Source organism: Pan troglodytes, chromosome 4 (genome assembly GCF_028858775.2).
Source record: "Pan troglodytes isolate AG18354 chromosome 4, NHGRI_mPanTro3-v2.0_pri, whole genome shotgun sequence".
In the NCBI taxonomy this organism is placed as follows: Eukaryota; Metazoa; Chordata; class Mammalia; order Primates; family Hominidae; genus Pan; species Pan troglodytes.
Window position 1 is genome coordinate 148,208,160 of NC_072402.2, and position 131,689 is coordinate 148,339,848.

At 51.0% G+C, this 131,689-nt stretch overlaps 1 protein-coding gene and 1 non-coding gene across 19 annotated transcripts; one reads left to right on the plus strand and one right to left on the minus strand.

The window, feature by feature from the left end:
* Nucleotides 1–4,674: 4,674 nt before the first annotated feature.
* Nucleotides 4,675–77,039, plus strand: NDST1 (N-deacetylase and N-sulfotransferase 1). 18 transcript variants are annotated; one of them, XM_016954057.4, is made up of 16 exons: nucleotides 4,905–5,280; nucleotides 27,383–27,462; nucleotides 40,117–41,016; nucleotides 47,053–47,547; nucleotides 52,163–52,250; nucleotides 54,085–54,239; nucleotides 54,918–55,103; nucleotides 58,469–58,597; nucleotides 59,323–59,505; nucleotides 60,811–60,907; nucleotides 62,089–62,212; nucleotides 64,667–64,841; nucleotides 67,561–67,731; nucleotides 69,038–69,147; nucleotides 70,596–70,698; nucleotides 72,047–77,039. In XM_016954057.4, exons 3-16 carry the CDS (start codon nucleotides 40,504–40,506, stop codon nucleotides 72,164–72,166), a joined length of 2,649 nt encoding a protein of 882 aa, XP_016809546.1. In that variant the 5' UTR covers nucleotides 4,905–5,280; nucleotides 27,383–27,462; nucleotides 40,117–40,503; the 3' UTR covers nucleotides 72,167–77,039. The 18 variants fall into 18 exon arrangements, with proteins under 18 accessions (XP_016809542.1, XP_063667655.1, XP_063667658.1 ...); XM_016954052.4 differs by having other exon boundaries at nucleotides 70,596–70,737; nucleotides 72,047–73,106; XM_054684702.2 differs by having other exon boundaries at nucleotides 5,049–5,260.
* On the minus strand, nucleotides 62,831–62,930 carry LOC112209372 (small nucleolar RNA U13). The gene has a single exon (XR_002944109.1). It is a non-coding gene; the product is annotated as a small nucleolar RNA U13 (small nucleolar RNA).
* Nucleotides 77,040–131,689: the final 54,650 nt, after the last annotated feature.

The window sequence follows — 131,689 nt, forward strand, 5'->3', positions numbered from 1 at the left end:
TGAAAAACTGGCCCAAAGTCACATAGTTTATATGTGGCAGAGTCAGGATTCAAACCCAGGAAGCCTGGCTTGAGTCCATACTCTATTTTATTTATTTATTTATTTTAAACTCTAATTTCATGGCATATTATGGCATCCCTACTCTAAATGGGAAATTAGGTAAAGGGGAAGGTGGAGTATACTGCGGAGGGTGGTGGAGCCAATAAGGCAGACAAGGCAGATAATTTATCCTGGGAACTATGGGCCATTCTGGTGGTTTTAATTAGGAAATGGTCACGATGAGGTTGCAATAGAGTCAGAGAGAGGGAGAGACACAGTGAGGAGGCTGTAAACATGGTCACGGCAGAGACCTGTGCAGCTTGGACTAGGGTGGTCGTGATAAAGAAGAGGGCCAGGTGCAGTGACTCACACCTGTAATCCCAGCACTTTGGGAGGCCGAGGCGGATGGATCACGAGATAAGGAGTTCAAGACCAGCCTGGCTAAGATGGTGAAACCCCATCTCTACTAAAGATACAAAAAAATTAGCTGGGCATGGTGGCAGGTGCCTGTAGCCCTAGCTACTCGGGAGGCTGAAGCAGAGAACTGCTTGAACTCGGGAGGTGGAGGTTGCAGTGAACCAAGATCGCAGCACTGCACTCCAGCCTGGGCAACAGAGCAAGACTTCATCTCAAAAAGAAAAAAAAAAAAAAAAAAAGAAAAGTGGGGTTGGGTTAGAGAAAAAAACTGGACGTAGGACCTATGGGACTGGCTCATGGATGGGATGTAGGGACGAGTGGAGCATCAGGTTTTAGGACTGAACATGTGAATTGGACACACAGGAGGAAGAGAAGAAGCAGGTTGGTGAGTTCAGCCTTTGACTTGTTGGGTTGGAGCTGACTTTGGGACAGCCATCGAGGGTGTGAAGTGGGTAGTGGGAGCCACTTGGGGTCGAGGATGGAGTCTAGGCAGGGGGGCCCCTCAGCACAAAGATGGTCCTGTGGAGAGGGAGGAGCCAGGCTCTTAAGAGCAGTCTTCCTCAGAACCTCCCAGGGTGTGGTTAGAAATGTAGGTCCCATGCTTCACCTGGACCCACAGCAGCCACCTCCCTGGGTGGGGCCCGGGCCTCGCCTCCTTATAGGTTCTCCGGGTGACAATGAGTTGGAAGGATTTGGGCCCAGCTCAGTGAAGAGCAACTCGGAAGACCTGAGAAGATGAGCAAGGGCTGCCAGAGACATGGAGTCACCCCAACTCACAGGCTGCCTCCAAATGCTATGGATCTGCCACTCCCCTAGTGAGCCAGCGAGCTCAGCTCCCTGACCTGACTGGCCTGCCCTTCCCTTCCCCTCCACATTCCCACAGGTTACTCTTATCACCTCTTTCACCTGTCTGCTCATTCGGCCAGGCCCTCAGGATAAGGTCTAGTCCGTGGACCTTATCACACACAAGATCACTCATCATCTGCTCCTGACCAGCTCTCCAGTTTTCTTGCTCATTTTTTCCTCCCTGCTTCCTCCATCCCCTTCCCCCATGCAACACTCTGCTTTTCCTGAGCCTTCCACGTGGTCTTTGCACGAGTTGTTCCTTGCGCTGGGAATGTCCATCTCCCCACCCTGATCCCATCCATTCTTTCTGACCCTGCTCAGAAGCTGCCTCCCGTAAAATCTCCCTCAATATGCTCCCCTCTGGCCGGGCACAGTGGCTCATGCCTGTAATCCCAGCACTTTGGGAGGCTGAGGTGGGTGGATCACTTGAGGTCAGGAGTTCAAGACCAGCCTGACCAACATGGTGAAACCCCATCTCTAATAAAAATACAAAAATTATCCGGGCGTGGTGACAGGCACCTGTAATCCCAGTTACTCTGGAGGCTGAGGCAGGAGAATCGCTTGAACCCAGGAGGTGGAGGTTACAGCGAGCTGAGATCTCACCATTGCACTCCAACATGGGTGACAGAGTGAGACTCCGTCTCAAAAACAAACAAACAAACAAACAAAAAAAAAAACAAGGCTCCCCTCTCTTCCTTAAGCCACAGCCCACAGCATTATACTATATCTCACCAGCAGGCACTCAGCTCCACCAGCCTCTGGACATAAGGAGGGACATGCAGGTCATCTCCAAACAAATATGGACACTTCTTGGGAGTGCAAGCTCCCGTCTCTTTCAACTCTGCATCTTCCTTACCAGGAGCACAGTGCCTGGCACAGAGAAGATGCTCACAGGGCCTCATGAGCTGGAAGGGACCCTCTAAGGCAGAAATTAGCATGACAAAGACCCAGACCATCTTCAAGGATTTTAGACTGCTGAGCACAGAACACAGATCACCAAGGATAATTTGCTGGTCTATGTTGATTACCCCCACCAAACTGGTACAGTGACAGGACCATGTTCTAGAAAGTCACAAGCCTATCTCTGTATGTGGCCTGCAGTTTGGGCTTGTGGCCATCACCATCAGGTCCAGTCCTATCTGACTATACCCAGTCCAAAGATGTCACATGGTCACATATGGAAGTCAGAAGCTTGGTCCCGTCTCCCAGCATCTCACTTTGTTAAGGCCTCCGCTTCTTTCCCTCTCTGTGATATGAGTAGGCTGACAGAAAGCCCCTTTCTTCAACACAAGGAGGTTGGCTTTTGGAGGAAACAGGAGTCTGTCCCACCCTTACGCGTCTGACTTGGCTTCTCTGTCCTCCTTTGCTTTGCTCTGGTGGCTTGTATATTTTTTGAGCTTTGTTCCTACAGTTAGATAATCTTGAGCCTCTGAAGGTCCTTAGGATTCCACCAATCCACTGTTTTCCAAATTTGCCCCAGCCTTACCCCCAGACCGGCAGATTCAGGGACTCCAGGGGCCTGGCGATCTGCATCCTTAGCAAGCCTCTTAAGGGATTCACTCATCTAACCCCACCCACTCTGTTTTTTTTTTTTTTTTTTTGAGCCGGAGTCTTGCTCTTTCACCCAGGCTCTCTGCAAGCTCTGCCTCCCGGGTTCATGCCATTCTCCTGCCTCAGCCTCTGAAGTAGCTGGGACTATAGGCACCCGCCACCACGCCCGGCTAATTTTTTGTATTTTTAGTAGAGACGGGGTTTCACTGTGTTAGACAGGATGGTCTTGATCTCCTGACCTCGTGATCCAGCCGTCTCGGCCTCCCAGAGTGCTGGGATTACAGGCCTGAGCCAGCGTGTCCGGCCTTTTTTTTTTTTTTGAGACAGAGTCTCACTCTATTGCCCAGGCTGGAGTGCAATGGCGTGATCTCGACCCACTGCAACCTCTGCCTCTCAGGTTCAAGTGATTCTCCTGCCTCAGGCTCCCGAGTGGCTGGGATTACAGGTACGAACCACCACACCCGGCTAATGTTTGTATTTTTAGTAGAGACAGGGTTTCACCATGTTGGCCAGGCTAGTCTTGAACTCCTGACCTTGTGATCCACCACCCTGGCCTCCCAAAGTGCTGGGATTACAGGCGTGAGCCACCATACCCAGCCTTTTTTTTTTTTTTTTGAGACAGAGTCTTGCTCTGTCACCCAGGATGGAGTGCAGTGGCATGGCTCACTGCAACCTCCACCTCCTGGGTCCAAGTGATTCTCTTGCTTCAGCCTCCTGAGTAGCTGGGATTACAGGCACCTGCCACCATGCCCAGCTAATTTTTTTGTTTTGTTTTGTATTTTTAGTAGAGATGGGTTTCACCATGTTAGCCAGGCTGGTCTCCAACTCCTGACCTCAAGTGATCCGCCCGCCTGAACCTCCCAAAGTGTTGGGGTTATAGGCATGAGCCACCACACCCAGCCTTGTATACTTTTTGAGCTTTGTTCCTACAATTGGATACTCTAAATTTTTTTTTTTTTTTTTTTTTGATACGGAGTCTTGCTCTGTCACCCAGGCTGGGGTGCAGTGGCACGATCTCGGCTCACTGCAACCTCCACTTCCTGGGTTCAAGCGATTTTCTCCTGCCTCAGTCTCCTGAGTAGCTGGGATTACAGACATGCGCCACCACCCCCAGCTAATTTTTGTATTTTTAGTAGAGAGAAGGTTTCACCATGTTGGCCAGGCTGGTCTTGAACTCCTGACCTCGTGATCCGCCCGCCTCAGCCTCCCAAAGTGTTGGGATTACAGGCGTGAGCCACCGCGCCCGGCCCATTTGGATAATCTTGAGCCTCTAAAGGTCCTTAGGAATCCACCAATCCACTGTTTCCCAGACTCAGGATCTCCAGGGCCGGGTGATCTGCATCCTTACAAGCTCCTTAAGGGATTCACTTATCCAACCCCACCCTGCTCATTTTACAGGCTGGCTCATGGGTGGCAGAAAGCCCTCCACTGGGAGCAGGCCGATCCGAGTGCCAGCCTAGGCTCTCATTAACCTGCCAAATCATCTCATCTCTCTGAGCCTCATTGTTCCCATCTGTTTAACGGGAACAACCACTGTCATCCTGCCTAATTTGCAGAGTCCTTGGGATAGCTAGAATAACAGGGGTAGGGGGCAGGCTCAGCGGGAGAAGAGATTTGCACAAGGTCATTTACCTCTTCATCTGCTTGTTTTGTGCCAGGAGAGAGGATTCTGCTGGGAACAACTTGTTGGGAAAGATGACATTCTAGTAAACAATGAAACCAGTAAATGAACCACATAATCACGATAAAGGGGTTTTCCAGAGTCAGGGCAAAGGTGTGTGTTGGGGGAGGGAGGGTCTGCCCAGGAGGGGTCATTCTGGCAGAGCACTGGTGGTTGGGGAGCTGTCCCAGGAGGTCCTGGAGAGCTGTCACAAGCCCAGCGGTGGAAGAGCCTGGAGGCCCTCTCGAGCCCAGCCAGAGCGTTCCCAGGGCCCTCGGAGCCGCCGCGGGCGCGGGTCTTTGTCTCCCACATTCTCTCTGCCGCCTCTCCCGACCCCCAGCGCTGTTTCGTCTCTGACCCCGAATAACTTGTTGGTTTCCCCCCGGGCTTTGTTTCCCGGGGGTCACCGCCTCGGGGACGCCGGGCAGCCGCCCCGGCCCTCGTGGGTCCTGCATCTGACACCCCCGCCGGCCCCCGCCCCCTACCCGCTCGGAGATAGGGGTCAAAGGCAGCCCGCGTCACGTGGTCGCCGAGCAGCACCGAATCGGCCGGGAGGGCCGAGGGAGAATCCGGGTGGAAGTCGAGAAATCCAGCCCCGATAGCAGCGCTCGGTCCCGCCCCGGCCCCCGCCCCGGGGCGCTCACCGCACGCCCGCCGGCCGCCCCGGCCTCCGGAGCTCTTCTCTGGCCGGCACCCACGCGGCATCACGGGATCGAACCCCGCTCCCAGCGGCCGCGATTCGGGGAGGTAGGCGCTGGGCCGAGGAGGTAAGGGGAGACGGGCTTGGGGGCTCTGGGCGCACGGGTACGCCCCTCTGGGATAGGGGGCGAGGCAGCGCGCCCCAACCTTCAGTCTCCAGGGAGACCCCTCCCCGCTGCGGGACGAGGGGGAGGCTGCGAGCTGCCCCGGCGCAGCGCCGGGCCGGGACTGGGGGCTGGGCACCGGGAGGGAGCGGGAGGGGGAGGAGAGCGGGCGGGAGGAGGCGGCGGCGGCGGCGGCGGCGGCGGCGTGGAGCGGGGGTGGGAGCGGCGGGAGGCGACCGCGAAGGGGTTAACCCTGGCCCGGGTCGGAGCCCGGAGGCGCACGCACGGCCCGGGGGACCCAGGCGTCCCGCTCCTCGCCGGGAGCGCCCCTTCCCCCGAGTGGCGCCCCAGCCGTGGCAGGTAAGAGGCCGAAAGGGCCCGGGCCTGCCAGTCCCCTGTCGCCCAGCCGGTGGGGCCCGAGCCCGGCGTGCAGGCCGCGCGGGGCCCCCAGCGGCCGCCGGCGCAAGTTTGGTGCGGGCGGGCGCCGGGCGGGCGGGTGGAGTCGGCCGGGCCCCGCGCGCGGGGGTGGGAGGACAAAGGGTAGGGGGCCGCGCGGGGCCGGGGGCAGGCTGGGGCGCGGGCGAGGGCAGCGCGGCAGCTGTAGGTCACGGATAATGTCACTCACGAGGAATGCCCCCTCCCCCTCCCCTGCTCCCAAACAGGGGAAACTTTTGTCTAGCGAGGGAGGGGGTTAGAGGCCGGGTCCTGGCTTCGCGAAGGCTGAGGCAGCCGGACCGGTTTTCTGCGGGCTCTGAGCGGCCTGCTCTCTAACTCCCCTCCTCCCTCAGGGTCTCGGGAGCAAGAAGTTCTCCCTTTGCACGCAGCCCTTTAACGCCCTGGGACAGGGGTGAGGAGGGGGCGCCGGTGGGACGGGTGGGCTCTAGGACCGGCCGGGAATCTGGGGACTGGCCACTTGGCTCTTTGCAGATTCGAGCAGCCCGGTGTGCCCTGCGAGGCTAAGGGAATACAGAGCCCCACCCCCTGAACGCCCATTGTTGCCCTCCCCACCCAGGAGAGCTTTCCGAATGGCCTGCGGGCAGTTTTGCCCCCAGGTCTCTTCAGAGCGACCTGGCTGTTTGTCAGTTTCCAGCGGTGTGACCTTGAGTGGGTTCCTTACCTTCCCCTAGCCTCAGTTTCTTCACCTGTAAAATGGGGAGAATGGTATTTGCTAGAATGAGGATGAGAGGAGTGTGTGGTATTTCAGTAAATGGTGTCATGCTTATATTCAACAAGTACATTTCACGTTTACTGTGTGTTAGGGCGCTGGACTAATTCATTGCTTTACATACATTCTCTCATTTAATTCTCCCGCATTACTATTAACCACATTTTACGGAAGGGCAAACTGAGGCGCAGGGTTGTAAAGGTCACACAGATAGAAAGTGGTGGAGCTTGGATTTTACCTCCCTCTCTCAGCCTGTGTCTCAACCACAGATCTCTACAGTGTCTTGCTGTGACAGCTCACAGTTTATTTCTCCTTTTTTTTTTTTTTACAACTTTGGCCCTGTACAGTTTCATTTTCAATTGAAATTATGGGGACATCTGTCCTCTTCCCCATTTTCCCCACCCGCAGGTAATGCTCTCTTCTGCCTGGTACTTGTTCCAAGTGAGGTCTTGTGCCCTGGCTGTTGTTAGCATGGGCAGCTGGAGCAGGAGGGAGGTCAGTTGGAGACTGGGCCTGGAACTCCGTAATGGTCCAAGTGCTGTTGCTGGCTGCTGTGTCTATGGCAGTGCGGATGGTGCAGGGAGAAGCCCGTCTCCCTGGCTCTGACTGGAGACAGCTGGTGGCTTTGTCAACAGGCCTCTCTCCCTAGCACCCAGGGACAGCCACATCTTTACTTTTCTTTCAGACCAGGTTACTTTCAGATCAGCAGGGGGCAGAGGTAGGGCAAGGGTGTTCTTGTGTAACTTGACCATGGCAGGGGTTCTCATTGCTAACTAATAGATGGGTCTGGATGCCCAGAGTCCTTGAGGATAGTAATAGTGTCAGGATTGCAGAACCCTAATGGAGAATGCATGTGTGTACAGGTCCCTGAGCCTAGCTAGCTCAGTATTGGGCACCCTGTAGGCCCTCAGTAAATATCCCACAAGTGAATAGGTGAAGTGGCTTAGATTTCTGCTGGCTTTCACACCCTGGGTTGGCCCAATCATTTGGTGGGGGTGACATCTTATGAGTACTGATCAGGCTCTGATTGAGGTCCTTGAGTAATTACTTTAAAAATGGAAAACAAATTGCAATTTAATTAACAACATCTTAAATCTAGGGCTGAGAGAGAGTGTGGTGGGTGGGGGTAGATAATGAGAGAAGTTCTTGGGGAAGGAAAGTTTGTGCATTTCAGCCTGCTCCGAGGGGTGTTCCAGCACTGTGTCTGGGTTTTGCAGGGTTTGTAGGCTTTTTGAGGGCCCTGGAAATAGGGGGCCCTCCTGGGCTGATAGTTCAGCTTGTAGGAATAAATGTGGAAATTCCGTTGCTTTGCTGGACATTGAGGGGACTCAGAAAAGCAGGGCATTGAATGGAGGAGTTGGAAGGCTGACTCGTCATATGGTCAGACTGTCCTTGTCATTGTGGTCAGAGCAAGAGGAAAGGCCTCTGGGGGAATCAACAAGTAAAGGGAGGGCCCCAGCAAGCAAGAGAACATGGATAGTGAGCCTCCTGTCGCAAGGAGATATGCGAGGAACAGTTTTGTAATCACAAGTTGAGGATGTGGTCAAGAATTTAAGATCATAGGCTGGGGGTTGGCATCTGACGAACTCACAAATGGGCTCTGGTCTAGGCAGCCCAGAGCTCTCTCTGCCCTAGGCTTTGGACCTGCTTGGCTGTGCTTTGGCCGCCCTTCCATGCTTTGGGACCAAAGCCAGGCCTGCAAGTCTCTGGAGGCTGGTCCGACTTCTACTGGCCTGGAATTTGGATTTGAGTATGGCTTGAAATATCTGGACTGTTTGGAGGACTTGGACATTCTTTACTTGAAATGGAACATTAGGGTAATTTGTGAAATGTGTATGGAAAATGTCTGTGGCTGAGGGTGACAGGGGACATGAAATGGGGTGCAGTCCTGCTGGATTCAGGAGAGGCTGTTCTGATGGGGGACAGAAGACAAGGATTCAAATGATGGCTATGGGGCAGGATCTGATCAGTTATAGATGGGTTTTGGAAGGTCAGTGGAAGGAAACGCTTTCTGCTTATTAATGTCAGCAAGGCCTCCTGGAGGAGGAAGTGTTTTCGAGGGTGCAGACTGCGGGAAATGGGACAATAGGAGACAAGATTAGGTCATGGGGAGCCTGCAGTGCCCTGCTCAGGAGTTTGGATTTTATTCTGTAGCCTATAGAGAGGACAGAGGGTTGTAAGTAGCTCATTGACTCGATGCCTGTTCCTGTGCCTTGTGTCAGGCACCATGCCAGGCTCTTTACAGACACCCCATTGAAATATCACAATACTCTGCAAAGTAGCTGCTGCTGCTGGTCCCCTATCCCTGCCCCATTTTCAGATGAGGAAATAGAGGCTCAGAGGGGTGGAGTCACTTATAGAGCTGGAATTTGAACCCAGGCCTGAACTATTTTTGCCTTACTGTGTTGCTTCTCAGGGGTCTTTTGACCAAAGATGGGAGCAAGACTGGCAGAGTTAAGACCAGGCCAGAGATTGCGCTCATCATGGTCCTGCAGAAAGCTGACCACAGGCTGACTCAGGCAGTGGACTGACAGGGAAGGAGGGGGAAGCTGCAGGACTTTGTAGCTGTCTTGGCATTTGGGGTCGTCACAGGTGGTCTTAAGGTTTGGGGAATAACCCTTAAGGGGCAATATTTCTGCTTTCAAATCCCTGAAAGGCCCTCTACAGGTAGGGGGCATAGTGTTGTCCTTCAGGGTTCCTGAAGATGGAGAAAGCAACAAGGGTGACAGCTCCAAGGAAGCTAGTCCGGAAGTAAGCTGCCCAGAAAGAAGGCGAGAACAGCATGGCTGAAGGTATGCAAAGAGCCTGGAGAGCTGCAGAGGCGGCAGGAGGATGCATCAGCAGGGGCAGGCCTGGGTGGCCACTCTCAGTTCCCTTTTCACCCAAGAATCTCAGCATTTGGATGGTGCCTGGCCCACCTCCACCCTCTGTTTTCTCATAGCTTTGGAGCTGCCCTTCCTGCACGTCCTGGGGAGTTCCATATGGCCTGGCCTGCAGAGCTCCACTGGGAGAGTCCTTGCCGTTTGGAATACACTCAGCCCAGCTGACTGTCAAGGGGCTCCTTGGGGATGTCTGGAGCAGTGGCCAGAGCTGGGCTAAGGACTGTGCTTTCACAGAGGATTTGAACCCTCTGCTTCCATTCCTCATCTGTGAAATGGGGTCAGTCTCTTTTTCCTCACCTGTGAAGAAATAAGGCTAAATCATGAATCAGGCTGAATCAGTAGGGCTTAGGGCAAAAGGGCTGGTGAGTTTGTGGATTTGAAAGTGAAGACGCGGGCGGGGGTTGTTCCCCTCCTTCCCTGCAGTGGAGGTTAAAGGAGGCTCTCTTGGTTTGGGGGTCACCAGCAAAGTTGCTTTCTCTGTCTGTGGGGCTCTTACAAAGCTCTGCCTCACAGCTTCTGTCTTGGAGGTGTGGAGCTCAGTGGAAGAGGTGGATGTTTGGGGGCAGCGGTCCTGGACCCTGCGGCCTCAGGGCTAAAGCCAATTTGCCATCAAAATCCTTATCTAGATGGAGGAGAGTTTGTGCTAAGTTGCCTCCTGGCCCTTTTATTTCTACTCACCTTATTTCTTGAATACAGATTGGATTAATCTAATTTTAAAATGTGCATGACGAATGAGCATTTGTTTATTTGAGGGCAATGTATGGGAAGTGCCTGCTGTGTGACTGCAGGGCCCCCTCTCCCACTCCCCCTCAACCCTCAAGCAGAACTGGCCTCTTTCCCTCTCTCTGGCTGTGCTCCTGGCCCCTCCTACCTCTACAAATCTGCTCATGGTGAAAATGCTGCACTCCAGTCACTTCCCCTTGCTCACCCTAAAATCCTCCCTACCAGTACACAGCTCCAGGGTCACCTCTTCCATGTAGCCATCCCTAATTCTCCAGAGCGGGCATTGCCTGCTCCCTCCTTTACATGTGTAGAACCTGTTACCTGGACCTCTCATGGGCCCTTCAGCTCTTAGCTTTGAACTCTAGCTTCCTAAAGACAAGTCTTATCTCCTCTAGGCTCTGTACTCTGGAGGCAGGGGCTGCACATGACCGCTTTCCAATGGGGGTGGGCAGTGTTGTAGAGTGGAATCAAAAGTCCTGGGTTCAAATCACCATTCTGCTACTATTAGCTGCATGATCTAGGGTAAATTACCTAAATTTCCTTGGACTTCAGTTTCCTCAACTTCACAATGGGGATAATAATAGTTCTGTTTTGTTAGGGAGGTTAAGGAAATCAGTGCTTTGACATAGTAAGTGTGCAGTAAGTAGAAGCTGTTCAAAGATAACAGTTGTTATAATTATTGTTTGTAGCTAGAGGGGATCTGTCCTTTTAGAGATGAGAGAAAGAATCCCTGGAATTTGAGTTTCTGAACTTTCTGCCTAATGGCCTGAGATGGCATGTGCAGATGAGGAAACTGAGGCCTGGAGAGATAGAGCAATTTGCATGGCATGTGGGAACATCTGGTTTCATCTAGGAAGCTGGACAGGATTTCTTTTCTTTGTTATGCCTCTGTTTTTCTTCTTCCTTCCTGTCATCAAGCCTAAGGTGCTCAAGTTCCATGGGCTCAATCTCCTCCCTGGTGACCATGTTGAAGGATGTCTAAAGATTACACCAGATAAATTGGGCTGGCTGAGAAGGTCCCGCTGGGCTGGCGGCCCTGTGGCTGTCCTTGTAACCAGGGACCCGTACCCCAGACTGCATGGGCTGGAGCTTTTTGAGGCCTCCCACCCAGTCTCACTTTGCCTGGGAAGGGGGAGAGGATGGCGGCAGAGACAGGTGACATGGGCTTGGTCTTGGGGCAGGTGACTAGAAGATCCAGACAGAGCAAAGGTTGAGAGCCAGGCTCTGGAGCCAGGTGGCCTGTGTTCAGGTCCCTGCTGGGCTGCTTCCTATGTGTGAGACCTTGGGCAAGCTGTTTAGCTCTTCCTCTGTACAAAGGGGATGATAATTGTCCCCATCTGACAGGATTTAGAAAGATAACACACTGTGAGCCCAATCTATGTGAATTATCGTTATTATTGTAGTTGATATTATTAACTAAGGAGCTCATTTAATCCTCACAACAGCAATGAGAGATAGGCACTATTATTATTCCCTTTTAGCAGATGTAGCAAGCAAGGCTTAGAGAGGTAGGTGGCCAGCCTGGAGAAGTTTAGTCCCAGGGGATTACAGTCAGGGCCCGCTGCTTTCTGAGGGGTTGCTCTGGCCAGAGGAGGTAGACTTGTTGTGTGAGGTGCTGGAGGGCAAATCCAATGGGTAGATGGGCCAGGAGAGGCTGACTTCAACTCAGTGTAATGAGGAGACTTAAAAAAAAAATTAGAGCAAGCCAAGATGGAAGGGATTGTGTCTGCAGGGAGCGAGCTCCCTGTTTCTGGAGGTGGAAGCAGAATCCTGGAGCTCATGTGATGAAGAAGTGGTGGGGATTCTGGCCTCGTTCAGACCTGAGGTCTGGCTCTACGAGGGAGGGCTTGGATTTTTATCATCCTAGGCTGTCCAAGGGATCGGCCTGTCTGGGCAGGTCCCAGGGTGGCATTAGGTGGAGCTTTGCTATAGTCATCGCTGCACGGCAGCCACCTCTGGTTTATACCACCAGCCTTGCAAGTATGACCTGCCCAGGCAGAGGCCAGATGAGGAGAAATGAGTGTTGTCATAGCAGGGCCTTTACTCATGCTGCATCCTCTGCCTGCATTCATTCCCTCCCCCTCTCCTTATGCCCGGGCAACTCCTGCTAATGCTTCTGTGAGTGTAAGCACCATCTATTCATGGAAGCTCCCCCTGATCCACCTGCAGGCTAAGTCAGTGGTTCTGAAAGTTGGGTTCTGGATCAGTAGCATCAGCGTTACCTGGGAACTTGTTAGAAGTGCAGATTATCTAGCTCTATACTGGACCTGCTGAATTAGATACCCTGGAGGGTGGGATTCAGCAATCTGTTTTAAGAACCTTCCCACTGATTCTAATGCATGCTGAATTTTTTTTTTTTTTTTTTTTTTGAGGCAAAGTTTTGTTCTTGCTGCCCAGGCTGGAGTGCAATGGTGTGATCTCGGCTCACTGCAACCTCTGCCTCCCAGGTTCAAGTGATTCTCCCATCTCAGCCTCCCAAGTAGCTGGGATTACAGATGCCTGCCACCATGCCCAGCTAATTTTTGTATTTTTAATAGAGACAGGGTTCCACCATGTTGGCCAGGCTGGTCTCGAACTCCTGACCTCAGGTGATCTGCCCACCTCGACCTCCCAAAGTGCTGGGATTGCAGGCATGAGCCACCGCACCTGGCTGTGTGCTGAATTTTAAGAAATACTAGGATAGATCATTAAAAAAAAAAACTGATGCCTGTTTCCTTGGGCTCTCTTGTTTTCAGCATATTCAGTCACCCAGCTGATGTGGGGGACCCAGAGTAAAGCCCAGGTTCTCACCACCCTGTTTTCAAGGAGCCCCCATCTTGTAACAGCTCCCTATCCCCCAGGAAACAATCTCGTGACACAATGATGGGATACAACAGAACCCCAACATGATTATAGGAGCCAGTGCTGGGGCAACATGAGGAAGGCAGGATTAGGGAGCTGGAAGAGCAGGGGAGATTTTATGGGTGGCAAGCATGGGTGCCAGAGACATGGCAGCTCTCTTCTGGGGCTGGGGCCAGGGCAGGGGTTGGGCAGAGAGCATGGGCTCTGCCTTAAAGAATAGTGTGCTTAGGGCTGGTTGTGGTGGCTCATGCCTGTAATCTCAGCACTTTGGGAGGCCAAAACGGGTGGATCACCTGAGGTCAGGAGTTTGAGACCAGCCTGGCCAACATGGTGAAACCCCATCTCTACTGAAATACAAAAATTAGCTGGGCGTGGTGATGGGTGCCTGTAATCCCAACTACTTGGGAAGCTGAGACAGGAGAATCGCTTGACACCGGGAGGTGGAGGTTGCAGTGAGCCGTGATTCTGCCACTGCACTCCAGCCTGGGCAACAGAGCAAGACTCCATCTCAAAAAAAAAAAAAGTATAGTGTGCTTAGGTGTGTATATGCACACGTGTGTGTGGTGTGGGTGCACACATATGCGATTACAATGGCCATATGTAGTCTGAGGGGGCTGAGTGGCCTTAACTGCTATCAATCCAGTGGTTTTAAGCATCTCAATAATTTTTTTCCTTTTTTTTTGAGACGGGGTCTCACTCTGTCACTGAGACTGGAATGCAGTGATGCGATCTTGGCTCACGGCAACCTCTGCCTCCCAGGTTCAAAGGATCCTCCCACTTCAGCCTCCTGAGTAGCTGGGACTATAGGTGTGCACCACCACGCTCAGCTATTTATTTGTGTGTATTTTTTGTAGAGATGGGGTTTTACCATGTTGTGCAGGCTGGAATCCAACTGAACTCAAGCGACCCTCCCACCTTGGCCTCCCAAAGTGTTGGGATTACAGGCATGAGCCACCGCACCCGGTCAGCATCTCAATAATTTCTTTTTCTTTCTTTCTTTCTCTTCTTTTCTTTTCTTTTCTTTTCCTTTCTCTTTCTTTCTTTCTTTCTTTTCTTTTCTTTTCTTTTCTTTCTTTTCTTTCTTTCTTCTTTCCTTTTTTTTTCAGAGTCTCACTCTGTTGCCCAGGCTGGAATGCAGTGATCTTGGCTCACTACAACCTCCGCCTCTCAGGTTCAAGCGATTCTCCTGCCTCAGCCTCCCGAGTAGCTGAGATTACAGATGTGTGCCACCACACCTGGCTAATTTTTGTATTTTTAGTAGAGACGGGGTTTCACCATGTTGGCCAGGCTGGTCTCGAACTCCCGACCTCAAGTGATCCACCTACCTTGGCCTCCCAAAGTGCTGGGATTACAGGCGTGAGCTACCGCGCCCGGCCTCAATAATTTTTTTTTTTTTTTGAGACGGAGTCTTACTCTGTGACTCAGTCTAGAGTGCAGTGGCGCGATCTCAGCTCACTGCAACCTCTGCCTACTGGGTTCAAGTGATTCTTCTGTCTCAGCCTCCCGAGTAGCCGGGACTACAGGCACACGCCACCACGCCCAGCTAATTTTTGTATTTTTACTAGAGACAGCATTTTGCCATATTGGCCAGGCTGGTCTTGAACTCCTGACCTCATGATCCACCTGCCTCGGCCTCCCAAAGTGTTGGGATTACAGGCGTGAGCCACTGCACCCGGCCTAATAATTTTATTTTTTTATTTTTTATTTTTTTGTGTGATGGAATTTCACTTTTGTTGCCCAGGCTAGAGTGCAATGGCACGATCTGGGCTCACTGCAACCTCTGCCTCCCGGGTTCAAGCAATTCTTCTGTCTCAGCCTCTTGAGTAGCTGGGATTACAGGCACCTGCTACCACGCCCGGCTAATTTTTGTATTTTTAGTAGAGACGGGGTTTCATCACTTTGGTCAGGCTGTTCTCGAACTCCTGACCTCGAGTGATCTGCCCGCCTCGGCCTCCCAAAGTGCTGGGATTACAGGCATGAGCCACCGTGCCCGGCCTTAATAATTTTAATGATGATGATCATAATTGCTGCTCACGTTTATTGACAGCTTATAAATGCTTGCTGGGCACTTCCATGTCACCTCATCAGAAGCAATCCCCAGGACAATCCTATAGGTAGGCACTATCATCACTATTACTGTCCCCACTTAATAGATGAAAATACTGAGGCCACACAGCTATAAAAGGATAGATCTAAGAATTCTGTGGAGATATATAGAGTGCTTAAAGGCATGATCTCATTGGAAGGAGAGCAGTAGGGGATTGTCATGGAGTGTTTGTATCATAGGCACAACTTACGGTGATTTTCTAAAGATGTCCCCAAATATATATTTTGTCAAATGAGTGAATTATGCTTTGGAGGAAGGTGGATGGGATTGTGTTGGGGTGGTTAGGGCTCCAGCCTCCAAGCTGGGGCTTCCACTGCAGACATTGTTGTTCTCCTGTTTTGTGGATGGGCTGTCTGAGGCTCAGAGATTCAGTGGTGAGTTCAAGGTTCCACTGCTAGGGCAAAAGAACAAATCAGAGAGATGAAAGTGGATCTCTAACTGGGCATGGTGGCACGTGCCAGAAATCCCAGCTACTCGGGAGGCTGAGGTAGGAGGGTTGCTTAAGCCCAGGAGTTCAAGACCAGCCTGGACAACATAGTGAGACCCTGTCTCAAACAGCAAAAAGAGTAGATCTCCTTTGGTTCTAATAAGAGGGGATGTGAGATTCAAGATCAGAGCCCACTGTCCACTCTGCTGTCTTTTCGTGCCTCAGTGTCCCCAAGCTGCTGCCCAGGAGCCCAAGGGTGGGCAGTCTTTGTCTGACACAGGAACCCCTTCACTTCACATTTAGGGGATTGAGGCCTAGTGGAGCAGGGACTCACCCACGGCCACACAGGGGGTCAGAATTACTGTTGAGGCCAGAATCCAGAATTGTTTCAGTTCCAACCAGGAAGGGGTTTGTTTCCCAAAACCTGTCCCTACCCCACCCCTTCTTTGGCAGGCGGAGTAGCTGTCACCCTCAGGGTGGCCCAGAGCAGTGCTGGGGGTAGAGATGAAGGTGCCTTGTGAAGACGCTGCCAAGAAGGGGTGGGGCAACTTCCAAGAGGAAGAGCACCAAGAAGCCCAAACCCCAGACGGAAACCAAATGTATTTTCTGGGCCCTGAGAGGATATTTGGAACAATGGAGGTGGGATGAGGGAAGTTAAAAAGGGCTTCTTGATATCCTTAGAAAAAAAAATACAGGCTTTAAGTTTGACTTTTGTTTCTCTGAAGGATGTTTGTGTAACTTTCTGAAGGCAGGATCCCAGCACTCTGTGAAGCTTGTCAGATGCTGTTTTTTTGTTTTTTTAAATTTTTATATTTTTTTGAGACAGAGTCTGCTCTGTCGCCCAGGCTGGAGTGCAGTGGCGCGATCTTGGCTCACTGCAGCCTCCATCTCCCGGGTTCAAGCGATTCTCCTGCCTCGGCCTCCCGAATAGCTGGGATTACTGGTGTGCGCCACCACACCCAGCTAAATTTTTTTTGTATTTTTAGTAGAGACGGGGTTTCACCATATTGACCAGGCTGGTCTCGAACTCCTGACCTCAGGTGATCTGCCTGCTTTGGCCTCCCAAAGTGCTGGGATTGCAGGCATGAGCCACCACGCCCGGCCATTAGGTGCTGTTTTTATAGATTCAGGGCTTTGGAGCTGGGAAGGACTCGATCAAGTAGTCTCCTCACTTTATAGTTGGTGAAATGGAGGCTGAGAGGTGGGGGGCCTGCTTGAGGTCACACAGTGAGGCAGCCGAGGTCTTGGATCTTCCCATGTGTTGCAAGAGGCTGTCCATCTTGACTTACCACCTCCTGGGACCTGGCTGGCATGGGGGCTGGGCGGTCACTGATGAGGGGTTCCCTTCAAAATGCTCATTGCTGCTGGGGATAGGGTAAGGCCAGGTCTGGTCTTGGGCAAGATGAGCCCACTGGTGGGGAGAAGGCTGAGATGGTACACCTGGTAATGCCACCCTCATCCAGATGCCAGGCCCAGCTGTGCACCGTCTGCCCAGCAGCTGGGAGCTGTGAGTCACACCCAGTGGATACAGAGGCGCAGGCCATTGTGTGCCGTGATTCATTCTGTTCTCCCGGCCCCAAAGGGATGACGAGGCCCTGAGCACCGATCCATGCCCACGCCTGTGGATGAAAGCTGATATGAGGAGGCCCAGGGGACCTGAGGGAGTCGGCTCCCTCTGCTACCTCCTGTCTCTTGAGTATCCTGTGATCGTGACCTGTCCATTCCCACCAGTGCAGGGGTCCATGAGCCCCCGAAGGTGCAGTGAGTTGTAGGCATTTCTGTGTTTTCTTTTTCTGAAGAAAGAGTTTGTTGGTTTCATCAGATCATCAGAAGGCTGGGTGTCCCTGTGGAGTGCTGACAGGGGGCCGTGTGCACTGCGGGCTTGAGAAATGGTGGCAGCGTGGTGCAAGTAGAAAGTAGCCTGGTGGCAGTGTAGCATCCTGGGTCAGGGTGTGGTCTTGGAGACGGGCTGTTGGCTTCTGAGCTGGCTCCTCCACTTAGGAGCTGTGTGACATTGGGTAAGTTACTTTGTCTGTGCTTTCTCAGTAAAATGGCAATAACAGTATTTATCTCATGGTGTTATAGTTAGACTTTTAGGTAAGTTAATGTTTGTAAAGGACTTATCTCGTGCTTGGTACAAAGTAATCATTTGGTAAAAGTTTGCTGTTGGTAGTTCTAGCTCTGCTATGAATTTGCTGAGTGATCTTGTAAGTGCCTGATCCTGGGGTCTTAGTCTCCACCCCTGGCTCCGCACTCTGTGTTGGGCTTTCTAGGAGCTGCAGGCCCAGCTTAGAGAGCAGGGGTGGGCAGGGGAGGTAGGGGAAACCCTTTCTGCATTCTGGGACTCCCTAACCCAGGCCCTCCCTGGCTTTGTCCTGAGGCAGGGTTATGTAACCAGCCGGGTCTGGCCAGGCAGGGCACGATTCTCAACCTCCTTTTGTCCCTTCATTGTCTCTTTCTCTCCCTTCCCCCCACGGAGCTGTCGTTAGCTGACCTGTTCCTCAAGCTCCAGGGATGAAATTGGACCCTTGCTATTCTGCCACCAGTTGATTTAGTTTAGTCCAGAGGTTTGCTGGGCTGGCGGCCCCTCCTCCCGCTACCTGGGGACAGCACTAAACTGATACCTCTATGCCTGCTTCATGCCTCCTTTTTGGGGAGGAAACACAGGAGTCTAGATGACTTGGGCTCTTGGTCCAGCCTGCCAGGTTGTAGGGACAGGATGTTCCTGCCTATGGCCTCTGAAGTTCTAGAGGTACACCTCACTCCCTATCCAGGATTCCTTCCCCAGAAGAGCCTTCTCAATCCTTGCAGCCCAGCACCAATGCCTTCTCTTCCAGGAAGCCTTCCAAGGTACCTCAGCTGCAGGGAAGTTGGCCTCTACTGAGCTCCACAGTGTGTTCTCTGTCCCTTTTAAGAAAACAGAGGTCACAAACTGGCAGGTCACATTTGCCCTATGGGCAGATTTTGTTTGGTCCATGCCAAATATTGAGCTGGTTGCCAACCAGAGGTTTTACATAAAAACTCAGACTTCTGGCTTTATTTCAAAAATTGGAAGATAGGAAAACCTTGAGCCTACATTCTCCAGGGGTCATTGCTGGAGGTGAGGCATGTACACTTCACCCCATCCCCAGCCAGCCATTTCATATGCTTACATGATCTTTCTGGTCACTGGAGGCATCTGAGTTTGCAACCCTGTCCTTAAGCCATGAACCACTTTCTCTCCTACATTGTTCCTTTGTGGGCTCTTCTAAGGCAGCGGGTGTAGGGGCTGTGGGCTGAATCACCTTTGCGTCCCTTGAAGCATGGAAGCATTGGAGCATCACGCTTAGGCTCAGGACGGTTTCCCCAGTAGGAGCATAACAAGTGCTTCCTGTGTGAAAGCAGGTGTGGCCATGGTCTATCCCTCCAGCTGTGAAGGTTCCATTTGCTAGAGGCCTCTGGGTCAGCCTGCTCTGTGACCCTCGAATCCTCCCCCAAGATAAGCTCTGCCTGCGTAGCCACTGACCCAGGCGGCTTCTTAAGCTGCAGATAACAGTCCCTGAAAGGGCGGGCCCCACCCTGCAGTGTAACCAAGGAGAGGAGCATCCACCTGCAGCTGTCACCAGGTCTTACTCTCATGGTGGGCTTGGAGGAGTTTAGGGAGGGGAGGACTGTGCTCAGCAGCCTTCAGAGGATATCAGGTCCAGACCTCTGTGTGCTGAGGCCAGCAGGGTGAAGAGGGGTGTGGACCAGTTCAGATGTTTACTGGCCTGGGCTTCTTCTCCATTGGGCCTCTCTGTGCTTTCTCCTCCTAGAGTATGTTGTTTTATCCGACAGCTCCCTTGTCCAACTGTCTGTCCAGTCAAGGTTTATTTAACTCTTTCAATTGAAATCTTAAGTATTCCCTGGGGCCTGCTAAGATGTCTTCTCCTGGAAGAGGTCTTAGCTGAGAGGTTGCAATTGTTCTGGCTACAGGAAAAACCTGGGAAGCTTGCAAAAATGCATGCAGATTGCTGCCCCCACCCGCTGCCTCCTGCTCTGATTCTTTCATTCTAGGGTGTAGCCTCCCCATCCTGAGAACATTCAGACCAGGGGGTCTATAGACCACTCTTTAAGGACTGTCTTAGTGCATGGAGCCCAGGGCTGGTAGGGAGGAGCCTTGGGTGGCTGTTGTGCTGGGCAACATTAACCATGCCCCTTTCTCTCTCTGGGCTACTCTTTTGCCCCCTGTGCCAATGTTCTGGGCTTCCCCAGTTGTCGTGGCTGAGTGCAATGTGAGCTATTCTTGGAGAGGATAACACAGAGTGGATTGGGGCAGGTGCCAGTGTCTGGGTGGGGTGAGGGCTGCCAGTCCTGGCCCCACCCTAGCCAGGCCCAGAGGAGTTTCACATTCACATTAGGGAACAGGTCAGGAGAGGAGGCAGACTGAAAGCCTGGCTCAAAGTGGGCAAGTGCTGTGCCCCTGGTATCAGGCCCCACGGGGAAAGCCTGGCCTGGGTGGCCCAGTGACCTGGCCACAGGCTGAGGGGCTCTCCTGCTATGTGGTCCTGTGGCAGGCAGGCTGAAACATCAAGTGCAGGCATGAACAAGCCATTTACAGCCGGGTAAACTGAGGTACATAGAGGGAAGACATTCTCCTAATGTCACATGAGTGGGTGGAAAGCTGGGCTGGGACCCCAGGTCTTCCAATGCCAGGCAAGGCCACACTCTTCCATCTCCACCTCCCTCTGCAGGGCCAGTGGCAGATCACCTAGCTGGACAATCATCTGATTGTCTATGACGACCTAGTTAGAGCCTGGAAAAATGAACCATCATCACAGCCACCCCGGAGGCATGAAACCGGTTGAGTGTGCAAATTACCCCTCAAACATTCTCCATCCCATTTTTTGTTGTTGTTGTTTTGTCTTTCCTTAAACTATCTGATGGGACAGCTGCCTCTGTGCCCGCTTCCGCCTGGCACTGGGCTTCGTGCTCTTCATTCTGAGAACAAAGCTTCCTTCTGACAGTCCTCCTGCTGACCACGGGAAAAGGGCAAGCGTAGCACCAGCCTCCCTCCTCTGCCTCCTCTTGCTGGGAGCATGGGGTAGGCAGCCTTGGATGGATGCTGGAAAGGCCGTGAAGGTGGGTGGCGGCGGTCCAGTCCACATTCCCTCTGGCAGCCCAACTGTCAGGACTCAGAAGTTCTCCCTCATGGCCAAAAGGAGAGGAAAAGGCACCGGACAGGGACAAACGTAAAGTCTTGTCATCCATTGGTCCAAGCAGTCATTTGGACTAGAACAGGACTGGGAATTTGGCTGGGAACTGGCCAGGCGAAAACCCTCAGGGTTTTAGCTGGCCCAGGTTGAGTCTTGTATCAGCCTCTAGCCCCTGGTCTGTAGGGGCTGTGTAAGCCTAAAGTTATGTGTTCAGATGAGGGAGACAATAGTCCCTCATTCAGTATATTTGTATTAAACATCTACTTTGGTCCAGGCTCTTTTCTAGAACTGGGATGCAGCAGTGAACAAAACACATGGAGACCCTGTTTTGGACGTGGGGCTGACATTTGAGTGGTGGGATGCAATGAACAGCCCAAAAAGCTCACTGTCAGGTGGTGAGATGTGCCTGGAAGAAAAATAAAACTGGCTTGTGGGTCAAGAGTGTGATTTGGGGGAGTGACCCAGCCATGTCAGGTGGTCAGGATGGTCCCTGGTGAGGGGCAGTAGACTCCGGGAGGGCGGCCCACCGGAAATTGAGGGAAGAATTTTCCAGGCAGAGGGAGCTGCAGGGCAAAGGCGCTGGAACTGGAGGGCATGGGTGGCCAGAGGCAGGGCTGAAAGAATGAGAGGATGGTGGAGGAGAGGGGCCAGAGGGCATGTGGAGACAGGTAGGGCCTCTTGGCCATGGGGAGGACTTTGTTGTTTGAGTCTGAGTGGAGGGGAAGCTGCTGGCGGGCCCGATGTGAGGACTGACTGGTTTGGGTACACGTTTTAGAGAGACTGCTGGGGGTGAGGGTGGACGCAGGATGACTAGCTGGGAGGCTGCTGCAGTCTTGCCACGAGAGAGGTTGGGCGAGTCAGTGGTGGGTGGGGACGGCGGGGGAGCAACCAGGGGTTGGTTCTGGATTTATTTTGCAGGATGAGCTGATGGGATTTGCTGATGGATTAGATGTGGGGTGTGAGAATAGAGTGTTGACCGCAAGGTTTCTGGCTTGAGGAACTGGAAGGACAGTTGGACAGTATTGCTATTTACCAAGACAGAGAAGGCTGTGGGACAAGCAGGTTTGGGAAGAGCAATTAAGATTTGGGGTCAGCTGTGCTGGGGTGGGGCCTATGCTGGTGGGGGAGGGGCATGGTGCACATGGGTGCTGGGTCCTGCATGTTCCTGTTGCTGTCAGGAACAGCAACAGGGGTTGTGTGAGGGGCCCCAATGCTAGGAGTCTGTTCTGTAAGAACAAATGTTGCCTGGTCCCTTCATGTCCTTTTCTCTCTCTGCAAACCTCCCTCTGCTTTTCTCTTCCTTTTGGACGAGGAAAAAGGCAGATTCTGAAGCCTCATTGTCACTGTGATGGTCCTAGCCTTTCTGCCTGGCATGCCTCCTGACAGGGAGTTCCTTCTGGGGTAGGCAAGGTTGGGGGCGGAAGGGTGGGGTGGAGGTTCAGGCCTTATCCTGGCTCTGCTATCAACAGAGCTCTTTGCCTTGGTTTCCCCTCCTGTATGGAGAAGGGTTGAGGTGGCCCCAGGGTTCTGAGGGTGGCAGGGAGCATTTGAGGAGGCCACATGGCACAGTGGTTAAGAATCTGGGCTTGGGGTCAGGCAGGCATGGGCATGAATCCTTGCCTGCTGCTTGGCTGTGAGATTGTGGACGAGTAACATAACCTCTCTGAGCCTCAATTTTCTCATCTGTAGAAATGGGCCAGTGATAGTACCTGCCTCACAGGGTTACTGTGAGGTTGAATGAGGAAATGTCCATAAAGCACTTAGTGCCAGGTGCGGTGACTCATGCCTGTAATCCCAGCACTTTGGGAGGCTGAGGCTGGTGGATCACCTGAGGTCGAGAGTTCGAGACCAGCCTGACCAATATGGAGAAACCCCGTCTCTACTAAAAATACAAAATTAGCCAGGCATGGTGGCACACACCTATAATCCCAGCTACTCAGGAGGCTGGGGCAGGAGAATCATTTGTACCTGGGAGGTGGAGGTTGCTTGTGGTGAGCCGAGATTGTGCCATTGCACTCCAGCCTGGGCAACAAGAGTGAAATTCTGTCTCAAAAAAATAAACAACAAAAAAAATAAAGCACTTAGCAAGGCCCTGGCATATAGCACACCTAGTAAACCAAGGCCTCTGCTCACAGTGACCCATGCAGGCAGGCAGGTAAGGGGCTTGGCCTAGTGAGTGGGAGGAACCGTGGGAGGTTATTGAATAGGAGCATGCCAGGCATGTGGTTTGATGGGGCAGCTGTGAGTGTGGAGACTTGGGCTGAGTTTTCTTAGCAAGTCCGAGAGCCCCTTCCACCTTCCAGAGTGAGAGCTGCGGGCCGGCCCTAATGGACCATCTTCCTTTCCCTAGCCAAGGGTCTTCATTGGCTTGGCATGGGCAGCCTCTGTTTTGCACAGGTCCCTTGGGGTGGGGTGGTCATTTTCCTTAAGGCCTCCTATAGGACCCCTTGTCTCTATATCCCAGTGGCTAGCCTTAGGGAAATGTGAGGGAAGGGCTTTGGGGGTGTGTGACATCAAAGGGACTTAATTTACGTGTAGGTAGGGCTCTGGACAGGGCTGGTAGGTCAGGCGGATCCTGGAGTGGCAGTCCACTGGACACTGGGAGTGACCTCGGTTTCTGGTCTGCATCCAGGCTGGGTGGTGCTTGCTCCAGCAGAACCGTGGAGAGGTTGACAATGGGCGGAATGTGGCCCTTTCAGAACCCACACTTCACTGGTGCCCAGGCATGCCAGCCAAGCCCTCTGCTTCTGCAAGCCTGTTTCCCAGCAGTTGAGCTGTGCCAGGACAGCCAAGGACACTTCAGAGTCCCCAGGGCTCATAGCCAGGCTGTCACCGGGCATTGCTTATTTTCCCAGGGCCCAGGAGTCTTCAGGGATGGTGGGGATTCTGGAGATATTCCAAGGACTTTTCTTAACAGCTTGGTAAATTGAGGTCTGGAGAGAGCAAGGCACTTGACCAAGGTCTCACAAGGCCGCCTCCCTCATATCTGCCACTCCCCTGTTTCCGTGTCCTCTGCACAGACTCCTGGCCTTCTGCCTGGACGTTTGTAACAACCTCCCTCTTGTGGGCTCCCTAAGAGCTTTGTTTGTCCTCCATTATCGTAATCTTGCCATAATCTGCCAGATGCACACACTATTTGATGTGTCTACCTCCTGTCCCCTCCACTGACTGCCTGTGACAGTCTCCCCGACAGAGCTGTGCAGCATGAGGTTTAGGCCCCAGGCTCTGGAGCCAGTCTGAACTCTGTTTGGATGCCAGCCCTGCCCCTTCCTGGCCTGGTGACCTTGGGCATGATACCCTACTTTTCTGAGCTGCTGTCTTTGTGAAATGAAAACAGTAGCAATACTTAGTTGATAGGAATGTCAGGACAGTTAAATGGGATAATGTGTGAAATGCAGAGTACAACACCTGGTACCAAGTAAACTCTCAGAAATGGTCATCATTGTCCCAAAGGCCCATCAATTGGTTGAACTGGAAAGTCGTGAGCATGGAGGAGTAGACCCAAGCTTGGACTGGGAGGCAGAGGATGTGGGCTCCAAGTTCATCTCAAACATTGTGTTCCTGTGTGCGTGTTGGGAAGCCACTTATCCTCTGGAAACCCCACTTTCCTTTTCTGAGAAAGGGGGAAGAAGTCCCTGCTATACTTTAATAAAGTTGGCATGTGATACTGCAGCAATGCCTGTGAAAATGCTTTGCATCTGTGTAATGATTTAAAAATGGCACAGCGGTGGCTGTGGTGTGCTGATGGCGATGAGGGCATTGTAACCACAGTGGTGGGCAGCTGGCCGGGCTGGAGGCTGGTTCATCTGTGGAATGCTTAGTGCCCACACGGACTTCCCCATCCCTGCCTACCTGCTCCCGGCTGTCCACCAGCCTGCCTTCACATTAGCCCCGGCATTATATGCTAGAAAATGTGGGAGGTGCAAAGAGCTGATGGCATTTCCCCAGCCCTGGTGGGTTTTCTGTTATCTGTGGCTGATGCCATGGAATGTGGGGATTAAGAACCAGACAGATGCTGGTTTGAATCTCAGCTAAGCACTTCCCAACAGGGACCTTAAGCAAGTTGCTTAATCTCTGTGGACCTCAGGCTCCATATTTGTAAAATGAGGCCATGATCAAGTAGAGGCCAAGCATTTAACAAGGAGCCCAGAACATAATGGCATCAGGTGGTTGTATAATGTGTATTCTGCCTGGAACGTGGTCACTGACAACGTGGTGACTGACAGGTTATCGATGGCAGGAAGCTGGGGCCACTGTGCCCATTTCGGGGATTTGCTGCAGAGGTCGGTTATGCTCCCTACAGAATAACCCAGCTTAGATTTAGGAGGGTCTATGGAATCATATGGCATGATTCAATTTTTTAAATTAATTTGTTTTTTAAAATTTTATTTTTTTTAGAGATGGGGTCTTGCTGTATCTCCCAGGCTGCAGTGCCATAGTGCAGTTGTAGCTCACTGCGGCCTTGAATGCCCGGGCTTCCAGCAATCCTCCTACCTCAGCCTCCTGAATAGCTGGGACTACAGGCTCGTGCCACCATGCCTGGCTTCATGATTCTGTTTTATGTGACCAAACTGAGGCCGAGAAAGGAGTGGTACTTGCCTGAGGTCACAGGCAGGTTGTGTAAGAAGGCCGGGCCTAGGATGAGGCAAGTGAGGCATCTAAGTGCAGCATCTCAGGAGGTGCCCGCTGTGTGCTTGCACATTGTGGAGAATAAGAACCTTTGTTTTTGAGAGAGGGTCTAGCTGTGTCGCACAGGTTGGAGTGCAGTGGCGCAATCTGGGCTTACTGCAGCCTCAACCTCCTGGGCTTAGGTGATCCTCGCACCTCAGCCCTCCCATATAACTGACTACAGGCACACGCCACTACGCTGTCTAATTTTTGTAATTTTTTTTTTTGTAGAGAAGGGGTTTTGCCATGTTGCCCAGGCTGGTGTTGAACTCCTGGTCTCAAACTCCTGGGTCAACCTGCCTTGAGCTTCCAAAGTGTTGGGATGACAGGCGTGAGCCACTGCACCTGGCAGTGAGCGCCTTCTAAAAGGCTCCTTGCGGGCCTCACCTGAGCCTAGTCCTGGGTGAGTTCCTGATCTAGGACTGGAACCCTGGTCTCCTGGCCCCATGAACTGTTCTGGACCCCCGCAAGGTACTTTTTAGAGTCTCGCTGAGGCCTCCTATTCCTCTTTAAAAGGAGCCTCTGTGAAGTAGGTCACCCAGTGCTTTTTGCTCCACGTTTCTGTTCTCTAGCTGTTGTCTGTGTCCTAGAGAAAGCCGGGCCCACTTGCCCCCACCTCTCCCCACCTTCTGCCCCCTCCCCCTGCCAGCTGCGCCTCCATGTAAGTACTTTGAGTCCCTTAATACCCCAAGGCGTGTTGGTGGCCAGCTTTTGTCTTGATGACAAGCCCCAGCATGTCTACAGGGACTGGCTGCTTTCATGTGGGCCCTCGGTGAAGCCTCCTTGGTCTCAGCAGGCCCTGTGTTGTGCCCACCAGGCCTCTAGGAGATTAGGGGGCTTCTGTGGCTCCAGATGGCTCAAAGCTTTTCCCTTCCTCTGTGTTATCCCTAGCCCACCTGGCTTCCGTCCTCACTGGCCACGGGGCTTGGGGGATTTTCAGTCTCTCCAAGGCTCTGGCATCTTCCAGAGTGGGCTAGTCTTGGAGTGTCCATCTGAGCCATTCTTTCTGTCACCACTGCTGGGCCTGCCTGCTGGGCCTTAGGTGACTTCTTGAGAGGTGGCCAAAGCTGCTAATCCCTGGAAGGGGCTCCTAGGATTTCCCTGTGGCTGGCAGGACCCTTGGCCACCCACGTGGTGTGACATGAGGAGCCTGGAAAGCCAGCCCAACCTCCATCCTTAAGCCCCACGTACAAACATACCTTTTTTTTTTTTTTAACTGCAGCTCTCAGAGCCTGCAATTCTACTGTTGTCAGGTTGCCTTGTGCTCTCCTTGGCATCCTCTAAGAAGGCAAATACCTTTTCAGCTGGGTGCTTTTAAGCATTTGCTGTCAAGAAGCAAGCCCTGGCCAGCCTGGCCCTTTTCCAGTGTTCTGTGTGACCGTGGCCAAGTTGCTTCTCTTCTCTGGGTCTCGTCTTTGTAAGACCCTTTTCAGCTCTAGCACTTTGAGGCTCCAGCATGGATTCTTACACCCTCCACACCTTTGCCGGTCACCTTTCTTCCTTCTCTGCAGGGTGGGGCACAGGGAAGGGCCTGGCAGCTGAGCTGGGTGGGGCCAGGGGCCAAAAGCCAGCATCATAGACACTTTTCCCACCAGCTGGGCATACTAGTCCTTCCTCTTCTTCTCAGGACAGATGGGGAAACTGAGGTCTGGAGGGGGAAGGGCCAGGGCTGGAACCAGCACCCAGTTATCCTTATTGCCAGTGAGTGCTCCTCCTGCTGTTGGCTGCTACCTCTCTTGAGAGGGTCAGAAGACCCACTAGCATGAGGGTCAGGGACATGCTTTTTCCTTTCCCATGGAAGGCTCCTCCAGGCAGGGCTTGGGTGAGGCAGGCGAGGTGCCAGTGGTCCCTGGGCACGGGGCAGAATCGGGGGAGGACATCCTCTTTCTGAGGTTAAGGAGGTAGGGGCTGGAGGCCTTGACAAGGGAGGTGGCATGAAGGGGCGTGGAGGTTTCTAGGAACGTGGTTGGTGGCGCAGGGTGCTCTAGGGCCACCTCCCTCCCTTGCTTCTGCCTTCCCTTTCTCCTGGGGAGGGGACTGGGCCAACAGTAATGCCATTTTTCCTGGCCCTGGGATTAGGTGCAGCCGTGTTAAGGAGAGGACGTTCGAGAGGGCGTGGCGAAGTGAAGAGGAACCGCACGCCACTGCCTGGAGCTCCGGTGGGTCTGGGTCTGGTCATTGTCTCGCTGGCTCCTGTCCACTCTGACCACTGTCCCTGGCCCCCTGCCCTGTCCAGTCCTTCCAGGTCCATCTGAGTGTGTGTGTGTGTGTGTGTGTGTGTGGTATGTGTGTGTGTCCCCAGGAGGGATCTGGGGGTACAGGCTGGCACTTGAACCTGGCACTGGGTCCTGCCTTCATTCCAGATCAGAAGCAGCTCCCGGAACTGCCCCAGGGAGAGGTCTAGGCTGACCTGGCAGATTCCTGATGGAGGAGAAGGAGGAGGAGGCTGAGGGATGGGAAGGAAGGGCTCAGTTTCTCCTGTGGCTTCTCCAGACACCTGGGCATGTCCACAAATCCACCTGAAGCCAGCAGGTCCAAGAGTTTAAAGATTTATTTCAGGGCCACGGGGGAAGCTGGAATGGTGAGATCCCAGGGCTCTCAGATGTGTTTGTGGCTTTGGTCCTGTCTAGACTGTGAGAGCCATGGCTTGTCAAAGCCAGAAGGCCCCTAGAGAATTTCCATGTTCTTAACTTGGCTTTTGATGGGGGCCAGTCACAACCACTCTGAATTTGTGTGTCTGGGGAGAGAATCTGCTAATAGCCATCATTAGATTCTCAAAGGGTTCTATAACCCCCAGAAGGTCACAGACTTCTCCTCTAGTCCATACCCCTCGCTGCAGTTGCAGAAACTGAGGCTCAGAGAAGGGAAGGGACTTGCCCAGAGACTCACAGGCAGTGATGGAGGCTGTGGCACCCCCCACCCCCCCCGCCTCTGTCTTCCTGCCAGCATTCTGCCTGACCTCACAAGCTGGGGAAGCTTGGCTCATTCAGGGGACAATGATCTCTCATCCCCTGATGAGAGGAAGGGGATGACTGGGAGGGAAGGACTGGGAGGCTGTTGTGGTTTCCAGGCCCACATGGATTTTGGCTTCTGCATCCTTGAGATGGAGGCCCCTGAGTCTGCCTGTGCCTTGGAATCTCTCAGGGTGTATCTGAGGCCTGGAGTTGGGCATGCAGGAGGGTGGGGGCTAGTGGTGACCCACATTTCCCAGCTCCTCTGCAGGGGAGGCAGATAGGGGAGAAGCTCAGGGTGTGATAAAATTGTTTTTACTTCACTGGGCATAAATGACAAATAAATGAAGTGAGGGTTGGGAAGTGCTTGGTAGAGCGCCTGGCACATGCCAGGCCATGAGGCAAGGTGCTCACCATTGTCCTTTGCGGTGCCCTGCTAGCTGAGATCTCCTGCTTCTGACCCTCGCTCCTGCCTCTTCCTTAGCATGAGGCCTCTGCCTGGGGCAGGAGGTGGCCCCCCTTTCTTTATTTTTTTTTGAGATGGAGTTTCGCTCAGGCTAGAGTGCAATGGCGCCATCTCGGCTCACTGCAATCTCCGCCTCCCGGGTTCAAGCGATTCTCCTGCCTCAGCCTCTGGAGTTGCTGGGATTACAGGCGTGTGCCACACACCTGGCTAATTTTATATTTTTAGTAGAGATGGGGTTTCACCGTGTTAGCCAGGATGGTCTCGATCTCTGGACCTTGTGATCTACCCGCCTCAGCCTCCCAAAGTGCTGGGATTACAGGCAGGGGCCACCGCCCCGAGCCACCATCCCCCTTTCTTATATTGGGGTGTCTGATGGGGGCATGAGGACCCTCTGGCTGAAGTCCTGCCTTTCTGGGTTCCATGGTGCACCTCTCTGCAGTGCAGGCTTTCCCGGGAGGCTGAAGCTCAGCTAGAGAAGCTGGGTCAGCAGCCCTGGGCCTGGTCGCCTCCAGGAAGCCTCTCTCCTGGGCTGCAGACCTGGCTTGGGAGTGGTGTGGAAAGTAGGACTGCAGAAGGGTCACGAACAGGGGCTGTGGGGTGGGCTGGGAGGGGCATCCTAGCTCCACCTCTGCCCAGCTGTGTGACTTCGAGCGGTTGCTTACCCTCTCTGAGCCTCCATTTCCTTGTCTGCAAATTGCTCATAGCAGTGACACCTCTTTCAGGGTGTTAGGATTGAGCGTGGTGGAGCAGGGAAGGCTCCTGGCACAGCCCCAGATGTTCGCAGGAGCTTAATGTTGGCCGCCAGTAAGGGAGGTTGTGGTATGTGTTGGGATATGCTGCTTTGTTCCTTTTGAGTGTCTGTGATCTGAGCCTAAGAAAAAAATAGTTCTGGATGTATTTGACTCTGTCATAGGCAGACTTGGGGATAGGGTGGGCAGAGAGCCCCATTTTGGGAAGATTTGTGGCCACTGCATAACATTCTGTGTGATGGACCTGACAGCCTTGGTGTGCGTGAAGAGCCTCAGTGGGACTGTCAGGACTGTCCCGTCCTTGGGACGGGAGGGTGGCAGGTGACCTGCCGTGTTCCCCACACAGCCCCACCCCCAGGCTGTCTGGTATGTTTGCTCGGTAAGCCCTTTTTTTCAGAGCTGGTACAAAGGTAAACTCGCAACTCAGGCCCTGTTGGAAGAAGGACACATTCTCAACAAGTGAGGTCTAAGTTCCTGAGGTTTTCTGTTGGGCCTTCCCTGCCAGGGAACCCGGAACAGATTCACAAGTTGAGAACCAGGGAGTGAACCAGTAGTGCTTAATGCTTTGTTTCCTTGTTGATTGACGGATGATCTGTAAGTTACTTCCAAGAAAGATTACTAGAGGCTGCTTGTGATACTAAAACACATATAAAATGGATGAAAACAAACACAGACATAAAACTATTGAAAAGGAATGGAGAAAGGGATGTGCAGGGCATCTGGCAAGTGTTAGCTGTCTTAGGTGATCACAGAGGGGCTGCGGAGATGGGGGATGAGGGGCCCAGGCTCTGGAGCCCAGCAGCTGTGTGCTGAAGTTCCCATTCACCCCCTTATTAGCTCTGTGGGCTGCAGCAAGTGACTGGCCTCTTTGGGCCTCAGTTTCTCATCCGTATAATAGGGGGAATCTAGGTCATGGTGCTGTGGTAAGATTGAAATAATGGCATGTAACGCAGACATGGCATGTCTCATAAATGGAAGTTAATGTTATTAATGCATTTAGCTTGGAGGTGCCACGTAGCAGATTCACAGAGGGGAAGGTAATTGGCAAGGGCACAAGGCTCTTGAGTACCTGCTGTGGGTAGGAGACGGCTTGTGCCTTGGAAAGCTTTCAGTGAAGTTGGGAGCCCCGCGTTCTAGTTGCAAGAACAACTGATACCTGGTGTTACATGGTGGGATGTGGAGCAGGGGAGCTCATTCAGGACTTTAGAAATCCAGAGCAGGCTTGTTCACCTCCCTGCTGAGGCTGGCATTGGAGGAGGAGGGACAGGGTTTTAATGGACAAGAAAATGGACCAAGGTAAATGAGAGTGGGGCACACCAGATGGCACAAGGCCAGGAGGTCCTTTCCTCTCTCTGGGTCTCAGTGTCCCCAGGGGCTTACTGCAGGGTAGACTGTGCTCTCTGTGGCCCTGCGACTCTGAGCCAGACCTCCAACAGTCTCTTTCCCGGTGGTGGTGGTCCTGGACTCTGGGGTGACTGACAGGTGGCAGCTTGGCTCCTGGCCAGGCAGCACTGTGGGGGTGATGGGGGATGGGGCATGTAGCAGATTCCAGCAGAGGAAGGGATTTGCTTCTGGTCTCGGCCTCCCAGGGATGTAATCACGCTGGAGAAACTCCCGCACAGCTGGGAAGCAAATGTGGAGGATTTTCCTTGCTGAGCTGGATGTGGTGGGTGGGGCAGGCTGTGGTAGGGTGGCTGGTGGAGCTGGGAAGCTGTGGGGTGTGGCTGGGTGGGGGTGATGATGTGACTGTGCTGGGGGTGTGACTGGCTGGGAGGGGCTGGATCAGCTATGGGGAGTGGCCCTGGGTGCATGTGGGGCTACCTGTTCCCCAGGCCTGCAGCCACTGCTACGCCCTCCGCTGCTCAGGTCCCTGCCCAAGTCCAGGTACCCACCCATTCACATCCTTCTGAGGTTGCGGGCAGAGCTCTTTCTGCACTGACCTCCTCTCAGCCCCCACCGCATGTGCATGTGGCCCAGATGCCTATGATGATGCCATTTGAGCCTGTCATGTGCATGTGAGTGTGGTGTGTGTGTTGGGGGGGCAGGGAGCAGTGTGTGGTCCACAGAGGGCATTGTCAAGAGTGACCTAGGCTGGAAATAAAATGTGGGCTGGGTGTGCATTCAGGGCCGTGGGCACCTTCCCCCATTCACTGCAGCCATGTCGTACTAGAGACATAAAACCTTGGGTTCCAGAGACCTCTAGAAACCCTTGTGGGAAGGTCATGGTCGCCACTGCATTTTCAGTGCCTAGTGGCATGCTTGGCACCTAGTGGTGCTCAGTAAATACAGGATGAGGAAACAGGTCATTTGCTTGTTCTGCACTCCCAGAAAGATCTCGAACCTCCTTCCTGGATCCCATTCTCTTGCTCCTTCCCTCTGGCGTCAGCCTGGCCTCCCTTCCTCTCTCTTTCTCAATTCACTACTAATTTGATATGTGGCCTTGGGCCAGTTCCTTCCTGAGCCTCACTTTCCAAATCTGTTACTGAGTAATCATTTTATTAGCTTATATTACCATGTGCCAGGCACTGAGCTCAGAGTTTTACATGCCTCATCCCTCTTTGTCTTGGTAGCTGCCCTGCAAGATAGATAAGTAGTATAAACCCCATTTTAGATTTGGTGAAACTGAGGTTCAGAGAGGTTGAGAGATTTGCACAAAGGTCATGAGGCTGGTAAATAATGGAGCCAACATTCAAGCCCCAGCTGGGAGCCACTGCACCCAGGAATTACCTGTAATCCCAGCACTTTGGGAAGCCAAGGCAGGAGGATTGCTTGAGACCAGGAGTTCAAGACCAGCCTAGGCAACATAGGCATACCTTGTCTGTATTAAGAAATTAGCTGGGCATGGTGGCACACGCCTGTAGTCCTAGCTGCTTGGGAGACTGAGGTAGGAGGATCACTTGAGCATGGGAAGTTGAGGCTGCAGTAAGTGTGATTGTGCCCCTGCACTCCGGCCTGGGCAACAGAGAAAGACACTGTCTCAAAAAATGAAAATATGCTGGGCACAGTGGCTCACGTCTATAATCCCAGCACTTTGGGAGGCCGAGGCAGGTGGATCACTTGAGGTCAGGAGTTCGAGACCAGCCTGGGCAACATGGCGAAACCCCGTCTCTACTAAAAATACAAAAATTAGCTGGGCGTGGTGGCAGGTGCCTGTAATCCCCGCTATTCAGGAGGCTGAGGCTTGAAAATCGCTCGAAGCTTGAACCCAGGAGGGGAAGGCTGGAGTGATCCTGGGCAACAGAGCAAGACTCTTAAAAAAAGAAAGAAAAGATTCAAAGATTCAAGCTCAGGCAGGCTAGCTCCAGTCTCGGCCTTTAACTGTTAGGCTAGCTGTCACCACTAGAGTGAAATAGAAGGGTGTGCACAGCCCTTCTAAGGAGGCCTGCTGGTGCACAGTAGGCACGGTGTACATGTGAGTTGGGTTACTGGGCACAATTCACCATGAAAGGCATGGCTTGCTCAGTCTCCATACCTGCTCTTATGGAGCTCTTGGTCTCATTCCTGGAGCCCGCCCATTCATCACAGGCCCAAGCTGGACCCCCTTCCCTGATCCCAGTCTCTGGACAGCTTGCTCCTGTAAGAAGGCCCTTGTACCTCTGCCCCTTTTCTCTTATGGGTCTGGGGCAGCATTTTCAGGTGGGGATGTTAGATAGAGTGACTTCAACTCCAGAGCAGTGGCCACGGTTACCGTGGTATTTCCCGAAAGTGCGGCGTTGCCATGGCGTCTCCATGACGACCAGAGCATCTCATTCATTATCCTCAGCACCTTGGCAGGGAAAGCTGGGACTAGGGCTAGGGGAGTGCAGTGGGAGCCTGGCTGAGGGCTGTGGGCCACTGGCCTTTGTGGCTGAGGTTCCCCTCATGCCCCTGCCTACCCCAAGCCAAGGTTCCTCTGCAGGCTCTGGAGTTATCTCCCACCCATGGGGTCTGGGTTCACATTTCAGCTCTGCCACTGAACAGTTGTGTGATGTTGGGCAAGTGACTTAACCTCTCTGAGCCTTATTTTACTCAACTGTAAATGTGGATAACAATATTAGTTGTAAGGATTACATGAAATGAGGTATAAAAAGTGCTGGCTGGGCGTGGTGGCTCACGCCTGTAATCCTAGCACTTTGGGAAGCCGAAGTGGGTGGATCATCGGAGGTCAGGAGTTCAAGACCAGCCTGGCCAACATGGCAAAACCGCATATCTACAAAAATTAGCCGGGAATGATGGTGGGTGCTTGTAATCCCAGCTACTTGGGAGGCTGAGGTGGGAAAATTGCTTGAACCTGGGAGGTGGAGGTTGCAGTGAGCCAAGATAGTGCCATTGCACTCCAGCCTGGGTGACAGAGTGAGACTCCATCTCAAAAAAAAAAAAAAAAAAAGTGCTTAGCACAGTGCCAGGCTCATAGTATGGCAGTATTCATAATGATGATAATTATAATGTTGTTGGTGTTATTTTTATTGTAGAAACCCTTGGGTTTCAGGGAGGAATGAAAGACCAAACTCGAAGTCAGGAAGGAAACCCATTGGAGTCAAGATTTGGTGGTTTCCATGTGACTGTGGCAAGTCACTTCACCTTGAAGTCTTTGTCTCCTTATCTGTAAATTGGACATAATAACAGCTGCTCATTCATTCATATCCTGAGTATTCAATAAGGACCTGACCCTGGGAAAAGTGGGAGCTTCCACGATGAATCAGACTTGGTTCCTGCCCTTGAGTGGCACCCGGGCATTGGGGGAGGAGGAAGAAAGGACACTATTTTGTGCTGAGGGCTGTGTGTGCCGGGTGCTGGTGAGGGCCTGTGCAGAGGTCAGTAAGCCCTGGTCCTGCCCCACAGATCTGCAGGCTACAGGAGGTAGAGCCATGTGCAGGAATGCCCCCAGTTTACTCTGCACAGACCACATGCTCAGGTGCACCCAGGGGCTGGGCAGGAAGCCAAATGAAGGAAAGAGGTTGGCTGTGAGACTGTACGTAGAGATGCTGATGGTGTTAACTGCAGGATACACGGCCCATTTGAGGCTGGCACTCTAAGTGCCTCAGCTGATGGTGGCAGGTGAGGATGTGTGCCCAGTGTCACCAGAACTTGCCCTCTTTAGAGACAAGTTAGAAGTTCTGACTTTTATGTAAAATCTCCTGATTTAAAAATGTTGCTAACGAATCCCAAATTAAAGAAAAATACTGTGCAAGCCAAAGAGCACAGTCTGCATTTTGTTTGGGCTCCAGGGTCCTGGTTTTCAGCCTCTGCACCGTGGAGTGGGGATGAGGCGGGAGCCTGAGGAATGAGACTTAGGAGTGGGAGAGGGGGCAGTGGTTGGTGATGACTTCAGAGGGGTCATGACTTTGGAACCTGGATCTTGAAAGATGAGTAAGTGTCCCAAGGGGTCCGGGGAGGCATTCCAGGCAATGGGAATTTCATCAGCAAAAGCCTCAATGCTTCCCCGAGATTGGTGACTGGCTGGGTGAGGCTGGAATTTAGGGGAAACTGCTGGTGATGTCTGCAAGGCCCAGCAGGCCCAGGGTGGTGGGGGTCATTGAGGCCTCAGCCCCAGCTGTCCTTGAGGCCTTGGTGGCTGCAGGGGGATTAGAAGCCCCTCAGTTATTTACCTCTTGAGCCACGGGAGTTCTGGAGTGCAGGCGGGTGAGGAGGGCCTTGGGTGGAGGGTGGCAGCCTCTGAGTGGGTTGCAGAGGGGCTGTGCTGGAAGCCCCCTTTGCCAGCCGGCTGAGTGGCCGGCGCTTTGCTACAAAGCAACTGGCTTCCCCCCACCCACCCCCACCCCAGGGTATTTGGCCTTCTCTGAGGACAGGGGCTACCTTGCTCTCCCTCTGCCCTGGGTTTTGCCATGGCCTTATCTTCAGCTTCTTGGCTTCTATCCAGGCAGCCAGCCAGCTCCCAGTAAGGGCCGCAGCCTCCAAAGATAGGGCTACTTTTCAGACATGCTGTGAGAGGAGGACGGCAGCCCTGGCTGCCTGGCCCTCTGTGTAATAAGTGTGTGTGGTGCCTGCCTGCCTCAGCCCTTGCTCTCCCTCTGTGAAATGAGCTGCCCTCCCCTGCCTGAGTCCTGGGGCTGTCAGACTCTCAAGAGAGGGATGAGCTTGAAAGTGCTTCGTGAGCTAAGCTGTGATCCACATCGTGAGGGATTGTCATAAGTATGTTAAATAAGCAACAGGGGTGCGTGATAACAGCAGCTCTGTGCCAGGCGTGGTTCTGAGCATCTTATGTATCAACTCATTTAATGTTCACAACCTTGGGAAGTAGGTAGAATTTCCATTTTACATGCTAGGAAACTGAGGCACTGAGAAGTTAAATAACTTGCCCAAGATTACATAGCTACTAAGTGGTGGAGCTTAGTTTTGAATCGAAGCCACTTGGCTCTAGTCTGCACGTGTAACCAGTAGGGTCCATCAATCTAGGACTTTAGGTCTGTGGATGGGTGGCAGGGAGGCTCTGAACTCCTTGAAATTATTATGATATATATTTTTTTGAGACGGAGTCTCGCTCTATTGCCCAGGCTGGAGTATGGTGATGTGATCTCACCTTACTGCAGCCTCTGCCTCCTGGGTTCAAGTGATTCTCTTGCCTCAGCCTCCCGAGTAGCTGGAATTACAGGTGCCTGCCACCATGCCTAGCTAATTTTTGTATTTTTAGTGGAGATGGGGTTTCACCATGTTGGTCAGGCCGGTCTTAGACTCCTGACCTTAAGTGATCTGCCCACCTCGGCCTCCCAAAGTGCTGGGATGACAGGCGTGAGCCACCACACCATTATGACATTTTCTAGTGTGTGTGTGTGTGTGTGTGTGTGTGTGTGTGTGTGTGTGTATGGCTTTATTGTTTAGATTTTTAGTTTTACATTCACAGCAAAATTGAAAGGAAGATACAGAGATTTCCCATATGCCTTCTTCCCCTGCACACACACACAGCTTCCCCCATTATCAACATCCCCCACCACAGTGGTACTTTTCTTTTTTTTGAGATGGGGTCTCGCTCTGTCGCTCAGGCTGGAATGCAGTGGCACAATTATGGCCACTGTAGCCTTGACCTCAGGGGCCCAAGTGATCCTCCTGAGTAGCTGGGTCTACAGGCACATGCCCTGACACCTGGCTCATTTTTTTTTTTTTTTTTTGTAGAGATGGGGGTCTTGCTATATTGCCCAGGCTGGTCTTGAACTCCTGGCCTTAAGTGATCCTCCTGCCTCGACCTCCCAGGGTCAGGGGACTGCAGGTGTGAGCCACTGTGCCCAACCCAGAGTGGTAAATTTGTTGCCACAGATGACCCTGCATTGACACATCATTATCACCCAGAGTCCATAGTTTACTTTCGGGTTCACCTCTGGTAGTATGCATTCTGTGGGTTTGGACAAATGTATAATGACATGTATCTACCATCGTCGTCTCATACACAGTAGTTTCACTGCCAAAAAAATTCTCTTTGCTCCGCTGATTCATACTCTCAACCCCCAACCTCTGGCAACCGTGTGCATTTTTTTAATGTGCATATTTTTTATGTCTGAAAAATGTCAGATTCCCACAGGGGTTCGTGGCTCCCACATTCCTGAGACTCTGAGCTGCATCATTCACACTCTGAAAGATTGTTAATCTGATAGAGGGTCACTGACCACAGCACTCAAGCCTGCGAGGAGTGGCTGGTGGCTGCTCTCCTCCGCTTCCATGGGATTGGGTGGCCAACGTGGGCAGGGCGCCATCAGGGCATCCCCACCTCCTATCCACTGTGCTTCTGTCCTGGCCCTAGGCCAAGGGGTGGGGCTGGGCTGCGGCCACAGGCTGCCCTTATCAATGGTAAATGGGACACCTGGGTACCCTGAGTGTAAACAGGACCAGTCACCCCAGCCTTCCTGGCTCTGCCCAGGACGCCTGCTCCTTCTTGCCCTGCTCTCAGCTAGAATTGCAGGGAGTCCCTGGAAAGTGCCACACATGCTCTTATCTCCAAGCTGTGGTATGTGCCATTTCCTCTGTCTACCCCTGCCCAACCCTTACTTTTTCTTCTGGTCAGCTTAGGTACCCTTCCTCCAGGAAGCCTTCCCTGTCCCCTCCTTCCCCCTGCCAGAAGAGTTAAGGACCCCTGAGCTCTCCCAAACCCCCATCCCATCCCCGTCTGTCACACTTATCCCCCTGCATTGCAGATGCCTATTTTCTTGGCTGCCTCTGGTTCCTCAGGGTACTGGCACTGAAATGTAGAATATCAGAGGTGAAGGAGCCCCCGGAGATCACCTGCCCCAACCCCCTTGTAACATGCAGGAAGCCCAGAGGGAGCCACATAGTGCATCATGGCAGAGCTGAGACCAGACCTGTTGTCCCAGTCACCTCCTCATTTCACAAACAAAAAGCGGAAATAAAAATCACCCAGAGATAATCACTGTTAATGTTTCTTTTTTTGCATTTAGCACCAGTTTCTAGCCTATGCACAAAAATATTTAACTAAATTATGACCGCACGTACAAACTGTTTTATAAATGTTTTTGACTTTGACAATATATACGGTAATTATATTTCTATGTCAGTACATGTCCTTCTCCAACATATTGTAAATGGCTGCCTAGGATTTCATCATATGCTTGTATTATAATTTCTTTTTTTTTTTAGATAGAGTCTCGCTCTGTCGCCCAGGCTGCAGTGCAGTGACGTGATCTCGGCTCACTGCACCCTCCGCCTCCCAGGTTCAAGTGATTCCCCTGCCTCAGCCTCCTGGGTAGCTGGGACTACAGGTGTGTGTCACCACGCCCGACTAGTTGTTGTATTTTTAGTAGAGATGAGGTTTCACCATGTTGCCCAGGCTGGTCTTGAACTCCTGACCTCAAGTGATCCACCCACCTCGGCCTCCCAAAGTTCTGGGATTACAAGCATGAGCCACCACGCCCGAGCCTTGTGTTATAATTCCTAAATACAATCTCCCATTGTTTGGGATTTGCTGTTATAAGCAGCACTAGGATTTGTGTTCTTGTGGAAAAATCTTTACACACTTCCGCAGTAATACCTCTAGGATAAATTCCTGGAAGTGCAGCTGTCAGGTCTGGAGCATGCTGTACCCATGCTGAGCACATCATATAGTCTTGGAGCTGGAAGGGATTTCAAAGATCTTTACCCTCTAGGCTGGGCCCAAGCCTTGAATTCCCCCCTGGCCTCTTTAGCCCTGGCTCTTACACCTTCCATCTAGACCTGGGCAACTCTCCTTCTAGCTTTGAGCTGCTGTGACTGATAGTTGCTCCTTGGGGGCCAGGCGTGGTGGTTCATGCCTATAATCCCAGCACTTTGGGAGGCCAAGGCCGGCGAATCACCTGAGGTCAGGAGTTCAAGGCCAGCCTGATCAACATGGAGAAACCCCGTCTCTACGGGCATGGTGGCTCATGCCTGTAATCCCAGCTACCCAGGAGGCTGAGGCAGGAGAATCACTTAAACTGGGGAGGCGGAGGTGGCAGCGAGACGAGATTGCACCATTGTCTAGCCTGGGCAACAAGAGTGAAACTCCGCCTCAAAAAAAAAAAGTAAGAAGAAAAGAAAGTTGCTCCTTGGGTTGCTGGGAAATCTCACTTCTTGTGACTTCATTACTATTTAAGGGAGACTGGTAGACTGTGTTTGGGGTTGCTGTTTGGGATGAGACAGTTGGGGCCTTTGTGTCGTGTATGTGCGTCTTCGTTAACTCTTTCCAGTGAGATGAGTACAGGAGGCGTGGCCTGGGTGCAGGGGGTGCGGGGGGTTCAGGCTGAGCGGGAGGCTGGAACCCAGAGTTATGGCTGCCTGGGTGGACAGAAGGTCCAGGGCAGGGGAGGCCTCCCCTCTGCATCCTGTGGTGGCAGTATGGCGATCCTCAGGAAGGCTATTTGGTCATCTGTTGTCCTGGGCTGCTGTGTGCACCTGTGGGTACGTACCCCGAGGATGAGAGATACCTGGTTGCATTATGGGCACATATGACAGCTGCCATGTTTCTTGTGCCAAGCTCCTCAGACATATTTACTTAACGCTCAGCTACAGCCATGAGCTACAGGGGTGCTGGTGTTACAGATTAGCTCACTGATGCTTTAAAGGTGTAATGGTCACCTGAGGCCTTCTCACACAGCTAAGGCACACATGCCCTGCAGCCTGCTAATGAATCCTGGCTTGGCTTCATTCTGAGTCTTCATTCCTTGGCTGGAGACTCAGTCTTTTCATCTATCATATGGGGCTGCTGGGCTCATTCAAAGAGAGCAACGGGTTAGGAAGGGAATGGAATATGGTGAGGATGTGGTATTCAGTCGTGATTTAGAATTCTACCTCTAGTTCCCAGGCTGTGCAAATGTTTATCATCTCTCCCCATCCGTCCTGCTCCTGGATTTTTCTTGGCCTAGTCTTGGACTCTGATAATGATCAAAAATAGCAACTCCAATTTGTAGATACCATATGCTAGGTACTGCTTTAAGTCGTTTACAAACGTTGTTGGACTTAATCCTCCAACCCCTTATGAGATGGGTTCATATTATTTATTGTCTGCCCCATTTTACAAGTAGGGAAACTGGGGCTCAGAGATATTAAAGAGCTTGCTCCAAATCATGCAACCTTGGTTTGGCAGCCGTACTTGCATTTGGGCATTCCTAGGTCAGCTCCTGTGTGTCCACAGTTAGCTGAACCCTGAAGCCCGCACTCTGACACTCCTGTTCTCTCCACTCTCCACAGCCTTAGCCCCGTGGGCCCCACGGAGTGAGCGGCATGCAGCACCCCCGGGCCTGCCCAGTGTCCTCTGGCCTGCTGCCCTGCACCCCCAGAAGGCCCTGACGCCCTGGGGCACTTCTGCTCTGCACAGGACCACGCGGGGGTTTGCCATGGTGACATAAAGGGGCGCGGAGGAAGGAAGGAGCGTGACCAGCCTGTGGACTGCGCCCCTGGCTGGGAGGAAGGACTGGGGGCCCAGATCCTCCACTCCCAGTGCCCCACAAGGGCGTCGCTTCCTAAGTCTCTGTGAATTTGTTGGTCAGTGGACGATTCTCGTGTCTCCTCCTGTGTGGGGCCTTGGGGTAGCCAGGGCAGGCCGGGCCTCCGGTGGCCAAGGTCTCGGAGGCCAGGATGCCTGCCCTGGCATGCCTCCGGAGGCTGTGTCGGCACGTGTCCCCGCAGGCTGTCCTTTTCCTGCTGTTCATCTTCTGCCTGTTCAGCGTTTTCATCTCGGCCTACTACCTATATGGCTGGAAGCGAGGCCTGGAGCCCTCGGCGGATGCCCCCGAGCCTGACTGCGGGGACCCGCCGCCTGTGGCCCCCAGTCGCCTGCTGCCACTCAAGCCTGTGCAGGCAGCCACCCCTTCCCGCACAGACCCGTTGGTGCTGGTCTTTGTGGAGAGCCTCTACTCGCAACTGGGCCAGGAGGTGGTGGCCATCCTGGAGTCCAGCCGCTTCAAATACCGCACAGAGATTGCGCCGGGCAAGGGTGACATGCCCACGCTCACTGACAAGGGCCGTGGCCGCTTCGCCCTCATCATCTATGAGAACATCCTCAAGTATGTCAACCTGGACGCCTGGAACCGGGAGCTGCTGGACAAGTACTGTGTGGCCTACGGCGTGGGCATCATTGGCTTCTTCAAGGTACACAAGAAGCAGGGTCCCTGAGCAGTTCAGAGCCCCCTCTCCAGCTCAGTGCCTGAATTCTCATCTGTGAAATGGGTGTAATGGTAGCACCCGCCTCCTGGGGTTGTTGGGAGGGTTAAATGAGTGAGTATATGTAAAGCACTGGGAGCATGCGGTGCCCACTGCCTGGCAAGTGCTTTGTAAATATTAGGGGAGCGTGCCAGGGGGATCGCCTGCTGTGCATGGGGTCCAGCACACAGCAGGTGCTTGCCTAAAGGAGGCCACAGAGTAAGTGTGAAGTCGGAGGAGCATGCTCTGCTAGGTGCCCCAAAACCTGTCAAGGCAATCTCCCCTAGGGAGGGCGTGTGCACCCATTTTTCAGATGAGCAAACCAAGGCTCCGGGTGTTAAGTTACTTATGTGAGGTTTTGCAGCCTGTAAGTGGAGAAGCCGAGATTTGAACCTAGACATAGACAGTTTGGGCTCTTTATCCCATGCTCTTCCCTCTTGGTGGTGGTGGAGTATGGCGTTAATATACCTCCTGACCCAGAGCCATTTGCATGAGGAGAAAGAGGAGAATGAAATCCCACTGGCAGATGGGGAGCTGCTCTGGGCTTTATGGGGCTTCCAGAATGACCGCCGGGATTGGGGTCCTTGCAGAAAGGGTGTCACAGAGAATCTGTCCTTGGCGGGGGGAGGTTGGGAATGGTGGGTGGGGGATCCAGAGGCTGTGGCCAGAGAAGTCTGACCTGCAAGATGAAAGCAGACACTAGCTGGGACTCTTAGTTGGATGCTTTGGAGGTGGCAGGGAATTTGTTCCTTCATTCAACAAATATTTACTGAGCACTCACAGTGTTTGTGGTCCTGTGCTAGCGGTGATCGAAGTGGACAAAGTCCCTGCTGTCATGGAGCTGGCATTTCAGTGCTGTGGGAGTGGGTGGGTGACAGGCAGTGAGCAAATAAACACAGGATGGGGCAGGTGTGATCAGTACAAAAAGAAACAAAGCAGGGAAAGGACACAGAGGGTAGTGGGGGTGGGAGCTTGACATTATTTTAGGAAAGTCGTCTTTGATAAAGTGACCTGAAATAAATGAGGGGAGGAGCCATGTGGCTTTCTGTGCAAAGAGTCTTCCAGGAAGAAGGGACGTTAAGTGCACGAGTCCTAAAGCAGCCTCTTGCTTGGTGTGAGCCAGGAGAGGAGGAGCGGGAGATGGGTCAGAAGTGGCCTGTGTCCGCTGCTGGGTGCCCGTTTGTGCCAGGCCTTCCTGATGCACTTGTGCACTGGGCCCTGTCTCCTGGAGGGCTTCTCATGGCGTGTTCTTTCACACCCTAATACAGCAGGAAGCTCTGCCACTGAAAGGTATTGTGAGCCAAGAATTTGAAGGCCCTTAGAAGTCCTGCAGTAGAGCAACCAGTGAGATTTGTTCTCAACTGGCTTGATCACAAAACCCTTTCTTTTACAGAGCACCCTCAGGGGAACGCTGGCCTGGTTTATGGCTTTACAATGACATCAAGTCAGACTATCTCCATTGTCTGTTTGTCTCTTTTCTCTTGGACTCTGTACCCTTTCCTGCCATGAACTTCGTTAAGTTCTATTCAGAGTCCCAGGCCTGAAAAGCGTCAGGAGGCTGACGTTTATTGAGTGCTCACTCAGTGCCATGCACCGTCTACATGCATTGTGCAGATTCACGCACTTCACACCAAGGCAGGTGGCTAGCAGCCTGATTTAAGATAGGAGGAAACTGAGGCAAAGGAGGATAAGCAATGTGTCCAAGCCTACGCCTCTGATGAGTGTAGGTCTGGGATTTGAACTCAAGCAGTCCGGCCCCAGAGGCCTTAGTCTTAACCACGATGTGATGAGTCCAGGAGCCTCACATACCACTTATTCAGGAGAAGTGACATCAGAGGCCACACCCAGTGCACAGAGCTCCCACAGTCTTTGGGGACCAGGCAGTGGGCTGTGGCCATTGGGCGTAATTGGTACAATGGAGCTTGGGCGCTGTCTGGCCCCAATTCCTTGCTCTGCAGAAGGTGAACAGGAGGCCTAGGGAGGGGTGCGGACATGTTCAGAGTCTCATCGTGGGACCAGTGGTAATTCCAGGACTTGGTGCTCTTCCTACCCTGTTGCCTAGGACAAGACTATCCTTGGTTTTGAGCAGAGGCCTGTGATTTTCTGCTCAAATGCATGCCCTCTGGTGGTCAAGGCACATCTTTCCACTCTTTCTGCAAGACCAACTTCCCCGCTGTGTGCTGGGCTTGCCAAGTGGGGATTGTCTGTGGGCTCCAGGGATCTGAAAACTCATTTTCCAATTCCCACTGATGCTGGATTCCCAGGGCAGTGTGAGAGCAGGGACTTAAAAGTCCAGACAGGTTCAAATCTCTCTGTCACTTAGAAACAGAGTGACTTTGGGTAAAATGCTCAACTCATCTGCAAAGTGGGGCTAATTACAGCTGCTGCTTCACTGGTCTGTGTTGAAAACAAGACAGTGGGTGGGGAGCACTGAGCCCATTGCCTGGTACCGGAGCCACTCAATAGATGGTAGCTATCGTGCTTTGTCATCTCCAGGTTCAGTAAACAGCAGTGGTAGCACTGTGTCCATCTTGTGGCCCTGACCAATGTGTGCCCCTGTGAGATCCTGGAGGGTGGTGGGAATAGGGTCATCCTCATCTGGATCCCTACTTCCTGGCACTGTCATGCCTCAACCTTGAAATTCCAGGTGACCTGGGGCTAAACACACCCTGGCAGGGGTCTGGCAAGGAGTACCTGACCTCTTCCATTGAGCACTTACTGTGTCCCGGTCACTGAGCTCGGTGCTTTGCAGGCATTTCATGGCTAATTCTCACAGCTATCCTGTGAAGTAGGCACTTTATTTTCAGATAAGGAACTGAGGTTCAAAAAGTTAAATGGCTTGTCCCGAATGACATAGCTACAGGTTGAGTGTCCCTTGTCTGAAATGCTGGGGACCATAAGTGTCTCAGATTTTGGAATGCTTGCATTCTACCTACCAGTTGAGCATCCCTAGTCTGAAAATCTGAAATCCAGAATGCTGCAATAAGCATTTCCTTTGAGCATGACCTTTAGAGGTCACATTGGTGCTCAAAAAGTTTTGGATTTTGGAGCATTTTGGATTTTCAGATTAGAGATGCTCAACCTGTGGTAAGTCATAGAGCCAAGATCTGACAGTCAAGCTTGTTGTTTCTAACCCAGCCACAGGAGCAAATGTACTGACAGGGAGCCTGAGGCTCAGAGAGGAGATGTAGGATTCCCAAGGTCCCCCAGGTAATGGTGAGGTCTGTGCTTGGCCTCCACCTCTGCGTTCCCGAATCAGGGCTCCTCCTCCCTCTGCCTGGGGGACCCCATTGGAAGACTTGGTGTCTCCGGAGTGGGTACTCAGTGGTGAGGAGCAAGAGGGATTTCCACTGCTGTGGGGTGAGGCCTGCAGTGAGACCAGCATCTCGGTGCTGAGGCCCTCCATTCCCTTCTTGCCTGGTTCATTTCATTGCCAATGGATAGGCCATCAGTGACTTGGCTTCCTCCCTTCCTGGATGGCTGGGCAGCTGACTGAGCCTCCAGCACCTGGCAGTCAGCTCAGGGTCGGGACTTTGAAATGGGATCCCTCAGCACCCGCGGTCCAGTGTGGCATCCCAGGCCTCAGCAGGATATGGACAAGGCCTGAAATGTCTCTGGCCCCTACCGCTTTTGTCCCCACACAGCCCAAGTAGTTCCCATCCTTGGTCAGGGCTGTCTTAGGAGTCGTGAGCAGCCTGGAGTTGGGGAGGTAGCTGAGGACTGGGCTGTGCGCTGGGCCTCAGCACCCCAGGCTGGCTCAGGACAGGGTGGGGAAGTACTCTCGATGTTTGGAGAATCACATGCAGGCTACTTAATGTGGTTTACGAGGCCAGGGCCCTGCAGAGCCTTTTTGGGAATTAGAGGAGATGAGTGAAAGGCACTCTTCTGGACAGGTACAGCTCTGCAGCGGGCTCAGGCTCAGCTGAGACTTTACCCCGCCCCCGCCACTGACCTGTGTACCCCTGTGTGTGCCCCCTGAGCAGCTCTCCTGGGGGCCCCACACATGACCCCATCTCCCCCTCCAAACTCATTTTGCTTTGCCCTGCCCCACTCACTCTCCAGGCAGCAGCCACATGGATCTTTTTAAAATGCAAATTAGAACCTGTCATCCTTTGATGGAGTCTTTGAGGGCTTCCTGCTGCTGCTTCAATCCTCCAGCACCCTGCAGGCCTGGCTCCAGCTGACCTATCTGCCTCATCTCCTCCTTTCCCTCTTGGTCACTCGGCTGCCCTCTTGCTATTCCTTGGTCATGCTGAGGCCTGTCCTACCTCAGGGCCTTTGCACTTGCTATTCTTGGCCTCTACCTTTCCCTTTGTTTGTGCTTGTTTGTTCTTTAAATGTTAGCTCAAAAGTCCCTTTCTCCAGGAGACCTCCTGAGCCCACTAACTGTGCCCAGTAATCTACTGTTCCACAAATATGAACCTCCTCTGTGTAGCATGTGCCACACTGAAGTTTTATATTTATTCCTGTGATTTCAGTGAATGTCTCTCTTCCCTCCTTGATTTTAAGGTTCACGAGAGCAGGGGCCATGTCTTTGTTTTTCTCACTGTATCACTGGCACTTAAAACAGTGCCTGACACAGCAAATAGTTGTGGAATGAACAGATGAAACCTGTATTGAGCGTCTGTCTATGCCAGGCACTAGAGAGCTGGCTGTTCCTCTTTTATTCCTTTTAAAAATCCAGTTCTGCATTGAATTGTGTGTGTTCCTGCTGGGTATCAAGCTGGGCACTAGGGGTCCAAAGGTGAAACATCATAGCCCCTAACCTTAAGGGGTTGCAGGCTGGTGGGAGATAGAACGCTGAAAATATAATATTGCTGCTGAGGTGAGAAATGCTGCAGCTGAGGCTTTAACATGGTCTCAGGGAGGCCAGTGCAGAAAAGAGGGTATATGCATTGGGTGTGAATTATGAGCAGGAGTTTGTCAGGCCAAGAAGACGGAATGGAATTGGCACAGGAACAAGGAGAAATTGTACCATATTCAGGGGCAGGTGGCTGAGAGGGTGAGGAAGGTCATGAAGGAACAGGGGCTGTGAGCCTAAGGAAGAGGGGACTGGGGCACACTGTCTTCAGACTTCCAGGGAGCTGAGCAGCCACATGCCTTGAGAGAAGGGAGGCAGAGACTTCACCACTGATGGCAATGACCGGGCAGGCACCATAGTGAGGGAGTGGCCTCTGGGGTGCTAGGGGCATATGGGGCACCCCCAGCAGAAACCTCCTCTTTGAACGTCTGCATTGGCATCCACATAAGATGTCTCCTGAAGAAAAGGTTGCGTGGCCAGAGGCAGTTTGGAAACCCCAGGCAACCACGCCTAATGGTTAGGTGTGTGGGTGCTAGGGCTCGACCTCTTGGCAGTGATTCATAGCTCCTCCCAACCACTGTGCTACTGAGGGCAGCATGCCCCTCCAAGCCTCGGTTTCCACACCTGTGAAGTGGGATACGCAGGCTGATGTGAGGACTGAATGAGCAGTTTCTGATCATGCCACAGGCCCTATTCTGAGCACGTTGCCGGTATTGATACTGGTCATCCTCTACCACTCCTGGAGTTACTTTCTGTTCTTAGCCACATTTTACAGCAGAAACTGAGGCACAGAGAGGTGATATAACTTGCCCAAAGTCAGGCAGTCTAGCAGGATTCATGTTCTCAACTGCTAGATTTTCTTCTGTGTGGTTTAGCCTCTCTAGGCCTCTGTCTGCTATGTGTAAAATGGGTATGAGAGCAGTGTCTCCATCTGGGGTCATTGGAGGATTAACAGCATTCCTGTCTGCAAAGTGCACAGCACCTAGTGCCTGGCTTTGGTAAGTGAGTCGTGTGTTTGTGAGTATATTATTGTGCAGGGTGGAGCGCAGGGCCAGGGTGGTGAGCCCTCCATGAATGTTGGTGAATATTGATACCACTGTTATGGTCCACATGTGAGAGACTGTGTCCTTTGGGGTTCTGGATGTGACAGTTCTGTTCCCCTTCCTGCCCCCCATTGACTGCAGGCCAATGAGAACAGCCTGCTGAGTGCGCAGCTCAAGGGCTTCCCCCTGTTCCTGCACTCAAACCTGGGCCTGAAGGACTGCAGCATCAACCCCAAGTCCCCGCTGCTCTACGTGACGCGACCTAGCGAGGTGGAGAAAGGTGTGCTCCCCGGCGAGGACTGGACGGTGTTCCAGTCAAATCACTCCACCTATGAGCCAGTGCTGCTGGCCAAGACGCGCTCGTCTGAGTCCATCCCGCACCTGGGCGCAGACGCCGGCCTGCATGCTGCACTGCACGCCACTGTGGTCCAGGACCTGGGCCTGCACGACGGCATCCAGCGCGTGCTGTTTGGCAACAACCTGAACTTCTGGCTGCACAAGCTCGTCTTCGTGGATGCCGTGGCCTTCCTCACGGGGAAGCGCCTCTCCCTGCCATTGGACCGCTACATCCTGGTGGATATTGATGACATCTTCGTGGGCAAGGAGGGCACACGCATGAAGGTGGAGGACGTGAAGGTATGGCTGGGGGTGCTAGACCGGGCAAGGCAGGTGGGGCCTGGCAAGCTTCAGCCTTCAGGTGCCCCATCGTGGGTGTGCCCTGTCTGCATCTCCCCTATGCTGGGAGTTACTTAAAAGACAGTCCCACTCTGCTTCCTGTCCTGCCAGTTGGTTCTTATTAATTGTCTTATTAGAAGCAAGTATCATTTAAAACTTGATCGAAGCATTGGCCAGGTGTGGTGGCTCACACCTGTAATCCCAGCACTTTGGGAGGCTGAGGTAGGCGGATCACTTGAGGTCAGGAGTTTGAGACCAGCCTGGCCAACATGGCGAAACCCTATCTCTACTAAAAATACAAAAAAAACTTAGCCAGGTGTGGTGGCATGTGCCTGTCATCCTGGCTACACAGGAGGCTGAGGCAGGAGAATCGCTTGAACCCAGGAGGTGGAGGTTGCAGTGAGCCGAGATTGTGCCACTGCACTCCAGCCTGGGTGACAGAGCAAGACTCTGTCTCAAAAAAATTAAAAAAATAAAACTTTGTTGTATTGAAGTATTGAATATGAGGAATTTTGCATCTGGAATGTGGAGTTTAAGTTTGTATAATATGTATGGAAGAAGACATCCAGACAAAGATGGGAGCTGTACAATGCTGTTTGTCTGCCTTTAATTTAAATATGATTTTTAACTCTTAAAAATGTTTATGTTAATGTCAGAGCGCCTACAAAACTCTTAAAATAAGGATGAGAGCTTGAATCATGCATGAGGCAGATTTTAACTGAGGTGTAAGTAGACAGTGGAATGCATGTGTTTAATTCAAAAAAGGTTTGCTGGCCGGGTGTGGTGGCTTGTGCTTGTAATCCCAGCACTTTGAGAAGCGAAGGGAGGAGGATTGCTTGAGCCCAGGAGTTTGAGACCAGCTTGAGCAACATAAGGAGACCTTGTCTCTACAAAAAATAAAACATTAGCTGGGTGTGGTGGTAGTAGTCCTGTAGTCCTAGCTATCTGGGAGGCTGAGGCAGGAGGATTGCTTGAGCTTGGGAGGTTGAGGCTGCAGTGAGCCATGACTGTGCATGGCATTCCAGCCTGGGCCACAGAGCAAGACCCTGTCTCAAAAAAAAAAAAAAAAAAAAAAAAGTTTTTACTAAACAAAACTGTGTAAAAGTACTTTGCAGACCACAAGATTTTACACACATGTGAACTGTCATTGTGAGAAACAGCCTACAAATTAAGACCATTAAACAATCTTTAAAATACAGTTTTCATCTACTCACTATTTTATTTAAACTTATTCGCAAAGGAGATGGCATCCTAGTGTAAATAGGAAATCCGGATCAGTTGCCATAAATAGAGGGCAACCATAACAATAAATCCAATGAAAACAAAACAGGGGGATTAAATTCTAGAGACATTCTGCTGCCTGCTGACAGCCTGTCCTCTCTTATAGGAGATTAGCAAGTGTTAGAAACATATTAGCACCAAACCCAGGCTTGTCTTTGATGTTAGCAGGAGGCTTTAAAAATCTGAAATCTCTGGTAGGGGTTGGCCCTGGGGCCTGGAAGGAGGGTCCTGGTGGCATTCATCGCCCTGCCTTGGTCAGGAGTGAACTTTGCTCTTCCTTACACCTCTAGAGAAGAGCAGAATGGATGACATTCGGGAGCAGGCACTGTCTGGGGAGTTAAGACCTAATTTGAATCGAGTCCTAATTTGACCCTAATGAACTAGGTGACTTGGGCAGGTCCCCTCCCATGCCTGAGCCTCAGCTATAAAATGATGAGATGGGGTGAATGGGAAGTTTTCAGGCTATTTCCTGGTGCCCAGGGGTCTCCCATAGGTGCCTGGATAGCTGGGGTGGGGGTTAGGGGGATGTTTTGGTGCCAGGCTCAGCCCTCCAGGCTCCACCTTAGTTGCTCCAGCGGTGCTGCTTTGCGCTGCTTTTACGCATTGTGTTTCCTCCTGAAATTCCATTCTCTTAAAGGCTCTCCTGTTTAAAGAACGTTTTAGCCTTCCAGTCTAAGTCTTCATGCAGTGCCACCACCTGCCTCTGGCAAGGTAGATTGCTCTGTGTTCTACTTGAGGTGTTCTTCCAGTGGCCCAAGCTCATTTTCTCCTGCAGGAACCCAGGTTCTTGCTGTCTGTCCAGTGAGTTCTGGAGAGACTGTGGTCCAGGGTCAGGTTGAGCCTGAGGAGATCAGGTTCCTGGGCTCACTGTGTTCCTATAAGCCCTGAATTTCCCTCTCTTATTAATTTTCCATATTTTAATTTTTTTTTTTTTTTTTTGAGATAGAGTCTTACTCTGCCACCCAGGCTGGAGTGCAGTGGCGGGATCACAGCTCACTTAAGTGATCCTAAGCACAAGCAATCCTCCCACCTCAGCCTCCTGAGTAGCTGGGATCACAGGCACATGCCACCATACCCAGCTTACCCAGCTAGTTTTTTGTAGAGCCCAGGTTTCGCCATGTTGCCCAGGCCGATCTGGAACTCCTGGAGTCAAGTGCTGCACCCACCTCGGCCTCCCAAAGTGCTGGGTTTATGAGCATGAGCCACCGCACCTGGCCCTATTTTTTCTATTTTTAAAGTGAGAGGAATGATAGCAGTTTGAAGCCATTTCTATAGAGCAATAGAAATAGAAAAATAGGATACAAACCAAAAATACAAATAGAGGCACCCTCTTTCACACACTCAGCTCAGTCCAGATTGCAAAGTGCTTCTCCAGCCACAATCCTACTTGCCTTAAACATTTTTGTGAATAAGAAAGGGCAGAGTTTTTTTTTTTTTCTTTAATCCCAAGCACAGCCTACAACAGAGCCCTTCTTTCAGAGACATGAATGTCGCCTCATTAGCTTGTACAGTACTGGCTGTACAGCGCAATTTAAATAATACCAATAGCAGCTGCCTATTCAGGGCTTGGTGAGTCCTTGTGCTTAGCCCTTTCTGGCCGTTGCTTCGTTGGGTCCTTACAGCAGCCCTGTGAGGTGGGTATTGTTCTGAGTCCCATTTTACAGGGGTGGGCACTGAGGCTCAGGGAGTTGAGGTAACTTGCCCAAGGCCACACAGCTGGAGCATGCATGTCCACCAGGCAGTGCACTGCCCTGGTAAGATGCTGGTGGTGACTACATTGACTGGGGAGGGCCAGGACTTTTAGTTTGTAAAGTGTTCTGATAGCTGGCTCTTACAGGTTTCTTTTTTCTTTTTCTCTCTTTTTTTTTGAGATGGAGTTTCGTTCTTGTTGCCTAGGCTGGAGTGCAATGGCACGATCTTCGCTCACTGCAACCTCCGCCTCTGGGTTCAAGCAATTCTTCTGCCTCAGCCTCCTGAATAGCTGGGATTACAGGCACCTGCCACCACGCCTGGCTAATTTTGTATTTTTAGTAGAGGCAGGGTTTCACCATGTTGGTCAGGCTGGTTTTGAACTCCTGACCTCAGGTGATCTGCCTGCCTCAGCCTCCCAGAGTGCTGGGATTACAGGCATGAGCCACTGCACCTGGCGGCTCTTACAGGTTTCTGAGCTGCTTTGTGGCTCATGTGTCCTAACCCCAGAGTACACCTGTATGTTTGTTTCATAAGTGTCAGTGTCCCTTCATTGACTTGAAAAGTACTGGGTACACGGTGCATGGGAAGACCACATTGCTGGGCGCACAGTGTCCCATCCTTGGAAAGGTTATGGCCCTTTAATGTCAGCATTGCATTCCATCAGCAAAGAGAAATCCTCCACATTTGATAGATGAAGACACAGGCTCACAGCGGCAGTGACCGCAGATGTAGCATTGGCCACCATTTTTCATCACTTACCAGATGTCAGGCAGTTTTACGTACAATATCTTTTTTACAATTGTTTAATCTTTTTAGAGCAGGGTCTTACAGTTGGACCTGTGTTGGATTCTAACTCCTGGGCTCAAGCAATCCTCCTGCCTTAGCCTCCCGAATATCTGGCATACATGCGGTTATCTTACTTGATTCTTCCAAGAGCCTTGTGAGGGAGATATTATCATCCCTGTTTTACATTTGATGAAACCAAGGCCTAGAGGAATGTGAAGCCTTTTCAAGGACACATAGCAGAGCTGGGTAGGATTCTAGATTTTCCCTTGCCAGAGGCCTGGCGGACGGCAGCATAGGGCTGGTTTCAAGAGTATGTGATCTGTGCAGCCACACAGAGCCCCATGCTCAGAGGGAGCCCATTATGTGGTTTAATGCCTGCTGTTGCCTTCTTGACATTCTTTTTTTTTTGAGACGGAATCTCGCTCTGTCACCCAGGCTGGAGTGATCTCGGCTCCAGTGGTGCGATCTCAGCTCACTGCACCTCCGCCTCCCGGGTTCAAGCGATTCTCCTGCCTCAGCTTCCCAAGTAGCTGGGATTACAGGCTCGTGCCACCATGCCCGGCTAATTTTTGTATTTCCAGTAGAGACTGGGTTTTGCCATGTTGGCCAGGCTGGTCTTGAACTCCTGACCTCAAGTGATCCACCCGCCTCAGCTTCCCAAACTGCTGGGATTACAGGCATGAGCCACCACGCCGTCCTTGACATTCTTTATAATTTTTGAACAAGGGATTTCCACATTTTTTCACTGCCCTCAGTGGGAAGAGCAGGGAGCTCCTGGCTTTCCCTCACTCATTCCTTTCTCCCCTGCCTGTCCTAGGCCCTGTTTGACACACAGAACGAACTACGCGCACACATCCCGAACTTCACCTTCAACCTGGGCTACTCAGGGAAATTCTTCCACACAGGTAAGTGGGCCTGCCCCTGCCCTCACTAGCAACTTCCAGGACTCCTCAGCACCCAAACCCTCAAAGCACCCATCCATGAGGGCAGCGGGTGGGCTTACTGACCCACATTAGGGGCAGAGGTGACCCCTCTGCCCCCGTGGAGCCAACAGCCTACAAGAGCAGTCACAGCCCAGGCAGAGGCCATCTGGGGACAACAGCAGCGGCAGCAACAGCAGCCGCTTGTCCCTCCCTGGCCTTTCGGGCTGAGCTGGCCTGGGTGGGGCATCTTCTCCCTCTTGCCTCTCCCTCCTATCTTTTACAATTATGTGTATTATTTCTGCTTATAAAAGAAGCTGGTTGAGTTTTAAGAACATTACAGAAACATGTAGCATAGAAAGTGAAGATGCCGTGTAATTGTACCCACCTCGGATGACCAGTGTCATGGGTTTATTTTAGAGTCCTAAGGGTTGAGGGTGAGGGCTATAGGTTGCTTGGTGCGTACTTTCCTTCCTCTTTGGGGCTCTCTCATTTGCTGTCCTCTCCTCATCTGCTGTCCTTCAGGGACTGGGCAAAACCCCTGAGCTGGTCATCTGCAGTGACTATTCCCCCTAGCTGCCTTCTGCCCAGGCCTCAGTGAGACAACCTCTCTTGAATTCTAAGAAAACCATTTATTCAATAATTCAGCAGATGGAGGGGTATATGCAACATAGCCCCAAAGCCAAATAGGAGTGATCCTGGGTTGTCTGTCTGTATTTTTTATATTCTTTTAAAAATTTTTTATATATTTTTGGCTGGGCGCTGTGGCTCACGCCTGTAATCCCAGCACTTTGGGAGGGTGAGGTGGGCATATTATTTGAGGTCAGGAGTTCAGGACTACCTTGGTCAACATGGCAAAACCCCATCTCTACAAAAAATAGAAAAATTAGCCCGGCATGGTGGTGTGCTCCTGTAGTATCAGCTACTCGGGAGGCTAAGGCAGGAGGATTGCTTGATCCCAGGAGTTCAAGGCTGCAGTGAGCTATGATCACACAACTGTACTCCTGCCTGGGTGACAGAGTAAGACTCCATCTCAAAACAAAAAGAAAAAAAATTATTTATTTTTAGAGACAGGACCTTTCTCTGTCACCCAGGCAGGAGTACAGTGGTGCGATCACAGCTCACTGCAGCCTTGAACTCCTGGGATCAAGCAGTCCTCCTGCCTTAGCCTCCCAAGTAGCAGGTACTACAGGTGCATGCCACTGTGCCTGGCTATTAATATTTTAAAAATTTTTGTAGAGATGGGGCCTCGCACTATGTTGCCTAGGCTGGTCTCAAACCTCTAGGCTCAAACGATCCTCCCACCTTGGCCTTCCAAAGTGCTGGGGTTTCAAGTGTGAACCACTGCACCTGGTTGTTTTTTATATTCATAACCCTTAGCATATCAGAGATTGTTATAGTAATATGTCTGAGATAGAGGGTCAAACACCCTGTATATATACAAAGAGCTTCCATAGATAATTAGATAAAAGACAAGTGACCTGATTTGGATCATTGGAATAGAATCAGAGCAGGTATGTCAGAGGTAGAAGAAACCCTTGAGATCATTGACTCCAGACCCTGAATTGTGCAGATGGTCCCAAGGATCTAGAGAGCAGATAGTCTTGGCCAAGGTCCCCCACTGAGTCAAGGGCACACTCTAGACTAGAATTCAGGGCTCTGGGCTGGGGCTCTGTCTGTTCCTGTGCTGTAGCCCAGATAACTCTTCCAGGCAGCTCCTGGGTGGGCTGTGGCCATGCTCTCCCATCCCCAGGCACAGGCCCAGGTTAGAGGGCCTCATGGCCCAGTGGGTGGTTCTGAGCTGCCTGTGTTGCTGCAGGTACCGATGCTGAGGACGCTGGGGATGATCTGCTGCTGTCGTATGTGAAGGAGTTCTGGTGGTTCCCCCACATGTGGAGCCACATGCAGCCCCACCTTTTCCACAACCAGTCCGTGTTGGCCGAGCAGATGGCCTTGAACAAGAAGTTCGCTGTCGTGAGTAAGATTCCTTGCAGGGCAGAGCGGGGTGGGCTAAGGGCTGGGCTGGAGGTCCAGACTGCTGGCCTCTTGCTGCTTTTGCAGTCTGCTCTGACGGATTTTTACTAACACCTCTGGGCCAGCGCCAAGGGAGAGCTGCCTTTATAGCCACTGTCTCCTTGAAGCCCCAAGAGAATAACCCCTTTACAGACAAGAAACCAAGGCTCAGGGAGGTCACACCAGCTACTAAGAGGTCCAGCTGGGACTTAAACTCAGGCCATTTGTTTCCTGCGCCCAAGCTCTTACTAGAAGGGGAGGCTCTGGAAAGCTGGAAGAGGTGGTCATTGAGGAGGGAACGAGCCCTAGGTGCTAAGTAGAATGAAGAGAAGGTAGGAAAGGCCCTCGTCCTTGTCCCTCACTACAGGGTACTTGAGTCCTTTGTGCTAGAGGCATGTGCACCCGACCAAGAGTCAGGAGACCTGGGTTCTAATCCCAGCTCTGCCAGTTGCCCACACTGAGATTCTGGGCACATTCCTTGCCCTCCCAGGCCTCAGCTTCCCATCTTACCATGAAGGCTCAGACCAGCAGCCATGCCGACCTAACCTCTGATTTCTCTCTCCCATTCTACAAAGGGGGGATAAGGCCCAAAGGGGAAGGACCCCTATGCTCACCCTGGCCTGGTCATCCTCTCCCTAGGAGCATGGCATTCCCACAGACATGGGGTATGCAGTGGCGCCCCACCACTCGGGCGTGTACCCCGTGCATGTGCAGCTGTACGAGGCTTGGAAGCAGGTGTGGAGCATCCGCGTGACCAGCACAGAGGAGTACCCCCACCTGAAGCCAGCCCGCTACCGCCGTGGCTTCATCCACAATGGCATCATGGTGAGTGGGCCCCTGGAAGCCTAGGAGGTGGGAGAATGGAGAGCACAGTCTGTCATGTGTGTGCATACGCTGTCCTGGTAAGCACAGCTCTGGTTTGCTGGCTTAGGGGTTGCAGATCAGCTTCTGCTGCCTCCTCTGGCACCCGAAGCTCTCTGCCCCAGGGAAGGTGGGCTGCCACTCCGACCCCTTTCATGAGCTCTTTCTTAGCTTTTGTGACAGAGGATCAAGGAATAATGAGCATTCTTGAAAGAGGTTTCTGATGAGGATGTGGGACAGGGCTCTGTTACAGTCTTTTTGCTGATTAAAAATTTTTTTCTTGGCTGGATCTGATGGCTCACACCTGTAATCCTAGCACTTTGGGAGGCCAAGGCAGGCAGATTGCTTGAGCCTAGGAGTTTCATACCAGCCTGGGCAATGTAGTGAAACCCCATCTCTACTAAAAAAGTACTAAAAAAAAAAATATATATGCCTGGTGATTAGCCAGGTGTGGTGGTGCATGCCTGTAGTCCCAGCTACTTGCAGGGCTGAGGCAGGAGGATCACTTGAACCTGGGAGATCGAGGCTGCAGTGAGCCAAGATTGTGCCACTGCACTCCAGCCTAGGTGACAAAGTGAGACTCTGTCTCAAAAAAAAAAAAAAAATTTTTTTTTTCTTCTGGGGCTTCCACCATGCATCTGTCCCTTTTTCTTTCTTTCTTTCTTCTTCTTTTTTTTTTTTTTTTTTTTGAGACAGAGTTTCACTCTTATCTAGGCTGGAGTGCAATGGCACAATCTCAGCTCACTGCAACCTCTGCCTCCTGGGTTCAAGCAATTCTCCCGCTTCAGCCTCCCGAGTAGCTGGGAAGACAGGCATGCACCACCATGCCTGGCTAATTTTGTATTTTTAGTTGAGACAGGGTTTCTCCATGTTGGTCAGGCTGGTCTCAAACTCCCAACCTCAGGGGATCTGCCCACCTTGGCCTCCCAAAGTTCCAGGAATTACAGGTATGAGCCACTGTGCCCAGCCTCGCATCTATCCCTTTCCTTGGCACTGGGGACACAGAAATGCACAGAACGGAGGAAAGTTCCTGCCCTTGTAGACCTGACATTCTAGTGGCAGGAGACAGACCATATGCTCATGCATGTGTGTTGTGGGAAGTCAGGGACCCCGAACAGAGGGACCGGCTGAAGCCATGGCAGAAGAACATAAATTGTGAAGATTTCATGGACATTTATGGCTTCCCCAATCAATACTCTTGTGATTTCCTATGCCTGTCTTTACTTTAATCTCTTAATCCCGTCATCTTCGTAAGCTGAGGATGAATGTCGTCTCAGGACCCTGTGATGATTGTGTTAACTGCACAAATTGTTTAAACAATATGAAATCTGGGAACCTTGAAAAAAGAACAGGATAACAGCGATGTTCAGGGAACAAGGGAGATAACCTTAAAGTCTGGCTGCCTGTGGGCCAGGTGGAACAGAGCCATATTTCTCTTCTTTCAAAAGCAAATAGGAGAAATATCGCTGAATTCTTTTTCTCAGCAAGGAACATCCCTAAGAAGAGAATGCGTTCCCAAGAGGAGGTCTCTGAAATGGCCGCTTTGGGAACGTTTGTCTTTTACAGTTGTAGATAAGGGATGAAATAAGCCCTGGTCTCCCATAGCGCTCCCAGGCTTATTAGGACGAGGAAATTCCCGCCTAACAAATTTTGGTCAGACTGGTTGTCTGCTCTCAAACCCTGTCTGCTGATAAGATGTTATCAATGACAATGTGTGCCCGAAACTTCATTAGCAATTTTAATTTCGCCCCGTCCTGTGATCTCACCCTGCCTCCATTTGCTTTGTGATATTTTATTACATTGGGAAGCATGTGATCTCTGTGACCCACACCTATTCGTACGCTCCCTCCCCTTTCGAAAATCACTAATAAAAACTTGCTGGTTTTGTGACTTGGGGGCATCACAGGACCTGCCGACATGTGACATCTCCCCTGGACACCCAGCTTTAAAATTTCTCTCTTCTGTACTCTTTCCCTTTATTTCTCAGACTGACAGACACTTAGGGAAAATAGAAAAGGACCCATGCTGAATATCGGGGGTTGGTTTCCCCCAATACATGTGTAAAGTATATAGTGGTCAGATGGTGATGAGTGCCACGGACAAAGTTAAGCAGGGAATGGAAGGATGGAATGCTGGCAAGAGAAGCTGGTTTAAATAAGGTGGCTAGGTGGGCCTTCCTGGAATAAGCCACGCTGCCACATGAGGAAGAGCACTCAAGGCAGAGAACACAAGTGCAAAGGCCCTGAAGCGGGCTGTGCTGGCTGTGTTTGAAGGCCAAATAGGAGGCCAGGATGGCTGGAGGGGAGTGAGGGATGGTGGTAGATGAGGTCGGGGTGGGTGATGGACCAGATCGATAGGGCCATGTAAGGCCAGCCATTGGATGGCCATGGGCTTTTAGGCTGAGATGGGAAGGTTTTGAATGGAGCATGATCTGACTCATCTTTGAAAGGGATTTCTATCATTCTGGCTGTTGTGTGGAGCAGAGACTGTAGGGGACAAAAGTGGCAGCAGGGAGACCAGTTAGGAGGCACTGCAGTCTTCCAGACCAGAGGTGGCAGCAGCTTGGACCAGGGCCCAATTTTGGGATGTGGCCATACTCTGGGCTTAGAATAGTTAGGCCTGTGGTTAGATGAGTTAGATATAGGGTGTGGGAGGAAGAGAGGAGTCCAAGATGACTGCAGGGTTTTTAGTCTGAGGTGCTGGAAGGATGAGTTGTCATCAGTTGAGCTGGGGCAGCAGTGGGTAGGCAAGGTTTGTACATTTGTCCATCAGTCCATCCATCGATCCACTGACCTCAGCACCAGGCCCTTGTGCTGAACTCCAGGCACTCCTTTAGGTCCTCAACCCCGAACTCCAGGGATGAGGTGGTGACAAGGCAGGCCCATTCCCTGCTCCCTTGGAGCTCACAGTTTCATGAGGGGAGACAGACGAAAAATGGCTAAGCCAGTGTGTGACAACGAGTGTCACCAGGTGAGGTTCTAATGTTGCAAGGGGGCTTGCAGAACATGTCTGGGATTGCTGCTTCAGAGAGGGCCAGGCAGGGGCCGTGGTTGCAGCAGTCCCAAGTTTCCAGAAACATTCCCACTCTGTTACTTTGAGGCCTGCTCATTTTGTGCAGAGAATAGCAGTGAAGTTTGTAAAATGGCAAGGGCCTGTAGTTCACTGGGGGGAACGCTGTGCTGTAGGCTGCACCCAAGGGTAGGGGCTGTGCGACCACATGGAGACTGCCTTTCTGAGGAGCAGCTGGGCCTTCTTCCTCTGAGGAAGAGTCCTCCCACCACCCTCATGCCAGAAGGCACCATAGCTCCTCTCCCCCACCCCCTCCTTAGGTTCTCCCACGACAGACCTGCGGCCTCTTCACACACACCATCTTCTACAACGAGTACCCTGGCGGCTCCAGTGAGCTGGACAAGATCATCAACGGGGGCGAGCTCTTCCTCACCGTGCTCCTCAATCCTGTGAGTGCTCCACAGCCCATGGCTGCTGGTGAGAAGGGGCTGCTGCACAGCCTGTCTGCAGCTGACACAGGCTTCCTGGAGCCAGGAAAGGGTGGAGAGGCATGAGTGAGTGCCTGGCAGTTGGGAGACCCACTCTCCAGCACTGGCCCTGCCTCGGCTGTGTGACCTTGGCTAAAGAATCCGAGCATGCTTTTTTTTTCCTTTCCTAATCATGTACTTTAATACAAAAGTGTTGGCATTTTTATGCATGTTCCCTTCAGTCTTTGCTCATGTGTGTATACACACATACACAGATACACACACATATATGAACAGCATTTGAGTTTTCTAGGTCTCGCTTTCCTTATTTGTAAAATGCAAACAATTACCTCTGCTTTAATAATATTAAATAAACTTCAAGTGGTGGTTGTTATTCAGCTCTGTGGGCTGAGTACTCTTTATCTTCCATGCACCCCACCCCTAACATTTACAAAACAAAACCCAAATAGCTCCCACATTGGGTCTGCTTTCCATTTCAGGATTGTAATATTTGAGGTCAGTCAGGCCTGGTTCGTCTGTTGCCTCATCCAAGTACTCGCAGCGAGTTTGTTGACAGCCCCAGCGTAACTTCCACTGGTCATCAGGAGCCTTGCAAGCTAAGGCAGGGTCAGAAGGGTCAGAGTTGGCGGTGAGGGTGGCTCAGACACTGATGGGCCCTGCCTCTCTCCTCCCCTCCCCTGGAGCAGATCAGCATCTTCATGACGCACCTGTCCAACTATGGGAATGATCGCCTGGGCCTGTACACCTTCAAGCACCTGGTGCGCTTCCTGCACTCCTGGACCAACCTCCGGCTGCAGACACTGCCCCCTGTGCAGTTGGCACAGAAGTACTTCCAGATCTTCTCCGAGGAGAAGGACCCGCTCTGGCAGGTGGGGGGCTGGGCAGCCTGGGCAGGTTGCTGCAGGGATGGAACGCCACCACTCACAGGCACACACTCCAGATATGGACTCAAGGCTCAGCCATCATGCCTTCACACTCTCGCTCGAATGTAAACTCAGGTCCCCATCTACTTACCAGCATGGGTGCGTTCACTCCTTTGCACACATGCATGCTCATACATGTACATACTTCCCCATGCAGACCTACATGCATGCAGTCATACATAGCCTTGGAAAAAACAGTGTTAAAAAAACGAGTGGGCTGGGCGCAGTGGTTCACCCCTATAATTCCAATACTTTAGGAGGCCAAGGTGGCTGGATTGCTTGAACCCAGGAGTTCAAGATCAGCCTGGGCAATATGGCGAAACCCTGTCTCTACAAAAAATACAAAAATTAGCCGGGCATGATGGTGCGCGTCTATAGTCCCAGCTACTCGTGAGGCAGAGGTGGGAGGATCAATTGAGCCTAGAGGTTGAGGCTGCAGTGAGCTGTGATCACACCACTGCACTCCAGCCTGGGCAACAGAGTGAGACCCTGTTTCGAAAACAAAAAACAACTCCAAGTGAACACAGTGCAGACAAAGTACAGAAAGTGAATGCATTGTCTTGGTCAGGCTCTTAGATAATTTCTTGTATCTCTTCTAACTCCAGCAGGCTCTGAGTGGGAAAAGGGATTGATGGGAGGGTTTGGGGGCCAGTTTTTGGGAAAGTCTGCTCCTACGGGCTTTTAAAAAGTGGAAGCAGAAGCTGGAATTGGTGACAGTCTCATAGTTCAGACCAGGAGTCCACAAACCATGACTCATGGGCCAAAACCAGCCTGAGACCTGTTTTTGTAAAGAAAGTTTTATTGGCAGACAGCCACGCTCATTCTTGTATGTACTGTCTATAGCTGCTTTCATGCTATGACGGCAGAGTCGAGTAGTTGCAAAGGAAACTTCCATGCCCCAAACCTAAAATATTTACTAAACACTTACCAAAAGATTAATTAAACTTTATAGGAAGCGTTTCTTGACCCCCTGGTTCAGACGCAGCTTGTCCAGTTAAATTCAACAAGTGCTTATGAGTTCCTGTTACGTGCTAAGGGGCATTTTGCGAGCTCTTTGGGGGACATGAAACTGACCAGAAGTGGAGCCTGCCTGTCAGTGGCTCAGTGTCTGGGGGTGGGGATGTGACAAGGACACATGTAGCATGTAGGTATTATGCCCTTTGGGCTGTAAGGGCCACATATCCATGTGCAGTGGGAGTCCACTGACTGGGTTCTGGGGCGCCCCACACATCCCTTCCACTGTTGTTTTAGGACCCCTGCGAGGACAAACGTCACAAAGACATCTGGTCCAAGGAGAAGACGTGTGACCGCTTCCCAAAGCTCCTCATCATCGGCCCCCAGAAAACAGGCAGGTCTCTCTGCTCTTGACCCAGCTTCCCCAACTGCCTGCTGTCTCAGCCACAGAATTCTGAGGACTGCCTTGCCCTGGCCCCACTCCCGGATAATTTGCTTCCTCTTTCCCAGGAAGTAGGAATGAAGTTGGGGTGAACACAAATTGCCTGTCACTATGGAGGGGAAAGAGGTGGAGGAGGGGCCTGGAGTTCTCCTATTTATCCTGAACCATAGCCTCAGGGAGCTCTCCCTGCATTATCCTGGGAGTCTCCAAGTCCAGTCAGAGAAGCCCAGATCAGTTGCTCTGCTAGTTTGAGTAATGCCAAGCAAAACTGGTACAAAGAGGACTGTGATCAATTAGCCATGTCTGCCAGAGGTGCAGTAGGGAGAAGCAGTGACATGATTGCTAAGCATTTGTCATCCATACAACCCTGCAAGGCACAAATGGGCACTCCCATTTTATAGACAGAAACTCAAGGTTCAGAGAAGTCAAGTGACTTCCCTTAACACATTCAGTTAGGTAATGGCAATTCCAGGCCTGAACTCTGGTCTCTGTGACCCTGAAACATATACTCTTAATTGCCAAACTCTATAGCCTCCTTCTCTTCTGGGCTCTCTCATTATAGCATGTAAACCATAGACTTATACCACAGAAAGTGAATGAACTTACTGAGGAGGAGGTAGGGCAGGGTGCATGAGTGAGCAGAGGGTATTGGGAAGAAGAGACATAGGAACAAGATTTCTTAGTTCTTTAAGAATTTCACATTAACAGAACTGGAGGGTGACAAACTCCCTTTTCCCTGAGCTCCTACCAAGTGCCAGAGGACAGAGGCCCAGAGCTGGAAAGGACCAGCTCTTCTGGGATGCTGAGGGGACAGCAGTCAGTTAAACGTGGCTACCAGAGTGCAGTGGTGAGGCAGATTCTGAGGCCAAGTCCTCGTTTAGTGAAGAATGCTGTGATAGATAGCGATGTCTGTAGTAGGTACAGGAGTTGCGGTGTTCACATGCATGCCATATATTTGCCACCCTGGATTTAGTAATTCCTTCATTGCACAGATGAAGAAGCTAAGACCAGAGAAAGGCAGAGACCTTCCCAGGAGCCCCCAGTGGGTCATGGGGAGCTAGGCCCAGAACCCAGACCTTTATCTTTTGGCTGGGGGCTGGGCCCTGGGTCTCAGGTGTCTACCCTCCCCACAGGCACCACTGCCCTCTACCTGTTCCTGGGCATGCACCCTGACCTAAGCAGCAACTATCCCAGCTCTGAGACCTTTGAGGAGATCCAGTTTTTTAATGGCCACAACTATCACAAAGGCATCGACTGGTGAGTTGGCCTTTCTGTCCACAGCGGGACGGGAAGGCCATCCTGGGGCCTCCCGGGAGTCTGCTGTGGCCACAGCAGGAAGCAGCTGGAGCTTGCTCACACACAGCTGTCATTCCTGTAAACAGGGACAAAGTGCAGTGACCCTTGAATCATGGTGTGACAGCGTTGTCATAGACAGGACACTCGATGAGGAGGCCCTTTGCCCCTTTGCTCTACCGCCTATAGTCAGACGCTGAAGTCGAAGTCCACCCCTCCCTTGCTTGCAGAGAAACATCCTGAGTCTTGGGGAGGAGAAGGGTTTGCCCAGGGTCCCAAGGTCGGAAATCCAAATGTTCTGGCTCTCCTCACTGCGTGTGGCTGACTGTGAAGCAGAGGTGTTCTTGTGGGCCCTTCAGGGACTGGTCGCTGGTCTTTGGGCGTCACTTGGGGAAGTCATTGAGATTGCCACTTCCCACCAGAGCCTGCAGAGGTTACCTTTGTAGAGGTTCCCAGCAGAGGGTCCTAGTAGAGGTTCCCTTAAGGGTGTGGGGGCCAGAGCAGAGATGGTTTTACTCTCCACCTTTTCAGTTGGCATCTTTCTCTATTTGCCTTTTTTCTTTCTTTTTAAAAAATGTTTCATGTCAGGTAGGTAATGTGCTGACATCATAACAAGGTTCGAGGTGGGTACACCTCACACATGTGTGAACACCCAATCATCACGTGCATGGACTGCAAAGTTTGCCTTTTTAAACCTTGTCCATGTATTACCATTATTTATTATTTTTATGTCAGTGGGTTCCCTGGGTGGAGAGGTTATGGGCCTTCTGTCTGTTTTTTGGTATTTTTCTGTATGTATTTCTCTTTTTTATCTGTGTATCATCACTCTGTCTGTCTGCCTTTGTATCTATTCATCCATCCATCCATCCATCCACCCACCTACATTTCTTTTTTTTTTTTTTTTGAGATGGAATCTCGCTCTGTCACCCAGGCTGGAGTGCAGTGGCACGATCTCGGCTTAGTGCAACCTCTGCTTCCCGGATTCAAGTGATTCTCCTGCTTCAGCCTCCCAAGTAGCTGGGACTACAGGTGCCCGCCACCATGCCTGGCTAATTTTTGTATTTTTAGTAGAGACGAGGTTTTGCCATGTTGGTCAGGCTGGTCTTGAACTCCTGACCTCGTGATCTGCCCGCCTCGGCCTTCCAAAGTGCTGGGATTACGGCGTGCGCCACTGCGCCCGGCCCATCTACCTACATTTCTAACATCTCCACAGTCTCTTATCTAAAATCTATTGTGGTCAGATGAATTATTGGAAGTCAACATTTTTCAGATTTTAGAAAGGTAATGTGGTGCGAAACCATATATTTAGTAACATCTTCGGCGACACCTGGGGCAGCACCCTGTTAGCAAATTCATTAATATGTCTGTAGCAAAGTATGTGAATATTTACACTAAGTAAGAGGAATAAGTCAGGTTTTGTTGCCAAATGGCTTTGCTACAAACCTAGGAAACAAAGCCTGTGTTTTCAAAGCTTTCTCAATTGAGATATTGTAAACAAAGGATTGTGGACATGCAAAGAAAATTCAGAAAGATGAGAGAAGACGTAATTCCTTGGCCCAATTCCCAAGAGCTTGATTTTGTAGGTAGATCTAAAGTGGGGTGCAGGAATCCAGCAGGCCCCCAGAACGCTCTGATGAAGCACATCCTTGGGACCAGCCTGGATCAGCCCCACCTCACAGGATAGGATAGGGACCCTGTACCCTTCATGAGAGTGGACTTTGCTTCCCACAAGCCCCAGAAGTTGGACCCTGATTTTGCATAGGTAGATTCCCCTGGGAGGGTCTGGAGTGTTCCTTTGGTTTCCAGAGGTTCCTTCATCCAGAGGTGGCCATTGCTCTGGTGGGATATGGGCATTAGTCTGGAAAGCCGTGCTCACCCACAGCAGGCTGGGGAGGGGTTGTGGGTAGCAGGAGGTCCTGGTCCACAGTGACGGCCTAGAAGGTGTTCCCCCAGGTCAGGAAAGAAAGTCCGCCCTCTGGAGGCCCCCTCTGCTCTGTGCCAGCCTCCCTGGGGCAGTCCTGGAGCCGCTCTGAGCCCCAGCTCGCCCCCTAGAGGCAGAGAGAGTGACAGCCCTGGCAGTTAAGCCTGGAGCAGCTGAGGGGGCGGGATCCTAGAGTTTAGGATTGAGGGGCATTACCCGCTCCCCATGACCTGCAACTGCCGGCGCACCCACAAGTCTTCAGATCCTCCCAACTCCAGAGTCTTCTGGAAAAGGAACGAATTTGAAACAGGGAGGCTGCCAAGAGGCCATTCCCCTCCAGAATCCCCACTGGAGGCAAGTCCTTGTTTGGTTGGGAGCAAAGCTTCCCGCTTGCTCTCTGAGGACATTCTACCCCAGTGCCTCGCCCTTGTGCTGCGTTCCCTTAGCCCCCTCCTCATGAGTTTTGTCTGTGAGCTGCCTCTCTGGGCTTCCTGCAGGTACATGGAGTTCTTCCCCATCCCTTCCAACACCACCTCCGACTTCTACTTTGAGAAAAGCGCCAACTACTTTGATTCAGAAGTGGCGCCCCGGCGGGCAGCAGCCCTCTTGCCCAAAGCCAAGGTCCTGACCATCCTCATCAACCCCGCGGACCGGGCCTATTCCTGGTACCAGGTGAGTGGGGCTGGGGTGGAGTCCCTGTGTCGGGAACACAGGGCTCCGTCTGACACTCAGTTACTCACTCACTCAACAGATATTATTAGTAAGCACCTACTGTGTGCCAGCCCTGAGCCAGGCGCCTGGAGCGTGGTGATGGCTGAGAATAGAGTCCTTGGTGGAGGAGACAGGCGGAAATGGAAAGCCAGCCACCAGTTGACTGTCCACCTGCCTAGTGTCATGCGGGGTCCTGCCTCTACTTCTGACACTGACAAGAGGTGGAGGCTGGTTATGCCTAGAGGAAGCTTAGATTTGGTGAACAGCAATGCAGGATCATACTGACTATAGCTTCCTCACTGGACACGGGTGGGAGTGGGAGCTCATGGAAGGACAACACACAAGACTGCCATTCACAGTGGAGAAGGCAGGCACCTGACCAGGTGAGGCAGTTACCTGGGCTGTGATACATGGAGAGGGTGTGGATCCAAGCCCCTATCTGGGGCTTGTATGAACCAGAGCTTTTTTTTTTTGAGACAGAGTCTTGCTCTGTAGCCCAGGCTGGAGTGCAGTGGTCTGATCTCAACTCACTGCAACATCCGCCTTCTAGTTTGAAGTGATTCTCCTGCCTCAGCCTCCCAAGTAGCTGGTATTACAGGTGTGCACCACCACACCAGGCTAATTTTTGTATTTTTAGTAGAGACAGGGTTTCACCATGTTGGCCAGGCTGGTCTCGAACTCGTGACCTCGTGATCTGCCCGCCTCGGCCTCTCAAAGTGCTGGCATTACAGGCATGAGCCACTGCGCCCAGCTGAACCAGAGCTCTCTTTAATGCCTATGGCCTGACTTAATTTCCTGCCTGCTAGCCCACTGAGCCTGCAGGAATGCTTTCAGGCCTTCCCTGGTGGGGTAGGCGGAGTCCCTCCCCTGGCTGCCAGCATTCCTGTGATTATGCCACACAGCCAAGCACTGTGATTCAGAAGTGGCGCCCCAGCAGAAAGCCACCCTGTTGTCCAGGCCGAGGTCCTGAGCATCCTCATTAACCCAGCAGACCAGGCCTGTGCTTGGTGTTGGGGAGGGGGTGGGGCCCTGGGTCTTAGCCCATGGTTGCCAGAGAAGTGTCCCCTGTCCTGGCTGGGACAGCCTCTTTAGGCCTGGCCACTGTCATAGTTCCCACCCTGCTTTGAGGCTCTTTTCTCAGATGTGACAGTGACTGCCTCCCGCCTGGGACCTTGTGGTCTCCCGCAGGGCTGGCACCTGCCTCCTCTTTGCTCCCATGGAAGTCTCTCCTCCTGCCACTCTCTGAGGCTGGTGGGGAAGCCCCTTCTTATTCTTGTTCTCTAGGGCTTCTGTTTATGCCCTGATGTCTGCTTTCCTGTGGCTTTTTCTTTAGGAGAAGAAAACCGAGAAACACTTGTCAAATGTTTCTGTTTTCTGCCATGCCGTGTGCCCCCGCCTCCTGGTGCTGAGCAGGGAATGGGCAGTCTGCTTTCATGGGGGAACGTAGGGTAGAGAGAGAGCCGCCACAGGTTGGGTCAGTCCCTGTTCTGCACTGACACTGCTGTACATCTGCACCTCACTGGAGAGTCACAGCTGGTTTCTAGAAGGCAGAGGAGGGGTTTCACGTTTGTGTCCCCTTCTCAAAGATTAGAAAACCAAGTTTCAGCAAGTTTCATGTGGTGGCATTTGAATCCAAGTCTTCTAAATCTAAGACCCTATTCCTTTTTCTGTCCATGATCAAGAGGGGTAAGGGATGGAAGGAGAAGGGAGACTCATTCTCCCCAGGAGGACCTGGGAAGATGTTGGAGGAGAGGAAGGGTGGGGGCCTGTCTCAGAAGGAGGTCAGGACGAGGAGGAGGCTGCTGTGCACCATATTGCCCCAGCCCTGGGCTGTGTGTGATCCTCAGGGGAGGGGGTTGGCGGCTGGGGGATAGTGCCTGTCGCACAGGTGCCCGAGCTCTGGCTTTCTGGACTTAGTGAATTCTGCAGATTCCGACCTCCCATGGCATTATTTTAAGTGACTCAGACCAGCCAGTCTCCCTTTTATAGTTCTTTCCCAATCCTTCTGATTTCCATAAAGGAGAAATGCTCACTTTAGTGCAAGTGGTCTTTTGTCCTTTTTAACACTGTCAACCTCTGCTTTCAACAAAGAGAGCATGTTCAGGGCCTGTTGCACACATTTGTGTCTGGCTGGAGTTTGAGAACATTGCTTTGTTTTTATTGCCATTTGTGAGTGGTTGCCTTCTATATATGACAACAGTGCAGCGGCGTGATCTCGGCTCACTGCAACCCCTACCTCCCGGGTTCAAGCGATTCTCTTGCCTCAGCCTTCCGAGTAGCTGGGACCACAGGTGTGCACCACCATGCCAGCTAATTTTTGTATTTTTAGTAGAGACGGGGTTTCGCCACATTGGCCAGCTGGTCTCGAACTCCTGACCTCAAGTGATCCACCCACCCCAGCCTCCCAAAATTCTGGGATTACAGGCATGAGCCACCATGCCTGGCCTCAGGAAACCCTGATTTAGTCCAGTTCCCGTATTTCAAAGATGGAGAAGTTGGGGCTCTGGGAGCAGTGGCTTCCCTTGACACTGGACACAGTGAGAGGCAGAGCCAGGACTCAGACCCAGAGCTCCTGGGTCCAGCTGAGGATCTTCTGGCCACCTTGCGGGCTGCTGTCCGTCTAAGGCCACTTCCTTTGTGTCCTCCATGTGGCATGCTGACCCTCTTTCCTTGCCTGCAGCACCAGCGAGCCCATGATGACCCAGTGGCCCTAAAGTACACCTTCCATGAGGTGATTACCGCCGGCTCCGACGCATCCTCGAAGCTGCGTGCCCTCCAGAACCGCTGCCTGGTCCCTGGCTGGTACGCCACCCACATCGAGCGCTGGCTCAATGCCTATCACGCCAACCAGGTAGCTGCTGTCCCTGACCCTTGTGAGGGCAGTCACAGTACTGGCTTGCTGTGGTTAGCGGGGAGTCTCCAACTCTTTCTCACCAGCCACAGGGACAGATATGCCCTCCTTGGAGAGCTAGACCCTTGGGTCTATAAAAAGATTTTATTATTATTATTATTATTATTATTATTATTATTATTATTTTGAGACAGGGTCTCACTCTGTTGCCCAGGCTGGAGTGCAGTGGTGTGATCTCAGCTCACTATAGCCTCGATGTTCCGAGCTCACGCAATCCTTCCACCTCAGCCTCCTGAGTAGCTGGGACTACAGGTATGAGCCACTGTACCCAGCTAATTTTATTTTTTTAAGAAATAAGGTCTTACTATGTTGCCCAGGCTGGTCTCAAACTCCTGGGCTCAAGCAGTCCTCCCTCGGTCTTCCAAAGTGCTGGGATTACAGGCATGAGCCACTGCACCTGGCCTAAAAAGACTGTAGACCTGTTTATCCCAAGGTTGATACATGAGAACTCCCCAAGCCTGTGTCCCATCACCACAGGCCCTGTAGCCCTAAAGGGACCCAGAAAGCCCTGAGGCAGGCAGGTGGGAGCAAGGAGACTGGGCGTGGTGATGGAGGGAGAGCCTGATCATACCAGGCTGTTTATGTATTTATTTATTTAGAGACGGAGTCTCGCTCTGTCTCCCAGGCTGGAGTGCAGTGGCACGATCTTGGCTCACTGCAACCTCTGCCTCCCGGCTTCAAGCGTTTCTTCCACCTCAGCCTCCCAAGTAGCTGGAATTACAGGCATGCACCACCACGCCCAGATAATTTTTGTATTTTTAGTAGAGACGGGATTTCACCATGTTGGCCAGGCTGGTCTTGAACTCCTGACCTCAAGTGATCTGCCCACCCCAGCATCCCAAAGTGCTGAGATTACAGGTGTGAGCCACCGTGCCCGGCCATGCCCAGCCATACCAGGCCTTTTAGGCAAACTTGTGGAGTGTTTGAGCAGGAGAGTGACATGGACTGGAAGCTCAGAGAGAGGCCAGAGAGGGATGTTTGTAGGGACCTGAGGGGCAGGCAGGGTTTGGTGAGAGCTTAAATTCTAGGAGAAATGGCATTGGGCAGCAGAAGCTGGTGGAAAGCAGGCGTGAGACCACAGAGGCCTGAGCTTGGGGATACCTGCCCTTCAACAGGGGAGGAGGAGCCAGTTCTAGAGGGTGCAGGGTCCCATATTTATAAGCAGGCCCATTCCTGCTGCCGTGGCTGTTGCCCTTGTTTGCCACTGAAGTCAAAGCAGGTCCAGATCCCCTTTCTCCCTTTCCAGATTCTGGTCTTGGATGGCAAACTGCTTCGCACAGAACCTGCCAAAGTGATGGACATGGTGCAGAAGTTCCTTGGGGTGACCAACACCATTGACTACCACAAAACCTTGGCGTGAGTGTTGCCTTTGCCTTTCTGCAGGTTATATCCCTGATAAGGCACTTAGGCCAAAAAAGCCAAAGTGTTGAATAATTATGAGAGAGAGAAGTTAGTTAGAGTCAGAAAGTATGAAAAGTTATTAATATGACTTAAGTCATATTAATAAAGGTATCACCTTTGAAAAAAGGGAGATGATGAATCTGTTCTACTCTGGTCAGACCATCCTGGGGTGTTCTCTTTGGTCTGGGCTGAACATTTTCAGAGTGTTTTATGTAAGTAAATTAGATCAGTAATGAGCAGCCCTAATTCCCACAAGATTTTCTTAGCATTAGCTTTTTTTTTTTTTAGACAGGGTCACTCTGTTGCCCAGGCTGGAGTGCAGTGGTGTGATTTTGGCTCACTGCAACCTCAACCTCCCAGGCTCAAGTGATCCTCCCACCTCAGCTTCCCGAGTAGCTTGGGACCGCTGTGGGCCATGGTGTCAGAGATGCCTGGGTTAGGGCCCCACATCCATTTCCTCAGCCTTTCAAGCCTCACTTTCCTCATCTGTAAGTTGGGGATAAAGATAATAATCCCTGCGTCCTGAAGGTCACTGAATTGAATGAAAGCTTCATGTGGGGCTCTTAGCTGAGAGCTTGGCATGCACTAAGTGCTAAATAAATGGTAGCTGCTATTGTCCTTGTCATCATCATCATCACCATCATCATTGTCATCGTCTATACCTATCCTATGACCCTTTCAGAAATCTCTGTTCTCCTTCGCTATTCATGGGAATTCTGTTTTCTTGATGCCCTCATGCTCAAGAATCTCCTCATAGTTCCTGATCCAGGGCTAAATTCTAATGTCAGTATTCCTCCCTTCCCATAACAGCTTCGGATCTCATATCCCAAAAATGCCTTTGAAGACAGGATGATGTTGGCAGTCTTGCTGTGTCATTTCTGAAGTTTACTCCAAAAAATGAAACTCTCCAGTGATAGGCATGCTTAAGTGCAGCTGTGGATACTGCATGTTTTGATAAAGATGAAATTTATTAAAAAGCAAAAGAACCTCCACTAAACACCCCTCTCCCCATTGACGCTGGGAGGGGTAAAGAAGGCTTCTTGGGTTTAAAAAAAAAAAGAGTTACTCAGCATTGAGAATGCTCAGAAAAGATTTCCCAGAACACTGAAGGGTGGGAAACTGTTCATGTTGTAGATTGCTGAAGCGGCTGTGGCTGGTCGGGCTGGAGGAGAGAAGACTCAGAATGTGCGAGCTGCCCTTTGCCGGAAGTAGGACAGGCACGTTTAGTGCAGCCTAGGACACATTTGATCCCACAGATGGCACATAGCTTCTGACAGTCCATGTGGGTTCAAGAGCAGTAGATTCCCTGGGCTCTGCCATTCCTGGGGTCCATGAACATGGCTTTAAGGTCGGAAGTGGGTGGCTGAGCCAGCTCCCATCCAGAGACTTTCCCACTTGCACAGGTTTGATCCAAAGAAAGGATTTTGGTGCCAACTGCTCGAAGGAGGAAAAACCAAGTGTCTGGGCAAAAGCAAGGGCCGGAAATATCCCGAGATGGACTTGGATGTAAGTGGTGGACACACTACCTGTAGCACCTGCATAAGGGTAAGGGGTCCCTGTATGGAGTTGAGGGGGATTCTCTTTCCTTTACCATGCACTCAGCACGTTCATGGCCTTAGCATTTCTTGGACAGTATTTGTAAGAGGAGGAAAATGGGGGCTGGGACATGGTGGGTCAGAACTGATTTCGTCAAACAAGTGTTGGTTACCTTCTACTAAGGGCTGAGTGCTGTGGGGTTTTGAGGATGAGCCAGACATGTTCTCTGCCTTCAAGGAACTCCTGGTCTTGGAGGGGTGTGAGTCCCAACACCACTAAGTAGAATACAGGCAGAGAGTGCTGCGCGCAGTCAGAGAGGGCACACGAGTGCTATGGGAATTCAGAACAAGGGGATGTCGCTTGAACCTGAGAGGGGTAAAAAAGGCTCCTTAAAGGAGGGATGGGGGTCTCTGGAGTTGCGCCTAGAAGGATGACATCCATTTTATAGGATTTGGACATATGGAATGGGAGGGTAGGTAAGAACAGCATGTGTAAAAACATAGGGGGAAGAAAGAAATTTTAAAAATATATAGAAAAAGGGTCACAGACTGGGGGTCTTGTTACTTCCTCCTTTTCCTAATTGCTTCTGTTTTTGTTTTGTTTTGTTTTTGAGACAGGGTCTCGTTCTGTTGCCTAGGCTGGAGTGCAGTGGCATGATCATGGCTCACAGTAGCCTCGACCCCCTGGGCTAAATCGATCTTCCCGCCTCAGCCTGCCATAGTGCTGGTATTATAGGCGTGAACCACCGTGCCTGGCCCTGGCCCTGCCCCGCCTTGGGTTTTGATTATTAATTCTCCCTCCTCTCCCTATCAGAAGAATTTTGACTTAGTGAGCTATATTTTGATGCTCCTGCCAACTGGGAGTTCACTATTGGAGGCTACCATTTAGAAGGAGATTGTGGATAAATAAGAGGTGTATGGGGGGTGGTGCCAGCAGCGTGGTGGGTTTTTTGTTTTTTTGTTTCCTTTTGAGACCAAGTTTCGCTTTTGTCACCCAGGCTGGAGTGCAATCACGTGATCTTGGCTCACTGCAACCTCCGCTTTCCGGGTTCAAAAGATTCTCTTGCCTCAGCCTCCCGAGTAGCTGGGATTACTGGCACCCACCACCTCACCCCGCTAATTTTTGTATTTTTAGTAGGGTTTTACCATGTTGGCCAGGCTGGTCTTGAACTCCTGACCTCAGGTGATCCACATGCCTCGGCCTCCCAAAGTGCTGGGATTACAGGCATGAGCCACCGTGCCCGGCCGAGCATGGCGATTTTTAGAGGAGGTCACTCTTAAGTCAGTACACAAGGTCTGAGCTTTCCTTCCCGTTACAGTCCCGAGCCTTCCTGAAGGACTATTACCGGGACCACAACATCGAGCTCTCCAAGCTGCTGTATAAGATGGGCCAGACACTTCCCACTTGGCTACGAGAGGACCTCCAGAACACCAGGTAGCCGTGGCCACCACAGCCAGACTGAACGTTTGTGACAGCTGGGACATCCCACCACACGCTGAGCCAGACCTGCAGAGTGGGAAGCTGGGCCAGGGCAGCTGCGCACTTATGAGCAATACTCTGTGGAGGTCCGGTGGGGCTGGGGGAGCACCCAGGCGGGTCTGCAAGCACCTCGGAGCACCCACCGCTGGGTCTGCGGCCTACGGGACCTCCCTCGCCAGCAGAGGTCCATTCCGTTCCCAGCCGCTCCTGGGGAGGCCGCTTCCTGGTAGGAGGGAGTCCACGAGACTCTTTTCTGTCCCTCACTGTGTTCCGCCGACTGTCCCCTCTCATCACCCATCACTCCCTGCTTCCGCAGGGCGCCCCTCAGTATTCGCTGCCATATGTCCCTGTCCTCCAGGCTGTAGGGGAGGAGAGCCTGGCGCGGGGAGACAGACTGGACATTTCCCTGTTTCGAGCCAGGCTCTTCCAAGGGGCCAGCTGGGTCCCTGGAGTCAGTCCTAGGCTGGATGGGAGGGTGGCCACCTCAAGAGGACTCCCAGCCTCCACATCTGGTTCCTACCTTCACATCTCACCCTCCCGTTCTGGGGAAGAATCTCTGGTTCCTACAGTATCCACTCCATCCTCAAGGTTTCCCGCAGGGCCTTGGGGCACTGCCTTGCCATCGGGCCCAGTTCTCCGGGCCCCACCTGCACCCCTTTCTTCCCCCTGGGATATGATGTGTGGTGTTTCCTGTGGTAAAAGACTGAGGCAGGCCAGGGGTCTGCCAGTAACATGTTCCCATGTACAGACACGGTCCCCACACCCTCCCGGCCTCAGGCCCAGGCAGACGTGGGCGAGCTGGTGAGACTGCCAGCCACGGCTTTGCTCAGCCACCTGTGGCCGAGGGCTCTCAGAGACCCCCTTAACCTCCCAAATACTAAGAAGCTAAAATATTTTAATATTTTGTTTTTTTTTTTCTTGGTGCCAGAGTTTATACCCTGGGTGCTGGGGTCGCACTGTGTTTTATATATATATATATATATAATGTGTATATATATATATTCTATTTTTTTTGGTTGGGTTCGTTTTTAATTCAGTCCTACAAAATGGTGGTAAGCCCCAGTCTCAGGGGTCGCCCTGTCTTAGAGCTAGAGATGAGGTGGCAGGGAGGGAGGCTGTGTCCTCAGTGGCCTGGGGCTGAGCAGACCTTAGGAAGGAGCCCTCCCCAGTGCCGTGGCTGCTCTGGGGCTACCCCAGGTGAACAGAGGTGGTGAGATGCGCAGGGAAGACCAGCTCTCTCCAGGACATCGGGCTGCGTGAAGTCCAGTGACCCTGAGGGGATTTTGGCCAAAGGAAACAGCCAGGGCTGGGCTAGGAGAGCTGGGGTCAAAAGCTGCCCCACCCACTCTCCCTCACATGGTGCTAGGCTGGGAGCTGCCCTGAGAGCTGGGATGCCCACCAGGGCCCACAGAACTGTCTCCAGGCCCTTGTAGACAGTGGGATCTCTGGGCTGATTTCTGGTTGGGGTCTGCTCCTACCCCACCCCATTTAACAATGTGAAGTGACTGAGGCTGGGGTGCCTCTCCCTGGCCCCCTCCAACTGCCAAATTCTGCTTCCCTCTGAACCCCAGGAAATACTTTCTGGAGAGCCTTGTCTTGTTCAGAAGACTCTAGCATCTTGGGGCTGGAAGGTCCTTTGACGGGTATGAAACAGGTCCAGAAAGGGGAGGTGGCCTGCTTGGCCGACATCATGGAGCCAGCTGGGAGCAGGGCTGAGCGTTGAACCCGAGGCTCCCGGTTCCAAGTCCCATCGTGCTCCTCTTCCAATGCCACACTGCCTCTGAGCCCATCCTTGGGACCCTACTCTGTGCCAGGTTCCTGTCCCTTCCTCCGTCACAGCATGGTCATTCCAGGATATGGGGACAAACCACTCCTTCCCAGCCAGGGTGCCTTTGAGCCTTCTCATTCCGAGGTCTGCGTTTGCATCCGTGTCATGTTCTCCCTCGAGGGGTCCTTCCCCAGCCTGTGGAGGCCTGAGTCTGTTCTGAGCTGATTCCCTTTTCTCCAGTTCTCTGCTGGGATGAAGAAAGTTGGACACTCAGTGGGACCAGCTGCAGGTGGTTTCACTGTGTACACAGCAGTGTCCCCATCATGCCTCTCAATGGGGCCTGCAAGCCTGGGAACTTGGGCATCGTTGGGCCAGCAGGATGAGCAGCAAAGGGTCTGAGGACAGGGTGGCATGTCTGCTTGTGTGCTCATGAAGACATGCCCATGCCATGGAGCCAGGGGCTTCTAGAGAGGGGCAGTGACTTCCAGAGTCCCATCTGTCAGTGAGGGGACTGGGCTGCGGGATGGGTGAGGATCTTACAGCTCCCAGGTTCTGAAATCTACCCTCTAGGCCTGGAGGCCTCTCTCGCAGAGTGTGGAAGGCAGGAGAGGCGGGCTGGCCTAGGGCAGGAGCTCCACTTCTCTTCTGCCTCTGGCTATGGGAAGGAGCAGGCGGTTGGAAATCCTGTGACAGCAGAGATCTTCTGGATTTTTGCCTGGACCCTTCTGCAAGCCTGGGGACTGGACCTGCCACATGTTCCAAGTCCGTCTGCCTAGGTCGCTGCTGCCACTTCTCCTCTCACTAACAGACCTTTCTTGAAGACCCACTAGGTCCAGACACTGCCGGGACTTGCAGGTATGGGGGGTAGAAGGAGAGGCAGATAAGCTGCCTGGGGGGCTGTCAGCTAATGGGTACACGGACACCCCCTCCCGAGAAGAGAAGCCACAGATGAGTGGGCCAGCGAGGCCAGTCTTCAATGTCCACCAATTCACTCTAAGCATTTGGCCAAAAAAAGGAGAGAGAAATAACTGAAATTGTTCAGGTGGCTCCACCGTCTATTCTGTGGTCCCCTCCATGAGCCTTTGCCCCAGGGTGGGTGCAGGTGCGAGTGTCACCTGCAGCTGCCTCAGTCATTCAGGGTTCCAGAGCCTTCTGTGGTGGAGCATCCTGCTGCTTGGAGGATGAGTCTGAAGTTTAAAAAATGGGCCTTTTCTGAGCCCCCCTGATGAGCAATCAGTGCTTCTGGGCCCAGCTAAGGAAGCCATCTGTTCCCAGCAGAGGAGAGCTGCTGCGCTGACCTGCAGAGGTTGGTGGTCCCAGCACAGAGCTCTGCCCATGGGCTTGTTAGTGGGAAAAGCAAATACAACAATGTTTTACCAAACATTTAATTGTGAATGCCCACTCCCCAGCATCTAGATCTAAAATTATTAACATTTTGCCACATTCTTTTTCTTTCTCTGTGTACGTATATGTTTTCTCTGTCCTAATTTAAAAGTACATTGCAAACTTCATGAAACTTGATCCCTGAAAGCTTCAGCCTGCATCTCCTAAGAGTTAGGGCATTGTCCTACACATTGGCCCAGTATCACAGCCAAGACGAGAAGTCATTTCCCAACGATGTCTGCTATCTAATCTGTATTCAAATCCCCCCAGTTGTCTCCCAGGTAGCTTACGTGTCTGGTTTTGGAATCAGCATCCAGTCACGGTGCACACATTGCATTTTCTAACTATGTTTTTAAAACCTCTTTGAATGCGGAAAGGTCTTCCCTCAGCTCACTTTGAGTTTTTAAATGACATTGTTTTTGAGGCCCTAGGCCTGCTATCTTGTTGAAGCCCCACATTCTGAATTTGTCAGATTGTTTGCTCATGGTGTCGCATAACCACTTCTTCTATCCCCTGTACTTTCAAGGATAATTTAGGCTACATGAGATTTTGCCTTTTGTGCTGACTTGACAGCTTCACTTCTGCCTAAGATGCGCCTCCACTGTCACCTGTACCAAGTGCCAAAACAGCAGAGGGGCCAGTTAGAGCAAGAGCTCTGGGGGGGCCGGAAAGTCTCCCTGGAGAAGGCCGTAATATCTGGGCCTTGGAAGGAAGGACACAGGGCTCTGGAAGGAGGAGGCTGCATGCCTGAAGGCTGGGCCTTCGACCCTGGGGATGGGCCACAGGGCACCAAACACATCATATGTCTCTTTCTATTTTGGGGTCCCAGGGTTTTCATTTCCTGGAGGCCCGTGGTCTGTGTGCACTGGAGCAGAGCCAGGCTCTCGGTTGCAGCAGGGAAAAGCCTACATGGGGAACTGCCTCCCGCAAGCTGTGGTGTGAGAAGAGCCCTGGCTGGCAGCAGGAGCTGTGAAATTTCATCCCAGCCGGGTGCATTTAGTAGCTGCCTGACCATCTTCCTCCCAGGCCCTCAATTTCTTCATCTGTAGAATGAGCAGATAGGGGCCACAGCAGGGATTTTCACACATCAAAGGAGGCAGCTCTGCTCTAGTTGATGTGAGGATGAGGGGGGGCCTAGACCCCCTGCTGCCCAGGCCCTTGAGGCAACACTGGGTTCCTGGCTTGACAGCTCTGGGCTGGCTGCCCTTGCCAGCTCAGACGGCTGGCGAGTTTTCACCTTCCCCAAGGGACGGGCATAGGGTTTTGTGGGGTCAATGCCAGGAACCTGGGGGAAACTGGATGCATTTTATCCTAAGAAGTTCATCCCTCCTGCTCTTCCTGTTTCCGGCCCCGGAGGAGAATGAGGGAGGAGAGGGTTTTCCATGACTGTGTTAGCTTTTATTATTAGCAAGAGGGCTCCTTTTGTAATTTGTGCATGAAATTCATGTCATTTCCTGGGAGAGGAGAGGGCCGGCTGGAGAGGGTGGGGGGCACATTGGGGAAGCAGGCAGAGGTTTCCTTCCCTTGTAGGGGGGTGGGGAGAGTGGGGAGAGGGGGTGCTACCCAGTTCGCCTGATGAGGGCTCTCGAACCAGCCGTTTTGGGTTGTGTTAAAGGTGAGACCTTCCTCCATTAATGTACAATCTCGAACTAACTGCTAATAAAGTGGGGTTCTGTTTGTACACGTTGGTCCTGTCTGACCTTTTTGCAAGGCCCGCAGGGAAGGGTGGAGTAGGAGTGTTTGCATGCACGGCCAAAGCCCACTTGTCCCTGCCACCTCAGGCATGCACACGTGCCCACATGTATGCACACACCTATACACATGGTGACTTGGTCAACGCAGATCATTTTCACTGGGTTATAAATGGAAGATTTCCCAGATACAGCAGAGGCCTATCCTAGGGCAGCCACAGGGGGCATCTCAGGTGATAGAAGCCCTCAGACAAGCTGGATTGCTCAGAAGCCCTGGGTGTTGGGCACTGGACCGAGAGGAGACTTGGGGCCTGGAACAATTTCTGCTACTAATGTATATGTAGCTGGGGGCAAGCCACTTTTGCTGTTTTATCCCATTTCCCTCACCTTTTAGACGCATGGAGGGAGTTGGACTCCATGGCCTCACTTGAAGAACTTGCCTAAAACATGCAGATTCCCAGGTCTACTTCCAGAGATTCAGCTCCAGCAGATGTGGGGTGGGGCCCAACATCTTTAAGGAGCCCTCCAGTACACTGAGGAATTTATAACGAGCCCTCCAGTACACTGAGGCAGCCCAGTGTAACTCTGGCTCAGAGTGGGAAACTCTGGCTCAGATCCATGGTTCCTATGGGTTCTAATTAATACGGAGAGCCCCACTGTCCAGGAAAACTTAGGGTAAAACAAATGACTGAAGCCCTCACAGCCTAATTGAGGGCCAGACTCGAGATTTGCCTGGAGAAGGAGAGTTCACAGGTAGGGGCCCAGGCCAGTGTCTGCAATGCAGGTGATCAGACATGCTCCTTCACAATCCCCTTGGGAAGCTTTAAACAATATACATTCCTGGGCTTCCCCAAAATCTGCTCACTCAGAACCTCTGGGGTGGGACCCAGCACTGTGTACTTTAACAGACTTCTTGGTGTTCAGGGAAGTTTGGGAACACTGAATCAGGCCACCATGTTTGTCAGAGACGGTACCCAGAAATGTGCACAGCTTCTGAGGGACAGAGGAGGGGCATGCTGGGGACACAGCTGGGCAGTCCTGCTTCCCAGGACCCAGTATGTTCAAAGTGAAGTACCACAGTGCCACCTCTGATGGCACAAGGGCAGCACCTGCAGAGCCCTCTTTGTAGTTCGTCAGCTGGGAGCTTGGTTTGGGTCAGGTGGCCCTCACCAGCAAGAACACAGCTGGAGGCTGCATGGACAAGAGCAGATCCAGAGGCATGGTGCAGAAAGGTGACTGTGCCAGCTGAGGGGTCAGCCTGCAACAGGGATTTTTGAATTTACATACAGCTGAGATTCTGTTTTGAAAGAATCACTTAATTGAAAACCAGGTAAAGGTGGGGGTGCTCTGTGGTTGGAGTGGGAGTGAAGCTCTGGACTCTTCCCAGCTCACCTCCTCCCTGTCTCTCAGCCTATCTTGGAACCTTAAGATTTCTCAAAACACATTGTGAAAACCCAGCCCAGTTGCTTCCAGAGGTCCTAAAAGTCCTGCAGTTCTAATAGGCTGAATGAGTAGCAGCCCATCAGCCCCTCCTCACCCCCCACGGGGATGTCCACCCAGGAAATCTGGTGCCCCAGGAGTGGTTCGGGCTTCTAGAGGTGGGGAGTTCCCTTGGAGAAGCCTGGATCATGCATGTAGGGCAGTGTGTTTCACAATAGAAACGCTGGGAACAACCTAGATGTCCATCCACAGGGTCTCAGCTAGGTAACCTCCAGTGTATCCATTCACTGTAATGATGATTCAGTTGAAAGTAATGAGCTCAGTCTCCAAGCCCTGCCAGGGAAATTTCTATGACAGACTTATATACAATGTGACCATCATGGAAAGAGAACACTACAGTTTGTATTTTTCCTGGGGTTGTAGATAGACGTATCTCACATCAAACTGATACTAGGGGAGGAAAGACTGAGAAGGGGAACTTTCAAAGGAGACTTCAGCCTTGGCTGAAATATATATAAGACAAGGATAATGTATTTGCATATCATTTGTGGAATGAAAAAGTCTTAATGAAAAATAGAAATGGACAAAGCAAAAAGGGGGACTCCAAGCAGCTAGACTTACACGACGATGCGATGAAGGCCAACACTGCTTTACCCAGCCCTTAAGGTCCTATGGAGTTAGGATCTGGAGGAGGCCTAGGTGCCGGTGATCAATTTCTTGCCTGGCTGCATTTATCCTAAGCATTCGTGAAGACCCTGAGCTGAGGATCCTGACCTTCCTGTGACTGTAGGCCAGTCTCAGCTCCTCTCTGGCCCTGGGAGCTTAGCTTCCCCGAGCTGACAGACGGGGGAGCTAGGGTTAACATCACCATTGCTGGAACAAATTGACACCATGTCTCCCGATATGATGCAATGGGAAGGACCCAGTGCAACACCTGGGAAATTCCTAATGAAAACATGGGACATGAATCCAGCCAAGGGGAACAGACAGACACATCCGTATTGAGGGACATTTTGCAAAATAACTGGCCTGAACAACAATGTCAAGGTGATGAAAGATACAGAAAAGCTGAGAAATGGTTCAGGATTAAAGGATACTAAAGAGATGTGGTAATCAAATGCCATGTGTGACCCTGGAGGGGTCCTGGACCATGAAACAATTAGCCATAAAGGATACCATAGGGACACCTAGCAGAATGTCAGGATGGACCGTGTGGATTAGATAATACTATTCAACCGATGTTCAATTTTCTGGTTTTGATTATTTTACTGTTATGAAAGAGTATCTAATGAAGTACTTGTGAGATATTAGTTTTTTGAAATTACTTTTGCACCAACCTAATATTTAGGGGTAAAAAGGAAGAAATGGAACTGAATTTTGACTCCTGTTCTTTTCTCTAGTGGTACTAGATGGTAGGTACTCATCAGATGCAGTCCAAAAGGTGTCCACCAGGGGGCACTATTATCCTAGCCTCTCACAGTGTAGTCAGCGCGAATGCCTCCAGGGAAGACTGGGCTGGTGGTTAATGGTGGTGGGGCAATAATATTATCAATATTAACATCAATAAATTAAATAATATAAATAAAAAGTATTTCTTATCCTGTCAGGCAGACCCTCTGCTTATCAAGTGCTATCTTTAAAATTTTTTCTTTTTGTGACAGTGTCTCACTGTGTCACCCAGGTTGGAATGCAGTGATCTCGGCTCACTGCAGCCTCAAGCTCCTGGGCTCAAGCCATTCTCCCACCTCAGCCTTCTGAGTAGCTGGGATTACAGACATGCACCACCACGCCTGGCTAATTATTTTGTATTTTTTGTGAAGATGGGGTTTTGCCATGTGGCCCAGGCTGGTCTTGAACTCCTGGCCTCAAATGATCCTCCTGCCTCAGCCTCCCAAAGTGCAGGGATTACAGGCCTCAGCCACCTTGCCCGGCCTCTTTTAATCTTCATAACAATCCTCTGAGGTAGGTATTATCATTCCCATTGTATATTTGAGGAATTTGAGTTCAGAGAGGTTAAGTAACTCTGTCAGGATCACAGAGCTGGTAGTCATTGATCCATGAGACTCCACAGCCTGGAGTCCACTAGGCTGTCCTGCCCCCTGGGCCTGAGGCTGGGAATGTGTCCTGGCACAGGGAAATGCCATGACCATGAGGCAGAGTGGGGACAATTCCCCGAGCCTGGCCCTGCCCTTTTCAGGGCTGGGGACTGGGTGATCCTGGGAAGCTGTTAAAGGTGCCTAACAGTATGTGTACCTACAAATCTAAAACAGAAGTACAAACAGGGAATGGTGCGAGATGTATGTCTCCTTCCACTCCCTGACCTTTGTCCTCCAACTCACTTCTTCAGAGGAAACCACCATTAGCAGTTTCTGTGGATCTTTCCAGAAATTGTTTTACATATACAAACAGTTGCATGAGCATGCACACCCTGCTGGTGTGTACCCTCAGGCTATTCTGCACTGTGCTTTTCCATGGGGGCCTCTGGTCAGTGGGTGGAGGGTATTTACTGCTCTGCATGGCAGCAGAGGGCTCCTCTGCATGGGTAATTGGTGGAGGGTATCTGTTGCTCTGCATGGCAGCAGATGGAGGGCTCCTCTGCATGGGTACTTGGAGAAGCTCTGCTCTATTACACCTTTCAGGGAGTGGGGGTAAAAACTGGAGCTTGAATTCTTTGGCCTTTGCCCCATTCTGGGGTGTTCTCCCTTGGGAAGGAATAGGCTGTGCAGCACAGTAGTCAAAATATGCACAGCCGGGTAGATCTGGTTTCAAATACAGGCTCAGTGTTGGCTGTGTGACCTTGGTCAAGTACTTCATGTCTCTGAGCCTCAGTCTTTGCTTTTGTGAATTGGGGATAGTCACAGGACTGAGGTGACAGAGATGTTGTGAGGAGTGAAGAGACAGTGTCTGGAAAGCCCTCAGCAGGAGCCTGCTACACAGTGAGTGCTCAGTAAAGTCTTTGCCAGTTCCTGGTTTCACACACATACAGACCCCATTTCTGAGCCTGAGCCTGGGGGTGGCACTGCCACCTTTGTCCTGAGGCAGATGAGGGTGGGCTGAGGAGTCAAGTGGCCCACTCAATGTGGAAACTCATTACATTTGATTGTTCTTCCTGGGACCTTGAAATGGAAGTGGTGGGTGATCTGAGGCGCTGAGAATGACCCTTCAAAACACACACACATAACACCAACTTCACAGGAAAACAAGGAACATGAGAGACTGCTATAAGCAGCTGCACGTTAAAAAATCAGATGCTCTAGATGCAATGGACAAATTCCTAGAGGCACACAAACTACCAAAACTGACTCAAGAGGAAATAGAAAATCTGAATAGGCCTATAACAAGTCAGGAGATTGAATCGGTAATCAAAAAACTCCCAGCAAAGAAATGCCTACCACCAGGTGGCATCATCGGTGAATCCTACAAAACATTTAAAGGAGAATTAAGATCAATCCTTCTCTTAAATTCTTATCAAAAATCTAAAGAGGAGAGAACATTCCCAACTCATTCTATGAGGCCAAGCATTACCTTGATACTGAAACTAAGACTCTACAAGAAAAGAAAATTGCAGGCCAGGCGTGGTGGCTCACACCTGTAATCCCAGCACTTTGGGAGGCTGAGGCAGGTGGATCACCTGAGGTCAGGAGTTCAAGACCAGCCTGGCCAACATGGCAAAACCCCATCTCTACTAAAAATACAAAAATTAGCCAGGCATGGCAGCATGCACCTGTAATCCCAGCTACTCGGGAGGCTGAGCCAGGAGAATCGCTTGAACCCAGGAGGCAGAGGTTGCAGTGAGCCAAGATTGCGACAGTGCAGTCCAGCCTGGGTGATAAGGCGAGACTCCATCTCAAAAAACAAAACAAAACAAAAAAATTATATGCCATGATCAAGTGGGTTTTATCCTAGGAATGCAAGGGTGGTTCAACATATGAAAATCAAAGTAATGTACCACATTATTAGAATGAAGGGGGAAAAAACCACATGATCATCTCAATTGATGCAGAAAAAGCATCTGACAAAATCCAACACCCTTTCATGATATAAACGCTTATCAAACTAGTACTAGAAAATAACTCTTTCAACATGATAAATGCCATATGTGAAAAACTCAACAGCTAACATAACTTTTTTTTTGAGACAGGATCTCACTCTGTTGCCCAGGCTGGAGTGCAGTGGCACAGTCGTGGCTTACTGCAACCTCGACCTCCCAGGCTCAAGCGATCCTCCCACCTCAGCCTCCCAAATTGCTGGGACTACAGGCACGTGCCACGCCTGGCTAATTTTTTATTTTTGTTGTAGAGACAGGGTCTCGCCATGTTGCCCAGGCTAGTCTAGAACTCCTGGGCTCAAGTGACATAATTCTTAATGGTGAAAAACTGAAAGCATTTCCCCTAGGATGAGGAACAAGACAAGGATGTCTGTTTTCATAACTTCTAGTTAAGATTAGAAACTTATACTCAACACAATACTGGAAGTTCTAGCCAGAGCAATTAGGGAAGAAAAAAACAAAAGGCATCCAAATTGGAAAGAAAGAAGTAATACTATCTCTATTTATAGATGACATGATCTTAATGCCTAGAAAACCCAAAAGAATTCATATACATACACAAACTATTAGAGTTAATAAGTGAATTTTGCAAAATTTCAGGATACAAAATCAATACACAAAATCCATTGAATTTCTATACACTATAATGAACAATCCAAAAAGGAAGTTAAGAAAGCAATTCTACTTATGATAGCATCAAAAAGAATAAAATATAGGCTGGGCGTGGTGGCTGACACCTGTAATCCCAGAACTTTGGGAGGCCGAGGCGGGTGGATCACCCAAGGTCAGGAGTTTGAGATCAGCCTGGCCAACATGGTGAAACCCCATCCCTACTAACAGTACAAAATGAGCCGGGTGTGGTGGCACATGCCTGTAATCCCAGCTACTTGGGGGGCTGAGGCAGGAGAATCATTTGAACCCTGTAGGTGGAGGTTGTGGTGAGCTGAGATCATGCTGCTGCACTCCAGCCTAGGCAACAAGAGGTAAACTCTCTCTCAAAATAATAATAATAATAATAATAATAATAATAATAATATAATAATAATAATAATAAATATATAGGAATAATTTAATCAAGGAGGTGAGAAACTTGAATACAGAAAACTATAAAACATTTCTTGAAGAAATTAAAGATCTAAATGAATGGAAAGACATCCCATGTTTGATTAGAAGACTTAATATTGTTAAGGAATATACAGATTTTTTGCAATTCCTATCAAAATCCAGTAAGTTTTTTTCCAGAAATGAAAAAAAAATTCCTAATATGAAAATTCCTAATATTCATATGGAATTTCAAGAGACTCAGAATAGCCAAAACAATCTTGAAAAAAAATGACGCAGTTGTAGGATTCATGCTTTCTGATTTCAGAACTTACTGCAGGCCAGGCACGGTGGCTTACACCTGTAATCCCAGGACTTTGGGAGGCCGAGGTGAGTGGATCATCTGAGATTGGGAGTTCGAGACCAGCCTGGCCAACATGGCAAAACCCCATCTCTACTAAAAATACAAAAATCAGCTGGACGCGATGGCGCGTGCCTGTAATCCCAGCTACTTGGGAGGCTGAGGCTGGAGAATCACTTGAACTCGGGAGGCAGAGGTTACAGTGAGCCGAGGTCGCACCACTGCACTCCAGCCTCGGCAACAGAGTGAGACTCTGTCTCAAAAACAAAACAAAACAAAAAAAAAAAAAAAACTTCTGCAAATCTACAGTAATTATAACAGTGTGCTACTGGCATAGGATAGACATATAGACCCTGGGGTAGAATTGAGAGCCCAGAAACAAGCCCTCACATCTATTGCCAATTGATTTTTGACAAGGGTGCTAAGACCTTTCACTGGAGAAAGAATAGTGCTCCAAAACCTGGATATCACATGCAAAAGAATGAAGTTGAACCCTTACCACATACCATATGCCAAGACTAAGTGAAAATTGATCAAAGACTTAAATTTAAGAGCTAAACTTAGAACTATTAGAAACATAAGTGCAAATATCTATGACCTTGAATTTGGTAATGGTTTCTTAAATATGACACGAAAAGCACAGGCAACAAAGAAAAAAAATAAATTTGTCTTCATTAAAATTTAAAAGACTTTTGTGTGTCAAAGGACACCATTAAGGCCAGGCGCCATGGTTCACACCTGTAATCCTGGCACTTTGGGAGACCTAGGTGGGTGGATCACTTAAGACCAGAAGCTCAAGACCAGCCTGGGCATCATGGTGAAACACCATCTCTGCAAAAAATACAACAATTAGCTGGGCATGGTGGTGTGCCTGTGGTCCCAGCTACTTGGGAGGCTGAGGTGGGATGACCCCTTCAGCCTGGGAAGTGGAGGTTGCAGTGAACCAAGATTGCATCATTGTACTTCAGCCTGGGTGACAGAGCAAGACCCTGTCTCAAAAAAGAAAGAAAGAAAAAAGGACACTATGAAGAGAGTTAAGAGACAATCCACATAACGGGAGAAAATATTTGCAAATCATATGTCTCATAAGGGCCTAATATCCAAAAAATATAAAGAACAACTCAACAACAAAAAGACAAACAATCCAATTTAAAAATGGGAAAATGACTTGAATGGATGTTTCTCCAAGGAAGACGTACAATGGCCAACACACTCATGAAAAGGTGCTCAACACATTAGTCATTAGTGAAATGCAAATCAAAACCACTTCTCACCTACTAGGATGGCTATAATTTTTTTGTTTGTTTGTTTTTTGATTTTTGTTTTTTTTTGAGACGGAGTCTTGCTCTGTCACCCAGGCTGGAGTGCAGTGGTGTGATCTCGGCTCACTGCAACCTCCACCTCCCGAGTTCAAGCAATTCTCCTGCCTCAGTCTCCAGGCATCCACCACCAGACCCGGCTAATTTTTGTATTTGTAGTAGAGATGGGGTTTCACCATGTTGGCCAGGCTGATCTGGAACCCATGACCTCAGCTGATCTGCCCACCTGGGCTTCCCAAAGTTCTAGGATTACAGGCATGAGCCACCACATGTGGCCGGCTATATATATATATATATATATATATATATATATATATATTTTTTTTTTTTTAAGGAAAATAAGTTTTGATGAGGATGTGGAGAAATTGGAACCCTTATACATTGCTAGTGGGAATGTGAAATGGTACAGCTACTGTGGAAAACAGTTTAGTGTTTCATCAAAAGGTTAAACAGTATTCACAATAACCAAAAGCTGGAAAGAGCACAGGTGTCCATCAATAGATGAATGAGCAAATAAAATATGGTATATAATACAATGGAATATTATTCCACCACAAAAAAGGAAGGAAGAAATTCTGATACATGGTACAACATAAATTAGCCTTGAAAACATTATGTGAAATAAAATAAGCCAGACACACAAAAAGACAAATATTGTCCGATTTCCTTTATACTAAATATCTAGAATAGGCAAATTCACAGAGATAAGAAGTAGGCTAGAGGTTACCATGGCTGAGGGGAGAGGGAGGATGGGAGTTATTGCTTAAGGAGCACAAAGTTTCTCCTTGGGTGATGGAGAGTGTTGACAATAGATAGTAGCGATGGTTGTGTAACATTGTGAATGTACTAATGTCACTGAATTGTGCACTTTAAAATGGTTAAAATGGCAAATTTTATGTTATATGTATTTCACCACAATAAAAATACATACATAGCATTCAAGGCAGCTCTGTTTACTTAAATTGAAATATAATTTACATACACAAAATAATACTTTAAAGTGTATAATTCAGTGGTTTTTAGCAAATTGTGCAACCATCACCACTATCTAATTCCAGAACATTTCATCACCTCAAGAAGAAACCTCATAGCAGTAAGTGGTCATTCCTCATTCTTCCCTTCTCTCAGGCCCTGGCAGACACTGAACCACTTTCTGTTTCAATGAATTGCATATTCGGAACATTTCCCATAAATGGAATCCTTCTTCCGTATGTGGCCTTTTGTGCCTGGTTTCTTTCACTCAATGTGCTTTCAAGGTTCATCCATGTTGTAGCTTGTGTTAATACTTCATTTTTAATGGCTGACTACGATTCCATTATTGGTATGTTTGTTTATCCATTCATTAGTTGATGTACATTTAGGTTGTTTCCACTTTTTGGCTATTGTGAATAGTGCTGCAATGAATACTCATGTACAATTATCTATTTGAAATTCCTTTAGGTATAGACGTAGGAGGGAAATGCTGGGTCATAAGGTAATTCTATGTTTAACTTTTTCAGGCACCAGCAAACTTTTTGCCAGAGCAGTTGAATCATTTTGCATTTCCACCAGCAATATACAAGGGTTCCAATTTCTCCACATCCTCACCAAAACTTGTTTTTTCCATTTTATTTTATTTATTTTTGAGACAGAGTCTGGTTCTGTTGCCCAGGTGAGAGTGCAGTGATGGGATTATGGCTCACTGCAACCTCCTCCCCTCAGGCTGAAGGGATCCTCCCACCTTGGCCCCCTGAGTAGCTGGGACTACAGTTGTGCACCACCACACCTGGAAAATTTTTGTATTTTTTATAGAGACAGAGTTTTGCCATGTTGCCCAGGCTGGTCTCAAACTCCTGGGCTCAAGAGATCTGCCCACCTCAGCCTCCCAAAGTGCTGGGATTACAGGCGTGAGCCAATGTGCCTGGCCTTATTATTATTATTATTGTTATTATTATTTAAGAGATAGCATTTTACTCTGTTGCGCAGGCTGGAGTGCAGTGGTGTGATCATTGCTCACTGCAGCCTCTAACTCCTGGGCTCAAGTGATCCTCCCCTCTCGGCCTCTCAAAGTGCTGAGATTACAGGTGTGAGCCTGGCCTCATTTTCCTTTTTTTTTTTTTTTTAAATTATAGCCATCCTAATGGATATGAAGTGGTACCACATTGTGGTTATTATTTGCATTTCCCTAATGACTAATGATGTTGATTATCTTTTTATGTATTTGGTGGACATTTGTATGTCTCTTTGGAGAAATGTTTGTTCAAGTCTTTTGCCCATTTTTGAATTGGCTTGGGGAGATGTGACCTGGATCAGGGTTGACTTGGCCTCAGGGGCCCCTCTGGAAAAGGAGATTCTGATCTTGGGGTCAGAGTTGGAACTTGCCACTCTCCCCTGCCCATGCCTGCCTCATGTGATCCCAGCTGGGGGAACTGGGAAAGTCACATGGCTGGGCCTGGTGGACGGGGAGAGTCTCCCCCAGGTAGGTGGGGGGAGTCCCAGGCTTGGGCTTTTCCTCTGGGACATTGGGCCAGCTGCCTATGACATGGGAGATGTGCTCTCTGGTCCCCTGGCCCAGGCTGTTCAGCACACTGCCTTTTCACAGTGCCCAACAGAAAGGCCCCCTGACAAACCATATGGCCAGAAAATGGTTCCCATATGATTTTTACCTCTACTGCCTCTGCACTTCTCGCTTTTGATCCCATCATTCCCTCCACCTTGTCTGTTTGTTCCTTTCCTGTTCCATCACCTGAATCCTCCCCATCCTTCAGAGTATCTTCTCTAGAGCCTTCTGTGCTCCCCTTCCTAGTCCTGCTTTCAGAGGTTTGCTTTTGCTCCTCTGGGCTCCTCCAGCATCCACCCTTTGGGCTGTGCCACCTGAGAAGATTCCAACATCCAGCACTGAGCTCAGATGACTGATATGGGGGTCTGGACCCCTCAGTAGGTGATGAGCTTCTCAAGGGTTCCCAGTCCCATCAGGCCCCAAGCACAGGGTGACACCAGGTGCCTGGCAATGACTATATCCTGTGTTGGTTGATCAGACACAGGACAGGATGTGAAAATCATGGGTGTTCCTTCTGCCCTACATCCAATCCACAGACACTGGGAGCTCTGGGCCAGAGGTTCCCAAACACCCACCTGTAACAGACTTCTAGCCTCAGAATCCACCAGGCAATTAGTAAAAATTGAAATATTCAGACACTACTGTCCTAGATTCTGATTCAGGAGCCCTGGGAAGGGCCCAAGAGTCTGTATTTTACCAAGTTCCCCAGTAGTCCTGTTATGTAACCAGGTTTGGGAGCTTCTGGGGCTGGCAAATCTTAGTCACTTCAGTCCAGTGTGCTTTCTCCCTGCCCTCTCCTGTGCCAGAAGATTTGTTTCTAGGGTGGAAGATGGACATGGATCCCTTCCCTGGATGACCCTCAACAGCCCTATAAATCCCCTCACACTCATATCCCTCCCTTCTCCTCCATTAGAACCTTTTTGGAGGCTCATTCCTTTTGCCTGTTGAATTCATAGGCTTTAAGTCTCCCTTCTCCCAGGAGGTCTTCCTGGCTTGCCTCCACATACTCTCTGATCACAGATATCCAGAGATGGTCATTAAACATTTAGAAACATAACATTAAAGAGGCTGATATAAAACATATAATATGTATGGGTTACGGTACAGATAATTTAGTTACAACATTTGTTTATGTTATCGCATAGTATATATTTTTATTGTATTACAGACAGATACATTATAGGCATTTGGGCCTAGTGCATAGATTTATGGGTGGGTCATGATGTAGTAGAGCTGAGAAAGCCCATCTAGTCTGTTACTTCTTTTCTTCCCCATTTTCAGATAGGTAAATTGAGGCCCAGGTGCATAGGTAATGGGGCTCAGGTGCCTGAGAATCCTTGGCCCCCAGACTCCTGCTCACTTGCATGTAATCTCACTTAGGTTTGTGCAGACCCTCCACCCTCCAGTTCTCTAACTAGTGGTGCCCACCCGGCTCCTGGCAGCTCATGGCCTAAGGAGGACAGGCAAAGGGCAATTCCTCAGTGGCCAGCCCAGCCCCCATCTGCCCCCCAGTGTGGCCAGGGCCCATCTGCACAGCTGGAGTTGGTTACCCAGCTGTTTATGGGTCTCTGCCTCTGGTGTTTATAGTTCTGCCTTTGGGTCTGCTTTGCATCCCCACTAATGAGAACAATGCCCCAGGAGGCGGCGGCGGGTGGTTGGGGGACCACTGGATGCTGAGCAGTGGGCTGGGCCTGTGTCCTGGCTTCTGCCTTGCCTGGTTCTAACGAGGATTTCAGGCCCTTTACAAGGACACAGGAAGGACAGCAAGGTGGCCCATACGGAAACAGACACGCCTAGGTGAGGAGCGAGGAGGCGAGAAGGCTAAGAATGAGTTTGCCGTGACTTAGGCACTCAAGGCAGGGGAGAGTTGGGGCCAAATCTTTCCTTTTAAGAAAATGCATTTTTTTCTTTCATCACAAGAGTTATAAATCTCTATCGTGGAAACTTTAGAACATACAGACACATAAGAAGAAAATCTAAATGTCTGTATCCCACCACCCTGGATAATCATGGTTCACATTTTAGGACATTTCCTTTCTGTCTGATATATAAAGTTGTTTTTGCAGAAAGGAGAATATGCATACACTGTATTTTACAAACCTCCTTTATTTTTATTTGTATTTTTTGAGACAGAGTCTTGCTCTGTCACCCAGGCTGGAGTGTAGCATTGCGATCTTGGCTTACTGCAACCTCCACCTCCTGAGTTCAAGTGGTTAGATTCTCATGCCTCAGCCTCCCACGTAGTTGGGACTACAGGTGTGTGGCACCATGCCTGGCTAATTTTTCTATTTTTAGTAAAGAGGGGGCTTCACAGCCGGGCACAATGGCTCCTGCCTGTAATCCCAGCACTTTGGGAGGCTGAGGTGGGCGGATCACAAGGTCAGGAGTTTGAGACCAGCCTGGCCAACATAGTGAAACCCCTTCTCTACTAAAACTATAAAAAATTAGCCGAGCATGGTGGCGGGCACCTGTAATCCCAGCTACTCAGGAGGCTGAGGCAGGAGAATCACTCAAACCTGAATGGTGGAGGTTGCAGTGAGCCAGGATTGCGCCATTACACTCCAACCCGGGCAACAGTGCAAGACTCCATCTCGAAAAAAAAAAAAGAAAAGAAAAAGAAAAAGAGGGGTTTCACCATGTTGACCAGGCTCATCTTGAACTCCTGGCCTCAAGTGATCCACCCGCCTTGGCCTTCCAAAATGCTGGGATTATAGGCATAAGCTACCACGCCCAGCCTACGAACTCTTTTAAATCATAATAAATTGTCAACATATTTATATGTTATTAAATATTTCTCTACTACATCAAATTATGTTATTTCTATTTTGATTATAATACAAGATTATTGTGAAAGAATTGCAATCATTAGTGAAGTGCACAAAATTTAAGGCTCAAATGTCCCCCTCTTTCCTGTCCCCCAGTAATACTTCTAACCCTTTGGTGGAAATCTCTCAGATATTCTCCTATGTACATGACAAACTGGTGTACATGGTAGAGCTGTGTCATAGTTTATTTAAATAATTCTGTCACAGTGGGCATTGAGGTTAGGTACACAGCTGTTTGAAGCCCACAGGCAGCCAGTGTGACCAGCGAAGCCTCCTGGTTCCAAGAGCAGATCATAGTTTCTCCCAGGAAATCTCACTAGGGCAGCATAATAAGCAATGTCCTTAACAACATGCTGGCTATTAACACAGGAATGAGTTCCATTGGGCTGTTTCCTTGTAAGGTCATGTTTGCTTTTACTTTTTAAGTTAATACAATTAATAACATTCATTGCAGAAAAATTTAAAAATACAAATAGGCGCTGGGCGCGGTGGCTCACACCTGTAATCCCAGCACTTTGGGAGGCCGAGGCGGGTGGATCACGAGGTCAGGAGATGAGAACATTCTGGCTAACATGGTGAAACACTGTCTCTACTAAAAATACAAAAAATTAGCCGGGCATGGTGGCGGACGCCTGTAGTCCCAGCTACTCAGGAGGCTGAGGCAGGAGAATGGCGTGAACGCAAGAGGCGGAGCTTGCAGTGAGCCGAGATTGCACCACTGCACTCCAGCCTGGGTGACAGAGCGAGACTCCGTCTCAAAAAAAAAAAAAAAAAAAAAAATACAAATAGGCAAATGTAAGAAAATGAAAATCACCCATAATATGGAAATAAGCCCATACGTGATGTTTATAATGTCTGTTGCATGCTTAGTCTGTATGTCTGTCGCAGGCACACACAGTGTGCTAAGTGGCTAGTATGTCTGTAGGTACAATATTATCCCAATTGTACAGATGGCCACCTCTAGCTTTTTAGGTTTGGTGAATGGCCCAAAGTCTTTTGGCTGCAAGGGGGCAGAGGCTGCCGGAGGACCCGGGCCTCCAGCTTCCAAGTCTGCACCCTGAAGCACCCCTCATTCTACACCCCTCAGTTTCGTTCACTGAACTGCCTGGAGGTTTTCCTCTTCCAATATAAGATGTTATAATCTGCTTTTTTCACTTACAGATAAATTGTGACCATCTCTCGGTGTTGTTAAATAACCCTCTTTATGGAATTCCATTTTATGGATGTATCGCACTTTATTTAATTGTTGAATATGTGGGTTATTCTAGATATTTTTTAGTATCATAAACAAAGCTATGCGGAACATTTTTGTGGCTTAACCTTTGAGCGTGTTTATAGTTATTTCCACAGGGCTGTTTCCCTAATGGCCCTCGCTGACCCATCATACCAAAGGACGGGGGGTCAGGGAGACCCTGGGTGAGGGGAGCACCCAATAAGCTGTGCTCACCTGGTTCTTAGCTGGGCCAAGTCAGCTTGAGGGAGACATCCTAATGTATGTAGAAGACAGCAGGATGCCTTATTCTTTAAACAGTCCTCTAGAAATGGTCTCAGCTGAGTTCAGAGAACCACTGAAAGGCTGGGAGCATAGCTTGATAAGTGACACCCATGTGGGCATGTGAGTGCAGCCCCCGCGGCTCTGCAGATAGTTGAATTTGAAGAGGAACGAGAGAAAACCAGTCTGCAAAGGTGATGTCACCATCTCCAACAGAGGAAAGAGGATGCAGTCCTTCCTCTGCAGAAATGGATTCTGAAATTGGAGCAACTCCCAGAGGTCCCAGAGCTCTGCTCCCAGAAGTGCTCCAGGGGCTGTTCTAGGGGGTGGGTGGGGAACGGAGGGGCTTCACACAGTCATCCTAGTGCATGGGGCTCGGACCACAAGTTAGCCAGGGTGGAAAAGGAGAGGGTCCCAGGCAGGGGGAAAGATGAGCACGGCCTGGAGATGAGAGACAGAGCCAGCGCTGCGGAGGAGCTGAAAGCCTTAGTCTGCAGGGTGGAGGTTAGGGGCAGGGGTGCAGCAGGGGTTACAGGGGTCTGTACTTTACCCCACATGACAGGACCGCCATGATGGCTCAGTGAGGAGAGGCGTGACAAGGTTAGGGCCCTCCCTTGATGTTTTCTCCCTCCCTCCCATAATTTCTCAGACACCCAGGAGCCAGGCTTGGTGGGTGCTGGGAGAGTGGCAGGGAGGAGGACACGGGTCCTGGGCCCTTGGGATGGGGCCTTCAGAGGCTCTGTGGGAGGGAAGGGAGGCTGAGCAGGGTTGCCAGTGAGGGAGACAGCTCCGTCCACTGAAGGCCCAAGGAGAAGGCACTCTCTGCTCCCCCAGGCAGGCTGCCCAGTGCCACCCACCCCTGTGGGAAATGGTGCTCCCTCTACAGGACACAGGGTAGGTGGAGTTGAGGCAACAGCAGGAGCTGTTCCATCTGCAGCGTCGCATCCCAGCTCTGCCTCTCCCTGGCTGTGTGGCCGTGGCCTGGTTGCCTACCCTTTCTGAGTCATAGTTTTGTTCTACATAAATGAAAACAATCATAAAAGGAGGATTAGATGAGATTATGCATGAAACACCCAGGTGCAGCACCTAGTAACTGCTCAATAAACATTAATTAGTACTGTCTGAAGCTTTGCCTGCCACAGAAGGAGGCGAGGTGGGCCCTTTGAGGAGCTGAGGTCTGCCCCTCCAGCTCTCTTTGTGAGGCCCTTTGAAAGGTAGAGGGAGCAGCGGAGGCCCAGGCCCTGAAACTGCGGAAACCAGAGTCAGCTGTAGATGCCACCTCTAGCCTCTTTGGAGGTCAGCCACTTTGCTCCAAGGTGAGTTCTCTCCACTCTTCCATTAAATCAAATTGTGAGTCCCCTGCCCCTGGCCCTGGGCTGGCCTCTAGGGACAGAGTGCATACTATGTGTCAGGCCCACACTATGCACCAAGCACCCTCAGATGAAATCCTCCCAGCCCCCCGTAAGGGGCTCCGTTTATACGCAGAGTTGGGCCCAGGCTTAGAGAGGTTCCGTGAGTTGCCCGGACGCAGACTGTGGGTGGCAGAGCCAGACCCCCCGCTCTCTGTCTGGCCACAGACCCTGGCTCATGACTGCTGTGCTGGGCCGTCCCTGCCTGTCCCCCTGACCCCCACATGGGGTCCCCTCACACTCCTCCCTCCCTGAGGCTGCCCCACCTGGCCCATCCTGGCCCTGCCATGGAGGTGAGCCCTGCGGCGCTCTCACAAGGCGCCATTCATCCAGGCAGGCTGCTGATTAAAACCACGTGTGGTGTGGCCAGCCAAGGTGGCGGCAGCTCCGGAAGCCAGGACTGGCCCGGGGCTTGTGGGCCTTGAGAGGGTTGGGGGAGGGATCTGGCTGACCCACAGGCCTGGCAGGCTGGGGGTGCTCTGGGGCGGGACTGACCTCCCCAAGCCATGTACACCCACCAAGGAGACTCTGAGCTGTGATTCTGACTCCTAGGCCCAGGCTGGGGATGTGGGAGGCAGAGAGGCCCCCTCCAGGCGAAGGTAGGGACCGGGCTTGGAATGTCTCAGACCCTTGCAAGGCCCTTTTCAAGGCTGCCTGGGAAGGGCAGGCCCCGTCTATGGGGTTTGGTTACCGAGGAAGGCTGTGTGTGTGTGTGTGTGTGTGTGTGTGTGTGTGTGTGTGCGCGTGCGCGCGCGCGCATCCATGCATATGTGCCGAAATCCATGCAAGGTGCCTCTGAGTCCTTGGACCCATGATCACTTTGGGGTTTCCTAAAGGCAATTTTGTGCAGTGGTTAAGACCATGGGCTCTGGAGGCACGAGACCTGGGTTTGAGTTCCACTTCTGCTGCTCCTGGGCTGTGTGACCAGAGGCAAGCTGCCCAGCCTCTCTGAGCCCCTCTCCTCATTCACCAGATGATGATGGAGGCCTGGTCAATGTGGTTGAGCGAAGGTGGGGCTACATTGGCTGGGTAGGCTTTTTGCTCATGGCTGGCCTTGAGGATGGGCCATCCCCAACCCGCAGCCCCAGGGCCCCTAAGTCATTTGGCTGTCACTCCTGACCTTTGAGTTGTGGCTTGTCAGGGAGCTGGGAGGGCGCTACGTGTGGAGTGTCTGGGTTTCCTGAGGCCAGTTAGTGGAGGTGAGCAGGGGATAGGAGAGGTGATCAGGGGTAAACAGAGGAGAGCAGGGGAGAGCCAGGGAGAGCAGGGGAGAGCAGGGAAGAGCAGGGGAGAGCAGGGGAGTGTGGGATCTGCAGCCGGTGTGAGGTGTGGCTGAATTAGCTGCCCCTGCCCAGGCCAAGAACAGAGTGAGGCATTGTTCCGGGGCTGCCTCCCCTGGCACCAAGGCCCTCACAGGAAAGGGCGGGCAGGTGGGCCGCGCCATGGCTGGGACTGACCACAGGCTTGGCTGTGTTGGGACCCTTCAGGGGCCTGTCTGTGAGGAGGCACCCTGGTTTCCCCAGGAACACAAGTTTTACTGGGTGATGCAGGCCCTCTGGGAGGGAGGCCATTTGAGGGCATTTGGTCCCAACTGAGCAGCCCCCATGAGATACCCTCAGCACCTTCTCCCAAGGGTGGGAGTAGTCCCAAAATAGGAGCTCCCTGGAGCCAGGGGTCCTGAGATTCTACCCTGTGCTCCAAGGCCAGGGCCCCCGACCTCAAACCTGGAAGAGCCCTGTCCCTCTTTACACTGGGCGATGCTCAGGCCCGGAGGGAGGGGTGCCTGTATCACGCAGAGAGCTCCTGGGCAGAAACTCAGCATTGTCCTTTGGGGTGGACTGCTTAGGGAGGGGAGCGAGCATAGGCTGTTGTGAGGAGGGGCCTAGAGCTGAAGTGGAACAGCCTCCATCTCCCAGCCGTGTGACTGGGGCAGCCACCTGCCCTCTCTGAGCCTCTGTATCCTCCAAAAGCAAAGAGAGTCCCACCACAGGGGCCTCTATGAGGGCTGAGAAGGTGGGTTAGGGGTTCAGAGCCTCAGAGTGGCTCAGGCTGAGCTCTGGAGGCAACCTGGCTTCTAACACCAGCGCTCCCCCTGGCCAGCTGTGTCACTTTGGGCAAGACATGTTCTAAAAACATCTTCCCATGGGATTTTTGGGGAAACAAATCAGCTGCTATGTAGTCATGGGCTCACCATCATACTCAGCAGGTGTTGTGATGGTCAGTGGCCAGGCTATGGTCACCAGATATTCAGTCAGATGTTGATCTAGGTGTTCTGTGAAGGTATCTCGTAGATGTGATTAAAGTCCATAATCAGTTGACTCTTAAGTAAGGGAGACCATCTGAGATGATCTGGATGAACCTGATTTAAGTGGTTTGAGGCCTTAAAAGCAGAGCTGAAGTTTCCCTAAAAAAGAGAAGTTGTGGACACCAGCTTCAGTGCCTGAGGGTTCCAACCTGCCCTTCTGGACAACCTGCCCTGCTGTGTTAGGGTTCTCCTGAGAAACAGAACCAATAGAAGGTGTGTGCATGCATTGTGCACATGTGTGTGTTTGTGTGTGCATGTGTGTGGGTGCGTGCATGTGGGTTTGTGTGTGCATGCATTTGTGCATGTGTGGGTGTGTGCACATGTGCATGCACATTTGTGTGTGTGCATGCTTGTGCGAGTGCATATGTGCATGTGTGTGCATGTGTGTGTGTGCATGTGCATGTGTATGCATGTGTGTGTGTACCTGTGTGTGCGCACACATGTATTTATATAGATAGATTTGTTATAAGGAATTGGATCCCCAGATTATGGAGGCTGACCCATCCCAAGAACAGCAGTTGGCAAGCTGGAGCCCCAGGAGAACTGAGAATGTAATTCTTGTCTTGAGTCTGAAGGCCTGAGAAGCAAGAGAGTTATTTCAGTTCAAATCCAAAGGTAGAAAAAGCTAATGTCTGAGTTCCAAGGCCAGCAGGCAAAAATAATTCTCTCTTACTGGAGGGAAGGTCGGCCTTTCATTCTCTTCAACTTACAGGATGAGGCCCACCCACATTAGCGAGGGCCATCTGCCTTTAGTGATTCCCGTGTCAATCTCACCCAGAAACATCCTCATAGGAGAACCCAGAATAATGTTTGACCACATTTCTGGGCACCACATGGCCTAGTCAAGTTGACACATAAAATTCACCGTCACACTTATGCATTTCAGACTCACCTAGCCAGCTCCTACGATCGCGTAAGCCAAGTCTTTGCAGTAAATCTCTTACTATACATCTCTTACTAGTTGTGTTTCTCTGGCTGAACCCTGACTGACACACATGGTGAGCTGCGATAAGAATAACAATTGCAATTATCGCCTTTTCTGGGAAGTCCCCAGCAGTAGGTCTGCATGTCGCAGGCCCTTGGCAAGTGCCAAGGAGTCCCATTTTATAAGCGGAACGGAAGTCACAGCAGTTTCGGCCGGGTGCGGTGGCTCACGCCTGTAATCCCAGCACTTAGGGAGGCCGAGACAGGCGGATCATGAGGTCAGGAGATCGAGACCATCCTGGCTAACACAGTGAAACCCAGTCTCTACTAAAAATACAAAAAATTAGCCAGGTGTGGTGGCAGGTGCCTGTAGTCCCAGCTACTTGGGAAGCTGAGGCAGGAGAATCACTTGAACCGGGAAGCAGAGGTGGCAGTGAGCCGAGATCGTGCCACCACACTCCAGCCTGGGTGACAGAGTGAGACTCCGTCTTAAAAAAAAAAAGAAGTTGCAGCAGTTTCTTCCATGACTCCAAAGGGCTCTAGGCAGCAAGGACAAGTCCCGTCCGAAGTCCCAGCACAGACAGCCTCACGGCCCCACCTACACTCCATAGCACGACAGGGCTGGCTTCTCTGGGTGCCAAGTATGCAGAAGAGGGACAGCTCGCATAGTTCCATTGCATGCCAGGCCCTTTGCCACAAACTTCACCTATTAACCAGTCATCTAATCCTCACAATAGAGCACCAAGGTGGCTACTGATGGCGGCAGCGGCCCATCTGGAGCAGCCGCTGCAGGGACATCAGCTGCAGTGGGGGAGGCACATCAGCTGCAGTGGGGCAGGCACTGCCAGGGCTGCGCGTTCTGCAGAGCCAGAGGGGGCCAAGAACAGGCAGGAGCCCCGCCCCTACCAAGTCGGCAAGGTGGGAGCCCATGCTGCCAGGCACAGCCACAGCTCTGGACCATGGCATCCCTGTGTGCTCAGGGGCCTGGGAAGTCCCTCTCCCCGCACAGGCTCTGATGTACCTGTTCCTGCTCCTTGGCCTCTCCCTGCTCCTGGCACCTGCTCTGATTTTGGAGCAAAGTTGTGGCTGAGCCCAGGTGCTGTCACAACCCAGCTAGGTGTGCATGCATTCGAGGTGGCACTGACACACCTGCACCCCCACCACCTTGACCTCCTCTGGACTTTGGGCACCAATAAGCATGGGAGGAAGGCAAGGGACGGCTGAGGGCAGCTCAGCACTGGCCTGCTGGCACTCCTTGCCATGAACAGCCTGGATACCATGGACAGCATGTTGATGGCAGAGGCAGACAGGTCCCTGGGCAGAAAGGGGCAGGTCCCTGGTGAAACCCCACCTTCAAGCTAGGGATGGCCTGAAGTCTGGGTGCTGGGCTGCCTGTTCTGGGTGAAGTCCACAGCCCAGCCCAGAATGATAACTAATGGTGCTTTTTCCAGGCCACCTACAGCTGCCCATGGATGAATCAGCAAGCACTTTCTCCCTTCTAAGCCCATAGAAACCCAGATTCAGCCAGACTCACACAGATGTCTGGTCTACCAGCTGTGGGAAGGAGCTGCCCACTGCGGGTCTTCTCTCCACTGCGAGATGGACACTTGTCAGGATGACCTGCCTGCGGGAAGGAGCTGCCGACTGTGGGTCTCCTCTCCACTGAAAGATGGACATATTGGGACAGCCTGCCTGCAGGAAGGAGCTACCCACTCTGGGTCTCTTGAGGGCTGTTCTGTCACCCAATGAAGCTCCTCTCTGTCTTGCTCACCCTCCAGTTGTCCACATACCTCATACTTCCTGGACACAGGACAAGAACTCGGGACCTACCGAATGGTGGGACTGAAAGAGCTGTAACACAAACAGGCTGAAACATGCCCCCCACTTGCCATGTTGCGGGTCGTGAGGGGAGAGGAGCTGCGGCCCTTCAGGGAGTCCAGACCTAGGGGCTCCCTGAGCCAGGGCTGTGACACCCTCTTTGGGACTCGGGTTTCTGGTGTCTCTAAGCTTCCAGGAGTCACCATGTTCCCGGGTGCCCACAGTGGAAGCTGCTTGCAGTACATCTGGTTCAACTGCAGCTTCACACAGAGCCAGCCCCTGTGCCGATGCCTAGAGCTGCCCACCCCGCCACAGCTGGCACACCTGGCTGTGTGCAGTGGCCACCTTCCTGACAGCTCTGAGCCTCCGCTTCTAAAGAGGTTTAAGAGCAATACTGACGGGTTTCTTTTATGTTTCCCTCCTTTCCAAGATGGTAATGTGGGTCTACTTTGATCTCAGTTCGAATTCCAGCTTTCAACCTTGAGTTTCTGATTCATCTTTGTATCTTGGGTACTTGGCATGGAGTAGGTGTCCAATAAATTTAATTGTCACATCTTTTTATCTGGGCCTCCATTTTCTCAATTATACAGTGGGGATCCTGATATAGTCTTGGACTTTCATGTATCTGACAAATTGGTTTTTTTCTTTCTCATTTTATTCTTGCCACTTCCCTTGTACAGACTCTCTTCTCTGCTAACACCATTCCCACCCCTCATTGGGTGGAGGAGAGGAAAAGGAACCATAAGAAAGGAAGGGACGTAGAGAAGAAAGGGGCTAAGATGAGGATGCCTGCCTCTTCTACTCCACATGTTCTGGGAGTTCCAGTCAGCGTAATTAGGCAAGGAAAAGAAAAAGGCATCCAGATTGGAAAGGAAGACATAGGCTGGACATGGTGGCTCGTGCCTATAATCCCAGTGCTTTGGGAGGCCGCCAAGGTGAGAGGATTGCTTTAGGCCTGGAGTTTGAGACCAGCCTGGGCAACAAAGCAAGACCTCACTTCAACAAAATAAAAAAAAAAAAGTCAGGTGTGAAGGTGTGTACCTGTCATCCCAAGCTACTCAGAAGGCTGAGGCTGGAGGATTGTGTGAGCCCAGGAGTTCAAGGCTGCGGTGAGCTGTGATCACACCACTGCACTCCAGCCTGGGTGACAGAGCAAGACCCTGTCTCTATAAAAATATACATAAGTAAAAATAAAAGAAAAAAAGAAAGGAAGCAGTAAAGCTATCTCTAGTCACAGATGATATGATCTTACACATAGAAAATCCTAAGAAATTCACTAAAAAACTATTGGAACTTATAAATGAGTTCAGCAAGGTTGCAGGATACAAGATTGATATACAAACATAAATTGTATCTCTACACATTCAAAATGAACAATCCAGAAATTAAATTAACAATTCTACTCACAGTAGCATCAAAAAGAATAAAATACGTATACATAAACTTAACAAAATAAATGCAAATTTTATACTCTGAAAACTACAAAACTGTTGAAAGAAAGTAAAGACTTAAACAAGTGGAAAATACTATATATTCCTGGACTGGATAACTCAATTAACATTGTTAAGATGGCAGTACTCCCAAAATTGATCTACAGATTCAACACAACCCTTATCAAATAGCTGATATAAATTGTATAAATTGACATTCTAATTCTACAATTCATATGGAATTTCAAGGGATCCAGAATAGTCAAAACAATACTGAAAAAGAATACAGCAGGAGGACTCACACATTGAGATTTTAAAGCAACTGCAAAGCAACAATAATCATGACAGTGTGGCACAAGGATATGTATTTATCAAGTCTAGAGTCTAGAAATAAATCCATACATCTATGGTCAACTGACAAGGGTTCGAAGAAAGACCATTCAGTGAGGGAAAGAATAGTCTTTTCCACAGAAGAAAAGAAAGAGCTTGGGCTTGGGAATTTGGCAGATTCTGCCATTGTCTTGCTGTGTGACTCTGAGCAAGTGGCTTAACATCTCGGAGCTGAAGTTTTCTCATCTGTTAACATGAGGATGAGAGGGCTCATATCACAGGCATAGACACTTGAGATCTCCTATGTGAGTGCTTAGCAGAGCAGGCCTCTTGGGCAAGTGCACGAAGGCAGAGGAGTACTGTGGGAATCTGCTAGTGGCCATTAAGTCGCTCCTTCCAGGACCCCCAGGAACCCCTTTCCCCAGGAACAGGCAGGGTCGGTGGGGCTTGAGTGTGCAGACGGGGCTTGGCGGGGTTCTGCGGGTTGGTAATAAATGAACAGGAAAGGAGATTCCATTACGCAGGAATGTCTGGGGAGGGGGTGGGGAAGGAGCCGGCTCTTCTCCCAGCACCAGCCAGCTCTGCGGTCTTGATTGATGTGCCTTGCACTGCTTCAGCGGCGGGCCTGGTGGAAAGAGGCCCCTTCACTCACCCTTCCTGGAGCTAGGCCAGCAGCCAGATGTTCCTGGCCTTTAGGGAGCTGGGGTGGGGGCAGGGGAGGCCGGCAGCGGGCCAGAGGGCAGCTGCCCAGACGGCGAACCTCTCTACCTCCTTCTCCTCAGCAGCTGGGCCCAGGTGGCGTTGGCTGTACTGCTGACCTTTGGCCGATGACTGTGTCTCCTGGACTTTGGCTCTGTTCAGAATTGGGGGTGGGGTTCTCACCCACCCTGTCCTGCTGGGAGAGGCACACAGCTGCCTAGGAAAGGGCTTTCAGCTCCAAAAAGGAAAGTATCCCACCTGCCCAAGGTTCTTGTGTTACCCTGGCCAGAGCCACAGGGGGAGGTGTGACTGGCACCTGAACCATCCATGGAGGAGGAAAATCCAGGTTGAGGCCCCTGGGTGAGTGGTTTGGGAGAGGGTCTGAAAGCAGATTCTGGACTTCTCAGAGAAAGTCCCTCCAGCAGGTGCTAAGATGAACCCAAGGCGCATTTCCTCATGAGTGCCTCTCAAGTACGGTGATTATAACAGAGAGCTGCAGGCCACCATCTCTAGCCCTTTCGGTGGTTTTATTATTATTGTTGTCATATCTTTTTTAAGAGACAGGGTCTCAAACTCCTCGCCTCAAGAAATCCTCCCACCTCAACCTCCCAAAGTGCTGGGATTACAGGCATAAACCACTGCACACAGCCAATGATTTTATTGTTAAACACATAACAGCTAGAAGAGAATATAACAAAACAGATAACTAAATATCACCCCAAAATTACCATGTAAAATGACTAACTGCCAATATGTTGGTGTCATTTCTCCTATTATTTCTGTCCTGGGTCTATGTAGTATTTATGTATGTTTACTTTTCAGGAAAGTGGGCTCATCTAGCTTTGTCGCGTTCCTTCTTCTACTCAACACCAGTGGTGCACACCTGGCCACGTTAGGAAATGCAGATCCACTTTGACCTTTTTAGGGCCGTTCCATCGTATAGCTGCCTGATGTTGTCGAGCTTTTAGGGGATTTTCAAAATGTCCCTTGAATGGACAATGCAGCATTGAATCTCTTGGTACCTGCACCTTCATACACAAGTGAATTATTTCCTTGGGATAAATGGCAAGAAGTAAAACTGCTCAAAGGGTAAACCTATGAACCAACTGAACTCGCACACACAGGCCCTCATTCTTCCCTCTGCTTATGTCCTTCCCTCAGAGCTGCCCGCGATGTCTACCGTGCCCCCACCCCACCTTGGAAGGTGGTTAGTGGTACTGCAAGGCCCTTCACCTGTGGCTGGGGGGGCACTCTGACCAGACAAGGTTGGCCTGGGAGGCCAGAAATATCTCGCCCCATTGATCTCTCTCTAGAGGGCATCTCACGGTGGGGAAGTCCTGGACTGGAACAGAGAGGACCTTGGCTAAGTCCTGTCTAGTCCACACTTTACCCATTGGGAGTGACAAGGGGCCAGTACCACAGCCTCCTTCAGTTTATACAGTCTGTGAATGACAGCAGGTCCTCTACAATATGCCCACTGCAGGGACTTCTGCGACTCACGTGGGGACTGTGAAAGGCACAAGGGCAGGATGTTCATGTCATAGGCACTGCTCCAGGCAGAGGCCTGTGCAGTGACAGCCCAGCTTCCTACCAACAGACTGGAAACCCCGGCCAGGGCAAGAGCAGCTCAGCCCTGCAGTGAGCAACTAAAGAAGACTTGGCTGCTTCTCTTTGAGGACAGGGATGTGTGACAAAGCGGCATGAGCTGTGACTGCTCAGAGAAGGCTGGAGTAGAATGGACTTGGGGGTGACCTCTCAAGGCTTCCTGGAACCTGAGAATCCCAACTGCATGGAACTAGCACCTTTCTTGACATTCGCATGCAGATGCTCATTTAACTTTGCACATAAAGTCAGCTACTACTAGCAGCATTCTCTACCCTACACACACACACACACACACACACACTCTCTCTCTCCCTCTCTAACTAAAGACTGCAGCTTCATTGCCTCACACTGCAGATCTCATTCAGACACACAATAATAATAATGTAGTAATAATTTTAATAACACCTATTGAGCGTTTACTACATGCCAGGCCCTTCCCAGGCATTGTCCAAGCCTCCTTTCGTTAGCTTCATTGCAAGGATGAGAGAAAGTCACTTGCCTAAGGTCACAGAGATGCTGAGCAGAGGAGCCCCACCCTCAGCACACACTCCTCTCCCACCACTCAGACACAACCTGGCCCCCCAACTCCCTGCACGCTGCCTTCCTGCCCGGGCTGTGGTAGCCGAGTGTTCACCACATGAACCCCCCACGCCTCACCCAGCCCTTGGTACACAGTGGAACAGACCTGGCTTGTCCAGATTCAGGCAGCTAGAGACACAGTAACTATAATAAACACAGGCTGTAAACCACCTTCTTGGCTTGTACAGATGCGGAGTTTTCCCCAGACCTGCGCTTCTGAACTGGATGGGGGGCAGCCCCTTGCCCCGTCCCTGAATCCTTTTTCTTTCCCTCTTTTTCCTGTCTGCCTCCCCCTGCTGTCTCCTCCTTTGCTCTCTCAAGCCACTGGAGGACCTACCTGCTGTGTGCCTGGCACTGAGGTCGCCACTGGGGCTGTGGTGGGGTGGGTAGCTCAGGTTCCCATCCTTTGGGAAACTGAGAGCTCATCCCATCATGTGAGGCCTAGAAGGAGGGGGCTTGCTCAGGTCACACGAGGAGGGAGCGTAGAGCCAGGCCTCACGGTTGAGGCTCCCTGTGCCCAGGCCAGGGCTTTTATTTGGGGAGACAGCACAGGCCACCGGGAGCACTAATGGTCTAAGGTGGCATGTGTTGCACTCCAAATACATGGCTCAGACATGGAATCCTAAGGGAGTTCAGAGTGGCCCCGACATGAGTTGTATCTTCCATGTGCTGGGTGCTTGTGCGCACCAGGCCCTTTATATACATTCTCTTATTTAGTCTTCCTGATAACCCAACAAGTAGATACTATGATTATCATCTTTCCCCCATTCTACAGACAAGGAAACCAAGGCTCACAGCTGTCAAGACTCAAACCTAGGTCTGTTTTCTCTAAAACCTCAGCTCTCCCAGCAGGCTGACCTGCCTTGGATGAGGAAGGGACTGGGGCACCTAATGGATAAAGGCTTTGACGAGGAGCTGGGGTTTCAGCAGACCTTGATAAGGATGGGAGGAAAGATGGGGACATCCTGGAAAGTGGGCACTGTTTGAGCCAAGGTATGGAAGCCGAAACATACCCATTGAGCCCTGGGACCAGTGAGGTGACAGCCCGATCAGAGGGAGGCTTTTGGCTAAGGGAGCCATTTGAGCTCTCGGCATCCTGCAGCTTATTCCTTGGAGGAAGGGCTGACAGGTGAGCCTAGCCCAGGAACCCAAGTCTGGGGAGCTCTTGGAGGCTCTGCCAGGGTTGGCCCCAGAGGAACTTGGGAGGCCCTGAGCTGGGCAAAGTTCTCCTTGGCGTCATAAACCAGGCCCCATGGAAGGAGGAGCCAAGAGGTTCCTAGTGGCTGTGCCACCCCCAGCGAGGGACGCTGCCAGGGGCCGGCACAAGTACCAGGCTCTGAAGGTCCTCAGGATTCATTGGCATCAGGTTCCCTGCTGTATGGCGCAGCTGCAAGCCAGCATGCAGGACTGGCAGAGGTGAGTGCCAGGCAGAGGCTCCCCTCGGCCTTGGCAGACCTGGTGGGGCTGGAAAATCGGGAAGGGAGAAGGGAAAGCTCATGCTTGACAGCTGTCTCTCTAGGGCGAGGCAGCTGAGGCCACTGCTGTGATAAGCTCGTTAAACCACAAATCACAGAGGTTAGAATCAATCTTCCGCTGCAGTGGAGCTTCCTAAAACACAGCCCGTGGGCTCACCTGCCACTTCAATCTCCCTCTCCTTGTCAAATGCCTTCTCATCTTTCGGGTCTTAGCTCTAGCTACTCTTCCTCAGGGAAGCCCGCCCTGATACCTAACCCCCAACCCCCACTATAAACTGGAGATATGGTCAAACTCCAGAATAGCACTTCAAAAACTGAGGCTTTTCCTATGCTGGGTAGGTAGGTGGATAAGTAGACAGATGGATACATGGACGGGTGGATGGAAGGATGGATGGATGGATGGATGGATGATGTCTGGGCAGAACTTTAGTTTGTTATTATATATTCATTTGTGGAATTATTTGATTGATATTGTGCCCCTTCTAACTGCAAGCCCTGAAAAGGTAGCAGTTGTGTCGATCATGTTCACCAGACTATCCTCAGGCCCTGGAATATAGTAAAAACCTGAGAAATATTAGTAGAACAAGTTGAATGGATGCTTGAGTGGATGTGGATGGGTAGATGTATACATGGATGCATGGATGGATATGTGGATGCATGGATGTGTATGTAGATGCATGTATGTATATGTGGATTCATGGATAGTTATATGGAAGCACGGTTGGATATATGGATTCATGGATGGATATATGGATGCATGGATGAGTATGTAGATACATGGATGGATATATGGGTGCATGGATGGATATATGAATTCATGGATGGATATGTGGATGCATATATGTATATGTGGATTCATGGATGTATATATGGATACATGGATGAATATATGGATACATGGATGTATATATGGATGCATGGATGAATATTTGGATGTATGGATGGATATAGGGGTACATGGGTGGATATATGGATGGATATGTTAATGGATGGATGGATGGATGGACATAGGGATGCATGGATGGATATGTGGATGGATGGATGGATATATGGATGTGTGGATGGATATGTAGATTCATAGATGAATATGTGGATGATGCATGAATGTGTATGTGAATGCTGCATGTAGGTATATGTGGATGCAGGGATGAAGATGTGGATTCATGGATAGATATGTGGATTCATGGATGGATATGTGGATGCATGGATGGATGGGTGAGTGGCAGGATGAATGAGTGGAAGAATGTATAGAAGAATGGATGCTGGGTAGGTAGGTGGATAAATAGGCGGATGGATACATGGAGGGGTGGATGGAAGGATGGATGGATGGATGTCTGGGTGGAACTTCAGAATGTTAGACTGTTAGAATGTTCATAATCATGAAACTCTAGAATGCTAAAGACAGGTACCTTTTATTTATTACATTGTTAAAATAAAACATAGCATTATAATTAGAAGGGACAATTAAGAGCTCAGTTCCCTCTTATAGGAGATGAGCAGATAGGCTCTGAGAAGTGAAATCGATGTGTCCAAGGCCACACAGCAAATTAGGTGTCCACAAATCTGTTTTCTCACCACTGTGTGAAACAGCCTCTGGAAAAGGGGTCAGAAGGCTTTGTTCCAGTCCTGTCTCTTCTGAGGTTTCTGTGTGAGTTGGGACAAGTCATTGGGACTCCATTTTCTCTTTAGAAGAAAACATTGGGTCTCTCCCAGGGGCAAAATCTAGCTATTCCCTTGCATTTTTGGGAAGGTCAGCCTTACTGAGCTGTGTTGGATATCCCTCCTCATACCTTTCTCAAAGCCCAATAGAGTTGTCAGGGTGGACGCCAGGCCCCTGGGGGTAAAGTGAAGTAATTTTACAATGAGTCAGTGTACAGTATGAATTTTTTTAGTTTCAAAAAAGTGTGAAAACATGGTTCCATATTCCATAGAGGATAGTCCAAAGGCCTCAGCCTGACTTTATGGACCCTGGGAGCTTCTGGGACCTCCCATTCTGGTCTGAGGACCAACCTCCAACTCCCTCTTGAGCCAGCCTGGCCACCGGCCATATCTCCATGCGCGACTTTCCACTCTCTGGTGTGCCCCGGGGGTCGGGGGAAGCTGTGTGTTATAAAAGGGCCCTTAGTGAGTTTCTGGCACCACATAACCTTCCTGGAACTTTGTCACTACCCTGGACTTCTGCAACCCCAGACTCTGAAGCTGGGGGTGTGTCTGCCAGGGGGAACTTCCCCTCCTCCAGAGCCAGCCTCAGGCTGCCTGTCCCCACCCAGAGGAAAAGGGGCTCCACATGTTGGGAAGGGAAGGACCTCTGCAGCAGCCATGGAAGAAAGTAGGTCTTGAGCATCTCAGAGCCCCAGACACCCAGGATTGTGGGAGTCAGAGAGAAGGGGATCTCAGTCTGTCTAGGAGAGTAGGGGAGAAAAACCATCCTATATGGCAGAGGTTAGGGGTGGGGTGCAGGAAGGGGACAGGGGAGAGAAGAGGAGCCTGGGACGGTGCTCCCAGGAGCTCCCAGGGGCCATAAAGTCAGTCTAATGAGGCCTTTGGACTTTATCCTCTGTGGAATATGGAACCTTTTTTTTTTAAAGGTGTTCACACTTTTTGACATAAAAAAATTTGTATTGCACAGTCACTTATTTACAAAAAAAAGGCAGCAAACAATACAACTGAATTTTTAGTAAAAAATAAATTTTCCTTCTCCTCTCCCAATTCCTTCTTGAGAAGCAAACCCTTTTGACAGGTCTTGTATGTCTTTGGAGCAATATTCGAGGCTATATTGATTCAATGCATTCCATTGCTTCCTTTTTGTAAGTGGTAATGTACTATACACACCATTCTCTGTTCCAGTGTATGCTTTATAGATTTTTTTTTTTTTTCTGGAGACAGAGTCTCGCTGTGTTGCCTAGGCTGGAGTGCAGTGGTGTGATCTTGGCTCACTGCAACCTCCACCTCCTGGGTTCAAGCAATTCTCCTGCCTCAGCCTCCCGAGTAGCTGGGACTACAGGTGTGCGCCACCACACCCAGCTAATTTTTTTGTATTTTCAGTAGAGACGGGGTTTGGCTATGTTGGCCAGGCTGGTCTTGAACTCCTGACCTCAAGTGATCCACCCACATCAGCCTCCCAAAGTGCTAGGATTACAGGCAAGAACCACCACACCCAGCCTTATAGATAATTTCTGAGCAGCACATGTAGGTGTATCTCATTGGTTTTACCCCCACTTACTGTCCTGCCATATAGACGCTCTGCACGTCATTACCCATCCCTACGAATGGACCTTGACATCATTTCTAGCCATTTGCTTCCACAAACAACCCTGCGATGAACATATCCTCACGCATTCACCTTTGAGCATGTGGGCTGGTGTGCCAGCTGGATAACTTCCTAGAATTGGTATTTCTGGTCAAAGGATACATGCATTTAATTCAGTATGTGTCACCACATTGTTGCCTAGAAGGTTTTGAGCAGGGGAATGACAGGCCTCCGTGGTCTGGTCAGTTGCTGCTAATGCATTTGGCAGGAGGTAGAAAGAGCAAATTATTGGATTATGAGCCACACAGTCTCCAGGTCTGAGATGGACTAAAGTATCTTCAAATGAGGGTTTATTCAGAGTCCCTGTGAGCCCTTTCAAAGCCCCCAGCTCTGTGCTCTCTGTAGTGCTCTCTGGAGCCTGGGAGAAAGGGATTCCAGTAGACAAGTTCCTTTGCTGTGGGGAGAGGTCCCCAATTCACCAGTCATGCAAGGACCCACATCCCCCGCCGGGGGTGGCTGCAAACAACCTAGTGGGGAGAGGACAGGCTGCCGACAGCTGCAAGGAACGAAGTTCAGCCAAAGCCCGCACAGAGGGCTGCCAAGAGTTTTTTCTTTTCATTTTTCCAAGCCTTGCGCTTTGGGCTGGGGCACAGTGTCATCCTCATGTTTCCTATTATTTTACAAGGCTCCCATCAAAGCGCCAGCCGCACAGGCTCTTTGATGTCTGAGCTGGAGCCTGCCTCTGCCTTGGGGAGAAGCATCTTTGCTGAGGATCAAGAGGTGAATGAGGCCTGAGATGGTCCCCATGCCTCTCCCCTACGTGCTCCCCTGGCTCATCTCCTGGCTGGGACCATAGGCCCCTGGAGGGGGAGAGAGGGACCGCCACAGCCAGCCAAGCTGAAAAGCCTCTAAGATAGCTCAGAAGGGGATGCGGAGGCCCAGAGAGGGCCAAGGGGCTGCTCCAGGCCACACAGCAAGTTGGTAGAGCACTTCAGCTCTGGTGGTGATCAGACACTGGGTGAGACAGCAGAGGGGATTTCTACCAGAGTCAAACCAAGCCCGGCAGGCAGCCTTTGTCTCTTGGTTTCTCAGTTTCTCCACCTCACGTCCTAGAAGTCTTTTGGGGCTGATACTGTGCATCTGAGGGTGGCGCTTGTGTGGGCTCTGTCCCTTCTAAATATGTGACCTTGAGCAAGTTACTTAACACAACCAAGCCTCAGCTTTTTCCTCTCTAAAATAAGATAATGGCAATTCTCAGCTTAGAGGGTCCCTGTGTGGGTGCAATAAGAAGATTCACAGAAAATACTTAGCACAGTGCCTGACACGTGAAGGGTCTCGAAAAGGAAGGGCTGTGATCGTTGTTGCTGGTAATGACAATAAAGAAGTGGGAAGGGGGCTTCTAAGGAGAAGAGGCTCGTGCAGCATAGACTTGCTGCTGTACCTCCCCGTCCTCAGCCCAGTCCTGGTCTAAGAAGGGACTGGGGCCTTCTCTGCAATCCAGGGAAGTAGCTCCTTTTCTGCCCCCCTCCCAGCCCCTACCTCTAATTCCAAGGCTGTCTTCTGAGCCTCAGGGTTAGAGGGGGTGGGGAACAGATGAGGCAAAGGTGCCAGGCCTGGGATGGGGGCACTAATGGTGTCTGGGCCGGAAGGTCTGGTAGGTGGGGGAGGGGTGTCTGGAGGACATGGCCTGCAGCCCTGACTCCTGGAGGCAGCCAGAGTGGAAGAGGGGGTGGGTCTTGGCAAAGCTGAAAAGGCTGGGATTTGACTTGGAAACACATTGAGAAGTCCCTGGCGGCTGCCTCCTCAGTAATAGCCCCTCTGAAGTTGAGCCCGGGACGGGGAGGCTGTTTTGTATAAAGGGGCTCTGGGGACCTCGGTGATGGAGAATGGACTGAAACCTCTCCCCTAGAACTGCAGCATGCACAGCTGAGCCCCCAGCACTTCCTGCAGGCCTGCCCCAGGGGCTGCAGAATTCCAGCCATCAAGCCTGTGTGGACAAGGGACGGGGCAGGGGAGGAAGGGACCCTGGAGTTCACAGTTGGGAAAGGGCAGAAGCACCGTCTCAGATAGCCCCAAGCCTTGGTCTCTTGGCCTTCGCCTTCCTGTTTTTTGTCACAACTGCATTGAACCTGTGATGTTACTTACGTAACAGTTTTCTTTAAATTGATTCTTTTAATTGATTCACTTTTTAAAACCTTTGAAACATTTATTTCAAAGGGAATTTGATATTGCTACTGTAAAGGGAAGATAGTAACACTCACCGTACATAGTAACCATGTAAATAAAATACAATAAAAACAAAACAATGTTGTTAAATTTTACCTAGAGCCTGAGACTTGTTCTCTCTCTCTCTGATAAAAAGGAAGATTAACAAGCGTCAGAGCTATGTTAAAGACAGGCTAGAACCCAACTAAGACTTTCTTCTTGATTATATCTGCCAGATAAAATACAAGATGCCCTGGCTCACTCCTGTAATCCCAGCACTTTGGGAGGCCAAGGTGGGTGTATCACCTGAGGTCAGGAGTTCGAGACCAGCCTGACCAACATGGAGAAACCCCGTCTCTACTAAAAATACAAAATTAGCTGGGCATGGTGGCGCATGCCTATAATCCCAGCTACTCGGGAGGCTGAGGTGGGACAATTGCTTGAACCCGGGAGACGGAGCTTGCGGTGAGCCGAGATTGCTCCATTGCACTCTAGCCTGGGCAATAAGAGTGAAACTCCGTCTGAAAAGAAAAGAAAAAAAAGAAGAAGAAGAAGAAGAAAAGATACAAGATGCCCATTAGGTTTGAATTTCAGATAAACAATGAATAATTTTTTAGTATATATCCTAAATATTGCGGAGGCCCTACTTACCCTGGAAAAAGTTATTTCTTATTTATCTGAAATTCAAATTAACTGGGTCTCCTGTATTTGTACTTGCTGAATCTGGCAACCCCACCCTCAATGAATGAAAGAGAGTTTTTAAAGGAACAGCTTTCTCACTGCTAAGTGATATTGGATAGTTCCATGTCCCTATGCCACCAAGAAAAAAAAAATCTTGAGAAACACTGTTCTGATTCAAGGTGGAATTAGACCAACAAAACACGCTAGTATGGGAATCTGCAAGTAGGTTAAGAACATTCCAAATAGGGGAAATTCTGACGGCTCCATGCAGGAGAAGGAGGCATTGGGGCTGGACCCATAGGCCAGCTAGTGTAAGACAGCAATCTTGGAGCCCGAGGACCCTTCCTCCCATTGAGCCATGGCCTGGAAGACAGAGGCCACTCCTCAGTGATTAAGGCTTGACCCTTCTATCTGAAGACAGGGGATCTTGTGTTCGAGTGACTGTGGTTTGTGAGCTTGAGTGACTGAGTGTGTTTGCCCAAATCACACCCTCTCAAGATGGAAAAGGGCTTTTAAGGGCATCTCCTCTAATACCACCTACCAGTCCTGCCCACCCCATGTGGGCATCTGAACCTTGTGTCCAGTGATAGGGTGCTCACCACCTACCAAGGTATGTCTTTCCATCACTGGGCAGCTTAGGAAGCTCTTCCTTAGGCTGAACAGAAACCTGCCTTCCTGTTATGTCTCTGTAGATTAACCGCTGCCTTCTGAACAAAGGGCTCCCCTCTGTCCCGGGACAGTCCTTCAGAGCTGTATTGGTAGCCCACTGGAGTCTGAATAGACCCACTTCTTTGAATTCTACCTGTTATGGCCTGGTCTCTGGCTTTCTCATTTGCGGAGAAATGGCCTTAGGCCCCCAGACCAGGGCATGCCTGGAGGCGCTGACTTGTGTGCTATCTTCAGGCAGGGAGTAAGAATGAGGTTTGTCCTGGGAGCCGGGGCCAGGGCAGAGCCAGGACAAGGAGGAAAGCTCCTTTCTGAGCTTTTGGATGCTGAGTCTGCAGGAGTTGCAGGCAGAGCCCCGGAGACCTGGGTTCTGTTCCCTACGCAGTCCCTTATTTGTTGTGCAGCTTCAGGCAACACTCCTTTCCCTTCTGAGCCTTGGCTCTGTTTTATATATTCCGGAAGTGGCTTGGCCTATTTCTTTTTATTTTTTTGAGACAGGGTCTTGCTCCGTCTTCCGGGCTGGAGTGCGGTGATATGATCTCCGTTCACTGCAACCTCTGCCTCCCACACTCAAACCATCCTCTCACCTCCGCCTCCCAAGTACCTGAGACTACAGGCGTTCACCACCACACTGGCTAATTTTTGTGTTTTTGTAGAGATGGGGTTTTGCCTCACTGCCCAGGCTGGTCTCGAACTTCTGGGCTCAAGTAGTCCCCCTACTTGGGCGTCCCAAAGTTCTGGGATTACAGGCATGAGCCACCACGCCCGGGGTGTGGCCTATTTCTAACAATAAAAACATTTGTGTCTGTTCTGGTTGGCCAGTGCTGGCTGGAACTGTGATAAGAATTCAGAGGCGGTGTCTGGGTTTGGTGGGTGAATGGGCAGTGTGTGGTCAGTAGAATGGCAGTTTGAGAGCTATGTAGGTACCAGTCATGGAAGACTTAGGGGGCTGCCAGCTCTGGCAGTGCTTGGTTCTGGAATAATAAAGCCCCACAAAGTGAGGTGATAATGAAGTCAGACGTGGGGCAGGGGGTGTCCCTGCTGGGCGGAGGGGCTTACCCTGCACGCTGTGCTGACCCTGGCGCTGTCCTTCTTCAGCCTGCAGACGTGTGTTAGCTCCCACCCTGCCATCCAGATGGCCAGAGGACAGAGGCGCTCTGTGGAATCCTGTGTGTGGGCCAGGACTTGCGGCTTGAGGGTGGCGTGGAAGGCGGCAGGGGAGTCTGGCCAAGTGGGGCTGGGACAGTGGAGATGGGGCTTCTCTGCCAGGGGGAAGATCTTTAGGGAACAAAAACTTGGGTCAGACCTGGGGCTTGGCTGCTACACAAAGGGGCTTTCTCCCCATCCGTGCCTTGCAGAGCCAGGAGGCTGGAAGAGGGGAAAACCCAGACTCTGAGTAGTTCAGAGGGGTCAGAGCAAATCCTCAAGCTGGGCAGGATCCCTAAAAAGCAACCAGTCTTCCCCACAACCTACCAACAGGCCTTCCTGACAGATGGCTACAGAAATGGGTCCCTCCACCTGCCCCTGGATCTGCTGCCATCTCACTGTGTGGCCTTTGTCAAATTCCTTCCCCTCTCCCTGGGCCTCAGTTTCCCCAACTGTAAGAAGAAGGAATTGCACAGATGGTCACTAAAAGCTCTCCCGGGCCTCACATTTGCAGACTACAAGTTCTCTCATCATCAAGTCTTTCAGTTCACAGAGCACTTTCTTATTTACCACTTAGTTTATCCCTCAACAACCTGGGGAGGTGGGCGTGGTGAACATTATCCCCAGTTTTTTTCAGATGATAAAACTGAGGCTCAGAGATGGGGAAAGTCCTTCCAAGTTTGCACAGCAAGGTAATGGTCGAGCAGGACTCTTGCCGTTATGTCCAGACCTCCATCAACTGCCCCAGAAGTTTGCAAGGGGCTTCAGTGGGGCCTGGATGCTGTGGAAGGAGGTCAGAGGCCTGAGAAGAGCAGATGTGGAGGATGAGGGGGATGGGATGAAGCAGGCATGATTGCTTCACTTGTCTGTTATTTTATATGGATTTACATGTAGGAAATATTTTGAGGAAAAAAATATTTATGCCTAAAAAATTGGAAGACCCCGTGCTGTTGCAAGACTTCTCAGGTGGAAGCTGAGGCGGACCCTCTTCTGAGCTGCACAGACTCTGGGTTGGGTAGCTTTACCTGGGGATTAAGCAAGAACTTTATGTATCTAATGGAAATGAAGGGGATTTGCACACCTTAGATCGTAGACATTTAGCATGCGATGGCATTTGGGAAGAGGTTGGAAAAGTTCAAAACACATAGAATCACCAAGTATGAAAATGTCAGCACTGTGAGATGCTAATGCTGGAAGGATCTTCAGAAACCATCTTGTTCCTCCACCCTTCCCTGTTCTTCACTGAAGGGAAACAGAGGCCCAGCGAGGAGAACTTGGCTCAGGTCTCACAGCATCAGGAGCAACAGGACTACAAGTTGGGTCTCCACACTTGGCTGACAGTTTCGGCATAGGCCACTTTCTGGGTAGGCATTAGGAGTCAGGGGACAGGGGAGAGAGAAGAAAAGGAGGGATCTAGGGGCCTGGGGACAGGCAGACAAGAGGTATGTAAGGCCCAGCCACTCGCTGATAAGAGACCCACAATGTCATTCCAAAGGGCTATTTTATCAAGATGTAATTTTCTCCGCTGCAGACACTATTTTCTTTCTCGTGCAGACTGTGCTGGCCTTCGCGATAAGGCGCCTAGACATGTTCACACTAAGGCAGCCAAAACATGAGGCAGGAGGAAAAAAATTCCCTTCTTAATCTCCCCCCACCCCAGCCCACTCCCCCCTCATTTCCTCTCATTCTCTCCAAGTTCTCATGCCCCCCACCCCCCCAGCTGGCTGGCCCCTTCCTGCCTTCCCGTAAGTCGGCCCAACGGAGCCAGGAAGGTATGTGGCCCAGCGGCTCTTCTCAAAGGAGAGAAGCATGGAGGGGCCTCCCCTGGGAAAAGAGGCCCAGGCCACAGGCTCTCCCATGACCCTGCAAGGGCAGGTGGGTTGGGGGGAAGTCTTGTTTACAGGCTTGCCCCTAGAATCTTCTCTCCTCTGTCCCCACAATCTCTGCAAATAAAACACAGCTCTCTACAGTTTGGGGGTTTAAGCTGGAGGTGACTAGAGCCTCCCCCAACCACAGATTCTCTGCTTCCTGACCCCTACTCCTGACCTCCAAATCCAGGGCTTGATAGAGATTCCTGGGGGAGGGGGTCACCCTGCCTACTTTCCCCTAAACACCCCCAGAGAAGAGATCTGGCCAGATAGGAGACCTGGAATTCTGATCCCGCAAATCCAGCAGTCACTGTGGGACTAGTCCCTTTTGCTCTCTAGGCTCTCTAGGCCTCAGTTTTCCTATCTGCTCACTAAGAAGGCTGGACTCAGATATCCTGGCCTTGAAATTCTACATCTGGCTTTTTTCAGAAGACGAGGTTCGATCCCAGGCCTCCTAGGTACTTGGCGAGTTGACGGACGGCCCCCATGTATCAGTGCCCCGCCCCTGCTCTGCTCAGGAAGTCCACCCCGCCCTTCACATCTGGATGGAATTTACCCCCCAAGGCAACTCAATTACCAGTGATCTGATCAGGACGGCTCATGTGTCAGAGGGGGCCCTGGTGAAGGTTGCTCTGCCAGAGATGAAGGTTCCTGGGCCAGTGATCCACCCCTCCCACAGCCCAGGGTATCTTCTTGAGGTCCCTGGGTCCCAGAATGGGTCTGGTGAGCAGTGTCTCCTGCTGAGCAAGGGTAGGGGACCCAGAAGAGGCTGCCATCTCCTGCACGGGCTCAGATCCCCCATGCAAAGACCCAAGTCAGGGCAAGGAGGCTAGAAGGTAAGGGAAGATAGTGTACGCATTTCACACCCACGGGCCCCATCATGTACCCAACCATTAGAGTTTGCAAGGGTTGGAAAGCCTCATGACTTCTGTCCACATTCTGGATTCTAGAAGGGGAACCTAGATGGTAGGACTGGCACCTGCTTGCAGGGCTGTGATAGTGAGGGTTGGGGACTTAGTGCTGTGTCTCAATAAACCTCCCTTGGGAAATCAAGACAATCCTGCTGTCTTCCTGTGGCTTCTGCTAAGTTGGCTAGTGGGGGACAGTGGGCTTTGGAGCTTCCTGTTTCTTCAAGTCTCCATTTAACGCCTCTTACTCTGAGCCCATGCTCAAGGACTGTTTTCTTAGACATTGCACCTCTCGGCTGTGTCCCATCCCTCACCATCAACATACACAGGAGGCTCAGTGAGCCCAGGAGTTCTGGGACATAGTGTGCTGTCCACACTAAATTTGGTTTTGTTGTTTTGTTTTGTTTTGTTTTTGAGACAGAGTTTTGCTCTTGTTGCCCATGCTGGAGTGCAATGGTGCAATCTCGGCTCACCGCAACCTCTGCCTCCCAGGTTCAAGCGATTCTCCTGCCTCAGCCCCTGGAGTAGCTGGGATTACAGGCACGCATCACCACGCCTGGCTAATTTTTTTATATTTTTAGTAGAGACAAGGTTTCTCCATGTTGGTCAGGCTGGTCTGGAACTCCCAACCTCAGGTGATCCACCCACCTCGGCCTCCCAAAGAGCTGGGATTACAGTTGTGAGCCACTGTGCCCAGCCAGGTTTTTCTGGTTTTTGTTTTTGAGACAGAGTCTCGCTGTGTCACCCAGGCTGGAGTGCAGTGGCATGATCTTTGCTTACTGCAACCTGCGCTTCCCGGGTTCAAGTGATTCTCCTGCCTCAGCCTCCTGAGTAGCTGGCACTACAGGCGCATGCCACCACCCTGGCTAATTTTTGTATTTTTAGTAGAGACAGGGTTTCACCATCTTGCCCAGGTTGGTCTTGAACTCCTGACCTCAAGTGATCTGCCCACCTCAGCCTCCCAAAATGCTGGGATTACAGGCATGAGCCACCGCACCCAGACCACACTAAATTTGGCATGAATATAATGACTTCCTGGGGGTAGGAAACCACCCGGTTACCTAAGGAGGGACAAACTTCCCTGTATCAGAAACAGAGTGGGTCAAAACCCTCGCGCTCCTCAGTAGTGGGATCTTGCCTGTGAATACCCACTGACCTCGTAACACATCGTGGTCACGGGTAGGGCTCGCCAGACCGAGGAAGCAGTGTCCCCTGCCCACAGAGAAACACACACTACCTCCTTCCATCTGAGAGTTTAACCAGGACCTCTCTGGCATCCAACGCAGCAAATGTTCACGAATGCCAATTCAGAACAAGCACGGTGCTCAGCCCTGCTGCAGGGGGAAAGAAAAGACTGAGGCTGAGCCTCACTCCTCCAGGGGCTCATCCTGTCACCAGGGACAGAAAATGCTGCCCCTAGAGCCAGTCTGTGCTGCCGTGAAGGGCATAGGCTGGAGGTAGCAGGTTATACTCGTAGGACACACTTAAATACCCGCACTGCCACGGACAGGCTGGGGGGCTTTCAGCAAAGAGTTCGGCCTCCCTACCAGCTTTCTGGGGTTGTCAGGAATGCATGTATGGTGCGTGTGAAACGCTTAGCACAGTGCCCGGCACAGAGGAAGTGCTCCATTAATGGCGGTTTTCTTATTATTTTATGAGATAATTAGTATCCAGATAAGTATCCAGATATAGTATCCAGATAAGTATCCCAGTACCTCGGAAACTTCCTAATGCAGAGCCCAGCCCAGAACTCCTATGAAACCCCCTTTCTAAAGAGGCCTCTGAACTGTTACCAACAGAGAGTTCCATGTGCAGAGACAACACAACTCATGGACTTTCCACATCAGCAAGCTGATGGTGGCAGTGGAAGGCAGGGGCCGCTGATAGTGGTGGGGAGGGAGGGGTCCCCAGAGGCCTGAAGGTGCAGGCTGACATGGTGGGGGGGTCTGGGTTGGAAAGGAGGGGGAGGTTGAGGTGGGGCCAGGTTCACAGGGGCCTTGAATCAATCCCCTCTAGCCCCTCATATGGCCGGGGGACCTGCTGTCGGTTTATTGCAAGGGTGACGACACGGACACGGAAGGGCTTGTTCAGGAAGCTGATTCTGGGGCCGGATGCAGGTTACACCGAGGGCCACCCATTGGCAAGGAGGCCTGTCAGGGCCTGTTGGAACCCAGACAGGATTTAATGCCAGGATCCATTCTCAACACAAAATTCCAGACAGGGAAATCACCATGTACCGGGCGAAGCCCCTCTCACATCCTTTAATATCACGTGATGCTCACAGTTGAGTGAAACGGCGATCTCTACTTCACAGGTAAAGAACCAGGTCCTTAGAGAAGGGACCCCACACACTTGCTAGTGGCATGGTGAGGCCAAGTACCCAGGACGCAAGCTTCTGCATCAGTGCCCCCTTTTTCATGGATGGTTTGGGGGTGTTCTTCTTGGCAGGGGCCAGGAAAGTGACTGTTATTGGCTGTAGAGACACCCAGTGGTATGCGGTGCTGAGTAGTCTTGGGACCAATGCTGGGGCCAAGTACTGAGTGAGCCCCAGGAGGGTGACCCGCACTGGCTCTGGAGTCAGGGAATCCTGGTTGGAGGCCCAGCCCCCTTACCACCAGTGTGGCCTGGGGAGACATCTAAACCTCTCTGAGCCTCCGTTGCCCTAAAGTGAGGATGACTGTGGTACCTACTGCAAAGTGTATCGGAGAAGAGTCCCTGAGAAGACATCTGCGAAGACAGAGGCTCTTTCTGTACTGTGAGCCTGGGGGTCGGGGGGGTGCTTGTCTTACAGTAACTACTGCAGTGCCAGTGCTGGGCACAGGCTTGGTTGTAGCAGGGACTCAATCAATATCATCATAATAAAGTGTTTGCATTTATCATGGGCACTTAGTAAGCATCAAGCACTGTGTTAACTGCTTAACTAAATGGATGGTTAGGCAGTTGATGAGAAGGGATTGAATTCTAACAGGAGAGGGGACCTGAGGCCACCTCCGGAGAATGAATAGACATGAGTGGGGAAACTGCACAGACCCCAAGCGAGGGACCCTGCCTAGAGGGAGCTGGGAACAGCTTGCCGGCAAAACCTTGCCAGCAAACAGAAGCTCAGAAGAGCCGGGGTCGATTTTCTGTCCTGCCATCATTTTGCTGCGTGACTTTGGCCAAACCTCAGACCTCTCTGGGCCTCTGCTTTTGTTCCTGGAGAACAGATGGAGGGCGAGAGGGGACTTGGGAGCTGAACTGTAAAGGAGGGAGGCTCCTGCACCTGAGGCTTCCAGGTCTGTTGGGATCTGCCGGCCTGAAGGGGATTTCCTGGGGCCAGCCCCATTCCCAGCCCTGCTGACGTCACCCCTGGATGGGTGCCCAGAGTTGGAGGGGATGCCCAGAGCAGCACTCCAGTGGGAAAGGCAGGCGGGCACTCTCCCAGCCCACACAACAGCCCTCCCTCTGGGGCTCTGGGGTCTCCCCAGCCCATCCCCCAGGCAGGGAAGTGGGGATCCCTCCTGTTGAAAGAATAAGGCACAGCCCCTTGGCCCAAATCCGGATTTGCTGTGTGACCTCAGGCAAGTCCCTGCCCCTTTCTGGGCCTTGGCTCCCCATCTCTGCAATGAGGAGAGCAGAGATCCCAAGCTCTTCTGGAACTCTTAACACTCAGGGATCTGGCTGGGGGGTTAGGGGATCCGGGAAAGGGAATGGGGCAGGGGGCTGGATTCCAGGGGCTTGCTTCCCACAATAGCACAGAAGGTATAGCGGGTGGTGGGAAGTGCTGTGGGATAAAGGGAGCCCCGAGTCCTCCAAGTGGCTCCAGGAAGGGGCAAAGCCAGCCTAAGGTTTTGGAAACATATTTATTTTTAAGTGTCCTGTGTCGCTGGGGGCTTTTTCTTCAGGTTTTGAAATGCTACAGAAGTCAGTACTCTGATGTGTGTGTTTGTCAAGCAGAATATGGGCTGTATTTATTCATCCTTTAGCCCAAGCCCTTAAAAATATAGACGGCTAATGTCTTCAGTATGTATGAAATATCCCATATGCTCGGAAACAAAAGGGGCTCTGTTATTAAAGTTTCATTTCCACACGCCCCCTCCCCTCCCTCCCGCCCGCCCCCCTGACACCCTGCCCTCCTCCCATCCCGCTCAGCCTGCTCAAGACAGAGCGCGAGTGAGGAGCAGGCGGGCAGGCGGCGGGCAGCCGGGCAGCCGTGGACAGAGGCCCGGGCACAGCCAGTTGCTGTGCCAGAGGGTGTGGTGTCCGGCTACAGGTGAGGGGGCGACCACAGGGAAAGAGAACAGGGCCTTCCAGGGGAGAGGGGGCCTCGGGGTCCCTGGGATGGCCAGTGGAGGAGTGGGGGTGGAGGTGGCCCTTCTTGCGGGTGCCTGTAGGGCCAGGGCCAGGGCCCTGGCAGGGCCTGGCTGTCTGGGACGGAAATGCCAGCTCTCCTGTTAACTGAAACCACATGTGTCTCCCAGGCAGCGGGGCAGAGACGCCGCCAAGCCTGGGGCTTGGGGCTGGGGGAGAAAAGATGCAGCTGGCCCCACCATGTGGCCCAGGGTGGGTGAGGGGCTGTGCAGGAGGGCTCAGGGTCATTTGCATCCGTACAAGTGAGAGTGTGTCAGAGTGTGAGTGAATGAGTTCTGTGCGTGTGCTTGTTGTATGAATGAGTGTGTGTGCACACGCGAGAGCCTGTCTGCAGGTCGGTGGGGTGTTCCTGCTTGCAGGGCTGAAGTGGCCTCCTGTGGCCTAAGTCCTGGGCACACTCCTACCTGTCACCCAGAGCTTGGGAGCCTGCTGGCTGCCCCCTGGGAGGGCCCTCTGGGGTGAGAGGACACTCACCTGAGTGGGGGGTGGTCCTCACTGTGCAGAGACTCCCTTGTGACCACCATCCTCCTTCATTCCTTTTCTTTCAGCCCAGCTCAGTCTTCTGGCACCTGCACAACCTCTGCCCATTTCCCTGGGGGAAAAGCTGATAAGTAGAGCAAGGAGGTGATAACAATCTCGGCTCCCACATCTGTTTTCATCTTTTTCAGAGCAGTCACCTCCAGGAGCTCGGCATTACCACTGTAGCCCTGGCAGGTGAGAAAACCTAGCCTGAGTGAGGGACAGCTTGCTCATGGCCATCGGGGAGACAGTGGTGGGCCATCCAGACTCATCGGGGGCACAGAGGACACTGGGATGTGGGTTCAGCCTTGGTGCAAGGCTGGAGTCCACACTTTCAGGTTCTGTGGCAAATGGGGCTCCCAGAGGGCCTAGGTTACCTGAGTCCTGGATCATCTCTCCTTAAGGAATGAGCCTTACTGGGCGCCAGGCTCTGGGTTCTGGTCGTGGCCCTGCCACTGCCTTGCTACGGATGTTGGACAGGTCTCCTCCTGTCTCCGGGCCTGTTTCCCTATCCCCACAATGGCAGAGTTGGGCCAGGATAGTGTTTTCCAAAGTCTGGCGTGTGTACCTCTGGCAGCCCATGAGACGGTGCCATGTAGACTGCCAATTTTCATTGCAACAAGGAGTGCATGTTGTTTTTACCTACATTAGGGAAAGGTGTCTAAATAGCGTATCAAGCCAGCGGGTAGTTGGAAATAAAGGAATAATGGACCCAAATGAATAAAAGCCGGGGATCAGGAGAAGATCCTTGTGTTCTGTCCCTTTTGGCAATGGGCTGTCATTATGCTTCCAGCATTTTATTTGTTTGTTTATTTTTATTTGTTTATTTTATTTTTTTAGAGACAGAGTCTCGCTCTGTCACCCAGGCTGGAGTCTAGTAGCATGATCATAACTCTTCCAGCTGTTTTTTCTTTTATTTTTTGTAGAGACAGGGTCTCACTATGTTGCTCAGGCTGGTCTCAAACATCTGGCCACAAGCGATCCTTCCCTCATGGCTTCCCAGCGCACTGGGATTACAGACATGAGCCACCACGTGTAGCCGCTTTCATCATTTTAAATGTTCCTAAGAGCGTTGGTTTTGACTGTCTAGGGCCTGAAGGTGTGATCTGCTATGTAGGCCATCTTTTGGCCCCACAAACTAGCAACCGCCCTGTAATTCTGTGATTACAGAGTGGAAAGCCCAGTTGCCACCTTAGGGGTGTGTGTGTGTGTGTGTGTGTGTGTGTGTGTGTGTGTGTGTGGTGTATGCTGTGAGTGCTATGTGGGAAGGGGCAGGGGATGGAATGCGCAGAGCTGGGGAAAAGATCAGCCATCCTGAGTAAAAGCTGGATGCCCAAGGTCACAGGCAAGGAGTTTGGGAAAGAGATTGTCCCCTGACTGACGTTTTCAAGTGCTTTGTCCGGCCTCAGCCTGGCTTTGAATCACCAGGATGGGCGGGTAGGCGAGAGGCCACCCTGGCCTTGGCCTTTCCTGCCATTCAGCTCTGGCTCCCAGGCCACTTGGCTGCGTTTTATCTGCCAGCCCAGGACTAGCCAGGGAGAGGTGCACTGGGAGGGTGCAAGGGTTTTGGGGGGGCCCCTTGGCAAAGCTCCCCAGTCACTTCTCCAGGCAAAGCTGGTCAGAGCTGGCATCTTTCAGGACATACTCCCTCACCCTCCTCCCTTTCTGCTAGATTTGCTGTTGCTGTTAGTGTTACTTGTGACCACAGTTGCTTATATGTGGATATTCATTGGTGATTTGTCTCATCACCAGCTCTTTAGGGTAGCCTGACCCTGCTCTGCTGCAGGAAATGCAGCTTTCGGGACCATTCTTTCTTGTCTTGTCCTGCAACAGGCAAAGGGTACCAAGCTTTGGCTCCAGGATGTAGACAGCATCCTTGGGTAGGGACGAATTCACAGTCCCTTCTCGGTGAGGCAGAGATGCAGAGGAAGGAACACAGGGCTGGGTCCACCTGATCCCTGACACTGACATGCAGTGTGACCCTAGGCAAGCTCCTTGCCCTCTCTGGCCCACCTCTCCTCTGGCCCCAGGAGGCATTGTCCTTGATGAGGCTGAAGTGATTCTCTAGTGCTGCCCTAGGATGAAACAAAATGCTATTTCCAGGGGACTCTTGTTCTTATGGAAGGGTGCCTTTCCTAGGGGGAAGAACCTTGTGAGTTTTGGAGTTGGGCTTCCTGGAGATGGGCATATGGAGTCATCCACAGTCCTTGGGCCTGGATTCCCTTGAATCCTGTTTCAAACCCTGGGGAAGCTGCTGGCCATGATCAGGGGCATAGCCTCTGCCTGCAGAACATGCCACATTCTAACTGATCTTCAGTGGCCTTGTGGGTCCTGCTGAACCACTAGCAGCTATACCCAAGGCCAAGGGCAAACAGAGATCTGCTTCATGCTGTCCTGGCATGGGCACGGTTATAGAGAGATCTGCCTGACCAGGGAGCGGGAGGTGGCACTGCTATGTGAGGAGGATGAGCGCTTAAAGAGCAACTCCGTCCCAAAGAAACATTCTCATTTAAAAGCAAAACTGTTCCCATAACTGTGGTCTGCTTAAGTAAGCCACCCTGTTGGGCTAAGGAATGGGGTGCAGATGGAGGCTGAAGATTCTAGAACTTATTCACCGACAGTGATGCCCTGGGTTCTTGACTTCCTTAGATTTTACTTTGATTTCTTTTTCCTGGGTTTGGTAGGGGCAGTGTGTGGAAGTGGCAACAATGCAGTTTATCTATAGAGTCACATCCATATCTACCGGTGGCAATGTTAACTTTAGGCGAGGAAAAACTGAAGGTAGCTGCTGGGTGAGGCAAAAAGAAAAAGAAGAGAAGCTAGGTGACCCCGTGCTCTGCTCCTGTAGCAGCCGTGGGAGCTCGCCAGGCGACTGCGTCTCAACTCCGCCTTCCTGACCTGTAAAATGGATTGTCATGAAAATTCACGAGGTGGCGGCACAGAAGCCCTGGCACACACTGCGGCTGGCACTGAACAAATTGTAGCTCAAAGGTATCAGGCCTGCTGATAGCTCTGCTGGCTTAAGGAGGGGGTGTGATTGTCATTTTACAGAGGGGAGAATGCGGAAGCAAATGATATGCCCTAAGATGAGAGAAGAGCACCAACTCTTCTGCAGGCCTGGGTTCCAGTCCCATCCCCGCTCCCCATGGCTCCATAACTTCAAGCAGATTACTTAACCCCACCACGTCTGTGTTTCCTCATCTGTAAAGTGGGCAGGAATAGCACCTACCTCACAAGGCAGTTATGCGGATGAAATGAGCCAACCCTAAGCTCCTGGCACATAGTAGGTGCTCAATGAACACTCCTCTAGCTGAATGGAAACCCAGAGGCCTTTGCTCCTCAAATTGCTCCCCTCTGATAGTCCCTGCAGTTCCAAGTTGGGACCATGGCCTTTGTGAGTAGTGAGGTTGGACGGTCAGAGGCCCTGAGCCCCAGGTGGGGCTCTCCCTGAGGCTGGTCTCAAATCTTGCCATAAACACTACCAAAAGCACTTCTTGGAATGTTCTCCCTGAGTCTCCCAGGTTGGCGGGTGGTCAGGACTAGGGCTCTTCCTTGTCACTGATAGCAGGGATGGTGTGATGGTTCATACCTGAAGGATATTTAAAGAGATGAGGAAACTCAGAAAATTGAGGCTCAGATAGGGAAGGGGCCTCTGTGGGATCAATGTGGCAACAAGGCAGGGATGGAGGGGTGGGGGCAAGAAGGTAGGAAACCTTATGGGGAGAGGGGAAGGGGAGGCCCTTGGTGCTTACCCGGACAGGGCCTCCTTCCCAGCTTCACTGGAGCAGGAATGGGTTAAAGGGGACCGGAAAGGAGAGGAAGAAAGCAAACAGAGTCAGGAGAAAAGCCTGGAGCTGCAAGCTCGCTGGGGTTGTTTGGTCTGGCTGGACCACCTCCTGGGCCACTCCCAGCAGCTCTGCAGACAGACTCCAACCACCCCCACCACACACACGCATACACACACACACACACACACACAGATATGCACACACTGATACACAGAGACACGTACAGACACACACATAAATATAGGCACAAACGCACGACAGTCACACAGACACACAAATACACACAGACAGATATACATAGACACACACACACAGACACACACAGATGCATACATACGTACCCAGAGACACATATACATCACACTTACACACAGTTACAAAGATACACACAAAGAAACACAATTACACAGATTACACACAGACACATATATACAAAATGCCACATAGAAACACATACAGACACACAGATACACGCCCAGACACGTACATGTGCACACATACACACACGTGGATATCATGCAGATATCATGCAGATATCCACATAAACACAAGATTCACATACAAACATACACAATGAATACATATACACACAGACAGACATAGACACAGACACGCGCACAGACACACAGCAGAAGCAGCTCCAAGCTGGAGGACATGCTGGGATGGCGTGTTTCTGTAGCTACTTCTAGTTCAACCTGCTCCCCTCTGCCCCAACAACTTACACAGTCTCAACCCCCTCACTGCAGTAATACCTACTGTATACTGGGCACTGCCACTGTCAGGCTCTGTTCTAAGCTCTTATATTAACTTGTTTCATCCTCACAACCACCCAGTGAGGTGGGCACTGTGATTAGTCTTGATTTGTACATGGAGAAGAGGGGAAGTCACTTGCCCAAGGCCACACAGTTCGTTTATGGCTTCTCCAAGGCAGGCTGCCAGTGTGCAGAGCCGGCTGGCGAACCATGCTCCCACACTGTCCCAGAGCACTGGGCTCTTGCTCTGCGCCGGGCATGGGGACCAGCTCTTTCACCTCCAATATTGCCATGCCCTGTGGAGCAGCAACATGATTTTGCCTTTTCTCAGGTCCAGGGAGGGAAAGTGACCTGCCCACGGTCACAAGGGTTGGAAGGAACAGGGCTGAACGTCTGAGTGTGTGCTGAGCCAAGGCTTCAGTGAGGAGGAGAGGCAGGTGACAGGGGCTGGCCAACCTAGCAAATCTACAGTTAGGCTGAGCGCCCCTCAGCCGCCTCTTTCAGTGTCTTCCTTTCCTTGACCTGCCCCCAACTCCTGAGCCTGTACTTCTATCCTCCAGCTCTTCCCTGTCCAGTATCTGACGCCCTCACCCTTGTTCTTCATCCAGCCTCAACAACTGTGTCCTGAATGGATTTAATAGTAGCCTTGGATAACTGTTGACAAAACATATTTCCCTTCCATTATTTTATTTCATCCTACATTGGGGGGAGGGGGAGGGGGTTATTATCTTTTGATAGACTTGAGTCTGGGCTCCAGTCCTTACTGAGAGTCCTTGTCAGCATGATGCCAAACTAACTTAAATACGTGTCAGGTCCTCCATTGGGCTCAAAATGCCAACTGCCTAGGTACAGGATGTGGGAGATATGGCATAAAAGTAGCAGTTATTTAGTGACGTCTTTGTGGGCCATAAGCGTAATAGGAACATAGCTGTCGAGAGAAAAAAAAAGCAAATCTGATGTTAGGCTGCATTAATAAAGGTAGAATGTCCAGAGTGAAGGAGGTTATGGTCTTACAATGCTCTGTGCTGGTCTGGGTTTCCTGTAATATTGGGGTCAGTTCATTTCTACTGAGGAGTTTCTCATTCTCTGCTTGTTTACCACAAGTGACACGGAGCTCAGTACCTATTGAGGCACATAATAACCCAAGGAATCACTTAGCCCAATGCCAAGGGGTGCCAGGATAGCTGATCTTTATTGAAGACTTTCTTTGCCAAGCACATTTAAATGAGAGGTAGGTACTATTATTATTCTAGTTTTACAGATGAAGAAACTGAGGAACAGAGGGTGATATAACTTGACCCAGGTCTCACAGCTGGTACGTGGCAGAATGCAGTGCTGGAGTATGGCAGTGGATACCAGCCCTCCTGACTGCAATGCCAGCACTGTCCCCTGAAACATAATGCGAGCACAGATGTAATATTACATTATCTAGCAGGTACACTAAAAAGTTTAAAAAAAAGGTGGAAAAAAGAAGCCCATGAAATCAATTTTAATAATGCATTTATTTAAACTCCAAATAGCGTCATGTTAACATGTAATAAATGTAAGAAAAAAACTTGTTAATGAGACATTTTACATTCTTTTTTTGGTACTAAGTCTTGGAAATCTGGTGTCTATTCTTTATTTACAGCACATCTCAATGTGGGCTAGCCACATTTCAAGTGCTCAGTAGTGCATGTGGCTAGTGGCCACCATGTTGGATGGCACAGTGCTATACTATATTTCCTTTCGAGGCACTCGCTGTGGTATAGCCTAGTGTGTAGGAAGAATCCATAAATGTCAGCCACTAGTATAATTATTTTTATCACTGGTTGTTGTTGGTGGTGGTCCAGGAAGAAGCTGGACTGAGGCCCCAAGCCCTTGGCATAAACTGTGCACTGATGTCACTCTTCTTAATCCAAGTCCTTCAAGCCAGGAGCTTGATGTCTCGCAGGCAGAGCCAACTTCATGAACCTTTGGCCCATGGACCCAAAAGGGCCAGCATGACTCTCTAGGAGAGGAAGAGAGGCCAGCCAGAAGCCCCTCCATCTTCCTGGCTGGCCAGCTGGGTACCACATGAAGTGAAGCTTCCTTGGGACCTATAAGCCTGTGGCCCATCTGCTCTGGAGTGTGAGGCAGCCGGGCCCACATCTGCAAAGGAGAGGGTAAGAGCCTCTCCTCCCATGGTTTCTTTAGGCTGGTTAGGCTTTTAAACAGAAAAGGCAAATGAATAAAACCCACTATTCTTAATACATTTTTTTTTCCTGAAACCCCAGGAGTTAAACAATGGAGCAGTGATGTGGGGTCTGCACTTTCCCCATCCCTGTATGATCTCTGGGCATCTACATAGTGCTTGCAAAGAGTGAGGGTTCCCAAACCTACCTGCGCATAGGAGCAACCTGCGAAGCTTCAAAATACGCTGATCCCAGGTCCTACCCCCAGAGGCTGTGATTTAATTTGTCTGGGGTATGGCCAGAGCTTTGGAATGTATAAAAGATCCTCAGGTGATTCTGATGAGTTGGGCAAGTTTGGGAATTGCCATGCTAACCCTTAGGGGCACCAGCTCCGGTAGCCCTCACAGTCGCTATGATGCAGTCGTGGTTAGGGTTCCCACTCCACAGATGAAAGATTGGAGGCTCACAGAAGTAAAGTAACTGGGGCAAGTTCAGACAGTCAGGAAATGGGTATGATAGGGATTCACTAGTCATGGTTTTAACCAGCGGTGTGTGGATAAATGTCTAACAACTTGCTCTCTGGAGAAAAAAAGCTTTGATTTGTAGCACCTGCCAGTTTCTGTGGTGTAACTACTCCCACCGTGGCCCATTTTAAGCCATTGACAATGTCCCTGAATGCAGAGCTGGGAAAGGGTGCATTGGCTGTTGAGACAGTGTGGCTGGCTTCAGCACACAGCTGGGCCACTTGGCATGGAGAAGAAGGGATCCCATTTGGTAGGCATGGTTAAGCATTTTCTATTTTTATTTTTAATTTTTTTAATTTTTTGAGATGGAGTTTCACTCTTGTCGCCCAGGCTGGAATGCAATGGCTCTATCTCGGCTCACTGCAACCTCCACCTGCCGGGTTCAAGCAATTCTCCTGCCTCAGCCTCCCGAGTAGCTGGGATTACAGGCATGCACCACCACGCCCAGCTAATTTTTGTATTTTTAGTAGAAATGGGGTTTCACCATGTTGGCCAGGCTGGTTTCGAACTCCTGACCTCAGGTGGTCTGCCCGCCTCGCCCTCCCAAAATGCTGGGATTATCGGCGTGAGCCATCATGCCTGGCTGGTTAGGCATTTTCTGAATTTTTAGTCCTTGAACCCTTTCTGCAATGCAATATTTGGGAGCCCCAATATATGCAACAGATAAAAAGCAGTATGTTATCAGCATACGTTTACTATAGAAACCAAAATCATAGTATCCGTCTCGGTCTCTTGTTTAAACTGGGGGACAGGGTGAGGGGACACTGTGAATGTGGCAGGGGGTGGCAGTGCGGAGCAGTCTCAGAGCCAGGGCCCTGTGTGCCAGCCCTCTCCCCCTCTGCTGACTGCGTAGCCTTGGGCAAGTCCCTCCCCATCTGAGCCCCCATTTTCTGGTGTGTCCAAGGGAGACTGGACTGTGTGCAGAGTGGCCTCTGCCCTGCCACACCCCTGCCTGACCCCAGCCAGTCTCAGCCCCGTATTTATAGCCATGACTTCAGTCTCCCCAGTTCCTCTGAAGCTGGTTCCCTGGCCCATGTATTTATAAACCCAGCAGGGCAGAAATAGATGTGACGTACTGGGGACTTGGCTGGTTCTGTGAGCAGGCTGGCTTCAGTGAGTCCACTTGGAACAGGCTTGAGTGCCCCAGCATCCTGGGTGCTGGGTTCCACAGGCAGTCTAAAGCTGGAAGAGCATTTTGAGACCCCAGGCCCAGGCTTGTCATTGTGCAGGGGGGTCACCAAAGCCCAAGAGTGGAGGCATGTGGCCACGGTCACAGGCACGGCAGAGCCAGAGCCAGAACAAAGGACTCTGTGCTGTGTGAAATGGCCTCTCCCCAGACCCTCAGAAAACCTCCAGTGACCACGCCAGGCCACAGACACCTGTCAGGTTCCAGCTTGGTCACTTTCCTGCTCTGGGACCATGGGCACAGACTCACCCTCTGTGAGCCTCTGCTTCCTCAATCTGTTAACTGAGGGATAACAGTAGGTGCCTGCCTCATAATGTTATTGTGAGGAAGAAACAAGAAACAAGATTGATACAGTGCCCAGCACATGCTCAATATTCAATAGGTGGTAGCTCTTGTAATGCCCTCAGTCACCACTTCACAAAAACCATAATTATAATAACAACAGCTGTTTCTATTGAGCATGTACACAGGTTACCTTATTTAATCCTCGCAGCAATATGATATCATTATTATTGTCCTCAAACTCATTGCATATCATGTGTTTTACAGTGAGGAGATGCTCTACCAATAACGAACTTGGAAAAGAATGTTCCAAAAAAAGAATGCTAACATATGAAATCTTATTTTTTATATACAAGATTACGAAAAATACTCATTTCTAAATAGTAGACATATTCAGAATGGAATAGGAAGGTTCTAAAATGGTGAACAATTGAATAATCAGAATATTAGCCTAAGAAATATGTCTCCCAAGGGTTTGTAGGGCTTATGTTTCTAAGTTTGTCACCTAATGTTGGTTTGTGTTTTTTCTATAATTGCATATGAGAATTTAACATAATAGTGAACTTGAAATGCATATGCTATACAAAACACAGAATGGCATCTGTTAAGATTTGTTATGTTCATAGCAGTTTCTTTATCTTAATGACACGTAGCACTCCCAGGCCGCCTTTCTGGCTTATTTTTCCATCGTATTTAACACCATCTGACATACTTTCTTATTTATTTATCTGTCCACCCCAGCTAACATGTGAGCTTCACGTGGGCAGAGTTTCTTTCTCTTTTGTTCACTGTGTACTGCCAGCACTTAAAATAGTGATGGCACTTAGCAGGCGTTCTGTGAATATGCGTTGAGTGAACAAATGAGTAAATGAATGACTGAGTCTCCATTCTACCAGGAGGGCACCTGAAATTCAGTAAGATGCAGGGACTCATCTGAAGTTACCCACTATTCTGAGGCTGAACTGAAGCCTTATCTCTCCTGAGACCACCCAGTGTGCCCAGCTGGAAGTTCTTCCCAACCTCTCACCACTACCTCGTGCCAAGGGCTGGTTTCCTATGGCTCCTGGGGCTCCCCCCAGCTCCACCTCATGCCCATCCAACACTGGTCCCTTCTGCCCCAGGAGGTGGGCAGAAATGGAGGGAGGACTAGGGAGGAAGGAAAAGGGGTCAGAGTAGGCTGGGCGGTTGGGATGGTTGATACTGATGGCCGCTGAGGAAGGATGCCGAGATTGGTCAGTCTGTCCTGAAGGACTAGAAGAAGGGATCGGGACCGTGGGATCATGGTGGACATCCCTCTGGGACTGACTACCCCAACTGGAAAACACTGGAAATGGGCAAGGCCAAGGAGAATTCAGGTGTAGCAGCAACCTTGCTGCTACCGCTCCCACTAACCACTTTGCTCAAGGCCTTTCTCAGCTGGAGAAACTGAGGCCTGGTAAAAGAAAGTGATTCTTCCAAGAATGCAGAGCAAGGTAATGGAAAATGCTGGGGTTTCTCATGCTTACTAGCTCTGGAGTTTGGAAGGGCTTGGAATTCCCCGCCTTTGGAACCATGAGGAAGAAACCCCCAACCTTGGATCTCATCCCCTCTTTGGGAGAGAAACACTAAGACAGGAACATAGGTCAGGTTCGCAAGGACAACAAAAGCTTTCTTCCTGTTGTCAGGGAGAACTTAGCTCTGGATAGACCAGACAGTTCCCCTACCCTAGACTGGTGCTGAGGGTGCTTCCAGACAGGAATCTCGTGGGCAGGTGCGCCTGAGCCATCTGAACCCGTTCAGAGTCACCTTTTCCTCAGGATGCCTCCGTTTTGCTCCTAGGTTACACCTACAGTTAATCTCCTGGCCACCCCACATGTATTGTTTCATTTGATATATATTACGCATCTACAATATGCCAGGCAATGTACCAGACATCAGAGAGAAGCTCCTTCCTCCCTCCCATCCTTCCATTTCCCATTCCTCTCTTTCATTTGTTCGTCTTTTCATTCTTTCGCTCAGCAACTACTTATACCATTGAGAAAGTACAGCCTTATGGATAAGAGTGACATTTGGAGCTAGACCATCAGGATGTGAACCTTGACTCAATCGCTCACTAGCTGTGTGAGCTTGGCAAGTCATCGAAGCTCCATTTCCTTATCTGCACAATGGGGATAATAATAGCACCTTCCTTATAGGGTGTGATGAGGATCAAATGAGCTGCTGCAAATGAAGTGTCTGAATATTACCTGACAGAGTAAACACTCCATATACATCAGCTATTATCATTGTTACTGGTTTTGTGTTTTGTTCTTCTTTTCTTTTTTCTTTTTTTTTTTTTTCTGAGACAGGGTCTCACTCTGTCACCCAGGCTGGAGTGCAGTGGCACAATCATGGCTCACTGCAGCCTTGACCTCCTGGGCTCAAGCACTCCTCCAGCTCAGCCTTTCAAGTAGCTGGGAGTACAGGTGTGTGCCACAATGCCTGGCTAATATTTAATTTTTTGTAGAGACAGGGGTCTCACTATGTTGCTCAGGCTGGTCTCAAACTCCTGGGCTCAGGTGATCATCTCACCTTGGCCTCCCAAAGTGCTGAGATTACAGGCATGAGCCACTGGTCCTGGCCTGTTGCTTTATGTGCCTGGACCTGTGCCAGCTGCTGAAGAAATTGCTCCAAAATTCTCCTTTTGCTGGGACCTCTGCCTGCCAGCCCTTTTTTCAGTCCCATGCCTGCTGGTCTGGCCATGT

Excerpts from the sequence above, each read along its gene's own strand:
- NDST1 (XM_016954053.4), top strand. The coding sequence starts at position 40,504 with ATGCCTGCCCTGGCATGCCTCCGGAGGCTGTGTCGGCACGTGTCCCCG. Across the intron at positions 59,506-60,810 it reads AGAAGGACCCGCTCTGGCAG|GACCCCTGCGAGGACAAACG; the intron begins GTGGGGGGCTGG and ends CTGTTGTTTTAG. Across the intron at positions 60,908-62,088 it reads CATCGGCCCCCAGAAAACAG|GCACCACTGCCCTCTACCTG; the intron begins GCAGGTCTCTCT and ends CCCTCCCCACAG.